A 144,179-nucleotide genomic window follows, 5' to 3' on the forward strand; every position below is an offset into this window, starting at 1 on the left:
TTTGGTGTTGAGTGGTATGAGCTCTTTATTTTTAAATCATTTTTATTGTTATTCTATTACAGTTGTCCCAATTTTTACTTCTTCACCCTTCTCCACCCATCCCACCCCCTGCTCCACAATCAATTCCAATAATGTTGCCCAGTTGTCCATGCTCATGCATCATTCATACATGTTCTTTGACTATTCCCTTCCCCTTCTTTCCACTTTTATCTTCTCCCTTCCCCATCCCTTCTGGTCACTTTCAGTCTGTTACATGCTTGTGGTTTTATTTTAGTCATTAGTTTATTTTGTTCATTAGAATCCTCTTATAGATGAGATAATATGGTACTGTCTTTCACTGATTGGCTCATTTCACTTAGCATGGTATTTTCCAGTTCCATCTGTGCTGTTGCAAAAGTTAGGAGTTCTTTCTGCTGTGTAGTATTCCATTGTGTAAATGTGCCACAGTTTTTTGATCCACTTATTTACTGGTGGGCACTTAGGCTGTATAATTTGGATATTAACCCCTTGTGGAAGCTATTGTCTGTAAATGTCTTCTCCCATTTGGTTGGTGGTCTTTTTGTCTTCTCATCAGTTTCTTTTGCAGTTCAGCTTTTTAGTTTGGTATAGTTCCATTCAGTTATTTTTGCCTGTACTTCTCTTGTCCTTGGAATCAAATTCACAAAATCCTCCCTAAGACCAAGGTCCATAAGTTTAGTACCTATATTTTCTTCTATGTAATTTATTGTTTCAGGTCTTATATTTAGGTGTTTGATCTATTTTGGGTTAACTTTTGTATATAAGGACAAAGTGTAGTCTAGTTTCATGATTTCACATGTGGCTTTCCAATTTTCCTAAAACCATTTATTGAAGAGGCTTTCTTTTCTCCATTGTATACTTTTGGCTCCTTTGGCAAAAATTACTGGTGCATATACATCTGGGTTTATTTCTGAGCTTTCAATCCTGTTTCATTGCTCTGTGTTTGTGTGTTTTTCTGCTAATACTATGGTGTTTTAATTACCATCCTTTTGTAGTATAATTTGAAGTCAAGGAGTGTGACACCTCCAGTTTTGTTCTTTTTTTTTTCCTCAGGATTTCTTTGGCTATTTGAGGTCTTTCGTGATTCCATATAAATCTGATGATTCTTTTTGTTTTTTTCTTTAATGTCATTGGGATTTTAATGCAGATTGCATACAATCTATATATTGATTTGGATAATATGGACATTTTAACTATGTTGATTTATCCAGTCTATGAACACTGAATAGCTGTCCATTTCATTATGCCTTTTCCAATTTTTCTTAATACTGCTTTGTAGTTTCTTGTATTGTTGGGATTTTGTGACTACTGCTTCATTTCATTGCTAGTAATCAATCTGTTCAGATTTTTGTTTTCTCCTGGTTCATTTTTGGAAGGTTGCATATTTCTAGAAATTTATCCATTTCTTCTATGCTATCCAATATAATTGTTTATGGTATTCTTCGACGACCCTTTGCATTTCTTTTTTATGTATATTTTAAAGTATATTTTATTTTTTGAGGTTACAAATTAATTTTAATGAATAGGTGAATTTGAAAATACAGAATCTGCAAACAATGAGAACAATCTTTTAACAATGGGTAAAGGGCTATGCAATAACAATATATCTGGGTTTTTAAAATATTTTTATTTTATTTCTAACACTTTTTTCTTGTTGTTCAAGTACAGTTTTCTGTCTTCCCCTCCCTCCCTTCTTTCTACATCCCCTTGTTATGGTCCCTGTGTCCTTTTAATTGTTCCAGTAAACCCTTCACCCTTTCCCCCCATTATCCCCTCCCCTCTTCCCTCTGGTCACTGTCAGCCTGTTTAAAGCATATTTTATTGATTATGTTATTATAGTTGTCACATTTTTTTCTCCCCTTTATTCTCCTCCATCTTGCAGCCCTCCTCCAACCAACATCCCCCTCCACTTAGTTCATGTGCATGAATCATACATATTAAGTTCTTTAATTTCTCCATTTCCTACACTATTCTTAACTTCCTCCTGTCCATTTTGTACCTAACATTTGTGCTTCTTAATTCCTGTACCTTTTCTCTCTCTTCCCCTTTCACCTCCCCCACTGATAACTACCGATAGTATCTCCATTTCTATGACTCTGTTCCTTTATTAGTTGTTTGCTTAATTTTTTAGGTTCATCTGTTGATAATTGTGAGCTTGTGGTCATTTTACAGTTCATATTTTTGATCACCTTCTTTTTTAAGATAAATCCCTTTAACATTTCATATAAGGGCTTGGCAATGATGAATGCCTTTAATTTGACCTTATTTGGGAAGCAGTTTATCTGCCCTTCCACTCTAAATGATAGCTTTACTGGGTAGAGTAGTCTTGGAGGTAGGTCCTTGCTCTTCATAACTTTGAATTCTTCTTTCCAGTTCCTTCTTGCCTGCAGGGTTTCTTTTGAAAAGTCATCTGATAGTTTTATGAGAACTCCTTTGTGGGTAACTGTCTCCTTTTCTCTTGCTGCATTTAAGATTCTTTCCTTGTCTTTAATCTTGGGTAATGTAATTATGATGTGCTTTGGTGTATGCCTCCTTGAATCCAACTCTTTTGGGACTCTGTGAGCTTCCTGGACTTCCTGGAAGTCTATTTGTTTTGCCAGATTGGGGAAGTTCTCCTTTATTATTTGTTCAAATAACTTTTCCACTTCTTGCTCTTCCTCTTCCCCTTCTGGTACCCTTATAATTTGGATGTTGGAACATTTAAAGATGTCCTGGAAGTTCCTAAGCTTCCCCTCATTTTTTTAAAACTCTCTTTTCATCATTCTGTTCTGGTTGAATGTTTATGTCTTCTGTGTGCTCAAAATCGTTATTTGAGTCCTGGTTTCCTTCCTTCACTGTTGGGTCCCTGCATATTTTTCTTTATTTCACTTTGCATAGCCTTCACTTTCACTTCTATTTTGCAACCATACTCAACCATTTCTGTGAGCATCCTCATTACCAGTGTGTTGAACTCTGCATGTGATAGGTTAGCTATATCTTCATTTCTTAGCTGTTTTTCTGGAATTTTTATCTGTTTTTTCATTTGGGCCATATTTCTTTGTCTCAGAGCACCTGTTAAGTTGTAAAGGGCTGAGCCTTAGGTGTTTTCTGGAGCAGGGAAATCCACATGGATGCATTTTGGTGCTGTATGTGGTGGAGTGGTCAGAGAGTGAACAATACCTCTCGCTTGGCTCTCAGTCACCTTTCAGTCACTTCCCCTGCTACCCACAGGCAAATTGGGCCCTTCTAGTGCTAATTCCAAACTGGGTGGGGTTTTATACATTCTTTGACCCTGTGGGTCTTTAAAATGACCTCTCCTGTGAGGCTTGGAGTTTCTCCTGATGACACAACACCCAGAAGATTTTACATCCAGAGGTTTTGAGGCTTTCTTGTCTTGTGCTGGAACCCTGGGTTGCACATTCTATCCAACTCCTCAGTTGTTCCTCCCCAGTTGTTCCTTCCAGTTTATTCACATTGAAATGTGGGACTACCTGGTCTGAGAGCTGCCACCTTGCTGCACGTCCTCTCCTTGCTGCACATCCTCTCCTCCTGGGCTGCCTCTCCTACCAGTCTGAAAAAATGTTTCTTCTTTAACCCCTTGGTTGTCAGACTTCCATATAGTTCAGTTTTCTGAGAGTTCTGGCTTTTTTGTTTTTAGATTTCCTGTTGTCCTTCTTTTGGTTGTGCAAGGAAGCAAAGTGTATCTACCTGCACCTCTACCAAAAGTTGACCCTTTGCATTTCTGTGGTATTCATTGAAACCTCTTCACTTTAATTTTTTATTTTATTTATTTGGGCTCTCTTTTTTTCTTGCTGAATCTAGCTAAAACTGTAAAATTCTCAACAAACTGTTAGCAAACTGAATTCAACAACACATTAAAGTAATTATACACCATGATAAACTGGGCATTATCCAGTTTATCCAGGGATGCAATGATGTTTCAATATCCACAAATCAACATGATATACTGTACCAGCCAAACCAAACCTGAAAATCATATAATCATTACAGGAGATGCAAAAACATCATATGATAAAATCTAATAACCATTTATGATTTTAAAACATTTCTGAACAAAGGGGGTACAGAGGGAACTTACTTCTATGTCATAAAGGAAATATGTGACAAACCCACAGCTAAAATCATACTCAATGGTAAAAAGCTAATAGCTTTTCCTCTAAGATAAGGTACAAGACAAAGATGTCCACCTCCACCACTACTATTCAATATTGTATTGGAAGTCCTAACCATTGTAATGAGACAAGAAAAAGAAATAAAAGACATCTAAATTGAAAAGGAGAAAGTAAAATTGTATTTGCAGATGACATAATGTTATATATTAAAAAAATCTTAGGCCCTGGCTGAGTGGCTCAGTTGGTTAGAGTGTCACCTTCTATACCAAAAGGTCGCAGGTTCAACCTTCAGTGAAGGCACATACTTAGGTTGCAAATTCAATCTCCAGGTGGGGCACATATCGGGGGAAACTGACCAATGTTTCTCTTACATCAATGTTTCTCACTCTTCTTTTCTCTCTCTCTAAACTCAATAAACATATTCTCAGGTGAAGATTAAAACAAAATCCTAAAAACTCCACAAAAAAAACTATTACAACTAATAAATTAATTCAGTGAAGTTGCAGGATACAAAACTAATATACAAAAATCCACTGTGCTTCCATACACTAATAACAAATAAACTGAAGGATAAACTAAAAACAATTCCATTTATAACTGCATCAAAAAGAATAAAATACCTAGCAATAAATGTACCCAAGGAAATGAAACATCTTTACTCTGAAATCTCTAAGACATTGAAGAAATTGAAGTGGGCACAAATAAGTAGAAGACTATATTGTGTTCATGGACTGAAAAGATTAATATCATTGACATGTCCATACCATCAAAGAAATCTACAGTTTCAATGCAATACCAGTTAAAAATACCAATGGAATTCTTCTCAGAAGTAGAAAAAGTAATCCTAAAAATCTATACAGAACCATGAATGATTCCAAATAGTGAAATCTTAAGAAAAAGGAACAAAATTAAAGGTATCGTGCTCCCTGATTTCAAATTAATCCATAGTGTTGTAAAAAGTAAAAAAGTCTAGTACTGGCACAAAAATGGACACAATTATCAATGGAACAGAAAAGAGAGCCCTTAAATAAACCCTCATGTATATGGTCAGTTAATCAAAGGAGGCAAGAATATACAATGGAGAAATGACAGTCTTTCCAATAACAAATGTTGGGAAAAGTGGATACCACATGTAAAAGAATGAAGCTGGACTACTTATATCATATATTAAAAAACTCAAAATAGATTAAAGGCTAAATTTAACATGTGAAATTATGAAACTCATAAAAGAAAACATAGGCAGTAAGCTCTTTGAAATGGGTCTTATCAATACCTTTCCAGACAATTCTCCTTGAGCATGGGAAACAAAAGCAAAAATAAACAAATATGAATACATCAAATTAAAAAGCCTCTGCACAGCATAGGAAACTATCAACAAAACAAAAAGACAACCTACTGAATGGGAGAAGATATTCTCAAATGATATATCCAATAAGGAGCTAATGTCTGAAATATGTAAGAAAATCATACACCTCAACATAAACAATCTGATTTAAAAATGGGCATAGGACATGAATAGAGATCTCTCAGAAGAAGATTACAGATGGCTAACAGACATACGAAAAGATTCCCAACATTAATAATCATCAGGGAAATGCAAATCAAAACAATGAGATACCACCTCACACCTATCAAAATGATTCTTCAAAAAGTAACAAATAACAAGTACCAGTGAAGATTTGGAGAAAAGGGAATACTTGTGCACTGTTGGTAGGATTAGAAATTGACTCAGCCACTAAAGAACTACCATATGATCTAGAAATTCCACTTTTGGGCATTTATTAGAAGAAAACAAAAATACTAATTTGAAAAGATATATGCAATATATGTACCACAATGTTCATAATGGCATTATTTATGATAGCCAAGATATGGAAGTGACTTAGGTAATCAACAATAGATGAATGAATAAAGATTTGATATGCATACACAATGCATATCAATGCATATGCTAGGAATATTACCTAGCAGTAAAAAGAATAAAATCTTTTTTTAATTTAATTCTCGTTCAAGTACAGTTTTATGCCTTATAAAAGAATAAAATCTTGCCATTTATAACAACACAATTGGACTTAAAGGTGAAGTAAGTTAGAAAAAGACAAATACCTTATAATACCACTTAGATGTACAATCTAAAAAAAAGGCAAACAAAACAACAAAAACAGACTCAGAAACAGAACAAATTCATGATCTCAGAGGGATAATCAGGAGAAGAATGATGTAAAAGATGAAAGGGAATAAGAAGTACAAACTTTGAGTCATAAAACAAACCACAATGATATAGTATAAAGCTTAGAGGCTATAGCCAATAATATTATAGCAATTTTTCACAGTGACTATTCCTAGACTTAGTGTGCTAATCACACTGTGCAGTAAGGTACATATGTGAATGTTGAATCACTATATTGTACACCTAGAACTAATATAATATTGAATCCCAACTATACTTTAAAAATTTTAAATATATTTTATTGATTATGGTACTACAGTTGTCCCATTTTCCCCCTTCATTTCCCTCCACCTTGTACACCCCCTCCCACCCACATTCCTCCTCTTTAGTTCATGTCCATGGATCACACATAGAAGTTCTTTGGCTTCTACATTTCCCATACTATTCTTACTCTCCCTCTGTCTGCTTTCTACCTACCACCTACGCTACTTATTCTCTGTACCTTTTCACCCTTCTCTCCCCATCCCACTCCCTTGTTGATAACCCTCCATGTGATCTCCATTTCTGTGGTTCTGTTCCTGTTCTACCTGTTTGCTTAGTCTGTTTTTGTTTTTGTTTTAGGTGTGGTTGTTAATAATTGTTAGTTTCCTGTCATTTTACTGTACATGGCTTTTGTCTTTTTTTCTTAGATAAGTCCCTTTAACATTTCATTTAATAAGCACTTGGTGATGATGAACTCCTTTAACTTGGCCTTATCTGAAATGTACTCTATCTGCCCTTCCATTCTAAATGAAAGCTTTGCTGGATAGAGCAATCTTGGATGTAAGTCCTTGCCTTTCATGACTTGGAATATACTTCTTTCTAGCCCCTTCTTGCCTGTAAGGTCTCTTTTGAGAGATCAGTTGACAGTTTGATGGGAACTCCTTTATAGGTAACTCTCCTTTTGTCTTGCTGCTTTTAAGATTCTCTCCTTATCTTTAATCTTGGGTAATGTAATCATGATGTGCCTTGCTGTGTTCCTTCCTGGGTACAACTTCCTTGGGACTCTCTGAGCTTCCTGGACTTCCTAGAAGTGTATTTGTTTTGCCAGATTGGGGGAGTTCTCCTTTATTATTTGTTCAAATAACTTTTCCACTTGTTGCTCTTCCTCTCCCCCTTCTGGTACCCTTATAATTTGGATGTTGGGACATTTAAAGATGTCCTGGAAGTTCCTAAGTCTCTACTCACTTTTTTGAATTTTTTTTCTTCGTTCTTTTCTGATTAGATGTTTCTTTCTTTCTTCTGGTCCACACCATTGATCTGAGTCTGTTTCCTTCCCAACACTATTGGTTCATGTACATTTTCCTTTATTTTACTTAGCATAGCCTTCATTTTTTCATCTAATTTGTGACCAAATTCAACCAATTCTGTGAGCATCCTGATTACCAGTATTTTGAACTGTGCATCTGATAGGTTGGCTACCTCTTTGTTGCTTAGTTGTATTTTTTCTGAAGCTTTGATCTGTTCTTCCGTTTGGGCCATTTTTTTTTTTTGTTTCTACATGCCTGTTATGTAGTAAAGGGCAGAGTCTTAGGTGTTCACCAGGGCGGAGCAACCCACATTGCTAGGTTGTGATGCTGTATATGGGGCAAAAGTCCGAGAGAGAACAATGGCGCTTGCTTCACTCTCTGCCCAGTTTCAGTCACTTCCCCCACTACCCACAAGCAAATTGGGCCCTTCTGGCACTGATTCCTTGGTGGGTGGGCTTGTGTATGTTCTAGGACCCTCTGGGTCTCTCCAATAAGCTCTCCTGTGAGTCTGGGAGTTGCTCCCAGTTCCTCAACCCCCACAGGTGTTTTCAATCAGTGGTTTGAGGCTTTAGATCCCTGCACTGGGACCGTGGGTTGCACATCTGTTCAGCTACCTACTTTTGCCTGGTTTATCTGAGTGAATGTGGGACCACCCAGTCCACCAGCCACCTTGCGCACCATGCCCCTCCACTATCTGCCACCTCACTGGGTCCACCAGCCAACACTTTGCAGTGAGCCCTCTCTGCCCCAGCTGTCTGTCTCCGCCACTCCTACCGGTCTGGATAAATGTGTCTTCTTTAACTCCTTGGTTATCGGACTTTCATACAGTTCAATTTTCTGTCAGTTCTGGTTGTTTTTTATTTTTAAATTGTTGTTGTCCTTCTTTTGGTTGTGTGAGGAGGCACAGTGTGTCTATCTATGCCTCCATCTTGACCCGAAGTCCTACTTTAATAAAAATTTTAAAAAACAAATGAAGTGAAAAATTTTGCAGAAACACAAAATAATAGAGAAAAATCAGTGAAATCCAAACTTGGTAACTTGGAAATATTAACAAAACTGACAAACTTTTAGCTGACTGACCTAGAAAAAACAACAAAAATACTCAAATTATTAGAATTATAAATTAAAGGAGGAGAGATTATACCAATTTTGCAGGAATGAAAAAGATCATTAGAGAATACCATGGTGAATTATATGACAAATTTGATAACATACATGAAATGGACAAATTGGTAGAAGCAAATGATATATCAAAGGTGATGTACTCAGATCCAAGATGGCTGCAGAAGAGCTGGAAGCTCTGTCCATTTCCGCCTAGACCCAGGCTGATTTTGCAGCTAAACCACAGAACAATCAACTAAAAAACCCAGTAGAGAGTGAGTGAGAGCACATGTGAGTGTGTATGTGGACAAGAGGGTGGGGAGTATGCATTAGTGTGCAAGAGCCTGCCTACCTGCATGGCATTGGGAGGCAGGCAGCCCAGGCTTTCCTAATGGAGAAACTGCCATCACCACTGCCCAACCAGGGGCTTCTTGCTGCACAGATTCAGGGTGGCTAAGGATTGGCTCAGGAACCATGAGTTCTAGGTGCAGAGAAAGATAGCTGAAGAGGTGCTGTCTGAAACAGCGTGGTGGTAGAAGGCCTGCCCAAGGCTGAGAATCACTGGACAGAACAGGGAGAGAGCCCCGCCACTGCCCCATGTTATAGTATCACTGAGAGACCTTCCCAGTGCCACTCAGAAGAGATCCAGAGAGAAAGTTTACCTAAAATTGTTGGAGGCTCTGACAGGCTGTGGCAAGCTCTGATAGGTTATGGCCAGCTCTGACTGAGAGAGACTCTGACTGTGATTTTTGAGAGGGAGCATGCAAAGAACAGACCCCCAGGGCTCAGTACTGCAGTGCAGTGTCACACACAAACTCTTTTAAAAGAGGAGCTGAGGCAAAACTTGAGACTCAGTAGAGACCTGGTGCTCAAGTACACGTGAGTTTGTGTGCAGCAGCTCTCCCAACAAAGAACTCAGAGAGATAGAGTCATGAAGGAACTGTAGGACCCAACACAGCATGGCTGGTGAGCAGGGGACTGTACAAAGTAGAGAAAGTTCAAACCCAAGTCTCCTGCGAGAGAGGGGCAGGCTGGGGACTGGATGGCCAGAAGCTGAATATTTGAAATTTGCTACAGTCAGGCAGAACCTTTCACAGACAGATTAGGCCAACACCCACCTGCAGGATTATAGGATTTGCAGATCAGTGAGGCTGAGCTCAGGAGCCTGTGTCTGGCTGCATTTCTAAAGGGGAAAGAAGAAAAAAGCTCTAAAATGGCCCTTTACCAGACACTATGAGCTACATGTTCCATGGGCCCTGATCCACTGAACACCGTAGATCAGAGAGATTAAATACAGAAGCAACAGTGGGTTTTCAAGACCTTGTCCAGCCTTGGCACTTAGACAGAGCTGCCTTCCATGTCCAGGAAAGAGCTGCCCCTTTTACGAAGACTGGCCCCCACCAGAAACAACAACTAATTCACCATAAACCATACATTATTAGAAAGAATCTGGGACAGAAAAAGATGTGTGGATGTGTGGTGAAGGGGTAGCAAAACACTCCTACCATCTTCCCTGAAGACTGAACAGTGGCCCCTGGGGTACCCAGAGTTTCCACCCTCCAGATTGCACCAGAGGTCCCCTCTGGAAGCAGGTGGAGAAGGTACTGGCAGAACTCTTAGATCATTAAATGAATCACTCCCGGGCCCAGGGCTGATGGAAAACTGGCAGGGCAGAACAGAGGAGACCAGCCAAATCAGAAGGAGATAGCCACAGACTGTGGATTACTTTTACTCTCAAACAGGCTGCCTAGGCCCAAACTAGGACACCATCTGACATTACCAGGGGTGGAACCAGAAAGAAAAAAAAAGTGATAAACACTGAATTCTACTGAGACAAATTCCAAAGTGGTCTTCTTCATGATTTTCATTATTTTCTCTTATATGGAAGTTATATGGAACCAGAAAAGACCCCAAATAGCCTCAGCAATCTTGAGAAAGAAGAAGAAAGTAGGAGGGTTCACAATACCTGACATCCAACTATACTACAAGGCCATGGTGATCTAAACAGTCTGGTACTGGCATAAGAACAGACACATAGATCAATGGAACAGAATAGAGAGCTCAGAAATAAACCCATGTCTCTATGATCAATTAATATTTGACAAAGGGAGCAGGAGCAAACAATGAAGCAAAAATACCCTATTCAATAGATGGCGTTAGGAGATCTGGACATGTACATGCAAAAAAAATGAAACTAGACCACAAACCTACACCATACACTAGAATGAACTCAAGATGGAGAGTGAGAGTGAGCTAAGATGTTCAAGCTTTCTTGCCCACTTCAGATTGGGACCCTAAGCCACTAAGAAGACAAAGCTTATCCCCTTGTCTGGAGCACTACCTCCACCCACTTCACCCTGCTTGACCCCAGTGCATGACCTGTTAGCCAATGACAGGTAAGATTCCTCAAGGGAGGGACAACTTAAGACAAGCACAGTCATGAGGGGCCCTCAGGGAAGAACTTGGGGGGCTATAGAAAAAGGGGGTGATGGACCCTCGCCCCATGGCTTTGACATAGCCTGAGCTCTCATTCTGTCTGCCAGAAGTCTCCTAATCTCCTGGCTGCCTTACTTCCCCAGCCCAACTTAATGCTGGAGGTGGGTGCGGCCCTGTGCTGGAAAAAGCAGATTCCCAGGGTGATCAGGCCTCAGAAAGAATGCAAAAATCCTGTGAAACCAGCTTTGCTAATACCCTCAATTTAAACAATAAGGATCCAAGCATGAAAAGTTTGTTTCCCCAAAGTTTTATGGCCCTTCACCTATCTGACCCTGACTCAAAATAAGCCCTCATAGTTCTTTGAATGTTATCTATTGTTTGATCATTACTGCCTGACAGTGATTGACAAGATTTACATATACGCCCTGTATTCCTTTATGCAAATAAACCCAATAAAAACCCATTGAGGAAAAGGCTCCTGGTCCTTCTCCTTTGAGAGATCAGCCACCTTTTCCTCCCATGCAGATCATGTCTTGGAAGATTTATTCTCATCTTTTGTGGCCATAGGGGGTCCTGTGGCTGGAGCCCCCACACACCTGCTGCCCAGAACAGGGACCTGATGATTTGGGACCTGCTTTGAACAGAGGCTATGAGCCATTATCACAGATGGCATGCCTAAGAGGATGGAAATTAGTACTTTCATCCCCCCAGGGACTGGGTCATCTCTTGGTAAGGCTCCCAGGTTTGTTACAGATAGGAGGAAAGGTTTCTGTCATGCTGCCCCACAACAACACCATAAAAATCGAAGAGGAGAACAGGCATTAAAATTTCTGATATCCCATGCAGCAATATTTTCAGTGGTATATATCCTAGGGTAAGAGAAATACGGGAAAAACATGAGACTACATCAAATTTAAAAGCTTCTTTATGGCTAAAGAAACCATCATCAAAGTGAATAGGGATCCACGACATTAGAAAACATATTTGCCAATAATACATCAGACAAGGGTTTGAGCTCCAGAATACATAAAGAACTCACATAATTCCATACCAGGAAGACAATCTAATTTAAAAAAATGGGCAAAGGACCTGAAAAGACACTACTGCTTAGAGAACAAACAGAGAGGCCATAGAAATATGAAAAGGTTCTCAATATCACTAGCCATCAGAGAATGCAAATTAAAACCACAATGAGATACCACTTCACAACAGTCAGAATGACCATCATTAACAAAACAACAAACAAGTGCTGCCGGGAATGTGGAGAAAAGGTAACCCTAGTGCACTGTTGGTGGGAATGCAGACTGGTGCAGCCACAGTGGGAAGCTCTGTGGAATTTCCTCAAACAACTAAAAATGGAACTCTGTTTTGACACAGCGATTCCACTGCTGGGATTAGACCCTCAGAATCCCGAAACATGAATTCAAAAGAACCTATGCACCCATATGTTCATAGCATTATTTACAGTAGCCTAGTACTGGGAATAGCCTAAATGTCCATCAGTAAATGAGTGGATCAAAAAGCTGTGGTACATTTACACCATGATTCCATGGTGTAAATTCTGTTTCTTTCTATATAGCAGAAAGAAAGAACTCCTAACTTTTGCAATAGTGTGGATGGAACTGGAGAATATTATGCTAATTGATATAAGCCAGTCGGTTTAAGAGAGATACCATATGACCTCACCTATAAGAGGAATATAATGAACAACATACATAAAACCACAGGTGTGGAAACATGAAACATACTGACAGTGACCAGAATGGAGAGTGAAGGGGGATAATGCTGGATAGAAAGAGAAGCAAATAATCAAAGAACATGAATGAAAGACCCACAGACATGGACAGCAGTGTGAGTACTGACTGGGGGAGAAGGGTTGCAATGGGTGGAGGTGGGGAAGGGGGTAAAAAATTGGGACAACCATAATAGAACAATAATACAATATTTAATTAAAAAACTGATACACTGCAAAATAAAAAATCTGTGCAACCAATTACTAGTAAATATATTAAATCAGTAATAAAAAACTTTCCAAGACAAAAAAACTCATGACCAGATGATTTTACTGATGAATTTACCAAATATTTAAAAAAGAATTAATGCCAATCTCAAATGCTTCCAAAAAAAATTGAAAAGGAGGGAACACTCCCAAACTCATTTTATGAGCTCAGCATTACCCTAACACTTAAGTCAAATAAGGATATTACAAGAAAAGAAAACTACAGGCCAATGTACATGATGAATATAGAAGCAAAAATTATTTTAAAAAATACTGGCAAACCAAATTCAAGAGTACATTAAAAGGATCATGTACCATGGCCAAGCAGGATTCACCCCTGTGATGCAAGAATGGTTCGATACATGCAAATTGGTAAATGATGCACCACTGTAATAGAATGAGTGATAAAAATCACATACTGTATTTGCCATGTATAATGTGCACCCACGTTTTTGGCCCAAACTTTCAGGAAAAAATCTTTCATTTTAAATAATTCAATTTTTACTTATTTATGTTTCGATACTTATTATTAAGGAATTTTAGCATTTTTTAAACTACAATACAAGAAATTTTATGTTCCAAATAATTATAACACACAAGAACAGATACAAGGTACAAGAAATTTTATGCACTGGTAAGAAATTTATGATATTTATGCAATCATGGAAGGCCAAGAACTCTTTATCACTGTCAACATCAGAAGTACCACCTTCTTCAATATCTGCATTACCAGTGTCTTCTGAAGAGTCACTTTTCTCATCCTGGTAAATTTCACCAGCCTCACTTTCATCCATAGGATTGCTGATGCCGCATTTTTAAAATGATTTCACAACCACTTCCTTCTTAACACTGTTCCAGGATCTTAGGATCCTATTACAAACCTATGTGATGGATGCTTTCTTGATCCTACCTGGTAGGACCCTGGTAATGATAAGGTGTTACATCATTACCAGCTGACTGAAGCCACAACATCCACTCTTTCTTTATTAGAGCCTTAAAGAGCTTGTTTACTGACACATCAAGAGGTTGCACTTGGCGGACTAGCCCACCAGACACCACAGCAAGTTGGGTTTTCAAGCCTGTTGAGATTGCTTTTGCACTTTGTGTAACATGGGCTTTGAAATGATCAAAAACAAGCAAAGCTGGTTTTTAAGCAATCCTCCAGGCCTTTGTGACCAGACTTTGTTAAACCAGATTTTCATGCCTTATTCATTCATTCATCCTTTTTCATGTATATGGACAGTAACTCCACTTGGAATCTTTTCTTTTGGAAATATTTTTCTTTTAAAGATGATCGTTAAGTGGCAGTTTTGTCCCATCTGTACAACAGGCTAGAACAATAGTGAAATATGTTTCCTCATGACCACTAGTTTTAATAGCCATAGTCCTTTCTCCTTTGATGTCCACAGTTCTGTTGGATGGCACATCAAATGTAAGTGGGACCTGTCCATATTGGCAATTTGGGACAGCCCAAAATTGTAAGCTTTTGAAGATTGATAACATAAGAATGAAATTCAATTAGCCATGCAAAAGCTTTTAATTTTGATGAGACCTCATTTGGTTATTCTTTCCTTTATGTCTCTTGCTCTATAGAGGGGACATATCAGTAAAAATGTTGCTTCATGAAATATCTGAGATTTTCTTTCCAATGTTCTTCTCTAGGACTTTAATGGTGTCATGGCTTATATTTAAGTGTTTTATCCACCTTGAGTTTATTTTAGTGTATGGTGTAAGTTGGTGCTTGAGTTTCATTTTTCTGCATGTAGCTGTCCAGTCTCCCAAGGAGGACATACAGAAGATACAGAGACATATGAAAAGATGCTTAGTATTGCTAGCTATCAGAGAGATGCAAATTAAAACCACAATGACATACCACTTTACACTGGTCAGAATGGCCATCATAAACAAAGCAACAAACAACAAGTGTTGGAGAGTTTGTGGAGAAAAGGGGACCCTAGTGCACTGTTGGTGGGATTGCAGACTGGTACAACCACTATAGAAAACAGTAAGGAATTTTCTCAGAAAACTAAAAATGAATCTTTTGACCCAGCAATTCCACTGCTAGGATTATATCCTAAGAACCCTGAAACACCAATCCAAAAGAACCTATGCACTTCAATGTTCATAGCAGCACAATTTACAACAGCCAAGAGTTGGAAGCAACCTAGGTGCCCATCAGTAAATGAATGGATCCAAAAACTATGGTACATATACGCAATGGAACTCTATGCAGCAGAAAGAAAGAAGGAGCTCCTACCCTTTGCAACAGCATGGATAGAACTGGGAAGCATTATGCTGAGTGAAATAAGCCAGGTGTTGAAAGACAAATACCATATGATCTCACCTTTAACAGGAATCTAAACAACAAAGAAAACAAGCAATCAAAATATAACCAAAGACACTCAAATAGAGAACAGGCTGACAGTGACCAGAGGGGAGAGGGGAGGGAATTTCAGGGGAAAAGGGGAAGGATTTACAGGAACTAGTATAAAGGACACATGGACAGCAACTAAGGGGGGTGGAAATGGAAGGGAGGTGGGGAGCACTAGGGGGGTGGGCTGGGATGGGAGTGAAAGGCAGAAAACTGTATGGGAACAACAATTTTAAAAAAAGAATGGAATTCCAAAGCTTGATTCTCATAGGCTGCTGGAAGCTTTGGGGCAAGTTTCATTTGTGTCCTCATGCTCAAGACTTCTCTCTTCATAAAGTTAAAGCACCATTTAGATGTCCTTGAGAAATCATCAGTGTTATTCTCTTATGCAATCCTTTTACCTTCTTGTATCATCTTGGTGGGAACAGAGATTCCAGTTTGATGCTGCTCCAGAGACCACCTCCTGCTCCACCTCTGGTCTCTTATGGAGGTTTCCCTGGCATTGCCTTCTTCTGTCCTGGCATCTGAAGAAGCTTTTCTTCCTGTTGCTCCACAATCTAATGACACTCCCTGTGGGAGGAGGTCTGAATTTTCTCTCAGCAGTTCTGTTGCCATACTTTTTAGCATATTTAAGTAGCTTTCACATTAAAATTTACTGTGTACAAAAACCATTTCAATACTTTCCAAGGGATTTTCCAGTAATTTCTTCTGCTTAAAGTGTATTAGGAAATGTCACACTGTTTACCCTATGCTAATAAAGTTGGCATCACCTACCTTAACAAGGGATAATAATTGGCATCACCTATGTCATCAAGTGGATAATAATCAGCATCATCTGTCTCATTCTGTGAATAAGAGTATGTCACTCTTCATTACATTTCATTGAACCATTGGCCAAAACTGTTTTCATTGCAAGTTCGTTGTAAGCTCAAAAAAACTGATTATCATATTCCAGGGTATTATTTTGCATATGGATATCATTATTGCTTTCTAGAGTTATACTTTTAACACATAAACATAAATAGAAGAATCAAAAACACTTATATAGATATGGAATTAGTACTACCCATATATAATGTGTATCCTTATTTTTCCCTTAAAAATTTGTTTTGTCTCTCTCTTTCTCCCTCCTTTCCCCTCTCTCTAAAAATAAATAAACAAAATCTTCTGTTAAAAAGGGCCCTGGCTGGTGTAGCTCAGTGCATTGGGTGTCGACCTGTGAACCAAAAGGTCACTGGTTCAATTCCCAATCAGGGTTGTGGATCAGGCCTCCAACAGGGGACGCTTGAGAGACAACTACACATTGATGTGTCCCTCTCTCCTTCCCTTCCCTTCCCTCTAAAAATAAATAAGTAAAATCTTTTTTAGAACTTTGGCAAAAAAAGTGCATTATACACAGCAAAATAAGCTAATCATCTCAATAGGTTCAGAAAAAGCTTTTTGCAAGATTCAACACCTTTCATAATAAAAACACTCAACAAACTAGGAATAGAAAAAAAGTCTCTTGACCTTATAAAGGTTATATATGACAAGCCCACAGCTAACATCACAGTGAGGAAAGGCTAAAATCTTTTCCTCTAAGATCAGCAACAAGACAAAGGTATCCATTCTAGCCATTTCCATCCAGCATAAGATAAGTTCTACCCAGAACAGTTAGGCAAGAAAAAGTTATAAAAGGCATCTAAATTGGAAAGAAAGAAGAAAAATTAGCTTTGTACATAGATAACATGATCTTATATGTAGAAGACCCTTAAAAATCCACAAAATAGTGTTAGAACTAGTAACCCAACTTGTACTTGTCAGGAAACAAAATTAACATAGAAAAGTCATTTGTACTTCTATACACTAAAAATGAGCCATCTAAAACTGAAAATAAGACATGAATCTCATTTATAATAGAATTGAAAATCATAAAATACCAGGGAATACACTTAACCAAAGAGGTAAGAGACCTGCACACTGAAAAGTATAAAATGTTGCTGAAATAAATTAAAGAAGACACGGATGAATGATACCATGTCCATGGTTTTGAAGAGTTAATATTGTTAAAATGATAACCCTAGCCAAGGCTATTTACAAATTCCACATACTCTTTATGAAAAGCCCAATTGATTTTTACAGAAATAGAAAAAAGTCCTAAAATTCATTTGGAACCACAAAGGACACTGAGTAGCCAAAACAATCTTGAGAAGAACAAAGCTGGAGACATTATACTTCCTGATTTCAAAATATGTTACAAAGATAGAGTAATAAAGACAGTATGATATTGGTATAAACACAGATATATAGCCCTTATGGGAGTGGCTCAGTTGCTTGTGTGTCATCCCACAAAGTGGTCACAGGTTTGATTCCTAGTTGGAGCACATGGCTGGGTTGCAGGTTCAGTCCCTGGTCAGGAGGTATGCAAGAGGCAACTGATTGATGATTCTCTCTCACATCAGTATTTCTCACCCTCTCCTCATCCCTCTCCTACCATCTCTCTAAAAATAAATAAATAAAATATTTAAAAAAACACATATAGAACAACAGAACAGAATAGAGAGCCCAGAAATAAATCAACTAATCTTCAGGACAGTATCAAGAATATAAACGGGATAGTCTCTTCAATAAATGATATTGGGAAAACAATATCCATATGCAAAAGATTGAAATTGTACCTTTATCTTAAGTTATACACAAACATTATGTAGATGTAGATACGAACAAAACCATCTCCATTCTTATGTCCCTTTATACTGTGACTTTTGATCAACTTCATTGTCCTTAGTAAGCATATCAATGCCAGTTGATGATTATCTGTGTTTCTTAAAATGTAGTAATATAAATTTTTCTTATTAACAACTAGAATGGCATGAAAACCATGATAAATATCAAACCAGTATAGTATAGATTACAAACAATCATCTATCACAAGATCACTGGGAGGTATGGTCCTGGTGCCACTGTGTTCCTTGTCCCTTTGTCCTACCAGTCATTAGCACCTGAGTTATCCTATTAAATAATTACAGTAACAAGGGTCTGTTAGCGAAGACTAGTCTGTACAGAGTTACTGGGTTGTCTCTTCTGCTCTGACCCTAGCTTCCCATTAAGTAAATTACCCTACAATAAGTTCTGTTATATTCTATGTAGCGGCCTGCTTCATCTTTCAATACAAAGTTACTTTCTCATTATGTTGGCCATTATACCTCTGTTGGATAAACATCAACTCAAAATATTAAAGACTTAAATGTAATACCTGAAACTGTAAAACTCCCAGAAGAAAACATAAAGGAAAAGCTTCATGACATTGGTGTTGGCAATGATTTCTTGGATGTGACAAAAATCACAGGCAAGAAAATGCAAGTGGGACAACATGAACCTAAACAGTTTCTGCACTGCAAAGGAAACATCAACCGAGTGAGAAGGCAGCTTCAGAGTGGGATAAAATATTTGCAAACCATGTATCTGCTAAGAGATTAATATCTAAAATAAAAGGAATTCTTATAACTTAACAAAAAAATCCCACAAATAGCCCAATTTTTAAAAAAAATTTTAAATTTAATTCTTATTCAAGTAGTTTTCTGTTTTATATTCCCTGCCCTGCCCCCACCCCGTGCTCCCCACCTCCCTCCCCCCACCTTAATTATTGTCCATGTGTCCTTCATACTTATTCATGTGAGTCCCTTCCCTTTTCCCCTATTATTCTCTCCCCTCTCCTCTCTGGACCCTGTCAGCCTACTCTGTATTTGAGTGTCATTGGTCATACTTTGCTTGCTTGTTTGTTTTGTTGTTTAGATTCCTGTTAAAGGTGAGATCATGTGTTATTTGTCTTTCACCGCCTGGCTTATTTTGCTCAACATAATGTTCTCTAGTTCCATCCATAATGTTGCAAAAGGTAGGCATTCCTTCTTCCTTTCTGCAGCATAGAATTCCATTGTTTAAATGTACCATAGCTTTTTCATCCAGTCATTTACTGATGGGCATTTAAGTTCCCTCCAACTCTTGGCTATTGTGAATTGTGCTGCTATGAACATCGGGGTGCATAGGTTCTTTTGGATTGGTGTTTTAGGGTTCTTAGGATATACTCCTAACAATGGAATTGCTGGGTCAAAAGGCACATTCATTTTTAGTTTTCTTAGAAAGTTCCATACTGTTTTCCATAGTGGTTGTACCAGTCTGCAATCCCACCAACAGTGAACCAGGGTCCCCTTTTCCCCACAACCTCTCCAACTCTTGTTGTTTGCTTCTTTGTTTACCATAGCCATTCTGACTGGTGTAAAGTGGTATCTCATTGTGGTTTTAATTTGCATCTCTCTGATAGCTAGCGATATTGAGCATCTTTTCATGTGTCTCTGGATCCTCTGCATGTCCTCCTTGGAGAAATGTCTGTTCAAGTCCGTTGCCCATTTTTTAATTGGGTTGCTCGTCTTCTTTGAGTGGAGTTGAGTGAGTTCTTTGTATATTTTGGAAATTAAACCTTTGTCTGAAATATCATTGGCAAATATGTTTTCTCAAACAGTTGCTTCTCTTTTAATCTTGATACTGTTTTCCTTAGCAACACAGAAGCTTTTAATTTTAATGAGATCCCATTTGTTTCTTCTTTCCTTTATGTCCCTTGCTCTAGGGGACGTATCAGTAAAAATCTTGCTGCGGGGAATATCTGAGATTTTCCTGCCAATGCTCTCCTCTAGGGCTTTAATGGTTTCAAGGCTTATATTTAAGTCTTTTATCCACCTTGAATTTATTTTGGATTATGGTGTAAGTCCGTGTTCAAGTATCATTTTTTTGCTTGTAGCTGTCCAGTTCTCCCAACACCATTTGTTGAAGAGGCTATCTTTACTCCATTTTATGTTACTGCCCCCTTTGTCAAATATTAATTGACTGTAGAGGATTGGGTTTATTTCTGGGTTCTCTGATTTATTCCATTGGTCTATGTGCCTGTTTTTAAGTCAGTACCAGGCTGTTTTGATTACAGTGGCCTTGTAATACAGTTTGATACCAGGTATTGTGATCCCTCCTACTTTGTTCTTCTTTCTCAAAATTGTGGCTGCTATTCGGGGTCTTTTATGGTTCCATATAAATTTTTGAAGTGTTTGTTCTATGTCTGTGAAATATGCCATTGGAACTTTAATAGGTATTGCATTGAATCTATAAATTGCTTTGGGTAGTATGGACATTTTGATGATGTTAATTCTTCCAATCCATGAGCATGGAATATGTTTCCATTTGTTTGTGTCTTTCTTGATTTTTTTCTTCTGTGTTGTATAGTTTTCTTTTCTTTTTTTTAATTTTTTTATATAAATTTTATTTATCTTTAGAGGGGAAGGAGAGAGAAAGAGAGACATCAATGTATGGTTGCCTTTCATGCATCCCCTGCTGGGAGTTGGCCTGCAGGGAACTGGCCTGCAACCCAGACATGTGCCCTGACTGGGAATCGAACCGCGATCCTCTGGTTCGCAGGCCTGTGCTCAATCCACTGAGCTACGCCAGACAGGGCTGTGTTGTATAGTTTTCTGTGTACAGGTCTTTTACCTCCTTGGTTAGGTTTATTCCCAGATATTTTATTTTTGGTTTTGCTATATCAAATGGGATTTTTTTCTTGATTTCTGCTTCTGCTGATTCATTTTTGGTATACAAAAATGCCTTTGATTTCTGGATATTGACTTTGTAACCCGCTGTTTTGCCAAATTTATTTATTAGTTCGAGCAGTTTTTTGGTAGAAGCTATAGGATTTTCCATGTACACTTTCATGTCACCTGGAAACAATGATAGTTTTGTTTCCTCCTTTCCGATTTGGATGCCTTTTATTTCCTTTTCTTGTCTGATCGCTGTGGCTAGAACTTCCAATACTATATTGAATAGAAGTGGTGAATGTGGGCAGCCTTGTCTTGTTCCTGATCTGAGTGGAAAAGCTTTTAGTTTTTGCCCATTGAGTATGATGTTGGCTGTAGGTCTTTCATATATGGCCTTTATTATATTGAGGAATGCTCCCTCTATTCCCATTTTTCTGAGTACCTTTATCATAAATGGGTGTTGTACCTTATCAAAAGCTTTTTCCGCATCTATTGATATGATCATGTGATTTTTGTCTTTGATTTTGATTATGTGGTGTATTACATTTACTTATTTATGAATATTGAACCATCCTTGCATCCCTGGGATGAATCCCACTTGGTCATGGTGTATGATCTTTTTTATGTATTGTTGGATATGATTTCCAATATTTTTTAAGGATTTTAGTACCTATGTTCATCAGAGATATTGGCCTAAAGTTTTCTTTCTTTTTTGTGTCTCTATCTGGCTTTGGAATTAGGATGATGCTGGCTTCATAAAAAGAGTTGGGGAGTTTTCCCTCCTTTTGGATTTTTTGGAAGAGTCTGTGTGAATAGGTGTTAACTCTTTCTTAAAAGCTTTGTAGAATTCTCCTGTGAAACCATCTGGTCCAGGGCTTTTGTGTGATGGGAGTTTTTTATTAGTTCTTCAATTTCATCTGCTCTTATTGGACTGTTAAGGTTTTCTGTTTCTTTTTCATTGAGTTTTGGAAGATTATATTTTTCTAGAAATTTGTCCATTTCTCCTAGGTTTTCAAATTTCTTGGCATACAGTTCTTCGTAGTAATTTCTTACAATCTCCTCTATCTGTGGTATCAGTTGTAATCTCTCCTCTTTCACTTCTGATTGTATTTATTTGGGTCCTCTCTCTTCTTTTCCTGATGAGCCTACTTAAAGGTTTGTCTATTTTTTTTATCTTTTCAAAAAACCAACTCCTAGATTCATTGATCCTTAGAATTGTGCTTTTAGTCTCTATGTCATTTACTTCTGTTCTGATCTTGGTTATTTCCTTCCTTGTACTTGCTCTGCGCTGTCTTTGTTGTTGTTCCTCGAGTTCTTGCAGGCGTCAGGTTAGGTTGTTTGTTTGAAATTTTTCTATCTTCTTTAGGTGAGCCTGTATTGCTATGAACTTCCCTCTCAGGACTGCCTTCACTGTGTCTCATAAGTTTTGGGTTGTTGTGAGTTCATTTTCATTTGTTTCCAGGAACTTTTTGATTTCTTCCTTAATTTCTATCCTGGCCCATTCGTTGTTTAATAGCATACCATTCAATCTCAATGCTTTTGGGTGTTTTGGGTTTTTTCCTGTGGGGTTGGTTTCCAATTTCAGTCCCTTGTGATCAGAGAAGATGCTTGGTATGATTTCTATTTTCCTGAAGTTGTTGAGACTTGTTTTGTGTCCTATCATGTGGTCTATCATTGAAAATGTTTCCTGTGCATTTGAAAAGAATGTGTATTTAGCTTCTTTGGGATGCAGGGCTGTATATATATCAATTAGGTCCATTTCTTCTAGAGTGTTGTTTAATGCTGCTATATCTTTGTTGATATTTTGTTTGGAAGATCTGTCCATTTTTCACAGCGGGTGTTAAAATCCTCTGCTATAATTGTGTTGCTGTCAATATCTTTCTTGAGGTCCTCTAGGATTTTCTTTATATATCTGGGTGCTCCTGTGTTGGGTGCATATATATTTATGATGTTAATGTCTTCTTGGTGGATTCTTCCCTTGAGAATTATGAAGTGACCTTCTGGATCTCTCTTTATAGTCCTTTTTTTGAAGTCTATTTTGTCTGATATGAGAATTGCTACCCTGGCTTTTTTTTCTTGTCCATTGGCTTGGAAAATTTGTTTCCATCCTTTCACTTTCAGTCTGTGGTGGTCTTTTGACCTGAGGTGGGTCTCTTGTAGGCAGCATATGTGTGGATCATGCTTTCTTATCCATTCAGCTATTCTATGTCTTTTAATTGGTGCATTTAATCCATTTACATTTAAGGTTATTGTTGAAAGGTACTTATTCATTGCCATTTATGTACCTGTGTTCCTCTCTGTCTCTCTCTTTTCCTTCCTTTCCTTAAAGCAGCCCTTTTAGTAATTCTTGTAGAGCTGGTTTGGTGGAAGCGTATTCTTTTAGACTTCTTTTGTCTTGGAAGCTCTTTATTTGGCCTTCTATCTTGATTGAGAGCTTTGCTGGATAAAGTAGCCTTGGTTGAAGGCCTCTGTTTCTCATTACCTGGAATATTTCCTGCCATTTTCTTCTTGCTTGGAATGTTTCCATTGAGAAGTCAGTAGCCAACCTCATTGGGACCCCCTTGTATGTTACTTCCTTTTTCTCCCTTGCTGCCTTTAGGATTCTGTCTTTGTCTTGGAAGTTTGCCATTTTAATGATGATGTCTCTTGCAGTAGCCCTCTTTGGGTTCCACCTCCCTGGAACTCTCTGCGATTCCTGGATTCATGTGATTTTCTCTCTCCTCAACTTAGGAAAGTTTTCTGTTATTACTCGTTCAAGTAGGTTTTCTATCCCTTGTTCTTCTTCTCTTTCTGGTATTCCTATTATTCGGATATTATTACATTTCATATTTTCTTGCATTTCTCTTAGACTCTCCTCATTTTCTCTGATTCTCTTTCCCATTATCTGGTCCATCTGGGAGGTTCTTTCCACCCTGTCTTTGAGCTACTTATGTGGCCTTCCGCCTCATCAATCCTACTATTCATACCTTCTACTGTGTTCTTCAGTTCAGAAATTGTGTTTTTCATTTTCTCTTGGCCTTTGATGATGGTTTCTATTTCCTTTTTCATGTTGGTATAGTTTGTGGAGAGTTCATTGTAGCTCCCTTGTAGTTCCTGGTAGCTCGTTGTACGCTCTTTGAATTTCCTGATAACCAGTGCTTTGAATTCAATATCTGATAGTTGACTTGCCTCTATTTCATCTAGCATTCTTTCTGAGACTTCCTCCTTTTCTTGTTTGTGTTGTTCTTCTTGTTGGCCTCAGCTTCTTAAATTGATCTGTTCTGGTACCCTGCGTTTATGGTGTGAACTTCTGTGGTAGGATACCTGTGAAATTCAGTGGTGCAGTCTCCTGTAGGTATGTTGGTGTTCTCCACTTCCACTACTCCTCTGGTTCGTTTCTAGCTAGTCAAACCTTTTCTTCTGGTCTCACTAGCTGCAGCAGCCTTAGTGGCTGTTAGTGTGGCTTTTCTCGCACCTTGGTACGCTCAACTGGTCTCGCCAGTACCCCCCCCCCCCAAGATCCAGACNCCAATACCCCCCCCCCCCCCAAGATCCAGACTGGTGCCGCTCTCCCAAGCCCTACTGAGAGCAGATTTTCTCCCAGGCTTTCCAGCCCTGCTCTGGCGTGAGGGCGTGCGCTCTCAGCCAGGCTTTCCTGTTCTCCTATGCTTGGGTGTGGACCTTTCCCTGTGTTGTGGCTGAACACACAGGGCAACTCACAAGTCTCCCAAACCAACAGGAACAGCCTGACTCCCTATGTTTCCCTGTCTGTGCCAGCTGAGTAGGAATGGAGCTGGTGACTGGCTCTGTTCCAGGGGCGCAGCCAGCAGCCCGAGACTCCCCGAGACTGTTCGAGAGCTGGTGCAGGTCCTGCGCCACCGGGATTGCCGGGGCGACTCTCAATTCCCCGAGCTGATAGTTGGCACAGACCCCACCCCGTCAGGAACGCACGGGCGACCGGCGGTTCCCCAAGTCGAGGGCCTGCCCAGGTCCTGCGACCCGGGAAGGCACGGGCGACCAGAGGTTGTTCAGGCTGAGGGCCGGCGTGGGCCCACCAGGCCTGGGAGGCACAGGCGACCCACAGCCACCCAAGCCGAAGGCTATGGCTTGACTCCCGGTGCCTCCCAGTCTGTGCCGGCTGAGCAGGGATGGAGCTGGTCTGCGCCAGGTGAGTAGGGATGGAGCTCGCAACTGACTCACTTCTAGAGGTCCTGCCAGCAGCCCAAGACTCCCAGAGACTCCCCGAGACTGTTCAAGGGTCGGCACAGGCCTCGAGAAACAGGGAATGCTCGGGTCAGGGAATGCTCGGGCAACTCTCAGTTCTCCCAAGCCTGCAACCTGACTCCACAGGTTATCAGAGCTTTCTGGTTTGCTTCGGAATGCTCACTCCTCTCTCTGCCACTACTGGCAGACTGATCTCTTATGGTGTTTTCCAATCTGCGCCCTGCCAGATGGGGGGTGGGGCGCGGGTGACCAGTTTTCTCCCAGAGTCGGTGTTGCCCACCCTCGGCTCTCAGAGACCAGGGCGGCCAGCCAGGGCCCTGGCTCGGCCTGGTACCTTGTTGATCTGTGGTCGTCTCCTCTCCTCAATCTCTGGTCAGTCAGTGTCTGCTACACTCTCTGGAGTCCTGCTTTCTTATAAGCTGGATCCCCGTTGGGCATCTGCTGTGCTCCTCCGCAGATCAGCCAGGTCCTTCTCCGGTGCATGGAGAGAAGTGAAATCCTTTGGCCTACTCCGCCGCCATCTTCCTCCCTCTCCCAATAGCCCAATTTTTTAAATGAGCAAAAGATTTGAACAGATACTTCTCCAAAGAATACATACAAGTGGCCAACAAGTTTATGAAAAGATGTGCAACATCACTCATTGTCAGGGAAATGCAAGTTAAAGCTACAATGAGATATCACCTCATTCTTGTTAGCATGGCCATTATTAAACAAAGCACAAAAAATAGAAAAAAACAAGTGCTGGCAAGTATGAGGGGAAATTGAAACCCTTGTGTACTATTGGTAAAAATGTAGAATGGTACAGTCACCATGGAAAATAATACAAAGGCTGCACAAAACATTAAAAACAGAACCACGTGTGATCTGGCGATCTTACTCCTGGGTATTTATCCCAAAGATTTGAAATCAGGATCTCAAATATGTATATCTTTATACCCTTGTTCATTGTTCACTATAGCCAAAAGGTGAAAACAACCTAAATATTCATCAACAGATAGATGGAAAAAGAAAATGTAGTGCACACATACCATGGAATATTATTCGAACTTTAAAAAGAAGAAAATCCTATTACATGCCACAACATGGTAAACCTAGCGGATATCACACTATGTGAAATAAGCCAGTCACTGGAGGATAAATACTTCATGATTCCACGTATATAAGGCATCTAAAGAAGGATGGTTGCCAAGGGCTGGGAGGAGGGTAAAATGGAGAGTTGCTGTTCAATGGGTATAAAGTATCAGTCATAAAACATGAAAAAGTTCGAGAGATCTACTATACATCATTGTTCTTGTAGTTAATAAAAACAAAAGGACATATGCTCTTAACTATTTAGAAAACAAACAAAAAAGAATTAGTTTTCTCTGCATTCTCCATCAACCTCAGCTCAGAAGAACTAGGAAAGCCTGGCTTGGCCTCTGAACATCATTCCCCCACGTGCCAGAAACTCTTTTACTTAGCATTATTGTTTAATAAAATGTGTTTTGTCTACTTTACACCATACAAATAAGTTAGAATACCAAGGACTCATGGTGCCCAAGATTTCTAAGTACACAGGCCCAATTCAGCCCTTTTACATATGTTGCAAACCTGGGACTGCCATCACAGGGTGAAGTCCGTTTCCCCACCATTTGAAGCTGGGCTGGCCATTTGACTTTCTCTGGCCAACAGAATGCATGGAGGTGATGTGTTCATTCTGCTCCTTCTTCTAGGACCCTACCACCACCTAACTACCACTGCTGGAACAAGCCTGGGCTTATCCTGCTGAAGGGGCCAACCTAGAGCACCCAGCTTACAGCTGACTGCAGACACTTAAGTGAACCCAACTGAAGTACAAGAAATCTCTCCCCACTTTTGGTAGACATCTTTGTTTCTGCCTTCTTAGCACCCAGTTCTCCTGCCCCTGGGAATACCGATATTTTCCAAGGGAATAACCATCTGCCCTCTTTTTGGAGATGTGGGTTGAATGTAGTCAACTCAACCCTTGGCTCCAGAGGTAGGCACATGTCCAACCTTAGGCCAGTTAGAACATGCCTCCCTGTGGCGTGTGTCTGGTTCATGACTCCCCCACAGCCACTAAATTCAAGGCAAGGATTTATGTGAAAACTGATGAGGAGGCAACTTCCCTCTTCAATGGGAAAGTTGAAAAGACAAGAAATTTGACCAGAGCTACTGTGCTTATCACTATGGGAAAAAATCTTGCCCCCAAATAAAGCAACAGATGGTAACAAGTTTAATGACATAATTTAAGCCATTAGAGTAGTCAGCTATGACTAAAGAAGCTATTATAGATTTCTGAACTTTTGTTTTTTGGCTTTTTTGCTTAAAGCAGCCTGAATTAAGTTACTATTGATTATAAGCAAAGATGTTCTAATACATTCCACATCCTTCTCTATGCACTGTTAAATGGCAAGCAGGGAAATTCCTAGGAAGTTGAAGAAATGTTAAACTAATCTACGGTGATAGATTGTCCATGGGCCATGGGGCCACTGACTAGCAAGGAGTAGGAGGGAGCCTCCTGGGCTGAGGCGGCGTCTATCTTGATCAAGATACAACTTATGTTATATATAAAATATATAATATAATCTATATATTATATATAATATAGCTCGTATGGGTTCACAAGTTGAACCGAAGTTTACCAAACTGTTAAGTTTGGTATGCTTTATGCATTTCACTGTACATAAAGTCATACCTCCATTTTTTAAATACTACATTCATAATTCCTTCACCCCCAATATATACCTGATGGGGAGACTTGTAAGGTTGGATTCATCTGCTTAGGCTCTACCTGCCTGTCCCCCTTTCCCTCTTCATGCCTTGGCTTTCGCTGGCAGTTTTAAAGCAGAGCTACATATTAGTTGATCCTTTTCCCATTGAGGGGTGGGCCTTAGCTCCATACCTCTTCCCGTGAACCTGGATAGGCTTGTGACTGCTGAGACCAATCAAGTCAGTGGAAGTGGTGTGATGAGATTTTCCAGGCTGGGTGATGAATGGCCCTACCGCACCTGCCTTGTTGGCTGACACTCATTCTCAGCACAGTAAGCAGCTACAGAGTCCAAGTGCCCAAGTTGCCATATGCAAGTGCCTGGTCGGGGGTGTCCACAAAGCAGCTGCTAGCCTTCCCTGCCCAGGTACCAGGCATGATGGTGAGAAGCCAGCTAGCAGTAGTACATACCTACTCAGCTGTCCCAGTTCCTGACAATCCACTGACCTGTAGCCCATTCAAGGTGGCTTGCCAGGCCTGCACTCATGGGCCCTTTCTGGATTACTTGCATAATCATGAGCATAACAAATGGTGGTGGTTTCCTGCTGTTAAAGTTTGGGCTGATGGGTGACACCACCTCAGACACCTGGGATGGGACCCTTTCACTCCCGGCCTTACCTTACAACATCCACAGATGCAGCCCCTGACTTGAAAAAATCAGTAGAGTCTTCTACTTCCAGGATGTTGGGGAGAATCCGTTTCCAGACAGTCTGAAAAAGAGGTAGAGTGAGAATACAGCTCCTAGAGAAGCTGAGAGCAGGTGTCAGCTGGGTGAGAGCAGCCCCTGATGTGTGCAGGGTTGGCCTGGTATCTGGCTTGGCTCTTGGTCCACTCCAAGGTACAGTTGCTTTGAGGAGCCTGAAGATCCTGGACTGACTACTCCCTGGGGAAGGAGAAGCTGTCACAACCCAGACCACTCAACTGCTGCTGCTCTCATTCCCACCTCACCTTGTCCCTGTGGACTGGGAGCCCTATGGCAGTCCAGCAGTGGTAGCAGGGTGGACATGATGAGCTGAGGGCATGGCTGAGGACAAGAAAGGCAGGGCCCAGATCTTCCTGAGCTGCACCCCCTCCTTACTCTGTCCTCACCTTGGTGCTATTGTCTAGATTTGGATATCCTCACCATGACAAGGTGTGGGGCTGCTGCAGGGTGGAAGAGAGAGCAAAATGGAGGTAGTTTTGAGGGTAAAACAAGGCACATGGATGGGCTCAGGAGGCCTGAGTCTTATCCTTACTGAGAGGATAGCTGGCTCTCTGCCTTCTGTCTCTGGACCTGTGGAGAGCAGCAGTGCCCACCAACCAGCCTTGTGGGTGAGCATGGAGAATGCAGCATCCACCCAGTCTACCAAGAGGGTTGCCTGGCAGGTCAGGATGGAATGACTGTTTCCTCAATAGGCTCTCAGCCAGACCTCTCAGGGCAGGAGCCAGGAGAGGTCTCATGCTCCATCTGAGCCCCAGGCCATGACTGGTCATTGATGGGGAGTAGGCAGGCCCAGTTAAGACCAGACCCCCATGACCCCTAGCCCATCCTCTTCCTGGCTCCCCTCTTTCCTTCTTGGAAAGGTGTCTTGGATTTACCCTTCCCACCCTCAGTGTGACCAACAGCAGTGACAATGAGTCACTCCCTGTCCCCACACAACTGCTGCCTGCCCTCCACACCTCCACCTAAGCCCTTGCCCCTGGCAACAGTTTTCCCTGAACCCCCAGCTCACATTTGAATCATAGGCATCCTTCAGAGCCAACTTCTGCACCACCTCTTCCCTGAAACCTTTCCTAATGGCTCTGCTGGTAGTGGCTACCTTCCTCAGATTCATGTGCCCCGGGGCCACCAGTCACCCACTGGTGTGTGAGCATACCACTACTTGGTGCCTGCTAGATGCACCAGCCCTTATTGGATGCATGTGGAACCTCTGAAAGGGAGTGCACCTCAAAGCCACAAAGCCTCCTTTAGATCCTGGCTTGATCCTGGATGCAGGCAGCATGTTAGTGCCTCTGCCTCCTCATCTGTGAGGGGCTGATAACACCGTGGGAAGACTGCTTGCATGAGGCAGGTAAAGCTTTTGGAGTATAGAGGAGCAAAGTACACATGGCATTTGTGCCACATGCACAGCTTCAGCTCAGGAGGGTGTGAGGCTGGGCTTGGTTGCCCATGGCCTGCTTCAGTCCACGATGGATGCCTGGTGAACTCTGCTGAATGAGGAACATGGGCTGACCCCCTACTATAGCCACCAGGTCAAACCCTCTCCATCAATACTGTGGAACTGCAACTGTCTCCACACTGGCCTCTCCTCCCTGGCCATCTTCCCTCCACCCAGTTCACCTCCAGACCACACAGCCTGAAAGGGCCCAGCCCAGCTCTGACTGTTAGGCACAATGGCAGCAATGCTAATGACCAAGAGGCCATATGGGTAGCAGTGGAGGTGAGGACACCAGCCTGATCACTCTCCTCATTAGCCATGACTCTGCCTCAATCTAGATTCCTCAACTGGGAAATGAAGGTAATAAAAGCACCAATTTCATAAAGTTGTAGTACTTAAATACTCTACTATTCCTGAAATGTTTGGAACACTACACACATACACACTCTAGAAGTATCTGCTTCTTTTGATAACTGTTAGGCTCATTAACAGTATTTTCTGAGACTCTAATTAGTACTACTGAGTTGTCCTTTTTCATATGTATTCTCTCCTCTACTTTTCACAGCATCCACAGAGGCAGGTTTTATTCTTTCCATTTCACAGATGGACTCAGGTGTAGCAGCTTTTGACTCAGGCCTACCTCTATAAACACACAATCTCATCCCACCCTGACTGCCACTCAACTATAAGCTCCAGAAGGCCATTTTGTCCAGCTGGCCCTGTAATTCCAGGACAGATATAGGGCCAAGGCCAGAACAATTGCTCCAAGAATATTTTTTGAATGAACAGCCTTTTCTTTTCTTTTTTTAAAACAGACATTCAAATATTCAGCTTTCAACTGAGGACATTCCTTATGTCCTTGTGTCCCTCCCTTACTGGATCCTGCCATCTACACTTGTCAACATCCACACTCACCAATGTGGCCTGCTGATTGGTCTGCCTCCTCCCATCACAATCCACCTCGCTGGGCTCCAGTTGCCTTACCTTCCTGTGGCTCCCTAACACAGGGAGGGACCCTCCTCTCTTAGGGCCTCACACTTAATGTTCCTTCTGTCTTGAAGGTCCTCTCCCAGGTATTCTCTGTCCACTTAGGTCTCCCCTCAAGACCTCTCCTCTTCCCACCCAGGGAAGGCTTCCCTCATTACTCCTTCTAAAGTTGTCTGTGACCTCCAGGAGCATTGTTCCTACCTTATTATTTCACTTGTAGCACTTCTCCCTGTCTAAAACTATTCATTTGCTTGACTGTTCATTGGCTCTGTTTCCTATGAGAAAGGACACTTCATGACAGCAGGGACAGTGCTTATTGTCACATACCTAGTGTGTGGCTTAGCACCTGGCATTTGGTAGGAGTTCAATTCATATTTTTTAAAGATTTTATTTATTTATTTTTAGAGAGAAGAGAAGGAAGGGAGAAGAAGGGAGGGAAACATCAATGTGTGGTTGCCTTTCATGCACCCCTACTGGGGACCTGGCCTGCAACCCAGGCATGTGCCATGACTAGGAATAGAACCAGTGACCCTTTGGTTCACAGGCCCATGCTCAATCCACTGAACTACACCAGCCTGGGCCATATTTCTTAAATAAGTAGTTGAATATATAATTTAATGAGTGAAATATCTGAAAAGTCATCCAACATCTATTAAATAAGGCTAAGTATTACCAATATCATGACTCCAAGGGTGAGGGCGATGGGTGGGGAGATCAGAAAGGTCATAAACTATTTTGGGAAGTGACCACCTACTGGTCTCAGGTGGAAGAGACTGATTCTCAGAGAGAGAAGCACTGCCTAGCATCATAAGGAGGGAGCTGGAATAGAGTCTACCTGACTGTAACACCTAGGCTGGTCACATCTCAGAGTACTCCTTCTAGGAAAGCCTTTTTGGAAGGTTTCGGTGCACATATTCATAGGACCTTGGTCTTGGTACCTGACTCCTTCAGCTAGCTTCTGTTTCACTTGTGCACTGTTGACAATGAGTCCCTAGAACAGTCAGGGTCCCAGTGCTAGAGGGAAGAAGGGGCAAGAGGACATAGAAAGCCCAAAACAGGATAGAACACTGTGCCTAGAGCAGAGAGCATACATCCACAGAGAGCGTGCATAGCTTGACTCCAGGGAATGTGATTCACAAAGCCCATGAGCAGTGCACAACCATACAGTAGCCCTGAAGTGGTCTCTTACCCTCACAGCCTCCATGGTGACCAGCTCTGCCTCCGTCAGCTCAAGGGCAGTGTTGTCTTCTCCCCTGAAGAAGTGTGAGGCTGGGATCATCTTACCATCTTCCAGCTGGATGTTCTTCACCAGCAGCTGCACAAGAAAAGATTTTACAGTGCCTGTGATTGCCTTTATGGCAGGGAAGGGAGCAATTCTACAAAGAGCACTGTGCTTCATCTCCAACCATCACAGCAGCAAAGGCATAGGAAGTCTCAGATAAGGGATGAAGAAAATAGTTCAGAGTGGGGAAGCTGTAATTTTAGGGACACAGAGGAAACTGTAGAGTTCATGCTCACTTTTCCCCATCATCCACCCCACTGTGCTCTGATTTTCTTTTTATGTGTAATGACTTTATTATATCTATTAAATTAATGCCCATTCATTAGACAAATAATTCAAGCACTAATTTGAAAGATAACTGAAAAAAGAACTATGCACCAATAGCCTAGCTCCCCAAAACCCCATGGGAACAAGAGGAGTAGATGTACTCATGAATAGAACAGGACATCTCTGTTTGATAAGAGATCTATCTATAAGAATAGCATGATCTATACATGCCCTAACAGCACTGATGCCAGGTTCCCTGCCTGATTCCAGCCTGCTGCTTTTTGAAGATGTTCTGGAGCTTTCTGTGAGCTGAAGCCTTGCCAGGCCCAGCTGGAAATTCTCAAAAGATGGAGATGGTTCAACCAAGAGTCTCCAAGGCTGTATAGATCTCTACAGAGAGAGATCTTCCTTGTTTTGCTATCCTTGTGGGTATCACAGAGGATGGCATCAGTGCCCCTGCCCCACGACAGGGTCCAGATGGGCTGGGGCCCTAATCCTCCAGCTGCTGTAATGGTGGGCTATTAGTGACTTGCTTCTGCACACTATCCTCTGTGTTGACCGATAAGCACAGCTGTGCCCAGAGGCCCAGGGGCTATGCCTCATTGTCCCTCACCCTACTAACCAAGGGCTGAGTAATGTGAAAATATCAGGACATAATCTACAGATACTAATAACACTGCAAATCCTGCCCTGATTTTTTTATGAAAAAATATTTTAAGTATTTTATTTACTTATTTTTAGAGATAGGGGAAGAGAAGGAGAGAGGGAGAGAAACATCAATGTGTAGTTGCCTCTCATGTGCCCCAAACTGGGGACCTGGCCCACAACCCAGGAATGTGCACTGACTGGGAATTAAATCAGTGACTCTTTGGTTCACAGGCCCACACTCAACCCACTGACTACACCAGCTAGGGTGAGCCTGCCCTAATTAAGGCCAGAACCCTCTGTCCTAGCCTGCTCCCTGAGTGGTACAAGATTTTTCAAGAGCAGTCCCACCATAAATCACATACACAGGATCTCCCATCTGAGGAGCTGCTTCTAGGGAACCTGATCCAAGATAAGCCTAGTCTTCCAACTGCATTTATCAATCATGAATACCTAAAACACCCAACTGTAAATCACGGACACTGATGGCAGTCTCAGGCTCTCTGAGGGCAGAGCATGGCAGGGTGAGCACCCACAGTGAGCACACACAAATCCCAAGCAAAGCAGTGCCACATTCCATCTGGCCTGTACACACCAATGAAGCTAAGGGTTCAACATTCCTTAGCTTCAAGGGTTGTTGAAATTCCCTAAAGTTTTCAGTCCCCTGCCTGTCCTCTTTGTTCCTTGCCCCCTGGTATCTTAAGGTCCCAACCTGTCCAACCACTGCAAGCAGTGAGCATTAATAGTAGAGTACTGTGGCCAACTGGTGGACCTCAGAGTCAGAATTTTAGTTTGAATCCCTGCTTTCCCAAAAACTAGGTTGGGTGACTTTAGGTAGGTTTTTAAAAATCTGTGTCATAGTTACCCCCTCTGTAAAATGGGTAGAATATCAATATATATTTCACTGAGTTGTTGAGAGAATTAAGTTTAATACACATCAATTTTTAAAAACTGTGTCCAGCACACAGAAAGTGCTCCATAAATATTAGCTGTTTCTAAGTTGCAGAGTCTACCAATACAAATCAGAGCATATTGTGTACCTGTCATGATTCCAGGGACCTTTAAAGAGAATTAAACTGAGGCATAGAGGTTCAATGACCACACCTAGTGACACTTGCACACTCTGTAGGGCTAATACAAGGTCCTAAGTTCAGGGATCCCTGGAGACGGTTTTCCCCTGATTCTGACACCCTCGCAGGACACTCAGCTCTGGCTGGTACATTTGGTCCAAAAGAACAAGAAACTAGTCTTCCTGAAACAGGGAAGTAGAGAGACTCAGTGGTCAGGGGTGAGTGTGGACACCTAGAGACTGCCATCTTATCTTCTGTTTTCTCCAGAGCAGCTGGAGTCTGATTGTAGGGCCAGAAACCCTGGAGAGCAGTCTGTGTGGCCTTGAGACTATAGTAGGGACATGTGACCCACAAGAACATTGTTACCATTCTGTTATCATTCCCAAAGAGGACCAATCCCCCTTTGGTGACCACCCCTGGACGATGGGCTCCTGGGATGGGGAAAGCTTCTCCCTCTGGCACCAAGCCTGTAGTGTTCAGCGTTGAGTTGAAAAGCGTCACTTTCTGTTTGGAAACAGGAGAGAAAAACCAGAAGGTGGTGAATGAGGAAAGGCCCCCACCATTGGAAGCCTAGGCAGGGCTATGGATATGACGTGGCACAGAGGGCAGTACAATGTGGGCCTAGGACTCTGCCTCCAGGGGCACAAGCAAGGCATGGAGAAGATTTGGAGGCCTCTAGAGCCCTTAAGCCCTCTGTGCCCCTAAGACCCTTTGTGTTGCCCCCCAGCCTCAGATCTCAGATAGATTAGGCAGAAATCTGCTCAAGGCACTACAAAGTGAGGACACCTACCCTAGCGATGCCACCAAGCACTGGTCACTTTGCAGAGGGTCTTATGATGGCAAAGGCAGCAGGGACTGTGTCAGGGACTCCTGGATACAGTCTTAGCAGCTGGTCACTGACGAGGGGTTTGGACAGTCTGGGACTTTGTGAAGGAACTTTCCATGGGCTACAGACAAAGTCCCTACTCATAGTCTTGCCAGACCCTGATGCCTCAGAAAGCCTGTAAGCAACACCTGGCTTGCCTCATGCCCAGCCCCTAGCCTGAGCATGCCCCCCTCCCTCTGGAGCCAGGTAAAAGTCAGAGGTGGGCCTGAGGTCTCCATGAGCCCAGGGGTGAGAGTCAAAATATTTTACAAGCAATGCAGCTCAATCCAGACTTGATGCAGGGCCAGAAGGCCTTGAGCTGTGCTGTCCCTTTACACTTTAGCCACCAGATGATGGTCTCATAGTCCTAAGGGAGGGACTGAATGGCTATAGGAACTTGGATGGGATTGAGCTCAGAGAAGTGGCTATATACCAACCAGTTTTGCAGCCAGTGGGGCACAGCAGTGGACCTAGCTCAATCCCAGCTGCGCATGAACTCACCTGCCCACAAGCCTCTGTCCAGGCGCCTGGCACCTTGTCGTTCCCACGGATCCAATTATGAATGGCCTCTGCTGGCTGGTCCCAGTTGATCTGTGGGGCAGGATATGTCTGCTTGACCAGTCCATCTCTACTCCCTGACCATCTGGGTAACACCTCTGCCCTCCCTTTCAGCCCTGATAACCCCTGACAGTAGATAAAGCCTGGGAAAAAAAGCTAGGAAGTCTGGCTTCTTAGACACTAGTTTGAGTCCATGAACTGGGTGGGTCTCTTCTTGGTACCCATGCTCTGGGTACTCTCTGACCCTCAAGACTTTCATAGGTTGAGTAAACACAAACTGATGGTTTGGGGAAGATAATGTTCCATTGTTAAGATGGACAAGGCCTTACACAGAGTTCCAACACAAACTACAGGCCCATCCTACAGTGCTCTGCCAACTGTTTCTCCTGGCCTACAGGACTCACACAGATCCCCACAAATCACCTCCCAACCCCTGAGCAGATATCCAGCCCATATGCACCCAAGACTCTACTACTTGTGACAGCTTCGATGAACTGAATTACCTCTCCTCCCTCATCTTAGAGACTTTTGGCACTAGAGCTGATTACACACACACACACACACACACACACACACACACACACCAAAGTTCTTTCTGGGAATGGTGCTTGTGCATTTCTCCTGAAGAGAATCAGGAAAAAAAACAGAAAGGACACTGTTCCCTGCCTGTCTGGGTGCCACTTGCCTTCCTCCATCCATAGCTTTGCTTATTCTTCCCCAGCCTGGGAAGCCCTCTCTTCAGGCCTTAAACAATTACAACCTAATTGCCCAGCCAGAACCTCAGCCTCCCCAAGACACCCTCCACACTCCAGCCCAAGCAGACAGGTTTCAGGGTGAGCAGATCCCTGGTACTCACCTTGGCTGTTTCCTTTTTCTGAATGCCCTCGTAGGTGGCTCCTTCCTCAGGCTGAGGGAGTCTGGGGGCTTTGCCCTCAGCAATCAGCCTCACAGCCTGCACCTGTGGAGGCCCAGATCCGTTGGTATCCCGAGCATTAGGATGTTCATCCCCTGGGTTCACAGAGTCTGGACCCTGCCCCACACTAATCATACATGCCTGGCACACAACCACCACCCTAGAAATATCTCCTATATGAAGAGATAGTGCTAGTTCTAACCCAATTCCAATCTGTACAAGGGGCACAAAACCCCACTCTCTCTACTACACAAGGTTTTAGAAGATTATATATAACACACACACACATACACACACACAAATTTCCATGTTTTCTTGAACATTTTTTTATTGTTGTTCAAGTACAGTTTTCTGCCTTCCCCCCCACCCTTCACCACTATCCCAACACTCCCCACCTCCCTCCCCTGTTTCCACACCCCCTTGCTATTGTCCATGTGTCCTTTATAATTGTTCCTGTAAACCCTTCACCCTTTCCCCCTATAATCCTCTCCCTTCTTCCCTCTGGTCACTGTCAGCCTGTTCTCAATTTCTATGGAATTCTATGCAGCAGAAAGAAAGGAGCTCCTACCCTTTACAACAGCATGGATGGAACTGGAGAGTATTAAGCTAAGTGAAATATGCCAGGCAGTGAAAGATAAATACCATATGATCTCACCTTTAACAGGAACCTAATCAACAAAACGAACAAGCAAGCAAAATATAACCAAAGACAGTGAAATTGGAAAAAATTCCATGTTTTTTATCTAAAACCTTTCCTTTCTGGTAAAAAAAATGAAATGTTATGACAGTTTTGGAGGTCTGAGATTAAGTAGGGAGTAGTCTCTCTGTTAAAGGAAAGAGAAAGATTGTGGGAGAAGGAATCAGGGCAGGTGGGGAAGGCTGGCAAGAAAGGTGGGTTTGTGGTGAGGAAGGGATTGAGAGAAGAGCCCCAGAGACAGCAAGACTAAAAGTGATGGGAGTATGAGAAATGCCTGAAAAGTACTGCCCAGTGGAATGTTCTGTGGTGATGAATACATTCTATGCCTGTACTGTCCAACACAGTGGCCATCAGCCATGTGTAGTTCTTAGGGACTTGACTTGTAGCTAGTGAAACTGAGGAAGTCAATTTTTAACTAGAATTCATTTTAATTTAATAGCCTCAGGTGACTATTAGATAGCACAGCCTTAAAGGATATTTTTAATTGTTTCCTGCGAGATATGCAAGATAATGTCTTCCACTGTCATACCAAATCTCCAGCAAGTTTAATTTCTATGAGAAAGAACACAAAAAGGCAATTAACACACCTTAAAAAAAAGGTGGCAGCAGACCAGACTGATTGAGGGCAATGGAACAGCTGACATTTGGGTAGCAGTGAGCACTTTCACCTCATTGTTATGATTAATGCTACTTCAAAATACCAAATGATCTACTCCTGAAGGCCTCCTCTTGTCTGACTCCTGCCTGCTTCTGGAATGGGTGAAAAGCAGAAATATGTCTACCTCTGGCCACCACTAGCTGGCCTCCACCTGCTGGACCACCAGCAGCCTTGCACAACTCCAACCCCTTTGGAGTCAGATCCCATGGGGTCTGACTGCTGTGCCAAGCACAAGTGTCTCTGATTTTCAGTTCTTCTTGTGTCTTCCTCTGGTAACAAAAGCCTCTCCCATGAGGAACACTTGGTGTATAAGATACACCTGGAGGAGCCTTCCTTCCCCAACAGGCCAGGACAGGAAGCATGTGAGGCTTGCCAGAGTAGTCTATTACCCTGGTTAGTGATTGGCTCAGAGTGGTCACATGACTCCCAAGTCAGCCAATCAGAGTCTTCTCTGAATTTTTATTCATAAATTCTAGGACAAGGGCGATTTCTTTTCCACTGGAACCCAGAGGTGTATGCCTTGAGGTACCAGTGACTATCTTTCCTCCCATTTAAGGACATGAAACCTGAGAATGAAGCTAATCAAACAGAAAACAAGAATCAGGAAGAAAAAAAGAGAAATAGAATCCTAGCAACATGGCTTATGCCTCTGGATTCAGCTATGCTTGAAACCATCCCTGCTTTAGCCTTCTCTGTTAAATGAGTCGGAATGTTCCCTTTTGGCTAAAGTCTTTTGGGCTGGGTTCTGTCAGTTGTAAGCAAGAGTTCTGCCTAATACAGTAACTTATATGGCCAATTCTGCCTCTTTAAAACCATGAAATGAGAGCTCTCTCCCTCCAAAGTCTTGGAATTGGGGAGTAGATTACTGGCCAGCTTCAAGGGCAGGCTGGGCCTAGAGAGGGTCTCCAGAATAAATAGGCCAAGTAGGTACATGTGGCAATGACACCTCCAAGCCCTTACCATCCCTTTGATGCCTTCGGGGAAGAGGAAGCGGTTATACAAAGTGCTCACGGTGTCATCCGGGAGGATCTCACACTCTTTCTGGAGCAGAATGTCCCCAGTGTCCAGGCCATCATCTGCCCAGAAGATGGTAAAACCCCCTTTTTTATCTCCATGAATGAGGGTCCTAGGGAAAAGTAGAATGAAACTCTGGGTCTAGCAGGAAAAACAACAGAAGATGCCTTGGGGATGGCCCCTGCCATCCTCCAGCACACATCCTTGTTTCCCTCAAGCCCTGGGAGGATTGATGCCTGCTCTGGCAATTTAACTTAATCTTTCCAACTCGTGCAACAGGCATGGCATGCCGTTTTTACAGACAAGGAAATTGAAGTCCACAGAAGTGAAGACACATGGCTAGAGATCTTGATGTGTGAATTCCAATCAGATCAGTTTAACTGCAAACCCACTCTCTTTTCCCAACTCAAGTGTCTCCCTACCCTGACTACTCATCCCAACTGTCCCACCCATTCAACACATCACCCATTTATTGTCTTCTTAGTACTTCTCATCATCCATTTTTATCTCTTTCCAAGTGGATGCTACTGAGTATGGAAGTGGGCGGATTTTAGAGCAGACCACAAGGCACATCACGTGGGTGATGGTCCTGGTAGCCTCTTGGGTGAGGCCACCAGCAAACTCCTTCACAGCTGTTTCTGGGACCCCCGTCCACTTTTCAGTTTACTGTAGGAATACAGAGTGCTTAGCAATGCCAACCCCCAGTTCTCTTGAGCATTCTTTCTGACGGATAACATTAAACAATCTGGTATATGGATGCCATCTGGTATGGCAGGACAGGACAGGCACCTGCATGATGCCTGATCTGCAGCCACAGAGAAAAGCCCCAGGTTAAGGGAAGATGATGATTCAAGCAGAGGGCGATGTTTTTGCCATCTTACCAATTGATGGCTGAGGCCCCTCGATGCCGGGGGAGCAGACTCGGGTGGTAGATAATGGAGCCATGGCGGGGGGCATTGATGACTTCCATGGGGATGAACTGGCTGCAGAAGGGCAGGACATTGAGCTCAGCACCCAAAGCCTGGTATTTTGCCACCACATCAGGCACAGCCTGTCCTCCCGCCCTCCAGCGGGAGAACTTAAACACTGGCACTCCATCCTTCTCGGCCTCCAGGCCTGTGGGATAGTGAGTGAATAAGTAAATAAAAAATTAATCCCTTTTCACACCCACCCACATATGACCACCTCTGCCTTCCCAGCAAAGCGACGCATGCATCTTCTCCCCAGTCCTGTCCATTTCATCCTTCTTCAATGCCCAGCCAGGATCAAGCCAGCAGCACAGAGGGGACAGCCCTTGCCAAGGGTGAGGTTTCTGTCTGGACTGACTTCTGTTAAGGCGTGACAACTGAGCTCCTCCTTCTCCCAGGCTCCTGCCTGAGCCCCTATAGCTGACCTCTTGCCCTCATGCCACTCTCAACACCTTCACCATGCCCATCACCAAGTTACTGATCTCCACCCTTCTCTTCACTCTGTGGTGGGGTCTGAGACCCTGCAAATTGCAAAAGCACTGCCAATATGGGTATTGGAGGAGGAGAGAATAAGAGAGAAGAAAGGACTCACTCCTTTCTGTGAGCTTTTGTCCTGTGAGCATCACCCCAGCCTTACTTCTTCACCCCAAAGAAGCAGCTGAGTCACTTTGCAGTCTTCCCAATATCTGCAGAACTAGCCTCAGTGCACACAACTCCCTCCTGCTGGTGCCTGCACTCCAAAGTCCAAGTCCTAACCTTCATGCCCCTCCTCCTGCCCTGCTACCAGCACCCATGGCCAGCACACCCTCCACACAGGTCTGAATTACAGCCCACAATTCCAATTTTTAGAAGTTAGAGCTTCTTCCCTTGATTTTTCCCAGCCTTAGAGGTGGCAGTTACCTTCTGCAGTCATTATCCCAGTACTTTCAAGTTCTCTTTTGTATCATCTATCAGACACTTCATTGTTCCTGATTCTGTTAGTACTCCTGATAACTGGCCTCTGACTAGACCTGACCCACCTTCTATCCCCCTCTGCCTCTGTGCCTTGGATCAGTGTGAGCAGACTGTGCTTATAAAAGCCATTCCCACTGTGACCAAAAGAATACTTCTGCAGGACATCTGAGGTAGGGTCAAGTAGCAGCCCCAGCCAGGCTTAGTCTGGGTCCAGGCTCAGGGGCTGGTGTCAGTGGTCACTTAGGGGCTGGATTCAGGCTATGTCATGGGTCCCAGTGGAGTCAGATCTAGCAACAAGGCCTGGTTGACATCAGGGTGGTGCTGGAGTTGAGTCCACGGTCAGCCTGCACTGATATCCTGGGAAACTCAACTCTTCTTCATGAACTATAATCTTGTCCTAGTAAGCTACATAAGGCTCCTTTCCTAAGCCTGGCCCTTACATGCTATATCTGTCAGGCCTGAGAAAGATCCATAAGTGTCCATGGAAAGCCTATGAATCTGAGCTGAGGGCCCCTGCATCTTGCTGTGCTGAGGAGGTCCCCAGCTTAGCCAGGGATTCACAACTTGTGCTCCTTATACATCTAAGGGCATCAGCATCACTGGGGAACGTGTTAGAAATGCAAATTCTCAGACTCCATTCCATCCCTCTGAACAGAAACTCCCAGAATAGAGTTAGCACTCTATATAAGGACCTCCTAGTGGTCAGGATACAGTCACTCCTGCCTGGCATTTCTTTCAGGTCCTGGGCACTAGAAAACCTGGAGTAGTCAGACAATGGGGCCCTGGGAGCAAGGTGGAGATTTTCCATGGCCCTTCTCTAAGATGCAAACCTCACCCCACAATTAGATGAGGAGGAGGTCTCCACTTGTTCCAGAAAAGCCAGGCAGCCAGTTGGCACTAGAGCAGGATCAGGGTGGACCATGTGTGGCTGCCCCTGACCAAGGGACACCCACAGCCCCATCCCAAGATCCTGCACACTCGGCTCCCATCCACCAAAACTTGCCTTTTGAACACCCCATTTCCCTGTTCCTAGACCACCCACTCACCCAGGGGATCCACCTTCCCATTCTTGTCTGGGACAGTGAACACGCCTACGACCTCATGACCTTGCTTCCTCAGCTGGGAGTAAACTTCCTGGCCAAAGAGGCTCTGCCCAATAACTGCAATCTTCATGGCAGCAAGAGAGGTTCAGAAGGACCTGGGGAAGGAATAAGTGCAGCATTAGATAGGGCTTGCTGGCCTCCAGGAGGCAGTTGCACAGAATCTAACTTGCCTGCTCCTCTCCCAACATCTCAGCCCCTTTCGGGGGCTCCCCAGTGGCAGGCCACTGCAGGGAAACTGTAAAAGGACCAGAGAAAATAGTTCAACTAGGGGGAGGGGGACTTTAGATGTTACAGTGGGTGAGATGTACAGAGACAGTAAATTCAGGAACTCCTTGAAACCTTCCAAATTGGCATGGAACACTCTGGGTGTCAGGTTTGCTGAGGTATATTTGATCATATTTCTGTAGCTAACCAGTCTGTGACCTTGGTCAAGTCACATCAAGCCCCAGTTTCCTTATTTGTTAATGAGAAAGATGCCACATGCCTCAAATGATTTTCAGCCTATAAATATGGCTTAGAAGCACCAAGAGGGCCCAGGCCCTCAGTCTCACAGAAAAGTTTGTCTACCTCAGCCTCACAGAAAAGTGTGCTCCATGGACAGACCCTAAGGACTGAAGATAGGGGTGGGATGTGGGAGGGGTGACACTGGGCTGGCCAAAAAGAAGACAATATGGAATGACGCATAGCTAGGTCATGCAGATGTCTCCAACATTTGCTTATTCATTCACCATGCTCATATCTAGAAAACCCAATTTACCTGATACATTCTTTAAATCATGTATTTACAAAAATGTACATACTTTAGGGAAAAAATGTAATTTTAAAAATATTTTATTTATTTATTTTTTAGACAGATAGGAAGGGAGAAAGAGAGAGAGAGAGAAACATCAATGTGTGGTTGTCTCCCTCTCGACCCCCCACCAGGGACCTGGCCTGCAACCCAGGCATGTGCCCTGACTGGGAATTGAACTGGTGACCCTTTGAGCAGGCAAGCACTCAATCCACTGAGCCAAACCAGCCAGGGTAGGAAAAATTTTATTAAAGTTACATACCTTATACATGAAGAAAAGCACACAAAATATAAGTATGTAGCTCAATAAATCTTCACAAACTGAACACACCTTTATAATCAGCAATCAAAAAAAGCAGTATTTCATAAGCATCCCCTTGAACCTCTTCCAGTCACCATACCCCATAGAATTGAATACTTTTGCCTGTTTTTAAAATATATAAATTTCATTTACATAAATGGAATCATACATTGTAATATTTTGTGGATTTTCCCCCTCAACATTATTTATGTTGTTGTACTATGATATTTCTCATTGCTTCATAGTATTTCATTGTGTGAATGTAAATACATACATTTGTTTATCCACTCTACTATTGATCAGCATTTGTGTAGTTTTCCAGTTTAGGCTATTATCAAAAGAGATGCTCTAAAAATTCTGCCATATGGTTCTTATTGTATATAGGAATACACTTCTATGGGGTAGGTACCTAGGAGTGAAATTCCTAGGCAACAGGTATAAAAATGTTCAGCCTTAGCATATTATACCAGTTTTCAAAGTGGTTGTACCAATTTCCACTGCCATGTGTTCTGCATTGTGGCCTTGTACTTTTTCATTTCAGCTATTTTGCTAATATAAAATACAGATGTTTCATTGGGATTTTAATGACTAATGAACTTGAGCAGCTCTTTACATGTATGTTGGCCATTTGCATATCTTTGTGAGAATGGACTCTGACTCCTTTGTCTATATTTCCACTGGGTGGTCTTTTCCTTACGATTTTCAGGTAGTCTTTTGTTTTTGTTTTGTTTTGTTTTTTACAATAACCTAGGCTATGAGTCCTCAGTCAGATATGTATGTATGAAAAATATCTTCAATTCTGTTGTTTTCTTTTTTTAAAATATGTTTATTGATTTTAGAGAAAAAGGAAAGGGGAGGGAGAGAGAGATACAGACAGACAGACATCAATTGGTTGCCTCCCATATACACCCTGAAGAGAGATTGAACCCCCAACCTTTTGGTGTACAGGACAATGCTCAAATAAACTCAGTTATACAGGTCTGAGTCTGTGGTTTTCTTTTCAACTCTCTTATGGTGAACAGAGAAGTCCCTAAATGAACAGAGAAGTTCCTAAACTCAATAGATAATAGTATACTTTATCTAAATTTTCTTTTATGGCTAGTGGTTTTTATATTCTGTTTAAGAACCTTTGCCCACTCAAAGTTCATGAAAATGGTCTCTTTGTCTCCTAAAATCTTTTTCTTTGCTAATAAAAAGAAGTAAAGGTACAATAGAGTAAAGATAGTCATTTAGACAAATAGTGTTGAAACAACCGAACACTTATATGCAAAAAAATGAATCTAGACCTTATATCCTTCACAAAAAAATAATTCAAATTTAGGCCTTACATTCAAAATTCATCACAGACTTAAATTTAAAAAACAGAACTGGAAAACTAGATCATGGATAAGAAAACCTAGATGACCCTGGGTATGCAGTGAATGTTTTAAATACAACACCAAGGCCCCAGCTGGTGTGGCTCAGTGGATTGAGTGATGGTCTGCAAACCAAAGGATCACAGTTTGATTCCCAGTCAGGGCACATGCCTGGGTTGCGGGCCCAGTAGGGGGTATGTGATGGACAACCACACATTGATGTTTCTCTCTCTCTCTTTCTCTCTCCCTTACCCTTTCTCTAAAGATAAATAAATAAAATCTTTTAAAAAACACAACACCAAGGGCATGATTCATAAAAGAGAAAATTGATAAGCTGGACATCACTGACATCAAAAACTTCTGTTTTGCAAAAAGCATTGTCAATAGAATAAGAACAAAAGCCACAGATAGTAAGGACATATTTGCAAAACACATACCTGGTGAAGAATTTGTGTTCAAAATAAAGAACTCTTAAAAATTAACAATAAGAAAATAAACAACCTGACTAAAAAATGGGCCAAACATTTTAACAGATATATCATCAAAGAAGATATACAGATGGCAAATAAACATATGGAAATATGCTTCACATCATATGTCATCATGGAAATGCAAATTAAAACAAAATTGAAATACCACTACATGCCAATTAGAATAGCCAAACTCTGGAACACTGACAACATCAAATGCTGACAAGGGAGTGAAGCAACAAGAACACTCAATCATTGCTGGTGGGAATGCAAAATGATAGTCACTTTGGAAGACAGTTTGGCAGTTTCTTATACAACTAAACATATCCTTAATGTATAATCCAGCAATTATGCTTCTTACTATTTACCCAAATAAATTGAAAACTTACATGCACACAGATATTTATTATTGCTTTATTTGTAATTATCAAAACTTAGGAGCAACCAAGATGTTCTTTGGTAGGTGAATAGATTGATAAACAGTGGCACATTCAGATGATGGAATATTATTTAGCACTAAAAAGAATTTAGCTATCAAGACATGAAAAGACAGGAAGAAACCTGAGTGAACATTACTAAGTAAAATGGCTACTTACAGTAAGATTCCAACTTTATGATACTCTGGAAAAGGCAAAACTATGGAAATAGTAAAAAGACCAGTGATTACAGGGATTGGAACAGGGGAAAAGTATGAACAGGTGAAGCACAAAATTTTTAGGGCAATGAAAATACTTTGTACGATACTATGGACAGGGATACGTGTCACAATACACTTGTGCAAACCCAGAGAAAGTACAACATCTAGAGTGAACCCTCATGTCAACTAGAGACTCTGGATGATACTATTGTATAGTCCCATTTGTTTATTTTTGCTTTTGTTTCCCTTGTTGTTGGAGTAGAAGCCATAAGAACTTCACTAAGACTTATGTCAAGGAGCTTACTACCTAAGTTTTATTTTAGGTATTTCATGGTTTAGGCCTTACATTCAAATCTTTAATCCATTTAGAGTTAATTTTTGTGTATGGTGTAAGATAGAAGAGTCTAGTTTCTTTCTTTTGCATTTTACTATCCTATTTTCACAACACCACTTACTGAAAATACTTTCCTTTCTTCACTGTATGTTCTTGGATCTTTTGTTATAAATTAATTGTTCACGGAGGAGGGTTAAGATGGCGACAGAGTAGCACCTAGGGAACCTATCTCTCCTGCATCTGGTGGAAAATCCGGGCAGATCTACCGAAGAATAGCATAATCAACCAACAGTTCCCCAACATTTATGAAAATAGGAGATCAGAGAGTGTAACGGAGGAACCAAACAGCCGCAGGTTGGCAAGGAATCCAGAAGGAGATTGAAGACAAAAGCGGCTGTGCGCCCGCGGAAGGCCGCGGGCTGCGCCCGGCCGGGCGCTCCCAGGGCAGACGAACTCTGGTGGAGCGTGAGTACCAACGAGAATTGGCGCGCAGAGGGGGCTGGCACCATCAGGGGGAAACGGGAGCCCCGTCTGAATCCAGGGCCGGGGCGCCGGTGACGGGGTGAACGCTGTAGGGCCGGTGTCTGGTGGACCGGCAGCGCACTCCTCCGGAGAGAACTGACTCTCCCCTCCCCATCTTGGCAGGCGGATTAGTGCCGGGCAGAGACCCGTGGACTTGGGTTAACGTAGAGGGTGGCAACTGCGGACACCGGGGTCGCCAGCCCGCCAGCCCGGGGGATTTAAGAAGGACACTGTCATTCCTGGTCTTTTGGGATTGGGCTGGGCTGAGAGACAGGCTTTGTGGAGAAGTCTCTCTTGGGAAAGCCTGGGTCCCACAGAGAAGGACGGTACCGATACTGCGGGCCACAGGCAGCTTCTCGGGGCTGTGCGCGACCACAGACCAATCAACAGCCTGCTAGCTGGCGCTTGCAAACCTGCCCTCAGAGACGCGGCAACCAGAAAAATCGGTTTGGAGAGTTTGAAATCAACAAAGCACTCCTCTGGAGAGAGCCGACTCTCCCCTCCCCGTCTAGGCAGGCGGATTAGTGCCAGGCAGAGACCCGTGGGCTTGGGTTGGCATAAAGGGTGGCAGCTGCGGTCACTGTGGTCGCCAGCCCGCCGGCCCGCAGGCCCGCCAGCCTGAGGGATTTAAGAGGGACACTGTCATTCCTGGTCTTTTGGGATTGGGCTGGGCTGAGAGACAGGCTTTGTGGAGAAGTCTCTCTTGGGAAAGCCTGGGTCCCACAGAGAAGGACGGTACCGATACTGCGGGCCACAGGCAGCTTCTCGGGGCTGTGCGCGACCACAGACCAATCAACAGCCTGCTAGCTGGCGCTTGCAAACCTGCCCTCAGAGACGCGGCAACCAGAAAAATCGGTTTGGAGAGTTTGAAATCAACAAAGCACTCCTCTGGAGAGAGCCGACTCTCCCCTCCCCGTCTAGGCAGGCGGATTAGTGCCAGGCAGAGACCCGTGGGCTTGGGTTGGCATAAAGGGTGGCAGCTGCGGTCACTGTGGTCGCCAGCCCGCCGGCCTGCAGGCCCGCCAGCCTGAGGGATTTAAGAGGGACACTGTCATTCCTGGTCTTTTGGGATTGGGCTGGGCTGAGAGACAGGCTTTGTGGAGAAGTCTCTCTTGGGAAAGCCTGGGTCCCGCAGAGAAGGACAGTACCGATACTGCGGGCCACAGGCAGCTTCTTCGGGCTGTGTGCGACCACAGACCAATCAGCAGCCTGCTAGCACGCGCCTGCAAACCTGCCCTCAGAGACGCAGCAACCAGAAAAACCGGATTGGACAGTTTGAAATCAACAAAGGAAGGGTGCTTCCTTTTTTTTTTCTCTCTCTTCTTTTTGCCTCCTTCTCTAGTGTGTGTGTGTGTGTGTGTGTGTGTGTGTGTGTTTTCCATTCCCCCTTTTTTTTCTTTCTTTTTTTTTAAATTTTTTTTATTTTTATTTTTAATTTTTTAATTTTTTATTTTTATTTTTTCTCTTGCAACCTCTTTTCTAATTAATCTTATATATTGTAAACCGTATTGTTGATCTATCTTTCAATACTCTGTCCTTCATTTCTTCTCGTTTTTGTCCGGTTTTAGTCCTTCTGTTTCTCCCAAATTTTCCGCTTATTCCCCTTTTCTCCTGACTTTTGTGTGTCAGTGTGTCAGATTGTTTGTTTGTGCGTTGCGTAGTTGTCTTTTGAGGTGTATTATTATTATTTTTGTATTATTCTTACTCCTTTTTTCATTTCAAGAATATCTTTGTATCCCACCTCTTTCTGTACAGGTTTTTTAATCCTCGCTGGGTATACTGTACTACCTGTCAGGTTCCCACGGCTCCTTCCTCCACAGTGTTTTGCTGATTTTCTATACTTCACGTGCTTTCCTTTGCTATACTACCCAAGCTCTATAACCCCCATTTAGACAGATCACATAAAATTTATCACTTGAGTGTTCCGCTAATATTAGGGTAAATAAGGGCTGTTCTGTACAACAGTAATACTTCATAACACATCTCTCGGACCTTAGACCACCTTACAGGTGCCTCACTTCTATTACTCTATTTACTGACGCGCTACACCCAGTTACTAACCTGTACTGTCACCTTACCTCAAATCTGACCACCCGCAACCACACTGCTTTCTAGATACAACTCACAAGCCCCCCCTTCTTAACAAGACACTTAACTTATGCCCGCCCTTTCCTAAAAGTGGTAAGCTGGGTTGAAGAGCACGGTTAACTCTATACATAGCCAAGAGATTGTCTATTTCTTCTCTGCCCACTGTGTCTGTAAATAACATAAAATAACCCTCTGCTATCATAAACCATTTTGCCTCCCCCACAACTGATCACACACGCACAATAAAGAAAGGAGTTGGTGGAAGCAGAGAACAACAAGATACCTGCATAAGACTGCACCGGTGACTTTCACAGGTATCCTACCACAGAAGTTTACACCATAAACCCAGTGAACCAGAACAGATCAATTTAAGAAGTGGAGGACAACAAGAAGAGTATCACAAACAATGGGAAGACAAAGAAATAATCCCCAAACGAAAGAAAAGGAGGAAACCTCAGAAAGAATATTAGATGAAATAGAGGCAAGTCAACTATCAGATGTGGAATTCAAAGCACTGGTTATCAGGAAATTCAAAGAGCTAACAACGAGCTACCAGAAACTACAGGGGAGCTACAATGAACTCTCTGCAAACTATACCAACATGAAAAAGGAAATGGAAACCATCAATAAAGGCCAAGAGGAAATGAAGAATACAATTTCTGAATTGAAGAACACAGTAGAAGGTATGAAGAATAGAATCGATATGGCGGAAGATCGCATAAGTGAGATTGAAGACAGGTTAGAAAAAATCTCCCAGACGGAACAAGTAAGGGAAAAGAGAATCAGAAAAAATGAAGAGAATTTAAGAGAAATGCAAGACAACATGAAACGTAATAATATCCGAATAATAGGAATTCCAGAAGGAGAGGAAGAGGAACAAGGGATAGAAAACCTACTTGAAAGAGTAATAACGGAAAATTTTCCTAAGTTGAGGAGAGATAAAGTCGCACGGATCCAGGAATCACAGAGAGTCCCCAGCAGGTGGAACCCAAAGAGGCCTACTGCAAGACACATCATCATTAAAATGGCAAACCTCCAAGATAAAGAGAAAATCCTAAAGGCAGCAAGGGAGAAAAAGGAAGTGACATACAAGGGGGTCCCAATAAGGCTGGCTACTGACTTCTCAATGGAAACATTCCAAGCAAGAAGAGAATGGCAAGAAATATTCCAAGCAATGAGAAACAGAGGCCTACAACCAAGGCTACTGTACCCAGCAAGGCTCTCAATCAAGATAGACGGCCAAATAAAGAGCTTCCAAGACAAAAGAAGTCTAAAAGAATACGCTTCCACCAAACCAGCTCTACAAGAATTACTAAAAGGGCTGCTTTAAGGAAAGGAAGGAAGAGAGAGAGACAGAGAGGAACACAGGTACATAAATGGCAATGAATAAGTACATTTCAATAATAACCTTAAATGTAAATGGATTAAATGCACCAATTAAAAGACACAGAATAGCTGAATGGATAAGAAAGCATGACCCACACATATGCTGCCTACAAGAGACCCACCTCAGGTCAAAAGACCATCACAGACTAAAGGTGAAAGGATGGAAACAAATTTTCCAAGCAAATGGACAAGAAAAAAAAGCCGGGGTAGCAATTCTCATATCAGACAAAATAGACTTCAAAAACAGGGCCATAAAGAGAGACCCAGAAGGTCACTTCATATTGCTCAAGGGAAGAATCCACCAAGAAGACATTAACATCGTAAATATATATGCACCCAACATAGGAGCACCCAAATATATAAAGAAAATCCTAGAGGACCTCAAAAATGATATTGACAGCAACACAATTATAGTAGGGGATTTTAACACCCCACTGTCAAAAATGGACAGATCTTCCAAACAAAATATCAACAAAGATATTGCAGCATTAAATGACACTCTAGATGAAATGGACCTCATTGATATATATAGAGCCCTTCACCCTAAAGAAGCTAAATACACATTCTTTTCAAATGCACATGGAACATTTTCAAAGATAGACCACATGATAGGACACAAAACGAGACTCAACAAATTTAGGAAAATAGAAATCATACCAAGCATTTTCTCTGATCACAAGGGACTGAAATTGGAAACTAACCCCACAGGAAGAAACCAAAAACACACAAAATCATGGAGATTGAATGGTATGCTATTAAACAACGAATGGGTCAAGATAGAAATCAGGGAAGAAATAAAAAAGTTTCTGGAAACAAATGAAAATGAACTCACCACAACCCAAAACTTATGGGACACGGCCAAGGCAGTCCTGAGAGGGAAGTTCATAGCAATACAGGCTTACCTAAAGAAAATAGAAACATTTCAAACAAACAACCTAACCCGACGCCTCCAAGAACTTGAGGAACAACAACAGAGACAGCCCAGAGCAAGTACAAGGAAGGAAATAACCAAGATCAGAGCAGAATTAAATGACATAGAGACTAAAAGCACAATTCTAAAGATCAATGAATCCAGGAGTTGGTTTTTTGAAAAGATAAACAAAATAGATAAACCTTTAAGTAGGCTCATCAAGAAAAAAAGAGAGAGGACCCAAATAAACACAATCAGAAATGAAAGCGGAGAGATTACAACTGATACCACAGAAATAGAAGAGATTGTAAGGAATTACTATGCAGAGCTGTATGCGAAGAAATTTGAAAACCTAGATGAAATGGACAAATTTCTAGAAAAATATAATCTTCCAAAACTCAATGAAAAAGAAGCAGAAAACCTGAACAGGTCAATAACAGCAGCGGAAATTGAAGAAGTAATCAAAAAACTCCCATCACACAAAAGCCCTGGACCAGATGGTTTCACAGCAGAATTCTACAAAGCTTTTAAGGAAGAACTAACCCCGATTCTTCACAGACTATTTCAAAAAATCCAAAAGGAGGGAAAACTCCCCAACTCTTTTTATGAAGCCAGCATCATCCTAATTCCAAAACCAGACAGAGACACAACAAAGAAAGAAAACTTCAGGCCAATATCGCTGATGAACATAGATGCTAAAATCCTCAATAAAATATTGGCAAATCGCATCCAACAATACATCAAAAAGATCATACACCATGACCAAGTGGGATTCATCCCAGGGATGCAAGGATGGTTCAATATTCGTAAATCAGTAAATGTAATACACCACATAAACAAAAGCAAACACAAAAACCACATGATCATATCAATAGATGCGGAAAAAGCTTTTGATAAGGTACAACACCCATTTATGATAAAGGTACTCAGCAAAGTGGGAATAGAGGGAGCATTCCTCAATATAATAAAGGCCATATATGAAAAACCTACAGCCAACATCATACTCAATGGACAAAAACTAAAAGCTTTTCCACTAAGATCGGGAACAAGACAAGGTTGTCCACTTTCACCACTTCTATTCAATATAGTATTGGAAGTTCTAGCCACAGCAATCAGACAAGAAAAGGAAATAAAAGGCATCCAAATTGGAAAGGAGGAAACAAAACTGTCATTGTTTGCAGATGACATGATAGTGTACATGGAAAATCCTATAGACTCTACCAAAAAACTGCTCGAACTAATAAATGAATTTGGCAAAACAGCGGGTTACAAAGTCAATATCCAGAAATCAAAGGCATTTTTGTATACTAACAATGAAACAGCAGAAGCAGAAATCAAGAAAAAAATCCCATTCGATATAGCAAAAAGAAAAATAAAATATCTGGGAATAAACCTAACCAAGGAGGTTAAAGACTTGTATGCAGAAAATTACACAACACTGAAGACAGAAATCAAGGAAGACACAAACAAATGGAAACATATACCGTGTTCATGGATTGGAAGAATTAACATCATCAAAATGTCCATACTACCCAAAGCAATTTACAGATTTAATGCAATACCTATTAAAGTGCCGATGGCATATTTCACAGACATAGAACAAACACTTCAAAAATTTATATGGAACTACAAAAGACCACGAATAGCAGCTGCAATTTTGAGAAAGAAGAGCAAAGTAGGAGGGATTACAATACCTGATATCAAACTGTACTACAAGGCCACTGTAATCAAAACAGCCTGGTACTGGCATAAAAACAGGCACATAGACCAATGGAATAGAACAGAGAGCCCAGAAATAAACCCAAACCTCTACAGTCAATTAATATTCGACAAAGGGGGCAGTAACATAAAATGGAGTAAAGATAGCCTCTTCAACAAATGGTGTTGGGAAAACTGGACAGCCACATGCAAAAAAATGAAACTCGAGCACCAACTTACACCATACACCAAAATAAATTCAAGGTGGATAAAAGACTTAAATATAAGCCGGGAAACCATTAAAGTCCTAGAGGAGAGCATTGGCAGGAAAATCTCAGACATTCCACGCAGCAATATTTTTACTGATACGTCCCCTAGAGCAAGGGATATAAAGGAAAGAATACACAAATGGGATCTCATCAAAATTAAAAGCTTCTGCATGGCTAAGGAAAACAGTATCAAGATACAAAGAGAAGCAACTGTTTGGGAAAACATATTTGCCAATGATACCTCAGACAAAGGTTTAATCTCCAAAATATACAAAGAACTCACTCGACTCCACTCAAAGAAGACAAGCAACCCGATTAAAAAATGGGCAGAGGACTTGAACAGACATTTCTCCAAGGAGGACATACAGAGGATCCAGAGACACATGAAAAGATGCTCGATATCGCTAGCTATCAGAGAGATGCAAATTAAAACCACAATGAGATACCACTTAACACCAGTCAGAATGGCTATCATAAACAAAGAAACAAACAACAAGTGCTGGAGAGGTTGTGGGGAAAAGGGGACCCTAGTTCACTGTTGGTGGGATTGCAGACTGGTACAACCACTATGGAAAGCAGTATGGAATTTTCTAAGAAAACTAAAAATGGACGTGCCTTTTGACCCAGCAATTCCACTGCTAGGAGTATATCCTAAGAACCCTGAAGCACCAATCCAAAAGAACCTATGCACCCCGATGTTCATAGCAGCACAATTTACAATAGCCAAGAGTTGGAAGCAACCTAAATGCCCATCGGTCGATGACTGGATCAAAAAACTATGGTATATTTACAGAATGGAATTCTATGCTGCAGAAAGGAAGAAGGAGCTCCTACCCTTTGCAACATCATGGATGGAGCTGGAAAGCACTATGCTGAGTGAAATAAGCCAGGCAGTGAAAGACAAGTACCATATGATATCACCTTTAACAGGAATGTAAACAACAAAACAAACAAGCAAGCAAAAGGTAACCAAAGACAGTGAAATACAGAACATGCTGACAGGGTCCAGAGGGTAGAGGGGAGAGAAGCACAGAGTAAAAGGGGATGGACTCACATGAATAAGTATGAAAGACACATGGACAATAACTAAGACGGGGGTTGGAGATGGGGGGGTGGGGAGCACTGGGGGGGTGCAGGGCTGGGAATACAAGAAAGAAAACTGTACTTGAACAAAAGTTAAATAAATTTTAAAAAAAGCAAAAAAACATAAATAAATAAATAAATAAATAAATAAATTTTTCACATATATGTGGGTTTACTTCCAGGCTCTCGATTCTGTTCCATTTATCCATGTGTCTCTTTTTCTGCCAACACCATGCTGTTTTCATTACTATAGCTTTGTAATATTTGTTGAAATTAGGGAGTGCGATACCATCAGCTTTGTTCTTTATTTTTTTCTCAAGATTGCTTTGGTTATTGGAGGTCTTTTGTAGTTCCATACAAACATTGGAATTTTAAAATTCTATTTTTGTGAAAAATGCCATTGAGATATTGATAAGCATTGCATTGTTGCTTTAGATAATGTGAACATTTAAAAATGTTAATTCTGGTAAGCCACAAGCATGGAATATCTGTCCATTTCTTTGTGTCTTCATTTTATTTTCAACAATGTCTGATAGCCTTTAGCATACAGATCTTTCACCTCCTTGATTAAATTTATTTCTATTTTATTCTTTTTGTTGCAATTGTATGGGCTAGCCAAAATGTTCCTTTTTCCCCCCATAAGATGGTTCTAGCAGTGTTTAGTTGTCTTTAATTTCATTGGAAATATTTTTTTTTAGATTGTATTGTGACAGCTTTCATATCAGCGTGTATTTTTTAAAAAGTACTTACAAAATTGTTGATTTTTTGTGTAGCCATTTTAACATTGAAGATTGAAGAAAATAAGCAGCATTTTTAGCATATTATGCTTTATTATTTCAAGAACGGTTGAAACATCCCCAAAAAAAGATTTATGCAGTGTATGGAGAAGGTGCTGTGACTGATCGAATGCATCAAAAGTGGTTTGTGAAGTTTCGTGCTGAATATTTCTTGGTGGACAATGCTTTACATTTAGGCAGACCAGTTGAAGTTGATAGCAATCAAATCAAGACATTAATTGAGAACAAGCAACATTGTACCGCACATGAGAGAGATGACATACTGGAAACATCCAAATCAATAGTTATTGGTGAGAATGAAAAATGTGTCTTTTACAAAAAAAAACAAAAAACAACTAAATGCACTTTTGGCCAACCCAATAAATGGGATTGTTTTTTCATTTCTTTTATGAGTTTTTCCTTGGGAGTATATAGAAATGCAACATTTTTGTATGTTGATTTTGCACTCTGAAAGTTTACTTATTTTATTATTTCTAATAAATTTTGTGCGGAGTATTTAGAGTTTTTTATATATAAAATCATATAATCTATAAACAGTAAGAGTTTTACTTCCTCCTTTCCAATTTGGATGCTTTTTATTTCTTTGTATTGCCAGATTGCTCTAGTTAGGACTTCCAATACTATGTTGGCTAACAATGACAAGAGTGAACATCCATGTCCTTTTTCCTCGACTTGGAGGAAAATCTTTCAGTTTTTCATTTTTGAGTATATTAGTTGTGGGTTTGTCATATATGGACTTTATTTGTTGAGGTACTTTCCTTCTATGCCCATTTAACTGAGCGGTTTTTTAAAAGATTTTATTTATTTATCTTTACAGAGGAAGGGAAGGAGAGAGGGAGAGAAATATTGATGTATGGTTGCTTCTTGTGCATCCCCTGCTGGGAACTGGCCTGCAACCCAGGCATGTGCCGGGACTGGTAATCGAACCTCGGTTGTTTGGTTCACAGGCCCGTGCTCAATCTACTGAGCCACACCAGCCAGGGCTTAACTGAGAGTTTTTTGTTTTAACATAAATGGATGTTGAAATTTGTCAAGTGCTTTTTCTTTTTTGCATCCACTGAAATGATCATATGGTTTTATTCTTTATTTTGTTAATGTGCTGTATCACATTGATTGACTCGCAAATGCTGATCATCCTTGCATCTCTGGAATAAATCCCACTTGATCATGGTGTATGATCCTTGTAACATTGTATTAGATTTGCTAATATACTGTTGAGTTTTTTGCATGTATGTTCATCAGGGATATTGGTCTATAATTTTCTTTTTTTTGCATTTTTTTGGTTTTGGTATCAGGGTAATGCTAGCCTCATAAAATGAGTTTGGAAATCTTTCCTCCTCATCAGTTTTGGAAGAGTTTGAGAAGGATAATTCTTAAATCTTGTTTGAGTATTTGGTAGAATTCACCAGCACAGCTGTCTGATTCTGCACTTTTATTTTACAGAGTCTTTAATTTATTGTTTCAATTTCCTTACTAGGAACTGGCCTATTTAGGTTTTCTATTTCTTCATGATTTAGACTAGGAAGGTTGTATGATTCTAAGAATTTATTCTTTTCCTTTACATTTTCTTATTTTTTGGAGCTCAGCTGCTTACAGTAATCTCTTCTGACACTTCATATTTAAGTGGTGCCTTTTGTAACTTCTCTTTTGTTTCTCTTGAGCCTTCTCTCTTTCACGTTAATGACTCTAGCTAAAGCTTTGTCAATTTTCTTTATCTTTAAAAAAAAGCTCTTACTTTCATCAATCTCTTCTATTGTCTTTCAAATGTCTACTTCATTTATTTCTGCTCTGATTTTTACTATTTTCTTTTATTGACTTTGGGCTTCATTTGTTCTTGTGTGTAAAATTAGATTGTTTGATATTTTTATTATTTCTTGAGACAGGCCTGTATTGCTATTTATGTCCCTCTTAGTACCCCTTTTGCTTCATCTACTGATTTTATTATATTTTCATTTTCACTTGTCTCCAAATACTTTACATTTCCTCTGATTTCCTCATTGACTCAATAGTTGTTCAGTAGCATGTTGTTTAATCTCCACATATTTTCAGCTTTTCTAGTTTTCTTCTTGTAGTTGATTTCTAGTTTCATCCCACAGTAGTCAAGAAGATGCTTGGTATGATTTCAATCTTCTTAAGTTTATTGAGACTTGTTTTGTGCCCAAACATACAGTCTATCCTTGAGAATGTTCCATTTGTACTTGAGAGAATGTGCATTCTGTTGCTTTGGGGTGGTTTGTTCTGTATATAAGTCTGTTTGGTTTAATATATCATTTAATGCTGCTGTTTCCTTGTTGATTTTCTGTCGATGGTTTTTCCACTGTTTTAAGTGGAGTATCAAAGTCATCTATTTTTATTGTGTTATGGTCAGTTTCTCCCTTTAGATCCATTAATAATTACTTTAAATATGCTGGTGCTCACCCAATGTTGGGTACATATGTATTAATAAATGGTATGTTATCTCTATGGATCGTTCCCTTAATCATTACATAAAGTCCATCTTTGTCTCTTGTTGCCTATTTTGGCTTGGTCTGTTTTGTCTGATATAAGTAGGGTTATAATGGCTTTCTTTTGGCTTTGATTTGTTATCCTCCACCCCTTTACTTTGAGCCTATGTTTGTCTTTAGAACACAGATAAGTCTATTGCAGGCAACAAATGTTGGGTCTTGTTTTTTATTCTATCCAGCCACTTTATGGTTTTTGATTGGTGGGTTCATTCTATTTAACATCTGGGGTAATTATTGATATATGAGGGCTTACTATTGCCATCTTATCTTGTTTTCTGTTTTTTCTATATCTCATTTCTCTAATCATGTTTTTGTCTGATAGTTGAGCTTAGAGGTTTTCTATGAAGTTTTCCTCAGTTTTCTCTTATGTTTCATGTCTCTGCTGTAGATTGTTTTGAAATATATTTGATTTTGCAATTATAGTTGTCCCTTTTTTCTCCCCTTTATTCCCCTCTGTCCTGAACACCCCTCCCACCAGCAATCTGCTCCTCTTTAGTTCATGTTCATGGATATACATGTAAGTGCATTGGCTTCTCCATTTTCTGTACTATTCTTAACCAGCTCCCTGTCTATTTTGTACCTACCATTTGTGCTTGTTATTCCCTGTACCTTTTCCTCCATTCTCCCTCTCCGCCCTCCCCACTGATAACCCTTCATGTGATCTCCACTTCTGTGATTCTGTTCTTGTTCTAATTGTTTGCTTGTTTTTGTTTTCTTAGTTTCAGATGTTCATAGTTGTGAGTTTTTTCAGTTTTCATCATCTTAGATAAGTTTCTTTAAATTTTCATATAATAAGGGCTCAGTGATGATGAACTCCTCTAACTTGACTTTACCTGGGAAGCACTTTATCTGTCCTTCCATTCTAAATGATAGTTCAGCTGGAGAGAGTAATCTTGGAAATAGGTCCTTGCCTTTCATGACTTTGAATGCCTCTTTTCAGCCCCTTCTTTTTCCAATCCCTCAAACGGTTTCTTTTGGAAAATCAACTGTTAGTCTTATGGGCACTCCTTTGTAGATAACTGTCTCCTTTTCTCTTGCTGCTTTTAAGACTCTTCCCTTATCTTTAATCCTGGATAATGTAATTATGATGTGCCTTGGTGTGTACTTCCTTGAATCCAACTTATTTGGGACTCTCTGAGCTTCCCGAACTTCCTGGAATTCTATTTCCTTTGTCATACTGGGGAAGTTCTCCTTCATTACTTTTTCAAATAAGTTTTCAATTTCTTGCTGCTGCTGTTCTTCTCCTTCTGACACCTCTATGAATTGTATGTTGGAACATTTAAAGTTGTCCCAGAGGTTTCTAAGCCTCTCCTTATTTTTTTGAATTATTATTTCTTCATTCTGTTCTGGCTGAATGTTTATTTCTTCCTTTTAGACCAAACTGTTGGTTTGAGTCCTGCTTTTCTTCTCTTCACTGTTGTTTTCCTGTATGTTTTTATTTGACTTTGCATAGCTTTCACTTTTTCCTCCATTTTGTGACCATACTCAACCATTTCTGTGAGCATCCTCATTACCAGTGTTTTGTACTTTGCATCTGACAGATTGGCTATCTCTTCATTGCTTAGATCCATTTTTGGAGTTTTGATCAGCTATTTCATTCAGGCCATATTTTTTTTTTTGTCTTTGCATGACTGTAACATTGTAAAGTGTAGGGCCTTCAGTGTTTGTCAGGATGAGGCAACCAACGTTGCTGCCTTGTGGCAGTGTATATAGGGAGACGGTCCAAGAGGGAACAATGCCACTACCTTGGCTCTTGGCCAACTTTCAGTCACTCCCCTTGCCACTCACAAGCAAGCTGGGCCCTTCTGGTGCTGATTCCCATGGTGGGTGGGTGCATTCTAGGATCCTGTGGGTCTCCCCGATGAACTCTTCTTTGAGGCTGAAAGTTTCTGCCACCAATGCAACCCCCACAGATTTTTACAGCCAGAGGTTTTGAGACGTTATTTCCCCATGATGGAACCCTGTGTTGCATGGTTTGTCTTGCCCCTCAGTTGTTCATCCTAGTTTATCCACATGCAAATGTGAGACCACCCAGTCTGCCAGCCACTGCTTCACCTACTGGTTCCTCCAGCCACTGCTTTGCCATGCACTTTCTCTGTCCTAGCTGCCCGTCTCTGCCCTTCCTACCTATCTGAATTAATGTTTCTTCAACTCCTTGGTTGTCAGACATTTTTGATTTTATGACAGTTCTGGTTACTTTTTGCTTTTAAGTTCATTGTTGCTCTTCTTTTGGTTGTGCCAGGAAGCAAAGTACATCTACCTACACCTCCATCTTGGCCAGAAGTCCTCTGCTCTATATTTTTGTTTTATGATTACCATGTGGTTTGTATAAAATATCTCATAGACAAAAGTCTTTTTTTCTGCTGATAGCATCTTATCTTTATTTGCTAGGTTCCAACCTTTTCTTCCTTCCCTTTTATGCTTTTGTTATTACACTTCATGTTGTAGGTCTATTGCCAAATTTCAGTAGCTATAGTTATTTATAAGGTTTTTTTCCTTTAATGCTAACCTTTAGTGATTAACACTCTATTCCAAAATAACTTTGATATTTTCTGATTCTGTCACTTTACTCAAAGTTTTATATATATTTTTTCTGTCATTTCATTTCTTGTAAGGCAAATCTAGTGGTTGTGAACTATTTCAACTTTTGTCAGAAAAAGCCTTTGTTTGTCCTTCATACAAATAAAGAATAACTTTGCTGAATAGAGTATTCTTAGCTGCTAGTTTTATCTTTCAATGTTTTGAATATGCCATTCCACTATTTTGTGGCTTGTAAGTTTCTGCTAAGAAATGTGATAGCCTAATAAGGGTATGTTTGTAGGTTACTGACTTCTTTCCCTCGGCTCCCATCAAAACCCATTCTTTATCATTGACTTTTGACAGTTTAATATAATGTCTTGGAGAAAGTCTGTTTGCATTGAGATAATTAGGTGTTTCATTAGCTGTGTAGATTTATACAACAGTTCTGTCACCAGTTCAGGAGAATTCCTAGCTGTCATTTCTTTAAATAAGCCCTCAACTCCCTTCTCTCTCTCTTTTCCTTCTGGGATACTCATTACTTTTATGTTGCTTTTTTTCTAATAGAGTTGGATAGTCTTCGAGAGTTTCTTCAGTTTTCTTTCTCCTCTTTTACCTGAATCATTTCTACAATTCTATCTTTGAATTCACTAATTCTCTTATCCATAATCTTGTTCTATTTTCAATGTTTTCTAATGCATTCTCCATCTCATTTATTTGGTACTTCAGCTCCAGCATTTGCTCAGTTCTTTTTTAGAGTTTCAATCTCTTTGGTGTGGTACTCCTTCCGTTCATTAATTTTATTCTTGAACTCATTGAACTGTCTTTCTGAATTTCCTTGTACTTCACTGAGTTTCTTTAAGATACCTATAGTGAATTCTTAATCAGATCACAATCTGGCATGGCTTTAAGTTTAGTTTCTGTAAAACTGTCATTTTCTTTTTGTGATACCATGTTACTAAAATTTTTCACTGTGTTTGATGAATTTTTCCTCTGTTGAGGCATCTGAAGTAGCAAACACCTTTCTAAGTTGCCTCTAGTTAAGCCCTTTCCACCCTCCACTGCCTTTGCCAGTGGTATCCCCCGTGCTTTTCTTGTCACTGTCTGTGCCTACATGGTTGCTGGTGCCTTGCTGCTATCTGTCAATAGGTTGTGAGTGCTGCTGCTATTTCTGCAGACTCAGGTCTTGGATGCCACCACAGTTCCTGGAGCTTCTGGAGGTCATGGGAGCCATCACTGCTGTTGTGAGCACCAGGGTCTTAAAAGCGTATCTTGCTGATATAAGGACCAAGATCATAGTCGCAACCACTACAGGGTAGAGGGTACTTGGCCTGTGGGTGCTGCTGAAATCCTGGAGCCTGTAGTCTTGGGCATTGCCATGATTGCTGTAGCTTAAGGTCACAGGCACCACTATTACTACCATGGGTACTGGGGTCTTGGGCACAGTCCTTGCTCCTGGGAGGCCCAAGGTTACAGTTGCCACAATGGCAGGGAGATGGGACATAGGTGTCCTGGACACTCCTTAGAATCTTGGATTTTCTGGTAATTGGCTCTGCTGCCTCCAAGAGATCATCTAATCCACCCACCTTCAGATCTAGAAGTATATAAATCTCTGAGATGTCCTGATGTGCTGTGTGGAGGACCTCATGTCAAGCTGTGGATGTCCTACTGTTTGTAACTTAAAAAGAAAAACAAAGCAAACAACTCTTGCTGCCACAATGCTGATGTCACATCATCTTAATTTTAAAACTTTATTGTTTTACTTTTCATATTTAAATGTGCAATCCTTCTAAATTTTATTTTTGTGTACAGCATGAGGTAGAAATCCAGAAATATTGTTTCCATATGGAAATAAAATTAACCCAGCACCTCATAATGAAAAGTTCTTCCTTTCTCCATTGAAAACAGAATGTATCAGTAAATCTATATATAGACTTGTATTCTATTCCATTGGTCAATTTGTTTACCTTTGTGTTTACTATAGCTATTTTGTATTAATTTACTATACTGGTAAAAGTTATATGACATAAAACTTGCTATTTTAACCAGTTATAAGTGTACAGTTCAGTGGTATTATTTACATTCACAGTGTTGTGCAAGCATTATAACCATCTATTTCCAAAACTATTTCATCAACCCAAACAGAAAAATAGGGATTATATCAGACTTCTTTTCAGAAACATGGCAGGTGAAAAAAGTGGACTGAAACACTTAAAGTACTGAAAGATAAATCTCATCAACCTAAAACTGGATCTAATCTGTATCCAGTAAAATGTGAAGAATTTTCTTCACTTCAAAAGTGAAGAATAAATGAAGATTTTCTCAAACAAAAATTAAGGGAATATGTCACCATTAAACCTAACTTACACAGTATTTTAAAAGAAGTTGTTCAAGACTTCCAGCCAAGATGAAGGGATAGATAGACACACTGTGGTTCCTCGCACAACCAAAAAAAAAATGACAACAACAAATTTAAAAAGAAAAAACAACCAAAACTCACAGAAAATCAAATTGTACGGAAGTCCAACAACCAAGGACTTAAAAGAGAAACATTCAAGGCATCCAAATCGGAAAGGAGGAAACAAAACTGTCATTGTTCACAGCTGACATGATAGTCTACATAGAAAATCCTATAGACTCCCCTCCAGAACTGCTCAACCTAATAAAAGAATTCAGCAAAACAGTGGGATACAAAGTCAATATCCAGAAATCAAAGGCATTTTTGCATACCAACAATGAAACAGCAGAAGCAGAAATCAAGAAAAAATCCCATTCGATATAGCAAAAACAAAAATAAAATACCTAGGAATAAACCTAACCAAAAAGGTAAAAGACCTATATGCAGAACACTACACACACTGAAGAAAGAAATCAAGAAAGACACAAATAAATGGAAACATACACCATGTTCATGGATCAGAAGAACCAACATCATCAGAATGTCCATACTACCCAAAGCAATTTACAGATTCAATGCAATACCTATTAAAGCACCAATAGCATATTTCACAGACATAGAACAAACACTTCAAAAATTTATATGGAACCAGCCCTGGCTGGTGTAGCTCAGTGGATTGAGTGCGGGCCTGCGAACAAGAGGATCACGGTTCGATTCCCAGTCAGGGCACATGCCTGGGTTGCACGCCAGTTCCCTGCAGGCCATTTCCCAGCAGGAGACGCACAAAAGGCAACCATACATTGATGTTTCCCTCTCCTTTCCCTCTAAAGATAAATAAATAAATAAAATCTTTAAAAAAAAATTTATATGGAACAATAAACGACCTGGATAGCAGCTGCAATTTTGAGAAAGAAGAGCAAAGTAGGAGGGATCACAATACCTGATACCAAACTGTATTACAAGGCCACTGTAATCAAAAAAGCCTGGTAATGGCATAAAAACAGGCACATGGACCAATGGAACAGAGCAGAGCGCCTTGGGTTTATTAAAGAAATAAACCCAAGTCTCTATGGTCAATTAATATTCAACAAAGGGGGCAGCAACATAAAATGGAGTAAAGATAACCTCTTCAACAAATGGAGTTGGGAGAACTGGACAGCTATGTGCAAAAAAAAAAAATGAAACTCGAGCACAAACTTACACCATACACCAAAATAAATTCAAGGTGGATAAAAGACTTAAATATAAGCCGTGACACTATTAAAATCCTAGAGGAGAACATAGGCAGGAAAATCTCAGATATTTCACACAGCAACATTTTTACTGGTATGTCCCCTAGAGCAAGGGACATGAAGGAAAGAATAAACAAATGGCATGTGGGATCTCATCTAAATAAAACCTTTCTGCATGGCTAACAAAAACAGTATGAAAAAGAAAAGAGAACCAATGGTATGGGAAAACATATTTGTCAATGATACCTCAGACAAGGGGTTAATCTCCAAAATATATAAAGAACTTACATGACTCCAAGGAGATAACTCTAAGGAGATAAGCAACCCAATGAAAAAAATGGGCATAGGACTTGAACAGACACTTCTCCAAGGAAGACATACAGAAGACCCAGAGACACATGAAAAGATGTTCAGTATTGCTAGCTATCAGAGAGATGCAAAATAAAACTACAATGAGATACCACTTTACACTGGTCAGAATGGCCATCATAAACAAAGCAACAAACAAGTGTTGGAGAGGTTGTGGAGAAAAGGGATCTCTAGTACACTGTTGGTAGGATTGCAGACTGGTACAACCACTATGGAAAACAGTATGGAATTTTCTAAGCAAACTAAAAATAGATTTTCCTTTTGATCCGGCAATTCCACTGCTGGGATTATACCCTAAGAACCCTGAAATACCAATCTATAAGAACCTATGCACCCCAATGTTCATAGCAGCACAGTTTACAATAGCCAAGTGTTGGAAACAACCTAGGTGCCCATCAGTAAATGAGTGGATCCAAAAACTATGGTACATATACACAATGGAACTCTATGCAGCAGAAAGAAATAAGGAGCTCCTACCCTCTGCAACAGCATGGATGGAACTGGAAAGCATTATGCTAAGCAAAATAAGCCAGGTGGTGAAAGACAAATACCACATGATCTCACCTTTAAGAGGAACCTAAACAACAAAACAATCAAACAAGCAAAATATAACCAAAGACACTGAAACAGAGAACAGGCTGACAGTGTCCAGAGGGGAGAAGGGAGGGAATTTCAGGGGAAAGGGGGAAGGGCTTATAGGAACAAGTATAAAGGACACATGGACAAAAACTAGGGGAGGTGAAAATGGGAGGGAGGGGGACCACTGAGTGGGTGGACTGGGATGGGAGTAGAAGACAGAAAACTATATTTGAACCACAATTTAAAATATAAAAAAGAAATGATAAAAAAAGAAACATTCATCGAGACCAGTAGGAGGGGCAGAAATGGGCAGTGGGGTGGAGAGGGCCCCTAGCAAGGTGGCTGCAGCAGCTGAAAGACAGGGGTAGGCAAGGCAGTGACTGGCAGACCAGGCAAGTCGGTGGCTGGTGAAGCAGGTGGTCCCACATTTGCATACAGATAAACGGGGAGGAACAACTGTGAAATCTCAACGGGGAGTGAGACAAACTGTGAAATCCAGGGTTCCAGTGTGAAGAAATAAAGCTTCAAAACCTCTGACTGAAAAAATCTGTGGGGGCTGAGATGGCAGGAGAAACTCCCAGCCTCACTACAAAGTTTGTTGGAGAGACTCACAGGGGCCTAGAACCTACACAAGCCCACCCACCTGGGAATCAGGACCAGAAGTGCCCAATTTGCTTGTGAGTAGCAGAAGAAGTGACTGAAAGCTTGCAGAGCCAAGCAAGCATCATTGTTCCCTCTCAGACCCCTCCCCCAGGTACAGCACCGCCACACAGCTAGGTGGGTTGCCCCACTCTGATGAATACCTAAGGTTCTGCCCTTTATTACATAACACCCATGCCAAGACAAAAAAAAATTTGCCCAAATGAAAAAAGAGATCAAAACTCCAGAAAAAATACAACTAAGCGACAAAGAGATAATAAACCTATCAGACGCACAGTTCAAAGGACTGGTAATCAGAATGCTCACAGAATTAGTTGAGTATGGTCACAAAATAGAGGAGAAAGTCAAGGCTATGCAAAGTGAACTAAAGAAAAACATACAGGAAACAACAGTGAAGGGAAGGAAAGCAGGACTCAAACCAGTGGTTTGGACTAGAAGGAGAAAATAAACATTCAGCCAGAACAGAATGAAGAAATAATAATTCAAAAAAATAAGGAGAGGCTTAGGAACCTCTGGGACAACTTTAAATATTCCAGTATACAAATCACAGAGGTGCCAGAAGGAGAAGAACAGCAGCAAGAAATTGAAAACTTATTTGAAAAAATAATGAAGGAGAACTTCCCCAGTCTGATAAAGAAAATAGACTTCCAGGAAGTTCAGGAAGCTCAGAGAGTCCCAAAGAAGTTGGACTCAAAGAGGAACACACCAAAGCACATCATCATATAGATAGAATCTTAAAAGCACCAAGAGAAAAGGAGACAGTTACTTACAAAGGAGTGCCCATAAGACTGTCAGCTGATTTCTCAGAAGAAACCTTGCAGGCAAGAAGGGAAACAAGTACTTGAAATCATGAAAGGCACAGACCCACATCCAAGATGACTCTAACAAGCAAAGCCATCATTTATAATGGAAGAGCAGATAAAGTGCTTCCCGAATAAGTTCAAGTTAAAGGAGTTCATCATGACCAAGCCCTTACTGTATGAAATGTTAAAGGCACTTATTCAAGAAAAAGAAGATGATCAAAACTATCAACTATAAAATGACAACAAACTCACAACTATCAACAAGTGAACCTAAAAAAAAAAAGCAAAAACAAACTAAGAAAGAACTAGAACACAAACAGAATCACAGAAATGGAGATCACATGGAGGATTATCGGGGTGGGGAGAAGACTAGGGGGAAAAGGCACAAGAAAGAAGAAGCATAAATGGTAGGTACAAAATAGACAGGGGGAGGTTGAGAATAATATAAGAAATGGAGAAGCTGAAGAACTTATATGTATGACCCATGGACATGAACTAAGGGTGGGGGAATGTGAGTAGAAGGGATAGTGCAAGGCAGAAGAGAATAAAAGGGGTAAAATGGGGCAACTGTAATAGCATAATCAATAAAATACATTTACAAAAGTCTCCAGTTTAATTCCCAGTTAGGACACATGCCTGGGTTATGAGCCAGGTCCTCGGCAGGGAGTATGTGAAAGGCAACCACACATCGATGTTTCTCTCCCTGTCTTTCTCCCTCCGTCCCCCTCTCTTTAAAAATGAATAAATAATATCTTTTAAAACATTCCAGCAGTTATTTCACAGATATTAACAAATTAGATGCTAAAGTTTATATGGAATGGCAAAAGATTTGGAATACCCAACACGATATTGAAAGAGAGAGACACAGTCAAAGAACTAACATTACATGATTTCAAGATCTACTACAAAACTATAGTAATCAAGACAGCATGGACTGAAATGAGAAAAAGGCTGGCAGTAACCAGAGGGGAGAGAGGAGAGGATTATAGGGGAAAAGGGTGAAGGGTTTATAGGAACAGATATAAAGGACACATGGACAATAACAAGGGGGGGTGGAAACATGGGAGGGATGTAGGGAGAGCTGGGGTGCGGGGAAAGGCAGAAAACTACTTGAACAACAATAAAAAAAGTTAAAAAAACCACCACCAACAACAACAACAAGACAGCATGGTAATAGCAAAAGAATAGACAAGTAGATCAATAAACAGAGTACAGCACCCAGAAATAAAGTGACACAGAGATAGTTAACTAATCTTTGACAAAGGAGCAAAGGCAATACAATGGAGAAATAATAGATTTTTCAACAAACGATTCTTGAACAACTGGATATACACATGGAAAAAAAAGGACTCAGAATCAAACACAGACATAAATATGAAATGTACAACTGTAAAAATCCTGGAAGATAAAACAGGAGAATATCTAGGTAATTTTGGTTTTGGCTTTTTAGGTTCAACACCAAAAGCATAATGCATGAAAGAAAAAAATTAATAAAATGGACTTCAATAAAAATTAAAACTTCTGCTCTTCTGAACACACTGTTATAGGAATAAAAGGAAGCCATTGAGAGAGTAAAACTATTGCAAAACACATACCCAATAAAAAGACTGGCATTCAAATTATACAAAGAAACCATAAAACTCAACATAAAAAAAAAAACACAAACTACCCAATTAAAAAATGGTGGAAAGACCTGAACAGATTCCTCACCAAGAAAGATATACGTATGGCAAAAAAGCATGTGAAAAGATGCTCAACATCATATGTCATTAAGGACTACAAATTAAAACAACAACATACCACTACACACCTATTAGAATGACTAAAATCCAAAACATTAACAACACTAAGTGCTGACAAGAATATTTAGCAACAGGAACTCTCATTCATTGATGATAGAAATGCAAAATGATACAGTCATTTTGGAAAATAGTTTAGCTATTTATTGCAGAATTAAACATACTCTTTTCATACAGTCCAGCAATTACACTCCTTGGTACTTACTTAAAGGAGCTGAAAATTTATGTCTTACACAAAAGATAAATTTTACCTGCATATGGAAATTTATAGCTGCTTTCTTCATAGTTAGTAAAATTTGGAAGCAACCAAGATATCCTTCAGTAGGAGAATGGATAATAAACTGGGGTACATCCAGACAATGAAATATTACTCAGCACTAGAAGAAATGATCTATCAAGCCATGAAGAAACATAAAGAGACCTAAAATGTATATTCCTTAGTGAAAGAAGCCACTATTAAAAGGCTATATACTATACGATTCCAACTATATGATAGTCTCAAAATGGCAAAACTAAGGGGGCAGTTAAAAGGTCTGTGGTTGCCAGGGGTTTGGAAGGAAAGGGAGAAATTAACTGGTGGAGCACAGAAGTTTTTTAAAAACTGTTCTAAAAACCTATCTGTTAATTTAATTAATGAGACAAATAAAATAAATCTAGCTCTATGGTTCATCTTACTCCAAAATATAGTTTAACTGGGTTTAAAATTATTTAAAATATTAAATACAGAGAGAAAATGTTAAAGTATTAGAAAATACTGATACATTTTGGGCTTTACAAACCTGACATTACAGGAGATATATAAAAGAAAGGATGTGATAAACTTTCATACATGAAAATTTCACATTTCTGAAACAATTTCCAAAAAAATGCTAATAGACCATTAAAACATGTTTAAATCACAGGTAATTTTAACAAATGTAAAATAAAACAAGGGGCACTTTTTCTCCTGCAAAACTGAAAGATATTTAAACAATACAAATACCTGATGTTGGCTAGGCTACAGAAAATGGACAATTGTATATACTGCTGATAGTGGTAGATGGTAGGTAGACAACTTGGTGCATTGATAAATTGGTTCAAACTCTGTGGAGGAAAATTTGGCAATAAATACCAAAATTCTAAAAATGCTTCTTCGGACTCAGTTGGACTCAGCAATTTCAGTTCTAAATTATGCTTAGAGTAGTAAATAAAGACTTGAGTATTTTAAAATAATGATACATTCGCACTGTGTAAACCATGCAGCAGTTAGAAATAACAACATGATCTGTTTCATTCCCAAGAATTTATGAGCCAACACACCCCAACAACTAACACACTATTATATTTTTTTTCAGGCATGTGTGCAAGCACCTATGTATGTGTAATTGCAGTTTAAAATCTGAAGGATTCATACAGGGATGTTAAAAGTCACTGGATATAGTTGGGGGCAGTCTGGGATTTCTATTTTATTTTTTTGATGACTGCAACGATCTTTTACGTACCAGAGTGCTTGTTTTATATGGGTTTGTTCTACACTGGGCATGCATTCCTTGTGGAAAAATAAAGGGGTACAAAAAAGATTCCTTTGGAACTCGGTGGGGTTGTTGTGACAGTGGAGTAGCTGTGGGAGGGGCCTCAGCTAACCATTGGCCCTTGGTGGAAGAAAGATCCGGTGCAACGAGGGGAAGAAGCCAGAAAGAAGAGACTACAACAGCCCGTGGGCCACTTGGCCCCCTCCCAGCCACCCAGCCTCCCAGCCTCCCAGCCTCTGCTTCCTTCCTGAGTTGGCACCACTCACTGTCTTGTCCTAGACCGGGTGTAGGGACGCTGTGGGTTGCTCTTGCAGCCGTAGGGTTATAGAGGCTTCCCAGGTCTTCTACCCGCAAGCCAGCGGAGCTGTGGAGCTGTGCTGTTGCCGGAGCAGCAGCTCTGAGTCACCTGTTATGATGCAGTCCTGTGGCCCACAGAGAAATGCAGCTCAAGAAGGAGACCGAGGCTCAGCTGAGCTGCCAGGTGTTTGGCCTTCATTCAGCCAGCCACAAGGTGTCCCACTTCTCTTATTGCCCTCCAAAGCTAACTCCTCTTCTGCAGCCTGTTCAGCTTGGCACATGACTAGCAGCACACTTTTCCCTCCCACAGCCAGGGTTCCCTGGGGGAGTATCTTTCCTAAGGTCCTGGGTACCGGGGGCAGTGGGCAAGTGCATGATACCGAGACCACCTGAGGCTGTAGAGCTGGTTTCTACCGTGGTGAATCGCTTCCATCTCAGACACTCAATTTACTTGTCTCTACAAGGAATGTCACAGGATGGTCTCCCAACATTGTTGCGAGGGTTAGAAATCAGTCTAGTTTCATAGAGGGCCTCCTAGGGCCAGACATAGGGCATAATCTCATGTAATTCTCAAGCAACCTTAGGAGGTATGTGCAATTTTTTATCATCGTTCCCAATTTCAGCCAAAGAAACTAAGATTCGGAGCTGAATAAACTTGTCTAAGGTCACAGAGTAGGGAGAAGTGGGAAGGACGTCAGAACCCACACCTCTTAACTACAAGTCTGGGAATACTTGTTAAATTCTGTTTCTGTCTGCACCCAGGGAAGATTTCTCTCTTTCCTAGGCAGGTGGCAAATGAGGGGCCCCAACAGGTAAAAGGAGAAGGGTGCTGAGCTCTGAGTAAGGCAACCCCAAGAATCACCTTGTGGGGTCCTGCAGGGTTTTGGGTTCCTACCATGTGCTGCAGACACAGGCAACAAAATACTTGCCTTCTGAACTTATATAAAACTGAGAAACGTAGTAACTGTCTTGGCGCTTATCGGAGTTTCTGCCTGTCCAGTGCCCATCCAGCCTTTCTGGGCAATTCCCCTTGTTCCAGCGCTGCGTTCCACCTAGGCACGGACCCCTCCCCTGGCTCCCAACCTGACCAAACCTGTCTCAGGCAGGATTATCTGTTCGCTTCTGGACACCCTCCCCCCACCCCCGCCGCCAAAGAGGGGTGGGGAGGGAATACAGAGAAGAATAAATCTGCCCGTTGTTTCCTGACTTCCAGCCTTTGCTAGGTGGCTCTTTCCATATGGAATGCCCCTCCTGCCACATCCACACCTGGACTTCTCTATGCTCTTCCCAGCCTTACAGCTTTTGAGAATTTTCTCTACCTCTTGCACAGAAACAATTCGGGGGTAGCTTTCCCAATCCCTAGAGGCGGCAAGGAATTTAGGAAAGGCAGAAGGCCCAGGTGGATAGGTTGTCCCTGTCACAAACTGTCAGTGTCATCTTCGGTCCCTTTTGCTCTCCAAACCTGTTTTCTCTTCTGCATCCGTGGTCTATAACGCCCACCCGAAAGGGGCAGTGTGTGCTCCATTGAGCGTCCTGCCCTGAGTTCCTACCCAGCCCCCTGCTGCAGCCGATTAACTGAAGACCTTAGGCCACACTGGAGACTCGGCTGCCCCAAAGAGAATCCCGGATACAGACCCCAGGCCCCCTCATTCCCGGGGTGATGCTCATGAGCCCCGCAAGAAGCCCCTGTGCCTAGAGCCCCCGGAGCACCCACAGCAGCGAGCTGGGACAGCCTGCTATTCCGGTGAAGGTGGGGTGGATCGGGGTGCGGGGGCACTCACCTCACTCAGAAGGAAGAGCAGCCGTCCTGGACTTGAAAAAAATCTCGGAGAGCTGTGCTCTGGCAGCGGGGTCTGGCGCAAACTGGTCTTGGGAGGCTGAGAGGTGGGACCCGCCAGGGCCAATCTGAGAGCAGCGGCCAGGAGGCCAGAGGGGCGGGGATTCCAGGAGGGTGTAAAGTCACTCAGTGCCGCGCGGGGTTGGGCGCCTCGCTCGGCCTCTGTGCTCGCTTGCTTTAGTACAAACTTGCTACCGACCTGTCCAGAATTCACAGGGCTTTGAAAAGGCCCAAACGCTCCGAGGTTCTGAGTACTTGCAAGGCTGAAGTGCTAAGACAAAACTCTCGCCAAACATGGTAATTTTCACCCACGCACTCAAAAAATAATGTGTCAAGTTCCTATCATGTGTTGTAGACACAGGTAGCGCCAAACAAAATCCTTGCCCTCTGGACCTCTATGGACCTGAGAAAGGCGGTAACTCCGAGTCTTGGTGCTTATCGGGGTTTCTGCCTGTCCAGTGCCCATCCCACCTTTCTGAGCAACTCCCCTTGTTCTAGCGCTGCCTTCCACCTAGTCTGGATGCCACAAATTCCTCTGGCTCCCAACGTGACCGTGCCTGTCTCAGTCAGGGTTATCTGTTTCCCTCTGAACCAAAAAAAAAAAGGGGGGGGGAAGAATACAGAGGAGAATAAATCTGCCGGTTGTGTCCTGACTTCCAGCTTTTGTCTAAGTGAATCCTTCCACCTGGAATGCTCCTACTGCCACACCCACAGCTGGACTTCTCTGTGCCTTTCCTAGCCTTACTGCTTTTGAAGGCTTTCTTTACCTGAATTCCAGACACCAGGACCTCTGTTCAGTGCCTGAGCACATCGGGCTTGCTCCAGCCTCAGGGCTTTTAAATTGACCTTTGCTGGAATGTTCTTCTCCCAAATACTACGGAAGCATGCCCTCTCTCACCTTCACATAGTGATTTGTACATCAAATACGTGATGCAGAGCCTTAGAGAAGCTGTTCTAGGTCACAGTCTAAAGTCCCTCAGCCACTCTCATATCACATCATCCTGTTATACTTTCTTACTGTATGTCTGAGATTTTCTTGTTCATTATTTGTTTATTATCTGTTCCTACCAAGAGTATCTAAGCTCTTTGAGGGGAGGACACTGGTGTGATGTATTCACTGTTGTATTCCCAGTACACAGTGATGGCACAGTGATGCTAAATATTTATTGAATGGCTTAGTGCCCAATGCCAAGGTGAACACCCAAGATTGAGGTGACCTGCCTCTATTGAGGCTTCTAGCCGATTCTCAGGAGCCATTCACTTGTTCCTTCTGCACCAGCCTCCAGGTCTCCTGGTTATCCCTCACATACACCGACCTTCCTGACTCATAAACTTTCCATATGCTATTCATCTTCTTCCCCAAGGGAACTGCATTCATACTTCAGTAGGTTTCTTATTAAATGCCACATCTTCAGAGATTTCCTTAAGCACACACCCACTAGGACAGATTATATGACTATAGAAGGGCCTCTAATTTTCCTTCATATAACTACCTCAACTGTAATTTTATTATGGTTTCTTGGGTTATTTGATTGACATGTCTTCCCCATTAGAACTTGAGAGCAAAGACTTAGTTCCCCAAAATTCTCCAACATTTAGTGTAGTGCCTTGTGTTTAGAAGTTGTGGGGGCGACTTCACTCTCAAGTTCCCCCGTGTGCCACAGATGAGAGTGAACATGGCCGAGACATGACGTGATCTGCTTGGGGAAGAGGGGTGGCCATTTTCCCTGCTGGAAAAAAAGCTGTGGGCTTGTGGCCAGTTTCTCAGGGGAGATGAAAGCCAGCAGTGGCCAGTTTCTCTGAGGAGAAAAAGGCCTCAAGCTCCCTCCTCCAGGGACTTTTATTGGGTTCTAATACACACAGGGTGGCAAGGATCAAACAGTTGATAACATTTCAAAGAAATCTGAGGGCTTACTATGAGTCAGTCAGGAGCAGAGTTTTAGGGTTTTCTGCTCGAACCCTAAACATATGAATAAATGCACTCTTAGCAGAGCAGATTTCACAGGTTTATCAGGAAGTCTTTGTGATGCCAGATTTTTCCCCAGACATGCTCTAGCAAGGCAAGGAGCTGCACCTCTCCCCATCAGGTATTCAGGCTTAAGGAGATTAGAGCCAGGAAGCACTTCTCTCAGAGAACATGGGGACTCAGACTTTATCAAAGCTGAGGGTAGGGTGGGGCGAGAGTCCATTGCTCTTTGTTGCAGTCCCCTGAGTCCTTCCATGAAGGCCTCCCAAGTGATCGAGTCTGGCTTAGGTTGTACCCCTCTGTGAGGGGTCTTACATGTCATTGACTTCCGACCAAGTTTTGGGGGCAGGGAGAGGAAACTGAGGCAGCGTTTGCTACCAGAGACAAGTTTTGTCTCCTCAGCTTGCATTCCAGAGTTCATCCCTCGCCCTTAGCCACAAGGGGTAGAGATACAATTCCTACAACCAGGCAAAGTGGTCTACAACAAGAAGTTGCTCAATAAAATTTGTAAAGTAAAGTATTGAATATCAAGGGCTTAGAATGGGAAAGTAGTGTGAATAAAACTTTGAAGCTAGAATAGAGAAGGCAGAATAATAGGTGGTAATTGGAACCAACAAAAGAATGACTTGGAGATTGGACACCCCAAAAATGTGTTAGAAAATCAAAGAAGAAACTATTATGTTTCTGGTTATGAGGAGCAGGAGAGGAGGGAAGTTTAAGCAGAAAGTTTAATAATGTTGTCACCTGCAGTAACCGTGGAAAGTAGAAAATGTGCCAAATGTTTTTGCTGATATATTTCCTAGGGAAAGGGAAACAAAGGAAAAAATAAACAAAAGGGACTACACCAAACTAAAAAAGATGGCACAGCTAAAGAAGCCATCATCAAAATGAATAGGAAACACATTATATGGGAGAACATATTCCCCAATGATACATCTGATAGGGGATTAATTTCAAATAATACACTTGATAGGGGATTATCAAGCATGTACAGATATTGTACAACTCAATGCCAGGAAAACAAACAATCCCATTAAAAATTATGGAAAGGACCTGAATAGACACTTCTCCAAAGAGTACATACAGATGACCAATAGACATGTGAAAAAAATACTCAATGTCATTAATTATCAGAGAAATGCAAATTAAAACCACCAATGAGATACATGACTCCTGCCAGAATTGTTATCATTAGTATACATCAACAAACAAGTGCTGGTGAGGATGTGGAGAAAGGAGAACCCTCATGCACTGTTGGTGGGAATGCAGACTGGTGCAGCCACTGTGAAAAATGGCACAGTTTCCTCTAACAATTAAAAATGGAACTCTTGTGGAAAAAAGGAACTCTTACCCTTTGCCTCAGCATGGATGGACCTGGAGATTATTATAAGTGAAATAAGCCAGTCAAAGGAAGACAAATACTATATGATCTCACTTATTTGTAGAATCTAATGAACAAAATAAACTGATGAACAAAATTAGACCAGAGGCAGGGACACATGGGACAGACTGCTAGATCTCAGAGAGCATCGGAGTGGGAGGGTCAAGGACAGATTAGTCAGTGAACATACATACATAGCTCATTGACACAGACAACAATGTGGTGAAAGCAGGGGTGCGGGGCAAAGGGAGGAAATGGGAGACATCTGTAATAAAGACATATGTAAAGAAAATGTGCCAAATGAACTGATTTAATCTGGCTAAGGAAATTTTCAAGCAGAATGGCTTCTTCTTGCTGTGAATATTAAAATATGAGAAAAGAGAGATAAACCAAAAGGACTGTTAAATTAAAAGGGACCAAAACTTACTGGATTAGAAAATTCCAAGCTTATCCAGATGTCAAATGATGGTTAAATCAATGAACAACTTCCAGGCAAAAATGTAGTCCAGGGCCATGCCAGCAAAAGATGGTCTAAAGATGAAGCCAAGAATGTGCCCGTTAAATCCTTTGTTAAGTTCTCAAAAAGGTCAAAAGTGGAACCTCAGAGTATTCAGTTAAATTTGAGGACTCCCAAGAATCTTAAAGCTGTCATTTAGCCAAAGCCCAAAGTAGAGAACTGTTGTCTAAAGGAGTGAATCTCAGTAAGAGTTACAGAAAACATACAGTTTTTAAAAAGAATTATATTGGCAAAACAGTGTCAGCTTGGGAGTATGGACTGAAAGGATTAGAGATGGTACAAAATAAGAAGAGACTTATGAAACTGCCCTTCCTGCCCCACCCCAATTCTACTGGCAGGAAGCAGTCTAAGAAAGCACATAGATGCAAACATGGGCTACATTTCATGGAAACAACAGGAAGACCTGAGAGCAGAACAAAGAGTCCATGGATGGAACCCAGAGCATGGAGAGGCCAGAGTCAGAGTGAGTCCTGATCAAGGAACTTCCAACATCTGCCCTGCTGTGTTTCAGAATTGTAGGGACTAGTGACACTCGTATGCCTCCCATACCTGCCCACTTTGAACAATATCTATAATGGTTATGGTATGCCTGCATCACCATTGTGTGTTGAGGAGGTGAGGAGCAGGAATGCAGACAACTTGTTCCTGGAACTCACAGGTTGACAAATTGAAAGCAACAGCAGTCAAGGAGGTACACTGAAGGAAATACACCCAAGGGGCCTCCTTCACATCAGAACTTGATTGGGATGCAAAGATTGTGTACTCTCAGCTTGTTCTGTACTAGGATGGGGCTTTGGTAGGGGACGGGGGTAGAGGGCGAGTGGAGTGTCAGGAAAAGTGAGAATGTTTTGCAAGTGGAAGGACTGTAAATAATTTGTAAATACCTACTGGGGAGACTGTAGTAATTTTTAAACTCTTTGACACTCCCTTCATCAAGAAGAAGAATACAATTTTTTGAGCCCTTGAGAATGGGCTGAACTCGGTGACTTGCTTCTGATAAACAAAATATAGTGGGCATAACAGTGTGTGGCTTCTGAATTCATCATTTCATAAACCAGATGGAGATATGGGGCCCGTGGTCAGAGAGTGGCAGAAACCATCTCTTTTTCATCTTAGAACTCTATAGTAATCTCTGAATGAGTCATACTGAACACACCTCTACCAGTTCAGTCCACTGTGCCAGGAATGCCCCTTCACTTCATCTACCTAAATTTGTGCTTTAGGGATTGGCTTGTGTGTTATTTCTTTTTTGGAAAGCTTTCCTCCAATCCTCCTCCCATGAGAATTTCCATATTTGTAGCACAGATTACACTCTAACATAGTTTTCCAAATGCTTGTCTGTCTCTCTCAACTGCAAGGTTTCTGAAGGCAAGGACAGGGACTAATTCATCTGTGGACCCCAGAACCCTTCATGAAACCTGACACAAAAAAGGTACCAGTGGTTGAGTGTGGATTGAGGATGCACCCAACAGAGAGAGCCTCTGCATGAGCTCTCTGTAGATCCCTAGGTGGCTGGAAGGATAGTGGGTGTTTGCACAGTCTTATGTTCTGGTCAGTGGGTTAGGACTACGGATCCAATCCAGGGGAAGTTTAGAGGATAGGATAAGTCTGCTCAAAGCCACATGGATGGGTGACCAAATGTGTAGAGAGATGGATTTACTTCTCATTATGGAAAGGTTATGTAAGGGTGATTCAGCTTGTGCTTTAGGAATTTAGTGCCTGGGTAGTGCTATGTGTACCCGGCAAAGAAAACATTAACTTGCCAAGGTCTATGACCTTTGGGAAATCAAAACAAGCAGAGCACATGACCTGAACTTTCTTTTCAATTTTGGGGTCAGTATTCCTCTTTTGCTCAACTTCTCTGACTTCCTGTTCAGATGCAAAATGAGAGCACTCCATGCTTCTACTTTGCTTTGTAAATTAGTCATGGTATCACCCGATATCTCATTCCTTAGAACCTCTCCCTTATAGGAACCTAAAATTCAGGATGGTTTTCTTTGACATCCCCCCTTAGAATGGCCAACATGTGATTTTACATAGTTTTAGTCCATTCTGTTTTGTATAACACTATACACACTGGGTGGCTTATAAGCAGAAATTTATTTCTTGCAGTACTGGAAGCTGGAAATCTGAGACCAGGATACCAGCATGGGTGGGTGAGGGCCCTCCTCTGAGTCACAGACTTCTCATGTGTTCTCACATGAGCTCTGTGGGGTCTCTTTTATAAAGGACCCCTTCATAAGCGCTCCACCCTCACTGCCTAATCACATCCTGAAGGCCTGACCTCCTAATACCATTAATTTGGGGGTTTAAGAGTCTCTAACATATGAATTTAGAGGAAACACAAACATTCAGCTCATAGCAAATATAAAGGCAAATATGAGTTAGCCTTAATAAAGGTCTAGACTTTGAACCAGGACACATTTCAGAATCTAGAGTCATAAACAAAATGTTTTTGAAGAACTAAGTGTATGGTCAGGAAGTTTACAGTCATTCTCTTGTGAGGGCCTCACCAGCTTCAGGCAGATCCTGTTGACCCCTGTGAGGTTGTTTTGTGTTTTTATCCCAGTGCCTGTGACAGCTCCTGGCCTGAAAATGGCCCCCAGGAGCTCGTTGTGGAGGAAAAAATGAGAACAGATGAGAGAATCATGTGCAGTCTTCCTCAGGGGCAAGTAGCCCAGTGTGGGAGATGAAGATGTAGACACAGCAACATCAAAGGTGGGGGTATAATTCAAACCATCAGAAGGAAGGCATTAAGTAAGGTGCTTCCTTGGGAAGACAAGGCCTGCAGGACTGGAATGAATTTATTTTTTTTAATGAGACAGATTCCATTTGAAGAGAAAGTAAGAATGAATGCAGGTGGTATATGAAGGCAAGGACATGGAGGTGGTTTCTAAGGAATGGTGAGAAAGCATGACTCATCATGCTTACCATGTAGCTGGTTAAGAAGAAATGAAGAGGCCTTAGGTCCTGAGGACCTATGATATAGGACAAGGAGTTTGCATTTTATACTGAGATCCAGTGGTAGTTAGACATGTGATGTCATAGGCCAAGGCCATTTTAGAAGAATTTGGGTGACACTGAGTAGCCAACTGTTTACTTTGCAAAGTGAGAATGTCTAAAAAATTTATTTCCTGAAATATTTTCAGCCTCAAAAAGAAAGGAAATTCTGACACACACACTACAGCATGAATGAACCTTAAACACATTATGCTAAGTGAAATAAACCAGACAAAACAATAAACACTCTATTATTCCACTTATATGAAGTCCTTAGAAGAATCAAATTTGTAGAAACAGAAAATAGAATGGTGGTTGTGAGGGGCTCAGAGGAAGAAGAATGGAAAATTAGTTTTTAATAGGCACAGAGTTTTAGTTTGGAAAGATGAAAAAGTTCTCAAGATGGACAGTGGTGATGGGTGCACAACAATATAAATGTACTTGATGCCACTGGACTGAACATTTAAAAATGATTAAGATGGAAAATTTTGTGTTATTATTTTATCACAATTAATTTTTAAGTCAGTTTTACTGGTCATCATTATAATTTCATTTGAAAAACCATTTAGCATGAAAAAGTTTAAGGGAACAATTGGCCGTGTTGAAAACTCTGTCCCAGCTCACTGTTGCTCTTGGCCTTGGCATGTGGGAAACAGTAACGTGGCTGGGAGGAACAGTAGACTCCACCCATGGGGAGACTGGAAACTAGGAGACCAGTGGAAAAAAGGTGGCATTGGTCATAGGGAGCACAGCATTGCTGTTACCATCTCTAGGCTCTAAGGGGCTTGGAGGAGGGGCATGGAGCATTTATCAGACCCAAAGGAGGACAGTGTGGAGAGAGCGCTACTTGAGAAGAGTAGTAATTTTGGGCAAGGACACAGCCAGCTACAAGGAAGAGCAGGGGGATAAATAGTACCCATCTCATTCTCCTCCTTCTCTCTTCAGATCTCCTTCCAGCACTCTCTCATGTCCTTTGCGGTCAGACTCTTGAGCAGCAAGCATCAAGGAAAGGAGGAGAGGGGACCTACAGAGAACAACAGATGAGTTAGTGCCATCCAGTTAGGAGAGAGCCTACCCAAGTCCAATGGAAAGAACTGAATATGAAACAGTAGTTACAGAAAAATTAGAAGAGCTGAGGGTGCACACAAGAAATGGTGAGGCAACTCAGAGATTAGCAGCAGACGGGAAACTGAAGTCACTAAGGCCAAGTGGTCTGACAAAGGGAAGACAAGGTGACTGGTACCTTGTATGTTGCCAAATCCCGTGCACACACTTCCCCATCTTGACCTCTCCATAGCAGTCAGTACTGTTGTCTCCCTGTGTCAGTCATGTACTTGATCATTCAAAAGCCTGCCCTGATCTGCTCTATATTTCAAAGTTCTGAAATTGGACTCAGCCAGTGTGGGGAGAAAACATAAAAGCAAACCACCCAGGCACTAAAACCATCAGGGGGTCCCAGGGTGAACTGGGATTTAGGACAGGCAGCCACTCCTGGAGATGTAGCCTAAAATACAGAGGAATGATGTTGGTTTGTTCTTTTCCCATCTTTCCACAGGGCCTCCCAGTGCTTGAACTCACTTGGCAGCAGCTTGAGAAAAGTGGCTTGCTAAGACCAGGCACCTGGAGTATAGAACAGGGTGAGGGGCAGAGTATAAAAAGAGAAATGAACAACAAGGCACATGATTAGCACAAGAGGACTAGAGCTTTGACTGCTACAGAGAGGACAAGATAGGGAAGATAGTCTGTGTATTAGGTTTGGCAACATGAAAGGTATTCCTGATGTCAGACAATGTTGTCTGGAGTAGCAAGAGCGGAACAAGCTTGGAGGGAGTAAAAAATAAATATGCAATGAAAACATGGAAACAAGAACTTGGGACGTTTTGGACTGTGAAGGGGAAGATAATGAGAAAGGGCAAGATGGGAGAAAGACCTGAAGTCAAGGAAAAGGGTTTTTACTGAGATAGAGAGACTTACATGTATTAAAAGGTCTGTAGGAAGATTCAGCTGAGAAGGAAAAATTGAATATACAGGAAGTAAAGGGAAAATTGCAAGTGTCTGTGGTTCCTAAAAAGGTGGGAAGGGAAGGTATCCAAAAACAGATTCAGGAAGTGGCCTTTAATGACACTCTAACCAGAAGTAAGCAAGGCAGGTAGAATGAATGGATTAGTTAGGTGGGTAGGTAGGTGGATGGTTGGATGGATATGTAGATGGATGAATGGATGGATGGATGGATGGCTAGATGAATACATGAATATATAGATGGAAAAAAGGAAGGAAGTATAGATTTGTGAATAGGTGGATGAATAGATGGATGGATGGACATGTAGGTGTGTGAAAGGGTGAATGGGTAAATGGGTAGATGGATGGGTGGATATATAGATGGCTAGATGCATGGGTATAGATGAATGGTGGATTTCGTTTTTTCTGTTTTATGTTGGTTCGTGATGGTAGATCTCACCTCATAAGCTTTCCTTCTCTCTTTAAATGACAGGTGAGATCATTTGCTGAGGTGGGATGGGGGAAAGGGAGTTGGCTGTGAAAGTCTGAGAAGCCTAGACAGCATTGAGGATTTCAGATTGGTGGTCATGAGTAGGACCCATTTATACTGTTTTGAGACCCTTTTCTAGCAGCACCATGCTACTCAAAGAGAAGGTATGGCAGCAAAGTGAACAGATCTTTGGGTTCATCCATGGTTGGCAATTTTCCCAAATGATTTCAGTGATAAGCAAAGAGCAATAGTGAACTGCTATCTAAACTGAACAAGGCACATGCTGATGAGTGATGAAAATTATTGAGGTCAATGAACTAGAGGTCTCTTTAAGGCCAATGAGTGGTCATGCTGGAGAAGTTGAACCAGAGGCTGAATGAGGGAACATGTGGACAGAAATTGGGATGGGGGAAATGCCTAAATCAGTGGTTCTGGAAGTAGAGGTTTCCAAGGCGACTGCAGTTGTAAGAAAGGGTCATGAGGAGATTATGGCAGCAAGGGTCCATTTAAAACTGGGAATGAGAAGAGCACAAATTTAGCACAAATGAGAAGGAATACAAATTTTGTATTCTTTGTAATTGGTGTTTGTCTATTCTTGGACCACAAAGTACCCTTTTTAATTGCTGTAGTTTTCTTGCTTTATTTTTCAATTTACTTTATTAAAAATAATTAAAATAATTATATAGTCTATGATCCAGCCATTTCACTCCTAGATACCTTAACCAAGTGAGCAAAAACATACGTTCACACAAAGACTTGAAGAATGTTCACAGCAGCCTTATTTATCATAGCCAAGACCTGTACACAACCCAAATACCCATCAATAGGAGAAAGAATAAATAAAGTATGATAGAAACATGCAGTAGTATATGGCTTATAAATGAAAAGGAGTGAATATATGCAGCAACATTATATTAAGTGAAAGAAGCTCAACTCAAAAGAGTGCATGTTGTATGATTCCATCTATAAGATGGTCAAGATCAGAAAAAATCAATCTTTGGGATAATAGTCAGACAGACATTTCCTGGGACAGAGTAGACAGCAGAATGGTAGGGGATTTACAGAAAATGGTCTTCAGGAAACCTTCCAGGGTAATGAAAATGTCCTATAACTTTTTGTGTGGTAGCTACAACTTATGAAATTTTCAAAACTCATTAAACTGAACACCTATGATCTGTATATAAAAATATTTAAAAGCTATAAATTAACACAAGATTTACATATGCTAAGTATAAAATGTGAAGCAATCCAAAGGTAGATAAAGAATAATCCTCTGCACACTATTCCATACACACATCCACCCCATTTGGACTTCCCTGGAGTAACTGACCTCACTATTGTTTATTTTACAAAATTGAAGTCACTGTACTTGTTACTCTGCAATGCCTTTTTTATTTAAAAACACACCACACTGTCTCTAAATGTGAGCAAATAGGGAATCTGATTTTTCCCCATGAAACAATTCTGTGGAAACTGTGTGTTTTTATCGTCACTATAGGACCTCTGTCAAGTCCTTAACACACTTTTCTAGAAGTCATCATCTTCAAGTCAAAGAGATTAGTTCATCATCCTTGAAATCTGTGGTGTCCCAAGAAAATTCAACCTAAGCTACAAGAACCCATTTCTTTCACATTAACAGATTTTTAAAAATCCTTCTTTAAGTACATATTTATAATTTGTAGAAAAATGAGAATGCTTCTAACTGTTGTATTGTTTCTACTGTCATTTAATAGGCTTTTTTAAAGGAAATTCAGTAGGCAAAAATGTGCTGGTCTCACTAGAATTTTAAAAATGTGTTACATTTCTTTCACTTTTTTTCATTTAGCTTTTATTATGGAACATTTTAAACATAAAAAAAATTTGAGGAAACAGTGTAATAAATCTTATGTTCCCATTATCCCACTTTAAAAATTATCACGTCAAGGTCAATATTGTTTATTTGTACCCATTTTCTCATTCCTAATATTAGTTTATTTTGAAACAAAACCCAGACATGATGTCATTCAATTTGTAATATTTCAGAATATATTGCTGAAAGATAAAATTATTTTAAAGGAACAATTACAACCTCGTATCACACCTAAAGATTAAAAATAATTTCCTAATATTGTCAAATATTCAGTATGTGTCCAATATAGTACATTTAAATATAGATCTGAATCAGGTCCACATACTGTAAATTATTGATATGTCTCTTTTCTTGTGATCTCTCTCTCCCTCTCCCTCTCTTTCCCTGTCTGTCTTTTTCACTCTCTCTCTCTCTCTTCCTCTCTCTACTTTTCTTTCTTCCTCTTTCTTTCCCTCTTCCTTTTTCTTCCCCCTCAACCCCATCCTTTCAACTCTTTGCAATTTATTTGTTGAAGAAACAAAATGGGTTGTCTTGTAAAGTTTTCTTTTAGATTTGGGGTCACATCCCTTGGTTGTAAATTGGTAGCTGAAGGTAGAAGCATGGGACTCAGGTTAATCTGTGTGTTTGTTGATGATAATACTGCTAAAACTGTGTTGTTACTTTCATCAGGAGGCACATAATATCTGACTGAGCCCCTTTTTGTATGTTAGTGGTCATTGATGTTCATTGCCTGGATCCATTATTTCATTTTACCATTTTCACTAGCATCTCCCAATGGAGAGTTGGTGACCAATAACCATTTTAAGCACAATTATGGACACATGAAATTTGATATATTTTATGTACTTCAATTATTTGCAGTTAAATTTTTCCTATTGTTCAAATGTTCTACTTCAGCCAGTAGAACCTCTTTAGTGAGGCACCTGAGCACCGCTGCCATGCCTTCCACATTGTTTGAAAGTTCTTTTCTTTCTGAGAGAACGTGGAAAGTTTATTTTGTGCAACTCCTACCCCAGACCCAGAAATAGCTGTTTTTACAAAGCACCACCACCAAATGTACAAAGTTAGTATGTGCTCACTGTGCTCAGTACTCACAGCTAGAACACACTTTCAATGAGATAGAATTTTTTAAAAAATATATTTTATTGATTATGTTATTAGAGTTGTCCCATTTCCCCTCTTCATTCCCCTCCATCTTGCCCACCCTCTCCCTCCCACATTCCCCCCTTTAGTTCATGTCCATGTGTCTTAAGTTCTTTAGCTTTTACATTTCTCATACTATCCTTGCCCTCTCCCTGTCTATTTTCTGCTTGTCATCTATGCTACTTATTCTTCGTACCTTCCCCCCTCTCCTCCTCCCACTCCCCTGTTGTTAACCCTCCATGTAATCTCCATTTCTGCGGCTCTGCTCCTGTTCTAGTTGTTTCCTTAGTTTGTTTTTATTTTAGGTGTGGTTGTTAGTAATTGTGCGTTTGCTGTCATTTCAGTATACAAGTTTTTTTCTTCTTTTTCTTAGATAAGTCCCTTTAACATTTCATAAAATAAGGGCTTGGTGATGATGAACTCCTTCAACTTGATCTTATCTGAGAAGCACTTTATCTGTCCTTCCATTCTAAATGAAAACTTTGCTGGATAGAGCAATCTTGGATGTAGGTCCTTCCTTTTCATGACTTGGAATACTTCTTTCCAGCCCCTTCTTGCCAGTAAGATCTCTTTTGAGAAATCCGCTGACAGGCTGATGGGAACTCATTTGTAGGTTACTGTCTCCTATCTCTTTCTGCTTCTAGGGTTCTCTCCTTCATTTTAATCTTGGCTAATGTAATTATGATGTGTATTGGTGTTGTCCTGTTTGGGTCCACCTTCTTTGGGACTCTCTGAGCTTCCTGGACTTCCTAGAAGTCTATTTCCTTTGGCAGATTGGGGAAGTTCACCTTTATTATTTGTTCAAATAAGTTTTCCACTTGTTGCTCTTCCTCTTCCCCTTCTGGTACCCCTATAATTCAGATGTTGGAAGGTTTAAAGATGTCCTGGAGGTTCCTAAGCCCCTCCTCATTTTTTGGAATTCTTCTTTCTTCATTCTGTTTTGGTTGAATGTTTCTTTCTTCCTTCTGGTCCAGTCCCTTGATTTGAGTCCCAGTTTCCTTCCTATCACTATTGGTTCCCTGTGCATTTCCCTTCATTTCACTTAGTGTAGCCTTTATTTGCTCATCTAATTTGTTACTGAAATCAACCAATTCTGTGAGCATCCTGATCAAAAGTATTTTGAACTGTGCATCTGATAGGTTGTCTATCTCTTTGTCACTTAGAAGTATTGGCTCCAGGGCTTTGAGCTGTTTTTCTGCTTGAGCCATAATGTTTTGGTCTGTTCGCACCTGTTGTGCATGAGGGGCGGAGCCTTAGATGTTCACCAGGGTGGGGCAACCCAAGTTGCCGGGTTGAGACGCTGTATCTGGCAGCGGGGTCCAAGAGGGAAAAAATGGCACTTTACTTGCTCTCTGTTGCACCTCAGTCCTTTCCACTGCTTCCCCCAAGCAAACTGGGCCTTTCTGTGCTGATTCTCGTGTGGGTGGGCTTGTGTGCATTCTAGGACTCTGTGGGTCTCTCCAACGAGCTTTCCTGTGAGGGTGGGAATCTCTCCCTGTGCCTCAACCCCCCCAAGTGTTTCCAAACGGTGTTTTGAGATTTTATTTCCTGGCACTAGGATCCTGGGTTGTGCAATCTGTCTTGCTCCCCAGTTGTCTGCACGCGAATGTGGGACTGCTACCCGTTCAGCCAGACACCTTGCACATGGTGCCCCACTTCTCAATCACTGCCTCGCTGGGTCTTCCCATTGCCACCCCACGCCTGGGGTCTGCCAGCTTCCGCCTGGGTGCCCAGTGTCACCGTTTCCTGTGCAGAGTCGCTCTGCTCGGGTGACTCTGCCCCGCCTACTGGTCTGGATGAATGTGTCTATTTTAACTCCTTCCATACAGTTCAATTTTCTTTCGGTTTTGGTTGTTACTTTGTTTCTGAATTGTTGCTGTCCTTATTTTGGTTGTTCGAGGAGGCACAGTGTGTCTACCTATGCCTTCATCTTGGCCAGAAGTCTCAGTGATATAGAATTTATCAAAAGTTCATACTGAAACTTTCAGTTAAAATTTATGCCTGTACCATTTTATTTAACCCCTTTTCTCTCACTCACATCTGTATCACCTTCCTCCCATGAGTAAGACTCCCATTCCCAAGGACACAAATAGTAACTTCACCCCTTTATCCCACAACACTATCTAACAGTGTAGGGATAACTGTACTGACACATCCTCTGACGACTTGATGAATGAAAGAGTTTAAGATTTTTTAGTATTCCTCTTTATTTTGCATAGTACTCCACTGAGTAACTGCACCATCTAGTCCTCACAAGTTCACAGCTGATGGACATAATAACCACAGATGTGTGTGCCATTTGTAATCAACCATCCTGATACACATCACAGTGTTTCAGTGCCCCTACCCCCCAAAACAATATTGTACCAAGTATCCTATGTGTTAGAACTTATTCTGTAGGCTAGATTTCTCTTTTTTATTTTATTTATTTTATTTTTTTAATATAGTTTATTGACTATACCATTACAGTTGTTCTATTCCCCCCCTTCATTCCCCTCCACCCGCACACTCCCTCCCCCATCATTCTCCCCCCTTAGTTTATAACCACGTGTCTCAATTTCTTTAGATTCTATATTTCCCCCACTATTCTTGCCCTCCCCTCTGTCTATTTTCTACCTACCATCTATGCTATTTCCTGCGCCTTCTCCCCCCTTCTCCTCCTCCCACCCCCCTGTTGCTAACCCTCCATGTGTTCTTCATTTCTATGGTTCCACTCCTGATCTAGCTGTCCTCTTGGTTTGCTTTTGTTTTAGGTGTGGTTGTTAATAACTATGAGTTTGCTGTCCTTTCTCTGTTCATATTTTTTATCTTCTTTTTCTTAGATAAGTCCCTTTAGCATTTCATATAATAATGGCTTGGTGATGATGAACTCCTTGAACTTGACCTTATCTGAGAAACACTTTATCTGTCCTTCCATTCTAAATGAAAGTTTTGCTGGATAAAGCAATCTTGGCTGTAGGTCTTTGGATTTCATGACTTGGAATACTTCTTTCCAGCCCCTTCTTGCCTGTAAGGTCTCTTTTGAGAAATCCACTGACAGTCTGATGGGAACTCCTTTGTAGGTGACTGTCCCCTTGTCCCTTGCTGCTTCTAGGATTCTCTCCTTCATTTTAGTCTTGGCTAATGTAATTATGATGTGTATTGGTGTGTTCCTTCTTGGGTCCAACTTCTTTGGGACTCTCTGAGCTTCCTGGATTTCCTGGAAGTCTATTTCCTTTGCCAGACTGGGGAAGTTCTCCTTTATTATTTGTTCAAATAAGTGTTCCACTTGTGGCTGTTTCTTTCCCCCTTCTGGTACCCCTATAATCCGGATGTTGGAACGTTTAAAGATGTCCTGGAGGTTCATAAGCCTCTCCTCATTTGTTTGAATTCTCATTTCTTCATTCCTTTCTGGTCGGATGTTTCGTTCTTCCTTCTGGTCCATTCCATTGATTTGAGTCCCAGTTCCCTTTCCATCGCTATTGGTTTCCTGGACATCTCCCTTCATTTCAATTAGTTTAGCCTTCATATGTTCCTCTAATTTGTGACTGTACTCTACCAATTCTGTGAGCATCCTGATAAATAGTGTCTTAAATTGGGCTTCTGAGAGGCTGGCAATCTGTTGGTCGCTTAGAGTTATTGGCTCTGGGACTTTGAGTTCTTGCACCATCTTTTGGGCTGTTTGTGCCTGTTAAGTAGCAGGAACGGAGCCCTAGGTTTTCACCAGAGCAGGGCAACTGAGTCGCTGGGTTGTGACATTGTTTGTGGGGATGGGGTCAAAGAGGGACAATGGCTTCCCTCCGGTGCCTGCTGCTGCGACCCCCACCAGCACTGCAGCCACCTCCATCACCAGGGCCACGCGCCTCGCTCCACTGCACTTGAGTGTGCCACCGCTGTCAGCCCTCCACCACTGGGTTCGCCCCCTGGGGCCTGCATGGTCCGTCTCACTGCGCGTGAATGTGCGACCTTGGTCAGTCTGCCCCGCACCCCGACTAGGTTCGGGCGGCCTGCGCTCCTAGGTCTGTCCTTCCCGACCCTGCTCCGCTGTTGGCTCTGCCTCTCTTACCGTCCCCGTTGAATGGTTCATAGCTGTCGGACTTCCTTATAATTCGGTTTTCTGGTCTCTGGGTGTGTCTTAGTTCTCCAAAACTTTTTTTGTATCCAAACTTGGTTGTGGGAGAAGGCACAGTGTTTCCACCTATGCCTCCATCTTGGCGGAAGTCCTGTAGGCTAGATTTCTAAAAGTTGAGTTGTAGCATCAATAGTACAGATAGGTTTTATCTCAAGATTATAAAATTTGTTTTTTTAAAAATGTTAAAAATTTTCACCCTTTTCTTACACCTCAGTGTAAGAGAGCGGGTGACTTACCAACACTGGATCATTATCTGGCTATTATTTTTGTCAACAAGACCTGCAAAACTGAAATTGTACTATTGCTTTAAGATGGCAACTCTCTTACCATCAAGGAAGTTATCATATTTTACTATATTTACTGATAATCTGAATTTGTCCTCTGAATTAGCCTGTAATTTGCCTGCATTTTCCTTTATTTTGATTGTCTTTGTCTCTTCAAATTATAGAAGCCCTTTGCATATTAGACTTGAACTCTTTGTCTGTCTTGTGTCTTTTGCTTTAAGACAGGTAAAAGTGTGCATATGCACACATACACATACACATGCACATACACATACCAAGGAAGTAAGAGACAGTGTAGAGGACACTGTCAATTAATGTTGGCCCACCCAGCATTGATTCTTATCCACTTTATCCCTTATCTTTCTCTTCTGTGGGTAATGGAAAATTAAAATACAGGATTTCCCACCCCTCTTGCCACTTGGGTGGCTGCACACCCAAGTGTGAGGGGATTCATCAGATGTCAATGGGAAGGGCTTCCCCCATGTCTGCCATGAACCGTGGCTGGTGCCTGCAGATGCCATTACTCTTTGTCCATCTGGAGCAAAGATACCTGCTTAGGATGCCGAACAGGACTCCAACCACAGTGTGGAGCTCTAGGCTGTCTGCCCACATTTTTTTGACTGGGGTAGAGAAATTCCTTGGTTTAAGCACTGGTTGCAGTGTTTTCAGTTACTTGTAGCCAAATGCGGATGAAGATGCAGGAAGGGCTAGCATAGGAGCCAGGCAAGACCCGAGGTGAGACAACCAGCTAGAAGGGACCTGGAGTGCATCACAAGTGGCATCTTCTGTCACCTTCATGGGGCAGTAAAGGAAGGCCAGCTACCCTCTCTCAACCTCACTCTCTCAGTCTCTGCTTCTGGAAAATCTTTTTTGTTATAGCAACCAAGGGGATTCCTCATCCTTCTTTAGCTCCTGGCAGGCAGAAATGCTGAAAGAAGCCTATTATGTACTTTACAGAGCATTGAGACAATCTTCACAGGGTACAGGTTACACATAGCAAGACTGAGATTTGGGTTACATTAGGTGCTTTCTTGTGTAATGGGTGACACACACCCCTGGAAGTGGAGGAGGGGTTTGAGCTGCACATGTGTGGCCGAATACTTTTTTCCTTTGCCAAACATGACAGCCATAAAATGGGAAAAGGCAAACATGGCCAATACTGGCCCTCATTGGTAGGAAGGCTGGACACTCTCACTGGCTTTCAGCATGCATGGGGTTCTGGGAAAGGGCTTTTGAAATGAAGCATGCAGAAAAGCAAAAGGCAGTTGGTTCTTTCCCTTCCTCCAGTAGGTGGGACATGTCAACAGTCACCAGTGGGCCTGCCAAAGGTGGCAGTGTAGGACTGTGAGTGGAGGCTTAGGGGCACAGGCTCAAAAAGATGCTTAAAGCCAGACAGTGACTAGAGACTAGCTGAGCCACCTACATTTATGATACTTTGGGGTGGGAAAAGAAGTTCTTGGCACAACCTTGAACTAAGCTGGTGGAGGGTGACAGGTGACTTTTTCAGGGGCATCTAAGGGGGAACAGCTTTGAGGCAGAAACTTGCCATTATTTCCAAAGACCTTGGTGGTAATAGTCAGCACTATGAACAGATTTTTGTTTTTGCATTGTTTTCAGTTCTTAAAACAATGTAGTAGTTGTAATGAGACTATTTTTGATGTCATAGCCTGACTTTCTTTCCCCTTACTTTTGTTACCCAGATATTTTCGTCAGAAACTTACCATTGAATAAAAGATTCCTTTCTTTTCCACCGAACTCCATCTTTGGAGATTTGCTTGGTAGGTGGTGAGGGGTAAGAACCCCTACTGTTTAGTTTTGTTAACACAACACAGGGAGGGAGGCCCTTCTAGATGAAGGTCTTTGAGCTAAAGGTGTCCCAGGACACATCCTCCACTTTCCCTTTTCCTGTAATCCAAAATGGTCCCCATTTTGCTTCCAGCCAGTTTAAGATATGGAGTGTGTCATTCCTTACACTAAATTCCCTTTGTGAAGAAAGGAGATGAATTTTTGCTTGTGCACAGCACACAGAAGACCCATATGTCAAGGTGCCTCCCACCACATCAAAGTATTGAGAGGCCTGGACCTCTCTTGGGCCTGCCTGGACCTAGCCACAGCAACCCTACCTCACCTAGGTGGGGCCAGCTCCAGTCATATTCTGAGCCCCATTTCACCTACAGGAGGGCTGGGAGAGTTCAGGGTGGGTAGAGATCCTGGCAGGCTCATTCAGCCCCATGTAGAATGATGGAACAGAATGTGATGATGAGAATATTTTAATTACACATGTCATCAAGTAGGGTTCTAGAAATATTAGAGAATCAAAGTATTGTCCAGTTATTAAAGTTAGCATAAATAGACTGAAATTAAAACTAATTAATACATTAAAATAAGTGTCCATGATTGTCAAGTATAAAAAAATCATTCAAATAACCTCAGTAACAGAGTACTTAGACCAGGTCAGCACCTGGCTGTTTGTGTCTAGCACACTGAAAGGAGTGTCTACATTGAGGATGAAAAATTGGAAAAATGTGCTTTAGTCAAAATTTTCTGTAACTTCTTTTAAAAGTTCAATGAGGTGAAATAAAAATAAAGGTCCACAAAACACTGCCTGCCTCCTGGCAGATTCAGCTTTATGCTTTTTCTAAAAGCCCCTGAAGCCAGGCCCATCTCAGAGACATGATTAGGCACAAGAATCTGAGGCACTCAAGAGCTTTGCACTCAAACATGACATCCCAGATCATTCTGGAAATAAATTTGCCAAGGCAATAAATAGAAGTTGGTATTGGAAAGTTTTCCCATTTGAAAATGCCTTCCACCTTGCCTTGTCAATGACTGCTTCCCAGGGCTTCCTGGATGCCCAAAGGTCAGGTGGCAATCCACAAGTGAGAGATCTCCACACCCCACGAGGCATCACTTGACTAATGGGAGGTGGGATAGACAGAAAAGGGCTTCTCCTCCCCTGGAAGACATTCTGAGATGCATTTCTAAAGGTTTTAGAGAAGGCTCAGTGAGATCAAGCAACTGGAGGCCTGCTCTACTGAGCAGGCTGAGCTGCTTTCTCTCCCTCCTTTTATCTCCCTGTCTCTCAGTCTTACTGCAGGGGCCACATTTCCAATTCAAGGACTCATGCATGAACCTTTGTCTAGGATAAGGCAATAAACCATTTGCTCTGGTCACTTTGCCAACCTCAATTTATGTTCCTCTTGGTTTCTTGAAGGTCACTCACTAACTCTGAGTTCACTCTTCCACTGTCCGTGCCCTCTTTTTCTGATAACTTCATACTTATCCTTCAGATTGCAGTGGCCCTGCCTAACCTCTTCCTCTCATAGTACCTTGTCCCCACCACCTCCTTTTCAGGCCTGGTCTCAATGTGCAGTCCCACTCATCAGGGCTATTTGCCACCACTGGCTGTGCTGGGCAGAGCAGCTCACTTCAGGTTGATTCAGTAGACACATCACTAAGGTACAGAGGGCTCCTCCCACACACCTACTTCCACGGGGTCCTGGAATATTGAAAGGAACTGGTGAGTTATGTAGGGGCATGTGCAGGGCCTGACTCCAAACAAGGAAATTACTTGGCTAGAAGGTCTGTAGGAAGCATGATAGCCATGGCCAGTAGATGGCCCTTACACAGCCTAGAAGGGACAATCTCACTACTTGGACTCTTTCTCATGGCTGGTGACTCAAGTGCTATTTGGGTGGTGCTCACCTTTGAGAACTTCATCAGTGGATATGATTCTATTCCTCTTCCTTGCTGTGGAATATCTATTTTGTGGGAGGAAGTGGTGGTCAAAACATTAGCTACTCCTCAAATATTTCTATGGCCCTCACATTTCCATTTGCAACTCCCACCTCCCCATGTGTGCCCACTCTTCTGGCCAATGGATGTGAAGAGAAATGAAGCATTTAAAAGCCTTCATATAACTCCTTAGCCTCAGTCCCTCAGGAGGGGAATGATGGAATCATGGGATGCAGCAGCGTGCCCCTGAGTCAGTGCTTTGTAATAGAGCTGCCCTGGAGAGCTGTGAGCCATGGTGAACTTAGGGTGAGTATGAAAGAAATCTGTGCTGCATCAAGCCATTGAGATTTGAGGGTTAACATGTTATTGCAGCATGACCTAACCTCGTGATTATCAAAACCTGGAAAATGGATTTTGAACTTAAAAAGTCAAGAAACTGACCGCTTTGCTGAGTTCTACTTTTCCTTGGGGGCAAGAGAAAGTCATAAAAGATCCAAGGGAACTAGAAGAGTAAGGCAGACAATAGTAGTTGTCTATTTGCCCAATGACATGCACTTGTGAGCTGAATGAGTCATGATTCCCTGCTCTGCTGTAGGGTCTAGAAATGGATGTCTGTTGGCTCATCCTATATCCCCAGCACCCAAAACACTGTCTGCAGTAAGAAGTACTCAGAAAAGAAAGTCATGGTTGTAGAATGAACTAGTGAACAGACAAATAGCAGCATGCCTTTGGAAGTCCTTCTCTGACCTTAGGGGAGCAGGAATCTGTGCCCTAAGGATCTATCCCCTGGATGGGTTGGCTGCAGTCCACGCCCACACCCAGGCTGGACCCACCGTACTTCTGAAGGCAACCATACAGACTGTAAGGCAAGAAGGGCACCCATTGGCTAAAGAATGGCCAGGCCATGTGAGTTTGGGACAGCCACCCCTCATAGGCACTGCTGGCCCAGGAATTAAAGATGTGGGCTAAGAAAGGGAAAAGGAAAACCTAGGAGTTGTCAGGCTCTGGTTTCAGTTCCAGGCTCTGATGGTGTATGTTACAGCAAGTAGTGTTGCCCATACAAGGCCCTACTTAGCACAGGAGTACTCACGCCCTGACCCCAGGCCCCCAAGTCCTTTGGCAAACTGCCCTGTCAAGGCCAGGCCAGGCCATTTGTCTGTTTCTAGGGTTACTGTGATGAGTTTTTTTCTTCATTTTACTTTATTTTTTAATTAAAAATGTGTGTGTGATCAATGGGTTTTGGTTTTTTTCTTTACTTTTTCCAATTACAGTTGACACTCAGCATTACTACTTGTTTCAGGTATAGAGCATAGTAGTCAGACATTTATGTAACTTATGAAGTGATCCCCTAAATAAGTCTAGTATCTACCTGGTGGTTTGATTACAGCACTTGATTTCCTTCCTAGGGAAGTATTGCCCCCAATTTCTGGTGACCTTAGGTCCCCATGGCAATGATTCTGTGAATTTGTGAAATTTCTTTGCTGTTCATAGTGCATAAGCCCCCATAAAGTCATTTTTAATGAAATGGGCTTACTTGTGGGCTACATAGCTTTGTAGCCCCACCTGCATCCACCCCAGAGAACTTTCTTATAAGGGTTTTTCTGAAGCTTTATGAAATTACTGGTGTCTGAACACTGTGACAGATGGCCAACAATGTTCAACCAACATTTAAACAAGCACCCATTGTGTGTTGGCCTTGATGAAAAAAGGCAGGGTTCCTGTGTTCCAGAAGTTCAAAGTCAAGGAAGGAAGATGACTACATCTTGATAAATATGTACTAAGCCACTGTTATGGACACAGCAAACTACACAGATCTTAAAAACATACCATACCCTCATGGCACTTACATCTAATAATTGGGGTGGGCAATAAACAAAATAAACATGAAAATTATAAGGTATGTGAAGTGAAAGAAATAAAGCAGAAAGGACTTCTAATCAAGATGGAGGCATAGATCAACATGGCTTGTTTCCTTGCACAGCCACAGCAAAAATTACAACCAGGCTACATAATAAATATCTCCCAGAATCACCTGAAAATTGAGCTGTGTGGAAGTCTGACAACCAAGGAATTAAAGAAGATACATCCATGTAGATGGGTAGGAGGGCAGAGATGCAGAAAGGCATGGAGACGTGGGGCAGGAAATCCCACACTCATGTGTGGTGGGTAAAAATTGGGAGGGAAACATTGGGGGTAAGGGATCCCAGTCCCACATCAGACCACCCAGCCCACAGTTCCAGGAAAATAAATCCCCATAACTTCCATCTGTAAACCCAGTGGTGAATGGGGCAGGATAAGAAACTGAGGAATTCTCAGCAGTCTCATCTTAAAGGGCCCACAATGGTCTTAGGACTTACACAAGCTCACTCCCTCTGGGCTTCAACACCAGGAAGTTCAACAACTAAAAGGGAATCAGTGGCATAAAGTGAGAAATTGAAGTGGCTGGCATCAGGAAGAGTGCCAGGAGACAGTTTCCTCCTGGACAAAATTCAGAGGGCAGGTATTGGCATTGTTGCCTCTCTGAGCACTCCCCCACTCAGAGTCACAGAGCAGCAATTCAGGTTGTGCCACCCTGGGAATTAGCAAAGGCTCTGCCCCATCCAACTTACAGGTGCACTTTTCTACAATAGGTCACACTACTAAAATAGGGAGTCAAAGCAACTCTACCTAATACACAGAAACAAACGCAGGGAGGCTGCCAAAATGAGGAAACAAAGAAATATGGTCCAAATAAAACAGCAGAATAAAACTCCAGAAAAAAAGAATTAAATAAGCCCTGGCTGGTGTAGCTCAGTGGATTGAGCATGGGCCTGCGAACCAGACGATCGCGGTTCGATTCCCAGTCAGGGCACATGCCTGGGTTGCAGGCCAGTTCCCAGCAAGGGACTCATGAGAAGCAACCATACATTGATATTTCTCTCCTTCTCTCCTTCCTTTCCCCTCTAAAGATAAATAAATAAAATCTTTAAAAAAAAGAACTACATGAAATGGAGATAAGCACTGTATCAGATACACAGTTAAAAACACTGGTTATTGGGATACTCAAAGAATCCATTGGGTACTTCAACAGCATCAAAAGGCCCAGGCAGAAATGCAGTTTACCCTAAGCGAAATAAAGAAAAATTTACAGAGAACCAAAAGTGCCAGGGATGAAGTCAAGAATCAAATCAATGATTTGGAACATAAGGAAGAAAAAAAACACTGAATCAGAACAGCAAGAAAAGAAAAGAACTCCGACCCCACCAAAAAAATCCCAGATAAACCAAGGAGCTTCTGGGACATCTTCAAAAGTACCAATATTCAAACCACAGGGGTGCTGGAAGGAGAAGAGAAAGAGCAAAAATTTGAAAACAAGTATAAAGGACACATGGACAATAACTAAGGGTGGGGGGTGGAAAGGGGAGGGAGGCGGGGAGCATGGGGCGGGGGGGGCGGGCAGGGTTGGGAATATAAGACAGAAACCTGTACTTGAACAAGAATTAAATTAAAAAATAAATAAATAAATAAATAAAATTTGAAAACCTATTTGACAAAGTAATGAGAGAAAACTTCTCTAATTTGGTGAAGGGAATAGACATATAAGTACAGGAATCACACAGAATCCCAAACAGGATGGACCCAAAGAGGGTGACGCCAAGACACATCATAATTAAAATGCCAAAGGTTAAAGACAGTGAACCTTAAAAGGAGCAAGAGAAAAGCAGAGAGTTACCTACAAAGGAGTTCCCATAAGACTGTTGGCTGATTTTTCAAAAGAAACTTTGCAGGCTAAAAGGGACTGGCAACAAGTATTCAAAGCGATGAAGAGGGACTTCCGCCAAGATGGAGGTATAGGTGGAAACACTGTGCCTTCTCCCACAACCAAGTTTGAATACAACAAAGGTTTGGAGAAACAAAGACACAGCCAAAGGACAGAAAATTGAATTATACGGAAGTCCAACTACATCTAACCCTTCAACGGGGACAGTAAGAGGGACAGAGCCAGCAGTGAGTAGGGTCAGGCAGGACAGGTCCCCCGACCCAGGCGCGCAGGCAGCCCGGAAACAGTTGTGGTGCGGGGCAGACTGACCCCGGTCGCACATTCGCGCACAGTGAGACGGACCATGCAGACCCCAGGGGGCGAGGGCTGACGGCGGTGGCACACTTGCATGCAGTGGGACGAAATGCGTGGGCCCGGTGACGGCAGCACCTGCGGCACCGATGAGGGCCTAGGCGGAAGGCGGCAGACAGGACGCTATAGTCCCTCTTTGACCCCATCCCCACATACAACGTCACAACCCAGTGACTGAGTTGCCCTGCGCTAGTGAACACCTTAGGGCTCCGATCCTGCTATGGAATAGGCACGAACAGCCCAAAAGATGGTGAAAGAAGAACTCAAAGTCCCAGAGCCAATAACTCTAAGCGACCAAGAAATTGCCAGCCTCTCAGAAGCACAATTCAAGACACTATTTATCAGGATGCTCACAGAATTGGTAGAGTACAGTCACAAATTAGAGGAACATAGTCACAAATTAGAGGAACATATGAAGGCTAAACTAATTGAAATAAAGGGAGATGTCCAGGAAACCAATAGCGATGGAAAGGGAACTGGGACTCAAATCAATGGAATGGACCAGAAGGAAGAACATAACATCCAACCAGAAAGGAATGATGAAATGAGAATTCAAGCAAATGAGGAGAATTCAAGCAAATTAGGAACCTCCAAGACATCTTTAAATGTTCAAACATCCGGATTATAGGGGTACCAGAAGGGGGAAAGAAACAGCCACGAGTGGAAAACTTATTTGAACAAATAATAAAGGAGAACTTCCCCAGTCTGGCAAAGGAAATAGACTTCCAGGAAATCCAGGAAGCTCAGAGAGTCCCAAAGAAGTTGGACCCAAGAAGGAACACACCAAGGCACATCATAATTACATTAGCCAAGACTAAAATGAAGGAGAGAATCCTAGAAGCAGCAAGAGATAAGGGGACAGTCACCTACAAAGGAGTACCCATCAGACTGTCAGCGGATTTCTCAAAAGAGACCTTACAGGCAAGAAGGGGCTGGAAAGAAGTATTCCAAGTCATGAAATCCAAAGACCTACAGCCAAGATTGCTTTATCCAGCAAAACTTTCATTTAGAATGGAAGGACAGATAAAGTGCTTCTCAGATAAGGTCAAGTTCAAGGAGTTCATCATCACCAAGCCATTATTATATGAAATGCTAAAGGGACTTATCTAAGAAAAAGAAGATAAAAATATGAACAGAGAAAGGACAGCAAACTCACAGTTATTAACAACCACACCTAAAACAAAAGCAAACCAAGAGGACAGCTAGATCAGGAGTGGAACCATAGAAATGAAGAACACATGGAGGGTTAGCAACAGGGGGGTGGGAGGAGGAGAAGGGGGGAGAAGGCACAGAAAATAGCATAGAGAGTAGGTAGAAAATAGATAGGGGGGAGGGCAAGAATAGTGGGGGAAATATAGAATCTAAAGAACTTGAGACATGTGGTTATAAACTAAGGGGGGAGAATGATGGGGGAGGGAGTGTGTGGGGGGAAGGGAATGAAGGGGGAGAATAGAACAACTGTAATGGTATAATCAATAAAATATATTTAAAAAAAAGAAAAGGGGGAAAAAAACAAAGTGATGAAGAGCAAGGACCTACAACCTAGATTATTCTACCCAGCAAAGCTATCATTTAGAATCGAAGGTCAGATAAAGTGCTTCCCAGACAAGGTAAAGCCATAGGAGTTCATTATCACCAAGCCTTTATTATATGAAATGTTAAAGGGACTTATTTAAGAAAAAGAAGAAGATCAAAACTATGAACATTAAAATAGCGATAAATTCACAACAATCAATAATTGAATCTTAAAAAAAACAAACCAAGCAAACAAGCAGAACCGAAACAGAATCACAGACATAGAGATCATTTGGAGGGTTATCAGTTGGGAAGGGGAAGAGGGAATATGGGGGAGGAAAGATGCAGGGATTAAAAAGTTTAAATTGGTAGGTACAAACTAGACAGGGGGTATGGGAAATGGAGTAGCCAAGGAACTTACATGCCTGACCCATGGATATGAACTAAATGGGGACTGCTGGAAGGAATGGGGGGTACCAGATGGAGGGAGACAATAGGGGAAAAACTAGGACAACTGTAATAGCATAATCAATAAAATATATTAAAAAAAGAAAGTGGAGAAGAGGAAAAATCGAGTTAGGGAGGTTGTACATTAGACATGGTGATGAAAGAATATTCATAATAGAGTGGTGGCTGAGCAGAGTCCTAAAAAGATGAGGGAGCCATGTGCCCCCTGGGGGTGGGGACACCTAGGGGAAGGTCTCATCTAGAAGAAGAACGCACCTGGAGGAAAGGTACACCTGGGAAAAACTACATCTGGGGAAAAGATGCACCTGGGGAAGCGCATAGCTGGGTGAAAGTTATACTTGGGGACAGATGTTCTGAGCATAGGTCCTAGGGCAGAAGTGTGCATAGCAAGCTCCAGAGTAAGCAAAGAGGTACGTGGGGTTAGGGAGATCAGGGCAAATCAGAGCCCAGATGGTCTCCATCTGGGTATGGTGCACACATCATCCATTCCTAATTTATTCAGTCACTATTGCTGTTACTGATAACTCTGTCTAATATGGGCAGTGAGGAGCTACACAGTTAGGCAAGTCCACCATGTCTAGAGTGAGATGCCCCTCAGGGCCTATACACTCACTATCTCCCCTCTGGTGTCTCCTGCTTAGCTGGCTCTTTCTTTTCATTCGGGTACCGACTGAAAGTGCTTCCCATTGTCTCCTTTCCTACCCTAAAATAGTTCCTTCTAGCCCTGAGCAGTGTCTGAAATTTTCATATTTATGAATGTAATTTTATTCATTTATTTGCCCTGTACACACTCCATGAGAGCACATCCTACAATACCTGGCACACAGTGGAGGCTCAGTAAATGCTTGTGGAAGGAACGATTCCCTACCCTCTGACACTTATCCCACAAACCTGAACCTGTAAGGGTTGTGTATACATGAGACAGTGCCAGCAAACCCTACCTGCTCCATCTTCCTTACTTTCCCTTTAGTTCCAGAGGAGAGATATCCTTCACCTGTCTGGGGTTCCCTAGTTCCCAGTACTCTGGATCCTGTTCTCTCAGATGCCTGTGTTGGGTGGGGGGCTCCTTTCATCATTGTTTACTCTTTCTCCACCTTACCACCCTCCACTAATTACTGCTTAGGTCTCCTTCATGCTAAAAATCCTTCTTTTATCTTTGTCTCACCCATCTCTTCCCTACCTTTGTCATACAAACTTCTAAAAGACAGGCTCTTCTCAACTTTGGTCTCAGGGACAAGATTCACAGAGTAAGTAACCACTATACAGGAATTTGCCTGTGCTGCTCACAAGTGAGATTTTATCCCAGAGAGAGGATTTGTAGCTTTAGTTAGAATCCCACCCCCAAAGGTTAAAAATCCTGGGGTGTTTGTTCCATGGTACTTATGAATGCAATTGTTTATCAAAGGATATATTTCCAGGAGAAGGGGTTGTCAGATGCACTTGCAAAGTGCTGTCAAGAGCTCAGCTCTGAAGACTACCTGCCTCTTCCTTAGGAGTTGTTGATCCAGATCTGGGCTGGACACCCAGAGAGGAAAAGGATGCAGGAGGGTCAGCTGTGCTCGTAGAAAGGAGAACAGGTGTACGTAGGGTAAGGGTGAGGAGGGACAAGGAATTGATGGCCATCTCTATCTCAAGCTGTAAGCACCATCACGTGGTTCTGCCAAGCTTTTTCCCCTTGGCCCTGAGGCTAGCATGACCCAGATAAGAGCTGCTGGAACTCCTTCAACTGATTCATTAAGACATGCATTTTAAGCCAACAGAGTCACTAAGTCATTTTCTGTACTTGTGAGGCAGATGAGTACAAAACTATAGAGGGATGAGAATTACTCTATAACACTTATATAATGCTTACTGTATGCCAAACACTGTTTTAAGCACTTTTATATCAATCAACATCATGCTTAATGGAAGAAAGGCATGCTAAGTTCAGGAAATAAACAGGGCTATAAACTGTCATTTTTATTGTACAGCTTTGGGGCAGTGCAATAAAAAATAGAATACATAACTATTAGAAGAGACAAAGTATTACTAGTTCAGATATGTTAATTTTGATCCACAGAAAACCCAAGAGAGTAAACAGAAAAATTATTAAAATTAGTAAGTTCAGTCCTACAAGTTTGATGGCCTGGGTGAGCCTCTTCCTATCTCTTCTCACGTCTGAGTTTCTGTAGAGCCTTCTGAAAGTGGAGGACCCCCTTCCTTGGTAGCTGGAATGTGAGTCATGATAGCCAGGAAAAGAGTGGATGGATATGAAGAACCTGTGGTCACAGTGCACTTTGGGAAATGTAAACATTGCTGTTTGTGTGGGACATTAACATGATTTTGATTCATGATGACAATCAAATAGGTGATTATTCTTTCTTTTTAACTCTTTTAATTGTTGTTCAAGTTGTCTCCATTTTCCCCCCATCACTTCCCTCCACGCCAGCCATCCCCACTTCCATCCTTGATCCTACTCCCACTTTGGTTTTGTCCATGTGTCCCTTATAGTTGTTCCTGAAACCCCCCCCCTTTTCCCTCCAATATCCCCTCCCACCTCCCCTCTGGTTACTACTGTCAGTTTGTTCTTAATTTCAGTGTCTCTGATTGTATTTTGCTTGCTTGTTTGCTTTGTTGATTAGGTTCCACTTATAGGTGAGATCATATGGTATTTGTCTTTCACCACCTGGGTTATTTCACTTAGTAGATTATTCTTAATGGTCCTTGGGACTAGAAGACAAAGAATGGAGGGAGAGGCCCCATTCAGAAGGGAAGGTGGGGCTGAGAGGCAGCACATTCAATGGCAGGAACTTATGGTCCCCCACCCCATTTTTCTTCATTCCCCACACCCAACCCCACTTTCTAATAGCACTTGTTGATTTGCGTTGGGAAACTACAGCTCTATATTGCATGCCATCACGGAGAAAAGTCAGTTAAGGCATTTCCCAGGCAAGGGCCTGTGAAATAAACCAATGAGACTCTGGGTCCCCCAGAAATATGACTCCTGAGCAGAGTAATACTAATATGGAGAACAGCTCCCTGAAAAGGGTACTTGCCAGGTCTTCAGTGGGAACTGACCTCGCTCGGGTTCTAAGTAATTGATTTTTCACATTTTTGAAAATTCTGTGAGCTACCTAATCCCTCTATAATCCTTGCTCCAGTCAACCAGCCACAGTTTCCTTTGCTTGCAATTAAATAACTTCCAATGGCAGCAGAGAAGTGAGGCTCCTGAGAAAATGGGGAGTGACACATGCCAGGTCCTGTATTAGAGACAATAAATATCTCAGTGTCTTTACATAACAACCCTATGAAGTAGGAATTGTTACCCCAATTTGCAGATGAGAAGACTGAGACCTCAAGAAAAACTTGATTGATCAATGTCATAGCAAGTGAATGACAGAAGGAAAGTCATAATCCAGGTCCTGGGTTCCACAGTATTATAGATTTCTGCAGACTTTGTATCACATGCTTGTGGCTTGCTGTGACTCCAGGCCACCTGGAGAATTTAGGTGTTTGTTCACCAACTGGAGTTTCTCTACTGGGTCAGGCCACCTGTATCTCCCCCCATTTTTTCCTTCCTGTACTCCCCCACCCCCAAGTGCAGAGTCTAACATGTAGAGAGGCCTTGGAATGCATCCTGATTTCTTAAAATCTTGGTCAGGTCTATTCCTTACACAATTTCGTCATCCAGCATTTTAACAAAAAAACCTATTTGAACATTTTGGCCATGGCTTTTCCATGCATCTCTTGTTCTAATCATAATATTTCCCAAATTGTGTTTCAAAATTTTTATTACATGTTTTCCCACCTGCAAGTCTGATTTTTAAGCATACCCAGAGGACTCAAGTGTGCAATTTGGCCCTTCGTTCATTATTAAAGTCAGTTAGGCTGGAAGAATTTTCAAGTGAGGCCAAAGTGCTTGTTGGCCACACTGGAAAATTAGCTGGCTGACAGAGATTCTAAGGACTGCCCTGCCCAACTCTCAGGGACTTGAGGCCAACAGAGCTGTGAAGGCTGAGGTCACAGTGGTCAATTGTTGGCCACTGGCAGGGGTCAAGGAGGCCCCTGGGCTAAACCCAGTCCTTCCCCTCCTGGCATCAGAGAGGGATGAACATCATTCCAGACTCACATTCAATCCCAGCTGCACCACTGCCTAGGAGGGAAATTTCAGCCAACTTCATGGAGTCCCCTTTTTCTCATTTGTCACACAATTTACTTTTAAGGCATTGTTCCTCCAACTTGAATCACTTGGTTTTGGTGGCATGTTTGTATACCATATGTACAATTATTAAAATTCTTCTTTAAATCAAATTATATCTTCATTTAAATATCTTTTTGAAAATACATGTACAACTAAAATTAAAAGCCAGTATCAGATGTTGTGGATAGATACCTTAAGCAAATTGCACAACCATAAACTAACTAATATAATATAATCTCCCCTAATGCCAGCCTGTGTACCACCAGTGATATACAGACCCACTTTTGGAAACAGTGCTCTAAAGAATGTGGCATGTGACCCTAAGTGTCTTTAGCCTGGACATCCCCAAGTCCTCCAGTTATCAGGGGTCATTCTTTCATTAATTTGAAAAACAAGCAGCCTGGCTCTCTATTCCATGCATTCCATCAATACTACTCCTGCCCTTTCCCCTGTACCTCTACCCATATCTGTGTGGATTTCCAAAATGCTTACGATTTCCCAGGCTATGTGATCTACCTGCTTTTTTGATTGTGCCTAGCTCCTTACTGGCAATCTAGGTTGCAGTGAGCCCCAAATTTGTATCACAAACCTCTCTTCTGAACTGCAGATTTCTACATCTAGCCACATACTTGACAATTCCATTTGAGTGGATATCTTATAAACACCTCAGTCTTAGTATATTGAAAACAGGACTCTTGATCTTTTCCCTAAATCTGCTTTTCCCAATCTTCTCTGGGGGTGGGGGTGAGGGTGGGAGTGGGGAAGGGATTTATTCCTCAAGTACATACATTTCCCTGAGCCAGTTCATTGCTGTATTTTCCACTCAGAACACATTGCTCAGCACAAGGTACGCATTTGTATTGTCAGCTGAAGAAGGTGTTACACTGCAGTAACAAGTTATCTTTAATTCTAGTGACTTAGAATAGCAAAGATTTATTTCTCACTCATATTTATGTCTGTATCAGGTTAGCTGGGTCTCTGTTTCAAGTTACCTTCATTCAGAATCGAGGCTAAGGCAGCAGCCCCTACCAGGCCATGCCAATCTAATGAAAAAGAAAAAAAAACAATAATTCAGCTACATGCTGGCACTTAAAGCTTCTGCTACTGCTCACACTTTACTACTTAAGACTGAGTCAGCAGGGCATGAAGGTGTAGCCTTACCATAAACTACTGAAGAATGATAGCATGATATACCACAGGGCTTGATAAACATTTATTTAATGTTGACATTAAATAGAACAGATTCTATTCATTTATTCAGTGAATAGAATTCATTTAATTAATCTCACAGGCAGCTTCAACCATGTGTCTAGGACCTGGATTTCAATGCAATTAGAAAATGAGCTTCATACTCAGGTCACAAGTATATGTTTGGACCACAATGCTCACTGCCTCGGGTATTAATCTTCTCACGAGTGCACTGGCCTTCCATGTGGATTAGGAGTCCTGGCCTCTCACATGTACTAGGAGTGTTGGCTTCACACATGGGCTGAGGTCTTGACCCTACATGTGAACCAGGGGTCTTGGTCTCAGACATGGGTCTGGGGTTGTGGCCTCACCATGAAGCTGGGACAAACTTCTCAGTCTCAGGTTTACAGTAAGGCACAGACAGGGAGCGGGTATTCTACTTCCCCTGGTCATCACTAATCTGAAATGATATGTCCTCCAAATTCTTTTTTTTTTAATTTAATTAAAACATTTTAAAATATATTTTATTGATTATGCCATTACAATTGTCCCATTCCCCCCTTCACTCTCCTCCAGCCTGCACACCCTTCCCCCACCATCCCCCCGCTTTAGTTTATGTTCATGTGTCACAAGTTCTTTAGATTCTGTATTTCCCATACTATTCTTGCCCTCCCCCCTATCTATTTTCTACCTACTGTCTATGCTACTTATCCTCTGTACCTTCTCCCCCCTTCTCTTCTTCCCACTCCCCTGTTGCTAACCCTCCATGTGATCCCCATTTCTATGGTTCTGCTCCCAATCTAGCTGTCCTCTTAGTTTGCTTTTGTTTTAGATGTGGTTGTTAATAACTGTGAATTTGCTGTCCTTTCACTGTTCATATTTTTATCTTCTTTTTCTTAGATAAGTTCCTTTAACATTTCATATAATAAGGCCTTTTCATCTGCTTCCTGTTGGCACAGTTCTCCTGGCTTCGTCTCGTGCTTCATGGGATAGGCCCTTTGGTGAGCTCTGGTCTTCTCTGATGCTATTCCTTGAGCCATGGACCTTCCAGGAGCCACTGGAAAGGGCCAGGTGCCTAGCCCCACTGACACTGGGAGCTTGTTCTGAGATCAAGATGGAAAGCCCAGCTCCATTCTCAGATCTGGCCTGGAAGTCAGAACTCATTTTATCCCCATTCCAATCCTTGCTCAGGCTGGGTGGCACTCTACCTCACTCCTCTGTGCCCAGAGAGGCCACAAGCTGGCCAGTGCTGTGGGCAGGTCCACCTCCTAATGGGACCCACCTCCATGGGTCCCTTTATCATGTATCTCTCCATATTGGCCTGAGCCTGTAACACACACCCCAACTCTTACATTAGACCCATGTCCCCAGGGTCTCAGGGGCAATGCATGAGATTGATGTCTCACCATGTTCTGTGGACCTAGCTGCCCAAGGCTCTCTGAAAACACTGATGGCTTCTGAGGGGGTGAACAGGACTGAAGGAGCCAATCTGAGACATCTGTGGCTTGGTCTTCTAGAAATAAAGGATCACACTGGGTCCCATCTAAGGGCTCTCCCAGGAAGATCAGGCCCTGTCAAATCTTCCCTAAACTGCTATCTCCTTCAGGTGGAGGCTGAGAGGGTAAAAAAAATCAGGAGGTTAGGACAACGTGACATGCAACCCTGGCAACTCTCCATGTCTCTGAGGCTGGTATGTAGCCACTGTGGGCCTTGAGGATCAGGAGGAAATTAGGCCTGGGTGACAGAAACAGGAGGGATTACTACAGATACACCTGCATGGGTGCAAAATGGCACACATATAAGCCAAGTGCCTATCCTCAGTGTCCTGGTTTAAAAGACACGAGGGCACAGCACAGCTGTCAAAAGAACAAAGAGGCTCTCTATGCACAAAGAGTGAAAGATTTCTAGGACATATTGCTACATTTTAATTAGTTTTTTAAGACTTTATTTATTTGTTTTTTAGAAAGAGGGGAAGGGAAGGACATAGAAAGGGAGGGAAACATCAGTGGGTGATTGCCTCTCACACGCCCCCTACTGGGGACCTGGCCTGCAACCCAGGCATGTGCCCTGCCCGAGAATCAAACCAGTGACCCTGTGGTTCACAGTCCAGTGCTCAATCCACTGAGCCACACCAGCTAGGGCATATTGTTACATTTTTTAAAAAGCAAGGGACAAAACAACAAGAAAGGTCTGGAATAGACTATATATTCTATTTACTTACATTTCATATCCTATTGGCATAAATGTGTAACATATACTGGGAGAGCTCATAAAAGTATCCACAGGGGGGTGCAGAAGAACAGGGTAGACAGGGATGGAAGAGTTAGTTTTTATAATAAACTTTAGAAAAAACTATTTTGACTCTTGAAATATGTAAACGTGTTACCTGCTCAAAAATTTTATTAACTTAAAATGGAGAAAATGCACAGAGCCACCAATTGTCACAAATCTGGAATCTTCGAAGCCAGCAACACTCCCCACCACCCCAAATCTTACCTTTCCTCCCACAGAGAGCACTCCCACCCTCAGTTCCAGGATAGAGTCACACTTGGATCTAAAATCTTATGTTAGAGCATCTAATTTCTGTGGCAAGAGTATCCTGCTGTACTGGCTGCAGTCCTGACTGTGGCTGCCCTCCCAGAAGAGGAGAGGACAGTGAGCTTTGTCCTGCTGTAAATGGGACAAGGAGGCCCGGAAACTGGAGTTGGCTCCAGGGAGAGGCTCAGTCAGTGCCTCCAGCTGCTGCCTTGGCCTGCTTGCCAGAGCCCAGATTGCCATGGAGGGCCAAGGCCAGCCTCACTCTCCCACCAGTCAAGAGAGACCTGAAAGATCAGTGTACTGCCACCCTCTCCTGGTCACAGTCTTGTCTCCTCATACTAGCCACATTTCTGAGTCTACATCCTCCTTTCTGTTCTCTTTCTTTCTGCCTGGAGACAGTACAGTCTGGTGGTTCCAGAGATGCCTCCAGGACTGCAGCCCAAAGCATTTTGTCCAGAACTTAAAAGGGCTGTCTCCCAGGATGTGGACCTTTCTTCCCAGGAGCTCCAGAGTCTAAAGGAGATGGGAATGCTTTTTGTAGTCCTGGGAAAGAATCCACCTCCTCTCAGCACCCTACTAGCACTTGCATAATTAGAGGGCACAAAGGAGGCCAGTACTCTTATCTTTGTGAAGTATCATTTCCCCACCCCAACGGCTTCCTTAGGCTCAGAACTTTTTCTCTCTTCATTTTTTAATGTACACATAGAAAATACATCTCTTAAGTGTGCAGTTTGACAAATATTATACAAAAATACCCAGTAACCATCACCCAGATCAATGAAATCCAATACTGTAAGCCCCAGGAGCCATCTTGATCCCTCACCCTCTCTCTGCCAAAGAAAAACCCTTTCCTGATTTTGGGCCCCATAGGTTTGTTTCGCCCACTTTAGGACTTTATGCCCATGGAATCAAACTGTAGATATTCTGGCTTCTTCCAGCAGCATTATGTGAGAGCCACCCCTGCAGTTCTTTCTCCCTGCTGTACAGTATTCTATTGTACGGATAAACCACAGTCGATTTTCTCATTCTACCATTGACGGGCATTTGTTTGGGACTCTGAAGAATAGCATACCAGGAGGATTCTAGTGCATGTTTTTCAGTGAACATGCATACACATTGCTCTTTAGTTATACATGTAGACATGGAATTGCTGCTTCCTAGCACTTTAGTGCAGTCTTGCTCTTACTTTGAAGCTACAGAAAGCAGATGGACTCTCCACATTCATGATCCCAGTGAGGTACTGAAGGGGAATTTTACATAACAGCAGTGGCATGGAGGTGGAAATCAAATACTGTGAAGTACTACTGTCTCCTGCCCTGAAATGGTTGCCGCTCCTTTTGTTGACCACAGGTTTGGCTGTAAAGCCCAGTAGGTTAGGAGGGTAGGGCAACAAAGGGTTCTTGCCACCAAAACCCACGTGGACCTCCCCAGCTCTTCCCTTTAAGAGAGGAAGTTACTAATTGGAGCATGAGCCATTGATCAAAACGTGATTTTTCCAAGCAAGACCCATGGGCTTTAGGAAGTAGATTCTGTGATCTGCTGCCTCTGACTTGATTTCCTTTTTTTCTGCCTCCCAGGGTTAAGCAGGCTGGGCAAAGCCTGGGACCTCCAAGTGAGGTGGCTTTGGTCTCCTTCTCTCACTTCCATTTCCTTTCCACAAAGAGAACAGATGCCCCTGCTGTGGTGAGGATTAGACACTGGCTCAGCTATGAACAAGAGAAACTGGAGTCCTGCTGGGGTTCCCTGAGGCTGAGGATAATAGACAAAAAGAACTTTGTTATTTATTGTATGTTTGCCTGGTTGTAACAGTATCAAAGTGCTACCAAACACAAAACAGAAAAGAAAATATCAAAAAATTAAACTTCATTAAGATGAACTTTTATTAATCAGAAGACATGATTAAGAGTGAAAAAACAACCCACAAAAGTTGCCTTTTATCCAAGAAAGAGTTCATGGCCAAAAAAATGTAAGGAACTTACACAGATCAATAAGAAAAAAGACAACTCAGTTAAAAACTGGCAAAAAAGAACTAGATATCTAGAGGGTTAATCTACATATGAATAGGCACTTAATACTGTCACTAACCAGGAAAATGCAAATTAATGTCGCAATGAAATAGCATATCACACCCACTGAGCAGCTATTTTAGCAATGTCAAGTGTTAGTTACTTTAACAACATCAAATGTTGCCAAGAATGAGGAACAACTGGAACTCTGAGGAACTCTCATGAACTGCTGAGGGGAGCATAACTGTTACCATCACTTTGTAAACTTGGGATCAGGCACCAGGATGCTCTTGCGGAGCTGTGACTATTATATTTCTTGATCTGGGTGCTGGATGCACAAGGATGTCTATATGTAAAACTTCATCACACTGTAAACACAAGACTTGTGCACCATAGTATGTTGTTCTATAGGAATAACGAAAAAAGCGCTGGCTGGTGTAGCTCAGTGGATTGAGTGAAGGCCTGTGAAGCAGCAAAGGATCGTGGTTCAATTCTCAGTCAGGGCACATGCCTGGGTTGCAGGCCAGTTCCCAGTGGGAGACACATGAGAGGCAACCACACATTGATATTTCTCTCCCTCTCTCTTTCCCTTCCCCTCTCTCTGAAAATAAATAAATAAAATATTTTAAAAAAAGAAAAAAAGTGCAAGATCTCATCTCTACCTTTCTCCTCAAAACAATCAGGTGTCAGAGTTGTGGTAGAAACATGTGGTGCTGGCCATAGCCAATTCTTGCCTGTTTTATCTATGTGTTGTTAGCTGAGGCCATGTGACTAGTTCTGACCCATGGGTTTTGAATAAAAATAGTGAACATAAATTCTAAGCTGAAACTCTTTATGTCCAGTGCTGGACCCTCCAGTCCCTGTTTTCTGATTGCAGAATTCCAATGAAGTCTCAAGATCTACATAGCCTAGACAGTTGAGTCTCTGCATCAAGAATGTTGCCTGACCATGTGGTGGACTCTGGGTGAGAGAGAATACAAATTTATTATGTTCAGCCAATGCTATTTCAAGACTGTTTGATACCACAATATAATCTGCCCATCTTGACTAATGTAAGGGTATTTTGGAGACTAATAGAGAAACAATAGTCCTCCAGGTCTTGTAACCAAAAATATAGGGTCAGTTTCCTGCTGCAGCAACCAAAGCCAAACTCTTGAGACAGGTATGCAAAAGGCAAGAGGTTTATTTACGTGCTGCACCTGGGAAAATTGTGAATTCCCAGCTCAAAGACCATTTCCTCTTCCTGCTCAAGCCCATGGTTTTTATAAGAACAGGAAGGGGAGAGCTTTTTTTTTCTATCCACTTACTGTGCCAGCTTTGCTCAGATCCTGCCTATTCGTCTTTCCAGCTTTTGGCATGCTTAGTGTAAGAAACCACCCCTGAGCTATCCTGGCCAATAGGGAAAATTTCTTGATGCTACTACTGACTATGTATGGTTAACAACTTTCCTCTTAAAAACTCTGTACCATTGTGATCTTACAAGGATAAATGGATGGAGGTCTCAACTTCTGTAGTTTTATTCTGCTGTCACAGAATGCAGTCTTGCCTATGGTCACATCCAGAGATTCTTGATATCTACTTCAAGAAGAAAGGAGTCAAGAATTCAGAGAAGCTGGACTTCTGCCAAGATGGAGGCATAGGTGGAAACACTGTGCCTTCTCCCACAACCAAGTTTGAATACAACAAAGGTTTGGAGAACAAAGACACAGCCAAAGACCAGAAAATTGAATTATACGGAAGTCCAACAATAATGAACCATTCAACTGGGACAGTAAGAGAGGCGGAGCCAGCAGCTGAGCAGGGTCGGGCAGGAAAGATCCCCCGACCTAGGCATGCACGTGGCCCAGACCCAGCCAGGGTGTGGGGCAGACTGACCGTGGTTGCACATTCGCACACAGTGAGACAGACCACACAGGCCCCAGGGGGCGAGGGCTGCCAGTGGTGGCACACTCGTATGCGGTGGGACGAAATACATGGGCCCGGTGATGGTGGCAGCTGCAGCACCTGTGGCTGCATTGAGGGAGGCGGCAGACGGGACACCATTGTTCCTCTTTGACCCCGCCCCCACATACAGCGTCACAACCCAGCGACTGAGTTGCCCTGCTCTGGTGAATGCCTAGGTATCCGATCCTGCTACGTAACAGGCACGAACAGCCCAAAAGATGGCACAAGAAGAACTCAAAGTCCCAGAGTCGATAAGTCTCAGCAACCGAGAAATTGCCAGCCTCTCAGAAGCACAATTCAAGACACTGTTTATCAGGATGCTCACAGAACTGGTTGATTATAGTCACAAATTAGAGGAACATATGAAGGCTAAACTAATTGAAATGAAGGGAGATGTCCAGGAAACCAATAGCGATGGAAAGGAAACTGGGACTCAAATCAATGGAATGGACCAGAAGGAAGAACAAAACATCCAACCAGAAAGGAATGAAGAAATGAGAATTCAAAAAAATGAGGAGAGGCTTAGGAACCTCCAGGACATCTTTAAACGTTCCAACATCCGGATTATAGGGGTACCAGAAGGGGGAAAGAAACAGCCACGAGTGGAAAACTTATTTGAACAAATAATAAAGGAGAACTTCCCCAGTCTGGCAAAGGAAATAGACTTCCAGGAAATCCAGGAAGCTCAGAGAGTGCCAAAGAAGTTGGACCCAAGAAGGAACACACCAAGGCACATCATAATTACATTAGCCAAGACCAAAATGAAGGAGAGAATCCTAGAAGCAGCAAGGGATAAGGGGACAGTCACCTACAAAGGAGTACCCATCAGACTGTCAGCGGATTTCTCAAAAGAGACCTTACAGGCAAGAAGGGGCTGGAAAGAAGTATTCCAAGTCATGAAATCCAAAGACCTACAGCCAAGATTGCTTTATCCAGCAAAACTTTCATTTAGGATGGAAGGACAGATAAAGTGCTTCTCAGATAAGGTCAAGTTCAAGGAGTTCATCATCACCAAGCCCTTATTATATGAAATGCTAAAGGGACTTATCTAAGAAAAAGAAGATAAAAATATGAACAGAGAAAGGACAGCAAACTCACAGTTATTAACAATCACACCTAAAACAAAAGCAAACCAAGAGGACAGCTAGATCAGGAGTGGAACCATAGAAATGAAGAACACATGGAAGGTTAGCAACAGGGGGGTGGGAGGAGGAGAAGGGGGGAGAAGGCACAGAAAATAGCATAGAGAGTAGGTAGAAAATAGATAGGGGGAGGGCAAGAATAGTGAGGGAAATGTAGAATCTAAAGTACTTGAGACACGTGGTTATAAACTAAGGGGGGGAGAATGGTGGGGAGGGAGTGTGCGGGTGGAAGGGAATGAAGGGGAGAATAGAAGAACTGTAATGGTATAATCAATAAAATGTATTTTTAAAAAAAGAATTCAGAGAAGCCTCTATGCAAGGAGGAAGGATTGCTGTCTTTGGAAGGTGGCATAGGTGGTGTCTAGAGGATGGCATTACTGAACAAGTGAAGCTGGTAGACTGCTTCATATTTCAGCAGGCGATGTTGCAGATGGGCTTCCAAAGTAAGACCTATGGTGTAGACAAGCAATCAAGTATTTAGTGAGGGGTGTGCCTAGTATTGTGGGGAGAATTGTAGTGGAATCGGAAAATGGAAAGACTAAAGGATCCCCATTATCTAATCCTGAGTAGGGCTTTGGGTAGCCACCCAACAGTGGGATAAATATACCAAGGAAGTCACTGTCTGGGAAATATGAACAAAGGCGCTATCAGTCCAAGCATGGGCATAAAGTATAGCAGTTTCCAAAAAATAATAATAAAATAGAAAGTAACATTGTTACTTAGCTTTGGGAGACACTGTTTCTTTCTTAAAGACAAATTTTAAATATCTTTCAGGATTGCTGATCTACCTTTTCCTTGCAGTATCAACAGCAACAGCAAGACCCAAGGCCTCCTCTGGTCGCACCCACTTTACCCACGTGTAGTGAATCTAAGGCTTGATTCCTGTGAGCTTTAGGGAGGAGTGTGTTGTCAGAAAGATGTCATAGGGACCATTGCTGGGCTAACTTCTGTTCAGACCTTGAGGCTTCTTCCAGGTCTTAAGTAAGACTCAGTCTCCCTGTGGGAGTAGGTATAAGGGCTCATCAAATGGGTAGGTAGACTTGCAATAAGCAAATTTGTGCAGAGTTGTTAGTGTTTGCCCTAGACGTTGTACATATGGTTTGACTTTTGATTCATGTTCTAAATCTAAGTGGATGTTGCTAAAACAGAAACTTGGAAGGGTCTCCCACAAAGTATTTCGAAAGGGCTTAGTTACTTTAGCCCGCTTTAGGGTGCTACTCTACTCTGAAGCAAGGCAATAGGGAGTGCCTGATCTCATTCAAACCTGTTTTCCATGATATTTTTGGCAGGACCTTCTTTGTGGTAGGTTCTTTTCCTTACTCTTTCCACAGATTTGGGTCTCCAAGATGCATGTAGTTCCACTGAATCTGTAGTGCCTGTCCTGTTGTTACAGAGTGGACCCATAGAAGGGGAGTCCAGACATGGGGTCTCTCTGTCACTGTGGATTCTTTGTCTTCCGCCAGGTGCTAGGAACTGTGGCTCTCAGTGCCAGAGTTTGGTAAAAAAGAAATGAACTATTTATTCCAAAGTTATACAGATTTAGAGTAGTGGCAAAATGTTGCCATTAAATTCTCAAAGTCCCTTGAAACATCCACAAACACATACAGTCCTTCCTTCCCCCCTTTGCCCAGTCAGGCCAGTCAGGGGTACTGTATGTCAGGAAAAAGAAATAGAAGTCTGTAGCTCAGCTAGCTCCCAGTTCCTCCCAGTAATCTGTGCTCTACTGGCAGGCCTCCCGCAGTCTCCACACCATCAGCTGTTTCACCATGATCTCCAGTTCTTAATCCAAAACTACATGCCACCTTCTCATGGCCCACCAGCAAGAGTCTTTTCACCCCTTTCCTTCCTGCATTGCCTCTCCTGAATTCTTCTGAACTACTAAAAGAGAGTCCTGCATGTCTGTTACATCTTGCTTTCCTGCTTCCTAAGCCATGTGGTTCAAATTCCCAAAACCACGTGGCTGGAAACCACATGACTGCTGTACCTGGGTTTAGGTCCTGAGGCAAGTTTTCCTTCTCAACCCCATTCCTGACTTCTCCCACAATTGGCTACACATGCCAGCACTCCCTATTTTCAGCCTTTCTTGGCTGCTATAGTAAGTTCGGGCAGGTATGGCCCAGTGGCGTGGAGCAAACCATCTCTAAGCTCTTACTCAGGCAATGTAAGGGGAGCTGCCTCCCACACTCATCTCCCTAGCAAACTGTTTTTGCATATCCAGGTATGAAGCAGGCCAGCTGTTGATATGCAAAATAACTCTCAATGGCTCTGCTGCATGTGTTCCATCCCCTACTTCAGACTTGTGGGGGCGGGAGTTCCCTATATTTTTATATTTCATGGACACCCCAAGTTCTGGACCCCATTTCAAATCCATTGTTTGAGGGGCCCTGGCTGTACCCCATTACACTATCTCCTGGGAGATTTCTGAAGTGAATGATGATCTATTGTTGCTTTGAATCCTATGAGGAAACCCCAACCCTAGAGATTATTTTTTTGAGCAGAAGTTTTGCTACCTCAGTTGCCTTCTTAGTTTTGGTAGGTTGTGCCTCTACCTATCCATGTCTTTCTACAAAAACTAACAAAAATTTAGTTTCTCATGGTTTTAAGCACCTACATAAAGTTGATAGTTTATATCAACTTGCCAGTCTTCAAGTGGGCGTATCCCTTTATATTGTACTCTCTTTCCTGTTGGGGCATGCTCTGTTTTAAGATTGTTGTTGGCATGTAGCTGATAGGCTTGTGTAATCTTCTGAATGAGGGCCCTTCAAATGTGGTCTAATGAGATCCATTAAAGCACCCCTTCCATACTGGGCCTCTTTATGTAGGTGTTTGAGGATGGGATACACTAGAGCTTTACAGAGTAAGATCATAACCATGAGTGTTGATTTCCTACATGGAATTAGTATCACTATTAGAGAATGTCCATTCATGGGCCTGTTCCTCATCTGGTTATGTTTAATTGTATTTCTATTTTGAAAAGTCTAGGTGGGGAATCACAGCCCCAAGAAGTATAGGCTCTCGGGTGGCTTGTCTTACTGCTTTATTAGCATCTGTTTTCCTGGTTTGTTTGGGAACAGTCCTTCTGGGGTCCTGGGCAGTGCATTATGGCAAATGGGTTTTGTAGATCCACTGCCTCTAGTAATTATAAAATCTCCTTTGCATGTTTTGAGAGATAGGCTATGGGTTGAGGGGTATTTCCTAGGCTCTCAGTACCCCAAGGCCAATTCCTGCCTTTCATGAATGTGTAATTTGAAAGGCTTCTATAAATTGGGCAATCCTAGTGTGAGGGCTGAGACTAGTTTTTTTTCAAGATGTCAAATGCTGCCTGAGAGTCTCTCACCCATTCAGGGGGTTCAGAGCCTGGTAACTTCAGATAATTATACAATGGTTTTGCTATAAGTCTAACGTTTGGAATCCAAATTCAACAAAACCCTATAATTCCTAAGAATCCATGAAGCTGCCTCTGGGTCTCTGGGATTTTTGTTGTAGTTATGGGTTGGTTTTCAATCAGCCATCAAGCTCCTAGTGCCCTGTTTCAGTTGAAATGCAACCTCCTGTTTGCAAATCTGGGCCTTGTGAGGTGATACTTTACATCTTCTTTCCAAATGATTCAGGACTGTAATGGTGTTGAACCAACAATCTTTGTAAGTATTGGTAGCTATTAATAAGTCATCTACATGTTATAGAAGAATTCCTGATTTCAATTGAATATTTCTTAAATCTTTTGCTAATATTTCCCCAGACATGGTCAGGGAATTCTTAAATCCTGTGGAAACACAATCCAACAGTATTGGAGTGTGGCTTTAGTTTCCAGGTCCTGCCATTCAAAGGCAAATAGTAGTTGAGATTCTTCATCTCTTGGGATGCAGATAAAAAGCCTCCTTCAAGTCTAGGACTGAAAAATACTCATTATTCCCAGGCAACGTCATCAACAAAGTGGTGGGCGCAAAGGGTTGGGCGCTGTAGGATGAATGTCCTGGACAATGTCAATTATGGCCCATTGGTCCTGTACAAGTGGGCATTTGCATCAGAGTGAGGCTTTTTGCCTGGAAAATGGGGGTGTTTTAGGGACACTTTCATGGCCTAGTTAATCTGATTTTTAAAATTTCTGTAGTACTGTTTGAATTCCCTCTAAAGCTTTTCATTTAATTGAATATTGTTTCTGCCATGTGATCCATACTCCTTTTTTTTTAGGTTATTTTTTTATGGGTTGAGATGTAATCATCCTACCTGGACTTCCATCAGCCCAAACAGCTCAATTAACCCATTGGTAGATCTTGGGTGGAAAGAGTCCATCTTCAGGCCCTTCTAGGCAAGTCAGGAGCACCTGAAACTGGAAAACTTCCTTCTTAGAGGCAAATGTTATTTTTGCATGCAATTTACAAAGTAAATTTCAAACCAACAATAGAAGGAGGCAGTCTGGCATGTAGAGAAAACTACGCATAAATTTTCTGATCCCAGAGCTGGCATTCTGGGGGCTGAAGGAATGCCTATTTTTATAATTGTCCAGTCACTCCAGTAATACTGCAGCTGCATTTTTTCTAAAATTTTCTCATTTTTATTTTTAAGTTTCAAGCAGTCCTTTCTCCAATTGCCCTCCTCTTTGCAATAAGTGCATTGAGACTCCTAGTGGGGTTTTCCCCCTTCCTTTAGGGTTCTGCCTCTCCTTCTGATTTCCTCACACTCTTTCTAGGAAAATAGTGGCCTGATTTACTTTTCTTGTTTCCTCAGTATGGTAAACTATAAAAGCTATGTCCACCAGATGGGAGGAATTCATTTCCAGTGCTCCAACTAAACATTGGCACTTTCTTCTGGTAACTGGGGCACTTTGCCTAATGAAAGTCATGTTTACCATTTTCTGATGCCTATGGGTCAGGATCAGTGTGCTTTTGACAGGCCTGATAGAAACTTTTTAAAAATTCAGAGGGATCTTTTGGCTTCTGTTGAATGGCCTTTATCATATCCAGGCTCTTTTGTTTAAGCAACCTTTTCTTAAGCCTTCCCAATACACACATTTTATGATATTCTAAGAAGGCTAGGTCCCCACTATTTGGTCTCAGTTGGGCTCTGTCAAGGGAATCATCCTGGCCGGGGTGGGAGTCCTTTTGGGATTCTCTTGATGGAGGCAATGAGCTTCTTTATAGCCTTAGATACCTTCCATCTACTACTACCAGAATGCTAAGGAGAGCCTATGTACCTTCCCAGTTTGGATGGTGACTGGGAAAAATGGAGGTGATAAAATCAGCCATTTTCTGAGGATCCTCCCTATATGAGGGGTTAGAATTATTCCAATTCAGTAAAGTTGAAGTGGAAAATGGTGCATGGTCTGAGCAGTACCCAGCAGGCTGGCCTTCCGGGTTTATTTTGCCTTTAGGGTATTACCTCAAAAGGAATTGTCCTGCTCCAGTTAGGAATGCTCGCTGGCAAAATTGGGTGCCCTGCCAGGTCTTTAATTGGTAGACCATTCCTTCATTGCACAGGAGTGGTTTTGTCGCCCTTTTGGGTCCTGTTTCAGGGGTTTCTTGCAGAGGGAGTGGTAGCAGTGGAAATCTTTCTGCTGTTCATCTTTGGTTCTATAAGTCCAGGGCATTAAAGAGACTCATCTCGTTTTCTTTTTCTTCCTGTGTCTTACTGTTAGGGAGGGGTTTTGAAGTCAATTCCCTTCTCTGCAGCATTAGTTTGTCCCCTTTCTTTGCCAAATCCTTATTGCATAAAGACATAAATGCCAGGACATAAGTGATTTTGTCACTTTTGTCATTTCCCTGACAGTTGGCAAAAACAATTCCAACTGTGTGGTGGTGTAGTAATTTCAGGAACAATTTAAGAGCCATTTTCTCCTATAGTCTAAAATATACATAGGTCAAGTGCTGTTACAATAGAAAACCAATTCCTTCTTAGTCATTAGATCATAGCTGTACATGAATCAATTTGCCAAACTTTGGCCCAGTGGGCTCCCTTCAGGAGTCAAAACCGAATAACCCCTGCTGGCATGAAAGTACAAACCCAAAACTATAGCCATAGAAAGGCCTTAGACAAAGTGGAATATCTGAACAAAACTTGAATAGATAATCCCATTAGTCCAAAGGAGCACTCACAAGCAAGTCCTAGCATCTTATCTCCTGTCAACTGACATCATAAGTGGTCCTGAGTGGATCCAATGGCACAAAACCAAAGTGGCACAAAGCCCAAGATGCATGAAACCTAAGCTGCTGGAGTAACATAGGATAACCTACCAACTAATATTACAGATGGTCCTAACTGGACCCAAGTGGCACAAAGCCTAAGTGACAGGAATAGCTTAGGATAGCCTACCAACCAGTACCACAAATGGTCCTAACCAGACTTGAGTGGCACAAAGCTCAAGTGGCACAAACCCCAAATGACACACAGTGCAAGCAGCAAGGAAAGCCTAGGATAGCCTGCCAAATGGTATTGCAAATGGTCCTAACCATACCCAAGTGGCACAAAGCCCTAATGGCCCAAAGCTTAAGTGGCAGGGATATCCTGCAAACTGGTTCTATAAATGGTTTGAACTTGACTCAAGTGGCAAAAAGCCCAAATGCACAAACTCCAAGTAGCACAAAGCCCAAGTCAGTTAGTTAGAAGACCCCCAGTATGTATTTCTAGTACAAACTAGAGCTGGTTTGACTTACCCAGTCTTGGAGTACATCAGCTCCCCAGAAACCCATTTCCTTTCACTAGCCAAGTGCTTAAGGCAGCTGGACACTTTGAGAAGGAGTATAGGAAAATTCCCTAAGAAAAGCTCTTGGTAGTTGCTACAAAGAATCTATAGTCTCCCACCCAGGGTCAGCCTGCCATAGGCAACAGGGATCCCAGCCTGGGTGCTCCAGAGCTTACCAAGGTCCAAGCTGTCCCAGTGGAGTCACCAAAAACTGTAACAAAAAAAAGTGCAGGTTTGCCTGCTGCAACAAAAGCAAAACTCATGGGACAGGTGCTGGTGTGAAAGGAAAGAGGTTTATTGAGGTGCCACACCTGGAACAATTGTGGACTCTCACCTCAAAACCATTCCCCCTCCCTGCTCAAGCCTGTGGCTCTTGTAGGGATAGAGAAGAGAGGGATTTTTTTCTTCTATCCAGTTATCTTGCTAGTTTTTGGCATGATCAGGCCCTATCCCCTCATCTTTCTAGCTTTCAGTGCACTCAGTGTAAAAACCTCCCCCTGTACCATCTTAGCCAGTGGAGGAGACTCCCTGGCACTGTCTATGGTGACAGTGTCCCTAAGCTTATTCTTTATTTTGACCAGGTATTACATCTAGCCTCAGACCACCAACAGTCCTATGTCTATATCCAATGGAATCCCTTATCGTGGTCCCTGGGGTGACATTACAGCTCAGGTGAAGCACTGGTCACTAACTCTCAAAGAGCAAGCCTCCTCAGCATGCCATCCCCTCTCCATATTCCCTGAATTAGGAAATTCCCAACATTTGAGTAGGTGTTTGATGACTGACAATGGCAGAAGGCCTCCATTGATAATTAGTTAGGACAACCAAGTCTTTTCCTAGGACTACTTCCTTTACTACTTTGAACTTTTGTTTTGCAAAAGAATCTGACCAGCATGTTGGGTTACCAGGAAACAGGAGGTGGTAAAATGAGTCAATAATTTTGAAGTTAACCCCGTGTTGAAATGTTAATAGGACACAGTGTGTGTGTGTTGGGGGGGGGGGCGGTTGGTGAGCAGCAATGGAGATGAAAAGCTTGGGGACAGGAGCCAGATAGTCTAAGCTCAAACCTCAATCACTTATTGGTTAATGATGAGATATTTCCAAATTAATTAGCTCCTCCGTGCTTTAGTTTTTTCATTTGTACAATAAGCATGTTGATGGTACCAAAATAGAGGAGTAAGAGTATTAATTAAGTTATTATGTATAAAATGCATAAATTTTAAACAATAAATTATGGAAATACTCAAAGCATGTCCCCCATGCCTCATTTGAGGTTTCCAAATGGAGCAGGCTGTTTCTTCTAATTTTCTAGAAAAGTGAGCATGATGACAGAGCCTCAACACTTGCATCCCTCCGAGGTAAGACAGATCCATCTCACGAACCATACTGCCTGGTCACATTCGCTTCAAGTGTCACAACTAGTTGGTCAAAGTAATCAAAATATAGTTAAAGATCAGCAAACTCTCAAATTCAATGAGCAGGCAAACACATTATATTTTTGATAATCATGGAAGAATTTGAAACAGAGGTTTGTAGTGTGAGTCAGTGAGGGAGGCATAAAAAAGCAACACAGGCATGCTGCTAAACAAGAATTTAAAAGTAAAAGTAAGGAAACTAAAAGTGCAATATAAAACTAGCCAGCTTCAAAGGCAAAATGCAAGCCCTAGGAGTTGAGATTATTAGGAGAGAGGCTAGAGGTCAGTTTTCAGAATTAGGTTTAGTAACAAAGTATCCTTATTCCAAAACCCATCCCAGTTTTTACCACTCATCAACAAGGCCTCTTGTTGGCTCCTGATTCTGACAACCTGGTCTCCTAAACTGCTTCTGCCAGTCTCCTGTGTGCCAGCTACTTCTCTTACTTATTGGGCATCAAAATCTCATATCTTATTGAGTCTGTTTCTCTGAATAAAACTGAAGCTTTCAGCACTGATATTTAACATCGTACTAGAATATGTAGCCAGATAAATTATGCAATAAAAAGATATAGAATTTATAGAATTTTTATTCCAATAAAAGGAAGATGTCAGACTCTTTCTACTTATAGGTGGCATAATACTACATATAGAAAAATCCCAAAGAATACACACACACACACACACAACTAGAACAAATAAATTAATACAGTACAGTATACAAAATCAACATGCAAAATTCAGTTGTGCTTTAATATACTAGCAATGAATCACCTGAAAAGAAAATCTAGTGTAAAATTCAAAAGAATAGAAATTTTAAAAGTAAATTTAAGCAAGAAGATGAAGAACAAATTTATTGAAAAATAAGCAAAATATCTGAATAGACACAGCACCAAAGAAGGTATGCAGATGTCAAATGAGCATATGAAAGAACGCTCAACATTATATGTCATTAGGAATTACACATTAATAGAACAATGAGATACCACTAACAATGACCAAACTCCAGAACATTAACAACACAAAATGTTGTTGAGGATGTGGGAAACAAGAACTCTCACTTGCTGCTAGTGGAAATGTAAAATGGTACAAGAATCCTGAAACCAAAGATTCAGCTAATTTGTGTAGCTGTAAAAGATTTAGAATTTGCCAAGTCACAAATAAACCTTGTTATATGTCATGAAATAAGCTTTCTTTCTCTTCTCACCACCCCTCACCTGTTGGCAACCATCCTACCTGGTTTCAGAAGCTGTAACCCTGCCAACAGGCACAAAGTCCCCATGGCTAGGGGACCTTAAGACCATAAGCCACTAAGGAGACAGAACTTATCCTCCCAGCAGGGGTGCAGCCTCTGCCCCCTTTACTTCACCCTGCTTGGCCCCTGGAGGATGGCTGGATAGTCAGTGATGGGTAAGGTTTGTCAAGAAAGGAACAACCAAAGACAGGCATAGTCACGAAGGGGCCATCAAGGAAGGACTTAGGGGATTGTGGAAAAGGGACAAAAACCCTCACCCCTCAGCTTTATCATAGTCCAAGTCCTCACTCTATCTGTAAGGAGTCTCCTAATCTCTTGGCTGCTTTGCTTCCCCCACCTGATTCAGGCCTGTTACAATGCCGAAGGGGGATGCAGCCCTGTGCCAGAACTGGAGGTTCCCGGTGAGGGTGGGGGCAATCAGGCCCAAGAAAGAATGAATTAAATCCTGTGAAACCTGCTTTGCTAAGAATGTCTTCAATTTAAATGTTAAGCATCTAAGCATAAGATTGATGTGGACTCTGACCTGTGGGGTCCTTATGTTGTGGATGCAACAAACAAATTCACACAGACTACAGAAGTCCTATGGAGAAAAAGGGATGGCACGGTCACTCTCTGAGAGAGAGAGCATGTCTTGGCCACTCTTTCAAGGGGAAAGCACCTCAACCTTGCCTTGGCAAGCTTTTATTGGCTTTCTAATAGTGTACATCAAAGAACGTTCTCATTTATTATGCCCAGGTTTGCTTTAGGTAATTACTTTTTACAGATAACAAATGAAATTATGTTATTGATTAATTCCTACAGATTAACAAGGAAAAAGTGTTGCAAATGCAAGGGAACAATAAGAGTAATTGGTCTGGTTACACTCCATCCTTGGGAGAATTAGCACAGACTTCAAGAAGTTACTTTAAAGATTTGCAGTAAACATTTTCTGCATCAACTTAGGGTGAAGGAGTTTTAGCAAGAGCAAGCCTTCAAAGCAGCCTAGGTATAACGCACGCCTAGTTTTTCATGGGAAAGCCGATCTGTGGGTTTGGCATCCTATGTGCCAACACTCGCCTATGGGCTTTCCAATAGGGCTGGGCTACATTTGCCATTACCAGGCGGATTGATTCCATATAGAAAATGAGTTTGTTTCCCAAGATTTTACAGCTGATCGGTGTCACCCTGTCTACCAGACCCTGACTCAGAAGGACCCCAGTGATTCAAGAAATATTATCTGTAAACCTTACCTCTTTTCTTTGATATGCATCCATATGCAAGCTAAACTCAATAAAAGTCCACTGAGAGAGAGGCTCAAGACCTTTCTCCTCTGAGAGACAGGTCAGCCTTTTCTCTCAAAGCAGATCATGTCTTCACAGACTTATTCTCATCCACGGCAGCCAGAACTGCTCTGCTGGATGAAGCTCTCCCACCACTCACCCACAAAGGAACTCTAGACCAAATTTCAGACCAGCTCTTCCAGGCTTGTCCTCAGAAAGCCAGAGAATATGCAGTAGAAAACTGTTGCTTGGCTCATGAATCGCAACCAGTAAATTTGTCAAATAAATATTTTCCCACCTTTTTGACAAGTATCTTGGGAAAGATCTCAGCTTTGCATGGAAGAATAAACCAGCATGAGGAAAATATAGTTGAATGTTTACCTAATCACAATAATGTGGAACCTTTTCTATGAATCAGTACAAAGACAGAATCAATATAGAGTTCAAATATTTGAGCACTTAAAATTAATAATATTTATATGTCCTAAATTGCAATAAACTAAATTTAAAGCCAAATACCCAAATATGTATACCATGCTAGCAACACAATTATAAGAAAAAGGCATTAATCTTTGTACATATACAATATAAGCTAATAAATAAAAGACAAAACACTAATACAGAAGTGACCAAAAGCCATTCACAAAAGATATAAAGGTCAACAAATGCTGGTGGTAAAGGTAAATAACAACATGATATACTTTTACACTTAGACAAGCAAATAATTTTATTTTAATTATTTTTATTTGTCAGTTATAAGTTGACATTCAGTATTATTTTACAATAGTTTCAGAAGTACAGCATAATGGTTAGACATTTATATAACTTACAAGGTGATCCCCGATAAGTCTAGTACACATCTGGCACCATTCATAGTTATTACAATATTATTTACTATATTCACTATGCTGTACTTCACACCCACAACTATTTTGTAATCTTCATCTTATTCACACTTCCTACAAATCTCTCCCATCTGGCAACCATCAGTTTTTCTCTTATCTATGAGTCTGTTTCTGTTTTGTTTGTTCATTTATTTGGTTCTGTACATTCGACATATAAGTGAAATAATATAATATTTGTCTTTGTCTGATTTATTTTACTTAGCATAATAACTCTCTAGGTCCATCCATTTTGTCACAAATCTCTTTGTGGTCTAGTAATATCCCATTGTGTGTGTGTGTGTGTGTGTATACGTATATATAACATTTTATTTATCTAATTGTCCATTGATATGGGCACTTAGGTTGCTTCCATATCTTGACTATTGCAAATAAAACTGTAATAAAGACAGGGTTGTGTTTGAGGTCTATACAGAAGGTATTCAGCCATGTAATATGAAAAATAGACATTATTAAAGGATATACAAGAGATAAGAACCATTGCACATAGAACAATGACTCCTCAGTCTCCTTCAAAGTAGATACCTTGGGACCTCACACAGTTCTCCCAATCGCCATCAGCTGCCCCATCATATTTTCTTGAATCTCATTGACAGTCTGAAATCTCTGCCCTTTAAAAAGTGATTTTAGTTTTTGGGAAAGCCAGAAGTTGCAAGGCACCAAACCTGGGCCATAGGGGGCCGAGTCACCTGGGTGATTTGCTCTTTTGCCAAAAACTCTGCATGAGATATGATTCATGAGTGGGTGCATTGTTGTGATGAAGCTGCCAATCACCATTTTCCCATAGGTGCAGCTTTCTGAATCATCTGAATAGTTTCCATGAAAGAATGTTCAACTTTAACACAAAATTTACTGCAGATTCATTGTTCTACTCACTCAGTCATTCTGAATGCAATGGTCACACAGTACACATGCTCACTCAGTGGTGTCTACTGCCCCTGCTGACTAGTACAGTGAAATCATCATTGTTCACACATGCTCATTCTAGTCCACTCTCCTTGGCAGCCAGGTTACATGGATGTCACACAAAACATTCTCATTATATTAAATTTTGCTGGACTTTTTCTAGACAGACCTAGTATATCATTTTGAACTAGTGTTTTGGATTTCTTTGGATAGGTAGCCAGAAGTGGAATTGCTGAGTAATAAGGTAGTTTTATTTTTAATATTTTGAGAAACTCCCATAATGTTTGCCATAGTCACTGTACCAATTTGCAATCCCACAAGCAATGCACAAGATTCCCGTTTCCTCCATATCCTCTGCCAACATTTGTTGATTTATTGGCGACAGCCATTCTGACAGGTGTGAGGTGGAATCTCATTGTGGTTTTAATTTTCATTTTTCTGATGATAAGTCACATTATGCACCTCTTTATTTGGCCATTTGTATGTCCTCTTCGAAGAAATGTCTATTCAAGTCCTCTGCTCATTTTTTAACTGGATTGCTTGGAGATTTTTTGTATTGAATTCAGTTCTCTATAAATTTTGTTCTAAAATTTATAGATTGAGTTCTAAATAAATAGTTCTCTATTAACCCCTTATCAGATATATCATTGACAACTATCTTCTTCCAATTGGTAGATTATTTTTGCTTTGTTATGCAAAACCTTTTCAGTTTGATACAGTCCCATTTATTTATTTCTCTTGTTTTCTTTGACTGAAGAGATATGCCAGAAAGAATATGTTGCCAAGAAAAATATCAGAGGGTTAGTTAACTGCCTGTGTTTTCTCCTAGGAGTTTATGGGTTTGAGTCTTACATTTAAGATATTAATCTATTTTGAGTTTATTCTTGTGTATGGTATAAGAAAATGATCTAGTTTTATATTTTGTGTGTATCTTTCCAGTTTTTCATCACCACTTACTGAAAAGGCTCGCTTTACTCAATTGTATATTCTTACCTCCTTTGTCATATATTAATTGACCATACAGGTGTGTCTCTATTCTGTTCCACTGATCTATGTGTCTGTTTTTATGCCAGTACAATGTCATATTGATTAATATAGCCTTGTAGTACAGGTAGCAAGATACCTCCAACTTTGTTCTTCTTTCTTAAGATTGCTGAAGCTATTAGGAATGTTTCATGGTTCTATATAGATTTTTAGATTTATTTATTCACTCTAAACCTAACATGATTTTAAATTACTTTATTATTGTTCAATTACAGTTACCTGTATTTTCTCTCCATTACTCCCTCGCTCTGCACCTCAGCCAAACACAACACCATCCCTTGCTTCCACCCTCCCCCTTGGTTTTGTCTATGCATTCTTTATAGTAGTTCCTGAAAACCCTTCTTTCCATTGTCTCCTCCCCCTAATCTTAATGTTCTAATTAAGAACATTAGATTGTTCTTAATTTCAATGTCTCTGGTTATATTTTGTTTCCTTGTTTGGTTTGTAGATTATGTTCCAGTTAAAGGTGAGATCATATGCTAATGTCCCTCACCACCTGGCTTATTTCATTTAGCACAGTGCTCTCCAGTTCCATCTATGCAGTTCCAAAGGGTAGGAGCTCCTTCTTTCTCTCTGCTGGGTAGAATTCCACTGTGGAAATCTGCCATAGTCTTTTGATGCATTCATTTTCTGATGGGCACTTAGGTTGTTTCCAGCACTTGGCTATTGTAAATTATGCTGCTATGAATATTAGGGTGCATAGGTTCTTTTAAATTGGTGTTTTAGGTCTCTTAGTGTATTAATCCCAGCAGTGGACTTGCTGGGTCAAAAGGCAGTTTCATTTTTCATTTTCTGAGGGAATTCTGTACTGTTTTCCACAGTGGGTGCACTAGTCTGCATTCCTATCAACAGTGAACTAGGGTTCCCTTTTCTCCCTATCCTCTCCAACAGTTGTTTGCTCATTTGCTTATGATGGCTATTCTGACGGGTGTGGGATAGTATCTCATTGTTGCTTTAATTTGCATCTCTCTGATGTCTATTAACGCTGAGCATCTTTTCATGTGTCTCTGGGCCCTCTGTATGTTCTCCTTGCAGAAGTGTCTGTCCAGTCTTTTGCTTATTTTTAATTGGGTTTTTTTCTTCCTGGAGTGGAGTTGTGTGAGTTCTTTATTTATTTCAGAGATCAAACCCTTGTCCAATGTATCATTGTCAAGTATGTTTTCCCATATACTAGATTCTCTTTTCATTTTAATGCTGTTTTCTTTAGCCACGCATAAACTTTTTAATTTGATAAGGTCCCATTTGTTTATTTTTTCCTTTACATCCCTTGCTTAAGGGGATATATCAGTGAAGATGTTGCTGCATAGAATGTCTGAGATTTTCCTGTCAATGTTTTCCTCTAGGACTTTTATGCTATCATGAGCTATATTTAAGTCTTTTATCCACCTTGAATTTATTTTTGCATGTGGTGTAAGTTGGTGATCCAGTTTCATTTCTTTTTGCATGTAGCTGTCCAGATCTCCCAACACTATTTGTTGAGGAGGCTATTTTCATTCCATTTTATGCTTATTCCATCTTTGTCAAATATTAATTGACCATAGAGACTTGGGTTTATTTCTGGGCTCTCTGTTCTGTTCCATTGGTCTATGTGCTAGTTTTTATGCCAGTTCCAGGCTGTTTTGATTACAGTGGCCTTGTAATACAATTTGATATCAAGTATTATGATCCCTCCTGCTTTGTTCTTCTTTCTCAAAATTGCTGCAGCTATTGGGGCCATTTATGGTTCCATATAAATTTCTGAAATGTTTGTTCTATATCTGTGAAATATGTCACTGGTACTTAATAGGGATTGCATTGAATCTATAAATTGCTTTGGGTAGAATGGACATTTTGATGATGTTAATTCTTCTCATCCATGAGCATGGTACATGCTTCCATTTGTTTATATCTTTCTTAATTTTTTCTTCAGTGTTGTATAGTTTTCTAAGTACAGGTCTTTTAGCTCCTTGGTTAGGTTTATTCTTAGGTACTTTATTTCTCTAGTTACTATATCAAATAAGATTTTTTCCTGATTTCTGTTTCTGATATTTATTTCATTGTTGGTGAGCAAAAATGCCTTTGATTTTTGAGTATTGACTTTATACCCTGCTGTTTTGCCAAATTAATTTATTAGGTTGAGTAGTTTTTTTGGTGAAGTCTATAGGATTTTCTATGTACACTATCATGTCATCTGCAAACAATGATGGTTTGCTTCCTCCTTTTCAATTTGATGCCTTTTATTTCTTTTTCTGATTGCTGTGGCTAGGACTTCCAGTACTATGTTGAATAGGAGTGGGGAAAGCAGGCATCCTTGTCTTGTTCCTGATCTTAGTGGGAAAGTTTTTAGTTTTTATCCATTAAGTATGATACTGCCTGTAAGTCTCTTGTATATGGCCTTTATTAGGTTGAGAAATGCTCCCTCCATCCCCACTTTCCTCAATGTTTTTATCATAAATGGGTGCTGTAACTTATGAAATGTTTTTCCACATCTATTGATATAATCCTGTGATTTTTGTCTTTTGTTTTGTTTATGTTGTGTGTTATATTTATTGATTTGCAAATATTGTACCATCCTTGAATCCCTGGGATAAATCCCACTTGATCATGGTGTATGATGTGATTAACGTATTGGATGTGGTTTGCCAATATGTTGAGTATTTTAGCATCTGTGTTCATTAGTGATATTGGCCTGAAGTTTTCTTTCTTTGTTATGTCTTTATCTGTTTGGGGGAATAGGATGATGCTGGCTCCATAAAAAGAGTTTGAGGGTCTTCCATCTTCTTGAATTTTTTAGAATAATCTGTGGAGGATTTGGGTTAGCTCATCCTAAAATGCTTTGTAAAATTCTCCTGTGAAACCGTCTGGTCCAGGGCTTTTCTGTATCAGAAGTTTTTTTTATTACTATTTCAATTTCATCAGCTGCTATTGGTCTGTTCAGGCTTTCTGCTTCTTCTTCATTGAGTTTTGGAAGATTATATTCTTCTAGAAATTTGTCCATTTTACCTAGGTTTTCAAATTTCTTGGCATATAGTTGTTTTTTAGTAATTTTTATAATCCTTTGTATTTCCGTGGTATCAATTGTAATCTCCCCTCTTTAATTTCTGATTGTGTTTATTTGGGTCCTTTCTCTTTTTTTTCTGATGAGTCTGCTTAAAGGCTTGTTGATTTTTGTTCATCTTATCAAAGAACCAGCTCCTGGACTCGTTGATTCTTAGAATTGTGCTTTTAGTCTCAATGTCTATTAATTCTGCTCTCAGCTTGGTTATTTCCTTCTTTCTACTTGCTCTGGGATGTCCTTGCTGTTGTTCCTCAAGTTCTTGTAGACATAGAGTTAGGTTGTTTATTTGAAATGTTTCGATCTATTTTAGGTAGGCCTGTATCACTATGGACTTCCTTCTCAGGACTGCCTTTGCTGTGTCCCATAAGTTTTGGATTGTCATGAGTTCATTTTCATTTCTTTCCAGAAACTTTTTGATATTTTCCCTAGTCTTATTCTTGACCCATTCTTTGTTTAATAGCATACTATTAAATCTCCAATGAATTTGGGTGTTGTTGAGTTTTTTCCTTGTTTTTTTTTTCTAGTTTCAGTCCCTCATGGTCAGAAAAAACACTTGATATAATTTTGATTTTCTTGAATTTGTTGAGACTTGTTTTGTGTCCTACCATGTGGTCTATCTTTCAAAATGTTCTATGTGAATTTAAAAAGAATGTGTATTTTGCTTCTTTGGGATGAAAGGCTCTATATATATCAGCTAAGTTCATTTCATCTAGGGCATTGTTCAATGCCACAATATCTTTGTTGATATTTTGTTTGGAAGATCTGTCCATTTTGACAGTGAGGTGTTAAAATCACCTACTATAATAGTGTTGCTGTCAATATCTTTCTTGATGTTCTCCAGTATTTTTCTTATGTATTTTGGTGATCCTATATTAGGTGCATATATATTTATAACGTTTATGTCACCTTGATGGATAATTCCTTTGAGTGTTATGAAGTAACCTTCTGGGTCTCTTTTATAGCTCTTTTTTTGAAGTCTATTTTGTCTAATATGAGTATTGCTCCCCTGGCTTTTTTTCCTTTCCATGTGCTCGGAATATTTCTTCCTGGCCCCTCACTTTCAGTGTATGTAGGCCTTTTGTTCTGAGGTGGGTCTCTTGTAGGCAGCATATGTGTGGGTCATGTTTTCTTATCCATTCAGCTATTTCATTTTTTTTAGGTTGGAGCATTTAATCCATTTATATTTAAGGTTATTGTTGATAGGTACTTATTAATTGCCATGTTTGTACATGTGTTCCCCCCTCTCTCTCTCTTTTCCTTCCTTTCCTTAAAGCAGTCTCTTTAGCATCTCTTGTAGAGCTGGTTTGATGGTGGTGTATTATTTTAGATTTCTTTTGTCTTGGAAGCTCCTTATATGGCCTTCTATCTTGATTGAGCGCCTTGCTGGGGAAAGTAGCCTTGGTCGCAGGCCTCTGGTTCTCATTACTTGGAATATTTCTTGCCATTTTCTTCTTGCTTGCAGGAGTTATATTCAGAAGTCAGCTGCTAACCTTATTGGGGCTCTCTTGTATGTTACTTCCTGTTTCTCTCCCCTGTTGCCTTTAATATCTTCTCTTTGTCTTGGAATTTTGCCATTTCAATGATGATATGTCTTGATGTGGGTCTATTTGGGTTCCTCTTGATTGGGGTGCTCTGTGTTTCCTGGATTTGTGTGACTTTTTATCTCATCAAATTAGGGAAGTTTTTCATCATTACTTTTTCAGACAGGTTTTCTATCCCTTTCTCTTCTTATTCTCCTTCTGGTATCCCTATTATTTGAATATTATTATGTTTCGTGTTGTCCTGCATTTCTCTTAACACCTCTTTGTTCTTTCTGAGCTTCTTTTCCTTTTTTTTCTCTTTCTGGCTGTTTTTTCTACCTTGTCCTCCAGCTTGCTGATCCAATTCTCTGCTTCATCGATCCTGCTTTTGATCCTTCTACTGTGTTCTTCAGTTCAGATATTGTATTATTGATTTACTCTTGGCCCTTGTTGATAGCTTCTATTTCCTTTTTCATGTTGGTATGATTTGCCATGAGTTCATTGTAGTTTCCCTGTAGTTTCTGGTAATTCTCTGTGAGCTCACTCATCTTCCTTGTAACCATTGGTTTGAACTCAATATCTGATAATTGACTTGCATCTATTTCATTCAGTATTCTTTATGAGGCTTGTTCCTTTCCTTTCATTTGGATTTTTTTGGTCTACCAATTGTTCGTGAGACTTTTCTTGTTAGCCTCTGCCTTTTAAATTGATCTGTTCTGACTCGGTGGGTTTATGGTACGAACTTCTATTGTAGAAGACCTGTGAGATTCAGTGGTGCAGTCTCCTTGATCTACTGAGGTCGTTGGTTTTGGGCTGTCATTTATGTTGGCTCTGTTTTTGCCTTTGGGTTTTGATTGCTGTTTTTTTTTTTTTTGGTGGGTCCTTCCCTCCAGCTGGTTTACTGAGGGTTACACTTTACACCACCTCTTGTATTTTGTTTTGCTGGTGAGGGCAGGTTGTGTTAAAGCTGGTTCTTCTGTGTGTACAAGGTTTTGAGGATTCTCTTTTGCACTTGTTCAGTTGTTTGTTCTGAGTAATTTCTCCACCATTCAGTTGTATTTCCAGGTATGTCCTGGGTTGGGTTAGTGTGGTTTCCACTCTCTGCTTCACCTTCTTCTGTTGGTATGTGTTGGTGGTTCATTTGTTGGTGGATTTCTTCTTCCATCAGGTGTCCTGGTGTTCACAGCTTCTACCTACTCTTTTTTGTCATCAAGTGGAGGAAGGAGGCAAAATGGTTTAAGACAGCAGGAGTGTATTCTATGGTATTTAAAGTTCCAACCTGTAGAGAAGAGATAGGAGATCCTTTGCATATATATAGTGTTAAACATGATATTTTACCCAACTAGCTACTTATTAGCATGGGTGGAAAGGAAATAAGACTCTTGTTGGGAAGGGAAGGATTGTGTGTTGGATCTAGAAAGCAGTGAGGTTGTGGGAGGTCAGATTATAAGGTAAAGTGAGAGTAAGGATAGAAAATAGGTGTAATGTGTGAGAGAATAGATTTAACCACAACAGTAATAAAGTTTAGGGAACAGTGTAGTTAGCTAAGATCAGGGAGGGGTGCTGTGTAGTATTTAAAATTGTATGGAGCAGCAATTATTTACAATAACAATGGAGCAAGAGTCATATGATAGAATCTATGTGATCTGGAAAACAAGAATAGGAAGTATAGGACTTAGAGTAGTGTGCTAATGGAACACAAGTGAAGTAAAAGATAGTAAATTATAATACATTATGAAAGAGAGAACAAGGGAAACCAGTAAAATAAGGCAATTTAACAAGCCAAGCAAAGAAGAATAAACAGAAAGAAGACAAATACAAAAATACTAATAAAATAAAAGATGTAAGAATAATAAAAATAATAATAATACATAGACACAATATCTTGCAAGTTCTCTGAAGTAGCAAAGTGAAATTTGTCTCACTATCTCATCTGTTGGAGTGACCCCTCTTTGTGTCCAACTCTGGTCTTTTCACAGCTTCAGGATTTATTGTCTCCCTTGTGGGAATTTTGAAAAAAGAAGAAGGAAGGAATAATACATAAAAAGGGAAAGAAATGAATAAAGAAAAAAGAAATTAAAAAAAGAAATAAGGAAAGAAAGGAAGAAGGAGTTAACAGAAAAAAATCACTTAAAAAAATTCTGCTGCCTTCAAACCTGCCAAGACAGTTTACTTCCAATCACTTATTGGGAAGTGAACTGAAGTGTCTGTGACACCAGCTTGCCTTATTTCCCATTCAGCCCAGCAGCCATCCAGAGGAGAGGCGGGAGCACTTCTGTCCCACCACAGGGCTGGGAAGGACCGTGCCAGATCCCTCGGGACCCAGGAAGCCTCCTGGGTGTGTGGGCTTCCGCATCCCAGTCTGCTAGCCTGGCTGGTGCATGTGCGTGCCTGAACCCCAGCTAACAGAGAGGTCCTGCTGCAACCAGAAAAAACGGTTTGGACATTTTGAAACCAAAAAGGGAAGGTATTTTTTGTTTCTTTGTTTTGTCCATTTGGCCTTTGAGTTTTTTTAGCAACTTTTTAAAAGAAATCGTATATTTTTCTAATTTTATTATTCCTTTATCTTTCTATTTTATTTTATTTTTTTTAATATTTTTTATTTAATTCTTGTTCAAGTACAGCTTTCTGTCTTATATTCCCAACCCTGCCCACCCCGCACCCCATGCTGCCCGCCTCCCTCCCATTTCTGCCCCCCACCTTAGTTATTGTCCGTGTGTCCTTTATACTTGTTCATGTGAGTCCATCCCCTTTTCCCCTATGATTCTCTCCCCCTCCCCTCTGGACCCTGTCAGCCTGTTCCATATTTCAGTGTCTTTGGTCATATTTTGCTTGCTTGTTTGTTTTGTTTAGATTCCTGCTAATGGTGAGATCATATGATATTTGTCTTTCACCACCTGGCTTATTTCACTCAGCATAATGCTTTCCAGTTCCATCCATGATGTTGCAAAGGGTAGGAGTTCCTTCTTCCTTTCTGCAGCATAGAATTCCATTGTGTAAATGTACCATAGTTTTTTGATCTAGTCATTGACCGATGGGCATCTAGGTTGCTTCCAACTCTTGGCTATCGTGAATTGTTCTGCTATGAACATTGGTGTGCATAGGTTCTTTTGGATTGGTGTTTCAGGGTTCTTAAGATATACTCCTAATAGTGGATTCCTTTATCTTTTAATACTTTGTTCCTCTCCTTTCTTTTTTCATGTTTTAGTCCCTTTTCCTTTCTTCCCAAACTTATCACTTATTCCTCCTTTCTCCTTCCTTTTTTCTGTTGGTTTGTATGTTTGTTGCTTTGTTTTCTTTTACACACAAGAGACACAAACAACTGGGAACTGAGAAAGGACCAGAGTGGAACCCAAAGAGGGGGCATCTCAACAATAGAGACAGAGAGACAAATTTCACTTTGCTATAGCGGATAAGCCTCAAGTTTCTGAATAGTTGTATTATTTTTTCATTATTCTCACTTCTTTTATATTTTAATAGTATCTTTGTAGTCCTCCTCTTTCTATATATGTTTCATAGTCTTGGATGGTTATACTGTATTATTTGACAGGTTTCCCCTGTTCATTCCTCCACAGTGTATTGCTAATTTTCTATTCTTCATGCCACTTGTTTTCCATTGGCACACTAACCAAAGCTCTATACCCCCCATTCAGACAGATCACACAGAAACTGTCATATGATTGTTGCTCTAGTATTATTCTAAATAATAACAGTTCTATACAACTGTAAATACTTCACAACACATCTCTCAGATCTTAGCCCACTTTACAAGTTCCTAAATTCTATTACTGTAGTGATTAACTATTTGCTCACATGCTACACTTAGTTACTATGCTTTACTCTCACCTTACCTCAAAATCTGACTGCCCGCAAGCTCACTGCTTTCTAGATACAACTCACAAGCCTTCTCTCCCCAACAAGAGACTTAGCTTATGTCCATCCTTTCTTAAAAGTGGCAAATTGGGTTGAAGATTACAGTTAACACTATATATAGCCTAAAGATCTTCTATCTCTTCTCTACTGGCTGTGACTGTAAATATCATACAGTACTCTCCTGCTGCCATAAACCATTTTCCCTCCCCCTCCAACTGATCACACAGACACAATAAAGAAAGGAGTAGGTGGAAGCGGAGAACATCAAGATACCTGCAGGAGACTGCACCACTGAATTTCACAGCTATCCTACCACAGAGGTTCACATCATAAACCCAGGGAAAGAGAACAGATCACTTTAAGAAGCTGAGGCCAACAAGAGGAGCAACACAAACAATGGGAAGACAAATGCCAAATGAAAGAAAAGGAGGAAGTCTCAGAAAGAATGTTAGATGAAATAGCGGCAAGCCAACTGTCAGATATTGAATTCAAAGCACTAGTTATCAGGAAATTCAAAGAGCTCACAATGAGCTACCAGAAACTACAGGGGAGCTTAAATGAACTCATCACAAACTATATCAACATGACGAAGGTAACAGAAATCATCATCAAAGGCCAAGAGGAAATGAAGAATACAATTTCTGAACTCAAAAACACAGTAGAAGGAATGAAAAGCAGGATCGATGAAGCAGAAGATTGGATCAGTGAGTTGGAGGACAAAGTAGAAAGAAACTCCCAGAAAGAGCAAGAAAAGGAAAAGATGCTCAGAAAGAATGAGGAAGGATTAAGAGAACTGCAAGACAATATGAAACATAATAATATCTGAATAATAGGAATACCAGAAGGAGAAGAAGAAGAACAAGGGATAGAAAACCTATTTGAAAGAGTAATGATGGAAAATTTCCCTAATTTGATGAGAGAAAAAGTCATACAAATCCAGGAATCACAGGGAGTCCCAATCAAGAGGAACACAAAGAGGCCCACTTCAAGACACATAATCATTACAATGGAAAAATTTCAAGACAAAGAGAGAATCTTAAAGACAGCAAGATATCAAAATGAAGTAACATACAAGAGAGCCCCAATAAGGTTAGCTACTGACTTCTCAATGGAAACACTTCAAGCAAGAAGAGAATGGAAAGAAATTTTCCAAGTGATGAGAATCAGAGGCCTACAATCAAGGCTACTTTACCCAGCAAGGCTCTCAATCAAGATAGAAGGCCAAATAAAGAGCTTCCAAGACAGAAGAACTCTAAAAGAATATGCCTCCACCAAACCAGCTCTACAAAAAATACTAAAAGGTCTGCTTTAAGGAAAGGGAGGTAAAGAGAGAGACAGAGAGGAACTGTGGTACAAAAATGGCAATGAATATGTACCTATCAATAATAACCTTAAACGTAAATGGTTTACATGCTCCAATCAAAAGACATAGAATACCTAAATAGATAAGAAAGCATGTCCCACATATATGCTGCCTACAAGAGACCCACCTCAGGACAAAAGACCATCACAGACCCAAAGCAAAAGGCTGGAAACAAATTTTCCAAGCTAATGGCCCAAACAAAACAAAACAAAAAAGAACGAAAAGCCGGAGTAGCAACTCTCACATCAGGCAAAATAGACTTCAAAAACAGGGCCATAAAGAGGAACCCAGAAGGTCACTTCATAATACTCAAGGGAAGAATACACCAAGAAGTCATTAACATCATAAATATATATGCACCCAACATAGGAGCACCCAAATATAGGAAAATATCTCAGAGTACTTTGAGAAAGATATTGACAGCAACACAATTATAGTAGGGAATTTTAACACCCCACTGTCAACAATGGACAGATCTTCCAAACAAAATATCAACAAAGATATTGTGGCATTAAACAACACCCCAGATGAAATGGACTTAACTGATATATATAGAGCCCTTCATCCCAAAGAAGCTAAATACACATTCTTTTCAAATGCACATGGAACATTTTCAAAGACAGACCACATGTTAGGACAAAAAATGAGCCTCAACAAATTCAAGAAAATAGAAATCATACCAAGCATTTTCTCTGACCACAGGGGGCTGAAATTAGAAACCAGCCCCAAAGGAAAAAACCCAAAACACCCAAAATCATGAAGACTGAATGGTATGCTATTAAACAACGAATGGGTCAAGATTGAAATTAGGGAAGAAATCAAAAATTTTCTGAAAACAAATGAAAATTAACTCACAACAACCCAAAACTTATGGGACACGGCCAAGGCAGTCCTGAGAGGGAAGTTCATAGCAATACAGGCTTACCTAAAGAGGATAGAAACATTTCAAACAAACAATCTAACCCGATGCCTCCAAGAACTCGAGGAACAACAACAAATACAGCCTAGAGCAAGTAGAAGGAAGGAAATAACCAAGCTGAGAGCAGAATTAAATGACATAGAGATTAAAAGCACAATTCTAAGGATCAATGAATCCAGGAGTTGTTTTTTTTTTTGGAAAGATAAACAAAATAGACAAGCCTTTAAGTAGACTCATTAAGAAAAAAAAGAGAAAGGACAGAAATAAACACAATAAGAAATGAAAGAGGAGAAATTACATCTGATACCACAGAAATAGAAGGGATTGTAAGAAATTACTATGAAGAACTGTATGCTAAGAAATTTAAAAACCTAGGTGAAATAAACAAATTTCAAGAAAAATATAATCTTCCAAAACTCATCAAAAAAGAAACAGAAAACCTGAACGGACCTATAACAGCAGGTGAAATTAAAGCAGTAATCAAAAAAGTCTGGTCCCACTACAGCCCTGGTCTAGATGGTTTCACAGGAGAATTCTACAAAGTATTTAAGGAAGAGCTTACCACTATTCTTCACAGACTATTCCAAAAAATCCAAAACGATGGGAAACTCCCCAACTCTTTTTATGAAGCCAGCATCACCCTACTTCCAAAACCAGTTAGAGACTCAACAAAGAAAGAAAACTTCAGGCCAATATCGCTGATGAACATAGACACTAAAATCCTCAATAATATATTGGTAAATTGCAACCAACAATACACATCAGAAGATCATACACCATGACCAAGTGGGATTCATGCCAGGGATGCAAGGATGGTTCAATATTTGCAAATCAGTAAATGTAATACACCACATAAACAAAAGCAAAGACAAAAACATGATCATATCAATAGATGCGGAAAAAGCTTTTGTCAATGTACAACACCCATTTATGATAAAGACACTCAGCAAAGTGGGAATAGAGGGAGCATTCCTCAATATAATAAAGGCCATATATGAGAGACCTACAGCCAACATCATACTCAATGGGCAAAAACTAAAAGCTTTTCCACTAAGATCAGGAACAAGACAAGGTTGTCCACTTTCTCCACTTCTATTCAATATAGTATTGGAAGTTTTAGCCACAGTGATAAGACAAGAAAAGGAAATAAAAGGCATCCAATTCAGAAAGGAGGAAACAAAACCGTCATTGTTAACAGATGACAGGATAGTGTACCTGGAAAATCCTATAGCCTCTACCAAAAAACTGCTGGAACTAATAAATGAATTTGGCAAAACAGCAGGTTACAAAGTCAATATCCAGAAATCAAAGGCATTTTTGTATACTAACAATGAAACAGCAGAAGCAGAAATCAAGAAAAAAAACCATTTGATATAGCAAAAATAAATATAAAATATCTGGGAATAAACCTAACCAAGGAGGTAAAAGACCTGTACACAGAACACTACACAACACTGAAGAAAGAAATCAAGGAAGACACAAACAAATGGAAACATATACCATGTTCATGGATTGGAAGAATTAACATCATCAAAATGTCCATATTACCCAAAGCAATTACAGATTCAATGCAATACCTATTAAAGTGCCAATGGCATATTTCACAGACATAGAACAAACACTTCAAAAATTTATATGGAACCACAAACGACCCCAAATAGCAGCCGCAATTTTGAGAAAGAACAATGTAGGAGGGATCACAATACCTGATATCAAACTGTATTACAAGGCCACTGTAATCAAAACAGCCTGGTACTGGCATAAAAACAGGCACATAGACCAATGGAATAGAACAGAGAACCCAGAAATAAACCCAAATTTCTACAGTCAATTAATATTCGACAAAGGGGGCAGTAACATAAAATGGAGTAAAGATAGTCTCTTCAACAAATGGTCTTGAGAGAACTGGACAGCTACATGCAAAAAAATGATACTTGAACACGGACTTACATCATAATCCACAATAAATTCAAGTTGGATAAAACAATTAAATATACGCCATGACACGATTAAAGTCCTAGAGGAGAGCATTGGCAAGAAAATCTCAGATATTCCACGCAGCAATATTTTCACTGATACGTCCCCTAGAGCAAGGTACATAAATGAAAGAATGAACATATCGGATCTCTTCAAAATTAAAGGCTTCTGCATGGCTAAGGAAAACAATATTAAGATAAAAAGAGAAGCAACTCTTTGGAAAAACTTATTTGCCAATGATACCTCAGACAGAGGTTTAATCTCTAAAATATACAAAGAACTTACATGACTCCACTCTAAGAAGACAAGCAACCCAATTAAAAAATGGGGAAAGGACTTGAACAGACACTTCTCCAAGGAGGACATAAAGAGAATCCAGAGAGACATGAAAAGATGCTCAATATCGCTAGCTATCAGAGAGATGCAAATTAAAACCACAATGAGATACCACTTTACATCGGTCAGAATATCTATCATAAAGAAAAGAACAAACAACAAATGTTGGAGAGGTTGTGGGGAAAAGGGGACCCTAGTTCACTGTTGGTGGGATTGCAGACTGGTACAACCATTATGGAAAATAGTATGGAATTTTCTCAGAAAACTAAAAATGAACATTCCTTTTGACCCAGCAATTCCACTGTTAAGGAGTATATCCTAAGAACCCTGAAACACTAATCCAAAAGAACCTTTGCACACCAATGTTCATTGCAGCACAATTTACAATAACCAAGAATTGAAAGCAACCTAGATGCCCATTAGTAAATGACTGGATCAAAAAACTATGGTACATTTACACAATGAAATTCTATGCTGCAGAAAGAAAGAAGGAGCTCCTACCCTTTGCAACATCATGGAAGGACCTGGAAAGCATTATGCTGAGTGAAATAAGCCAGGCGCTGAAAGACTAATACCATATTATCTCACCTTTAACAGTAACCTAAACAACAAAACAAACAAGCAAGCAAAATATGACCAAAGACACTGAAGTACAGAACAGGCTGACTGTGTCCAGAGGGGAGAGGGGAGAGAATTACAGGGGAAAAGAGGAAGGATTAACAGGAACAAGTATAAAGGACACATGGACAATAACTAAAGTGGGGGGTGGAAATGGGAAGGAGGTGGGGAGCACGGGGGTTTGGCCGGGTAGGGAATATAAGACAGAAAATATTAATTGAACAATAATTTAAAAAATAATAACTTAAAAAACCTGTGTTTTTGTCTTTTAATATGCCTTGTAGTTTTCTGCTAAAAGCTCGGCATAATAAACTAAGTAAAAAGGAAAGGTAAATAGCCCTTTAGTGTAAAATTTTATCACTGTTTGCTGTAGCTGTGGATATCAGAAGTTAAATTTTCCTTTGGCATTTTTGGTTTTGCTTCTCCTATTCAACATGTGCCCTACGAATGTGCTGGGGAAATGTGGGATGGGGAAGCATTCTATAGTCCTATGACTAATCTCAGTTTTTTACCTAGCCTGCACCCCTGGGTTGTGACCCTCACTATTCTGTATCAGTTTTCTTGTTCCTTTTAAATCATAGAAAAGCTATAGGAGATTTGACTTGGTTATTCCCCTTCCCTCAAGATAGTTAGGATCTGGTGATGATTTCACTTAAAGGCAGACCTTAATTAAAAGAACTGAGTGTTCCAGGTATTTTTCAAAGGGTGCTTTTTCCCTCTGCCCTGCTAGAAGTGATAGGGGACTCAAGGCTTAGAAAATTTTAGCTTAAGGTAAATTTATAACTCTAGCAAGTAATGTGTATAGTAAAGCTTTTGTTTCAGAAACTACAGATAAGGCACGTCCTGGCTCTTGGGAAAACAGCTGACCTCCTGGGGCACTGGCTAGAGATTACCGCCTGGGGACAAGTTGGAAGCATCTGGGCCTTTTATGTTCCAGGGAAGCAAATGACCACCCTCCTTGGGAACAGCTAATTGCTGAGGACAGGAGAGTTGCAGCTTCTGAATCTCAAAGCCCTCACTGCACCTTGTTTGTCCTGCCCCACCTTTCTTATAAAAGATTTGGCCAGGAAAGAGAAGGGGAGATGGTTTATTAGGGTATGAACCCACCATCTTCTCGGATTGCCAGCCATCTGAGTAAAGCACCCATAAAAGATTAAATCACTGTCATTGCTTATTGGATTTGGTAGTGACAGGCAACCTGAATGCCAGTGTCTTTTCTGGTTACAGAAGTACAAGGGACTGTTCTCCATCTTCACTGTGAGAATGTGGTAAAATTTCTGGGAGCAAAATTCACAAATGTATGAAGATCACCACCACCTCCCAAGAAGTTTTTAGGAGCTCTGGCAATTCATCAATTATAGTTTAGGTTTTCCTCTCTCAGCACTGGTTCCCAGGAGGTTTCTGCTTAGAGGTTTTTATTCTGATAACTTGTGATTCTCTGTGTTCACCTCTCTTTCTGTCCAATATTGGGTGCATGGGTTTACCTTGTGACCTCAACTCTCTGGTGGATCTAAGAAGAGTTGTTGATTTTCAGTTTGTTCAGCCTTTTTTTTTGTAAGGATGTAGTGTCTATTAACAAGCTCTTCACATGCCAGAATAGAAGTAAGGAGTCTCAAAACACTTAAGTCTAAATACAATTGAACTTTTTCACAGAAAAGGGAAATGAACTGGAAGTGGTAGACAACATAAACAGATCAAGATATATGAATGGCATGGAAAGCCCTTTTAACTAAATTTAAATGTTATTTCAATTTATATTTAATTTAAAAGTGTCGGTCTCAATGTCACTGAACAAAAGTGTGGTTTGGCTACCCATCACCAGCCATAGGTAAATTCTAGAGGCAGAGGCTTGGTGAGAAAAGTAAAGAAGTCTTTTATTCAAAAGCTGCACAATCTAAGATGCTCAGTATTACTAGCTATCAGAGAAATGCAAATTAAAGCCACAATGAGTACCACCTCGCACTGGTCAGAATGACCATCATGAACAAAGCAACAAACAACAAGTGTTGGAGAGGTTGTGGGGAAAAGGGGACCCTAGTTCACTTTTGATGGGATTGCAGACTGGTACAACCACTATGGAAAACAGTATGGAATTTTCTAAGCAAACTAAAAATGCCTCTGCCTTTTGACCCGGCAATTGCACTCCTAAGATTATATCCTAAGAACCCTGAAACACCAATACAAAAGAACCTATGCGCCCCAATGTTAAAAGCAGCACAATTTACAATAGCTAAGTGTTGGAAGCAACCTAGGTATCCATCAGGAAGTGAATGGATCAAAAAACTATGGTACATTTACACAGTGGAATTCTATGCAGCAGAAAGAAAAAAGGAGCTCCTACCCTGTGCAACATCATGGATACAACAGGAAAGCATTATGCTGAGTGAAATAAGTCAGGTGGTGAAAGACAAATACCATATGATCTCATCTTTAACAGGAATCTAGACAACAAAACAAACAAGCAAGCAAAATATGACCAAAGACATTGAAATATAGAACAGGCTGACAGGGACCAGAGGGGAGAGTGGAGAGAATTACAGGGAAAAAGGGGAAGGATTCACAGGAACAAGTATAAAGGACACATGGACAATAACTAAGGTGGGGGGTGGAAATGGGAGGGAGGTGGGGAGCACTGGGGGAGCAGGTCTGGGAATATAAGACAGAAAGCTGTACTTGAACAATAATTAAATTTAAAAAAAGAAATGGGACAACTATTATAGCATGAGCAATAAAATACACTTTAGAAAAAAATAAATGCTAAACTTCACTTATGAATCAAGTGGCATGTGAATCTCTGAATAAGGAAAATTAATATACTATTGATAGGAAAAATGTCAAAAAGATGAAGTCTACCCTAGAAATTCATTACTTTCACATCTTATCAGAGCAGGTTATGCCAGGATAAAGCTTCGCTGTATGGAAAGCTCCTTTGTTACCATATGATCTCACCTTTAACAGGAGTCTAATCAACAAAACAAAAAAACAAGCAAAATATAGCCAAAGACACTGAAATAGAGAACAGCCTGACAGTGACCAGAGAGGAGAGGGGAGAGAATTTCAGGGGAAGTGGGGAAGGGTTTGAAGGAATTAGTATAAAGGACACATGGACAATAACAAGGGGGGTGAAGATGGGAGGGAGGAGGGGAAGGTTGAGGGGTGGGCTGGGATGGGGGTAGAGGGCAGAAAACTGTACTTGAACAATTTTAATTAATTAATTAATTAATTAATTAACAAGGGAAAAGAAGCTGCACAATCTGGTAGGATGGCAGGTTCCTGCCTCAGAGTCCATTCTTTCCAGAAAACCCGGAAAAAAAACCAACACCCTCTGCCAGATCAGTTCCAGGCTGTGCCCAGAGTTCCTTTTCCCATTCAAAATATAGTACTTCAGGAATTGCAGGCAGCTGCTTAGTCATCCTCCATGCAGTTCAACTTCTCTCCCAGCCAGTCAGGCCTCAAGCTCCCTTCTTCTGTCACCATTTGCCATGTTGCTTTCAGGGCCAGCTGGTCCCACAAAGCACGGGCCCACACATCTTCATGGTGGGTCCAAGACATAGTGCCTCCCCTCTTCCCTCTATTTATATAGGCTACCCTTATGGGCCGGAAGTGTGCTCCAACTTCTGTACGCTTCAGGAAGGTCTGACATTGCCAACCATTCCATTTTTTCCCACGCTAGACTTAGCAGGTCTTCACTGGACCAGTAGGGAATAAGAGGGCTTTTCCCTTAGCCAATCACTCTCCCTAGCCTTGTGCATGCTTGGTGCAATGACATTCTCCTGCTGAGTCCTGTCTGGGGATGGCAGGATCTGTCATCATGCACTGCACACTGGGATAGCCTGGTTACCCAGGCAATGTGGCACTCCTCCTGTGGCCCCTTCTCTCCACTCCTGCTTACACTCTGGGCACTTCCAGGCTGGCAGCACTGGCCAACTTACTAGTATCACCAAGCCAACAGCTAAAGTCAATTTTAATCAATAAATCCTGGAGGTATCCTTATTTACATCAGACAATGAGCTTAGGGTGCAGAAACTCTTCACTGAGACCCTTGGGATCAGTTTAACCTCATGTTAAGAGTTTTTAAGATTTTTCAAGGCAGTGTTGTATATATACTATATATTGGGCACAACCACAATAGGTACTGGGGCAGCACTACATAATCAAGCACATTGATTATGCATCTGGGTAATCAAGCAACTTTTTGCCCGAGTATCTGAGCAGCTAAATATGCTTACCCCAAGTTGTACACATATAGAGTACAAATAGTTTAGGTCAGGTTTTGTTTCCCAATGAGTTTGCTACAAACGTTTGAAAAAACTTTCAGATTTCAGAGCTTTGGGCACTTAGAAACTGCAGATATAGTGTTGAAGATCTATGCTATCAATTAACATTGTCCACAAAATTCTAGACAATGCAATAAGATGAAGATATGAAAAGGGAAGGGATGAAATTGTCATATTAATTGTCCACTTCAAAACAATAAAAAGTTGTATTTTTGAAACTCAGCATTTGTCTATATATCTAATTATGACCATGGATGCAAGTTTTTGCATGCATGGGTGTAAGCTTTTGCATGTATTAAGAATGGGTGTAAGTTTTTGCATGTATATAAGAATGTATGACATCTTTTATTTTTTCCAAAATGGAGAAAAGGGCAGTTATAGTCCTTGGCTAATAATTTAATCCAGTCTTTTCTGTATTGCTCATTTCTAAGGCTCTCACTGTGTTGCTAAGGGAGCAGCCTTTGAAGGAAGGAGTGGGGGGAAGGGTAGTCTGTGGCTGCTTTCTTGCCAACTTAACACTGAAAAGGAAGCAAAAAAGAACACAAGACTAAATACTACCCTGGATAACAGTGTGATTCACTGATTCCTTGGAAGTGGACGGGGTTGGGGGTTGTTCTTTGCTAATTAATAGACAGTTTTTCTTCAGTGTGGTAAAGATTGTTGGTCTTTAAGAAGTATGTATATGTGTTTAATTCAATAGATACTTCTGCCCATGCAGATTAAATTTTAAACATTAAAACATCAATAAAGTCATTTCAATAAGATGCATAGAAATTCTAAAATCTTAGAGCACAAAGTCCCTTGTTTCTCAGAAGTCAGAAAGGTAAAACATTACTGATTTAACTATGTAAAAGTATTTTTTAAAAATTATGCTAAAAAGCACAAAAATATTAAGGAAAATAAATCACTAGTTTAAAAAAATCACCACTGAAATGACCAGAAAGTGTTATGGGTTGGATTGTGTACCTCCCAAAATTGGCTTGAAGTTCTAATCCCCATTATACAGAATGTGACCTCTTGGAAATAAGATATTTACAAATGCAGGAGCTGGGGAGCACTGGGTGGGGGGGGGCAGGGCTGGGAATACAAGAAAGAAAACTGTACTTGAACAAGAGTTAAATAAAAATTAAAAAATAAATAAATAAAACTACATGGAATAAAAAAAGATATTTACAAATGTAGTAGAGTTAGAAGGTCATGGAGAGGGTCCCCAATCCATTATACCTGGTGTTCATATAAAAAGAAAATTTGGACACAGAGACAGACACACACAGAGGGAAGAAGGTCATGTGAAGGTGGAGAATTGAAGTGATGCATCTTCAAGCAGTTGAATGCCAATAATTGCTGGCAAACTACCAGAAGCTAGAAAGAGGCAAGGAATGTTTCAGAGGAGTCATGGTCCTGTCAGCACTTGATTTCAGACTTCCAGACTCAAGAACTGTGAGACAATCAATGAATTTCTGTTTTTCTAAGATACCCTGTGTTGCCCTAGGAAACTAATACAGAAAGTTAATAGTATTTGGGTGTAAAAAGTTCTTACATATTAGTAATAAAAAAGATGAAAACCCAATAGAAAAAAATGATTGCAAAATATAAAGAAGATAGCAAAAATATTAAGTAAGATAGAAATCAGCATAAACAAATACAAAAAGTCAGGAGCAGTGCATAACAAAGGCAAGGCAGTGGGGGTACCCATCCTCACTTCAGAAAATAGTAGGAGAATCTAGAAAACCAACTAAAAGATTGTCATGTTTTTATTATTACAATGCACTGGAATTCCATAAATTAAAAAAAATTTCTTTTTAGGACAGTTTACATTAATAGAAAGATTGAGAAAATTTTGCAGACTGTTCTCATATAACCCCTCATCTAATTCTCTCTAAAATTAACATTCTACATTAGTATAGTATGTTTGCTACAATTAATAAATCAATATTAAGATGTGATTATTAA

General features: G+C 41.2%; 1 protein-coding gene and 1 long non-coding RNA gene across 2 annotated transcripts; both read right to left on the minus strand.

Annotated features, from left to right (window-relative positions):
- Positions 1-5,292: 5,292 nt before the first annotated feature.
- Positions 5,293-27,809, minus strand: LOC118978556 (uncharacterized). Its single transcript, XR_005064751.1, has 3 exons — positions 26,299-27,809; positions 13,093-13,107; positions 5,293-5,305 (listed from the first exon to the last, which is right to left on the minus strand). It is a non-coding gene; the product is annotated as an uncharacterized LOC118978556 (long non-coding RNA).
- An 823-nt stretch (positions 27,810-28,632) lies between these two features.
- LOC118978558 (cytosolic 10-formyltetrahydrofolate dehydrogenase-like) lies at positions 28,633-71,340 on the minus strand. The gene is made up of 10 exons (XM_037034047.1): positions 71,228-71,340; positions 42,081-42,232; positions 39,994-40,228; positions 39,059-39,224; positions 36,687-36,788; positions 35,774-35,863; positions 34,774-34,911; positions 32,333-32,458; positions 29,254-29,376; positions 28,633-28,728 (listed from the first exon to the last, which is right to left on the minus strand). The coding sequence occupies exons 2-10, from the start codon at positions 42,205-42,207 to the stop codon at positions 28,633-28,635; spliced, it is 1,203 nt and encodes a 400-aa protein (XP_036889942.1). The 5' UTR covers positions 42,208-42,232; positions 71,228-71,340.
- Between the last annotated feature and the right edge of the window lie 72,839 nt (positions 71,341-144,179).

This window comes from Sturnira hondurensis, unplaced genomic scaffold (assembly GCF_014824575.4).
Source record: "Sturnira hondurensis isolate 20B ecotype Veracruz unplaced genomic scaffold, ASM1482457v3 Scaffold0021971, whole genome shotgun sequence".
NCBI lineage: Eukaryota > Metazoa > Chordata > Mammalia > Chiroptera > Phyllostomidae > Sturnira > Sturnira hondurensis.

Excerpts from the sequence above, each read along its gene's own strand:
- LOC118978558 (XM_037034047.1), bottom strand. The coding sequence starts at position 42,207 with ATGAAGATTGCAGTTATTGGGCAGAGCCTCTTTGGCCAGGAAGTTTAC. Across the intron at positions 40,229-42,080 it reads TGGGAAGGTGGATCCCCTGG|GCCTGGAGGCCGAGAAGGAT; the intron begins GTGAGTGGGTGG and ends ACTATCCCACAG. Across the intron at positions 36,789-39,058 it reads CCGAAGGCATCAAAGGGATG|GTGCAGGCTGTGAGGCTGAT; the intron begins GTAAGGGCTTGG and ends GGGCCTCCACAG.